General features: G+C 42.0%; 1 long non-coding RNA gene across 1 annotated transcript; it reads right to left on the bottom strand.

Annotated features, from left to right (window-relative positions):
• Window positions 1-7669: 7669 nt before the first annotated feature.
• LOC127577856 (uncharacterized) lies at window positions 7670-107340 on the bottom strand. Its single transcript, XR_007957451.1, has 3 exons — window positions 107270-107340; window positions 72292-72457; window positions 7670-8628 (listed from the first exon to the last, which is right to left on the bottom strand). It is a non-coding gene; the product is annotated as an uncharacterized LOC127577856 (long non-coding RNA).
• Window positions 107341-144179: the final 36839 nt, after the last annotated feature.

The following is a 144179-nucleotide window of genomic DNA, read 5'->3' on the forward strand; positions in this document are numbered from 1 at the left end:
CCAAGGGACATTAGGGGACACTCAGAGATGATTTATGATGATGTTACCAGAACTAAAACTTTATACTTTTGAGACAAGACATCTCAGACAGGGACACCTTACTTTAACATTATGACAAGGTAGGGTGAAGGAGACATTTCCACGTGTGGGGAGACCAAAATTCAGGCTCCTTAATATGAGTAGGTTATTAATGAATCCAAGAATGAGTTCAGTAGAAATTCATTTACACAAAAGAGGATAGAACAACAACTAGCAATGTATGTGAGCAACTTGGTGGCATTTAAGCTGGGAAAATGGAAGAAAAGTGAGGAGAGGGCTGAGAGGAGACTCTCACTGAGCATAAATGCAGCTAGTGATCAGCAGGGTGTGTTTCTGCTCTGTAGTTCCCTACAGTTCAATGTTTAGGAAAACTAGAAAGCCTGACCAACAGTTTAAAAAATGATGACCCCGCCCCAAGTTCTGTTACTTGAAGTTTCATGGTTATAAACCTATGACAAGTGAAAACAAATAGTTACACAGCACAGTAACTTAAGCAGTGGTTATACCTGCTGTTTCTTCACTTTGTAGAAGGAAAACAAAACATTGCCACACGAAGAGTTGATGGGGAATCTAAATGATGAAAGAGTAGATGAATAGGGCATTGCCAGTATGAAGGGTCTAGGTCATGCTTCCTTGGATATCTTTCAGTTCCTCTAAGTCACTCCTCAGTAAATTATATTTAAAGGTTCATTTGGAATTTACAGTGAGTAGATTCATATCATAAAAAGGGAAAAAAAACATTTGGATGGTTTACAGGCCAAGTAGACAATTATTCACTACAATTTTGTTTTAAAATTCACTTACAAAACCTAAGCATCACTGGCAAGACCACCATTTATTGCCCATACCTAGTGGCCCCCTGAGAAAGTGGCGATGAGATGTCTTCTCACACTGTTATAGTCCTACTGGATAAAGACATTTCCAAAATACTACTGGGTGTGTAAATCACAGGATTTAGATCCAGGGACATTGAGGGAACAGGGATATATTTTCAAGTCAGCAGAGCAATACCTCAGCGTTATTTGTCCACATGTAACCTTGTTGTAAATCACATGAAATCAGCAGCCTATCTATCCTACACATTTCCTGTTATCTTGGTACATATTTCCAATCTTTTTACTCTTCAGATTAACCTGACATTCTTTTTCCACACCCTGTTTAAGCTGATGGTTTTATAGAAACATAGGAAACAGAGAAAGAGATGTAGGCCTTCAAACCTGCTGTTGAGCTTATTTGGGGCTGATCTTTCTTCCAAATCCAATGACCAACTTTGGTTCTGTAACCCTTTTTATCCTTTCTTAATAATGTTCCACTAAGTTCAGTTTTGATTTATGCAATTTAAATCTCTTCCCCAACCTCACCATCCTCAGCAACTTCTGGATCAGTGAGTTCCGAATTTCCATAATCTCTTCCACGAAAACTTGGCTTTCTTTCCTATAAACTCTGATCAATCTAGTCATCTTTTTACATCCCTCCACTCTTTTTAAACCTCATTCCAAGTCTGTGAAATAAAATCCCAGAGGTTGTGTGTCTTCCAATTTTTCTTGGATTTCCATCTTACTTATAACAGCTTCATTGATCTCACTTGGGGATAACTTGACGAGAAAATAGATTGGTCAAGTCCTCATGGACACTTACGGTATATGAACTAATATTTATTTATTTTATCCTTATGCTCAGCTTATATTTATCTTTTATAATTTTCAGATCTTCTCTGGATGACTCTTCCTTTTGAAAGACTTTCTATTACAATTATATTTAGTATTTCCTGCTCCAGTTCCTTGGATTTTCCATTTATCCATTCAATTAACATTTTAATATATTTTTACATTTCCCGTATTCATTTCAACATGGTCACTTTCATTTATCTGTGTGAAATTTGGAGTGGACATTTTTCCTTTTTATCCCACTATTGATTTGTCAGATGATCCTTTTAGTAGCACAAAGTTCGATTTGTCTTCTCTAGAAGCACTGTAAGAAAACTTGCCTTTAATACCCGCTCCATGTGTTCCTTCACTTTGCTGAATTTGGTCTTTAGGCTCTTGATTTTAGCTGCTTCTCCATTCCAGATCTTGCAACAGTTTAGGGCTTATCTTCGGTTGACCCTTGGACAAGGCTGTTTCTTTCAGTGAGATCTCGGGAGCAGTCTTTAACTGGAAAACTAGCTGATCACTTCGATGAAGGGAACACTTTCTCTTCAATTCCAATGAGGTAAAACAGCCACACTTGTGGACTTCCTGTTGGTGTCTCTAGATGTGTGTCACTTTGTCCAGCAAGAGAAAGGCAGGTGTGCGTATTTCACACGTGTGTCTGGGGAATATGACTGAGGTGGCATATGCAAGCTCTGAAATGCATTGTGAGGTTTGTAGTAGTGTTGTATGTGACCAGAATTGTGGAGCATAAGAATGTTAGGCTTGAGTCCTGATTGATAGAGGTTGCAAGTGACTGAGTGCCCTCAGTGTGGGGCATCAAGCAGCATCTGAGGTAAGTGGTACATCTGGGGGAAAAGAGGGATTGGGAATATGGACTGTGTAATTACATTCACTGACTATGGTTCCATGTGTGAGGTTATTGAACTTTTTTTTGTGTATGCGATTGTGTGTGTGTGCTTGGTTGGGAAGAGGCAAATGGATACATGTATATATTCATAATGTGTGGGAGTGCACGGAGGAGGCATGCATGTGTGTGGGTGACGCATGGATATGTGTAAGTGCATATGCATGTGTGGACCTTGTCTGTGTGTGTGAGAGAGCGAGAGAGAGATCCAGATATATATGTAGGCATGCATGTGTGTGTGTGTGTGTGTGTGTGTGTGTGTGTGTGTGTGTGCGTGCATGTATTCATACATGTGCCTTTGGAGGTCCTCCTGACCCTTTCAGAACCAGGACGTTTCTCCTCCTTTCTACTGCCTCCCTCAAAACTTTGAGAGAAGTATATGAAGTCCTAGTCACAGCTCTCTCCTATGTTACACTATGGATCCTTGGGCTGGCTGTAATCACCACCACAGGAACTTCTGCTGCACCTCAGTTTACCTCCCTTTAAGAAGTCAAGGCTGACTTTAAAGATTCAGGCTTGCTTTAGCTGGTACCAGCCAATCACAAAATTGGGGCCCCTGCTGATAAAATAAGCCCGAAAACAACAAAATTCGTGCTCAATGCTCAGCTAATTCCAATACACAGAGGGCATGAATTTGTTGCAATGCATGCATTCAGTCACACAAAGGTTACTCATGCATCACAATCTCCATACCCATTTTATGGCATATTAAATCAACCCCAGATATGATTCAGAATTTTACTCCTGACTGATGCTGTGGGAGATAAGTTTCTTCACAGGCAAGTAATTTAGTGTGGCAGAAGTTGCCAGAAGTCATTGAGCAATTATTGCGATAAAAGTTAACATCACTGACTGCCACAAGTAGATGTAGCTTTCCCTCGACGCTGGGTAGTCTTCTCCCTAACTGACACCAGTCTGCAGCTTGCAGTAAAATACCAGTATTCCTCCTCTCCCAGTCTGTCCATTGGTGAATGCAGCTTCTGGCTGGTTCTGATAACTGCAGCTAGGGATTTTTCGGCTCATGGTACCATTTAAAGTGAGAGCTGGAGTCACATTTACAGCTTGTGGAACACAGGTTATCCTGTATGGACCTCTCATAAGCTAAAGATCAACTCTTGATTTCCCAATCTACCTTGCATTTTATTTGTTTAGTTGTGCTGCACTTACTCTGTAGCTGCAACACTATATTCTGCATTCTCTTTTCTTTTTACTCCCTTGATTTACTTGTGTGTGGCATGATCTGCCTGGATGGCGCACAAAGTATTTCACTGTAACTCGGTGCACACGACCATTATAAACTAATTCTAATTCTAATTCCAATTCCAAGCGGGTTTTGCATTAACTGATATTAAAATATCTTCATTACCAGGCAAGCTGTGAGCAACAGAATGACAGCACCTTACAACATGCAAAGGTTGAGATTAAAATACTGACAGTGAAGAAGTAGACAGGATAAATAATATTACTGGGAGGAAATTAGCGGCAAAGGGAGGGGAGGATTTACCCTGTTTTGCCACAGTGAATCAGTGATAATGTGTTCCATGTTTTTGAGGTACAGTATGTTGATTGTTGTGGAAATATATTCTCTGATTCAATGTGTGCCACACCAGAAGGTAGTCACTAAAGAAAGCTTTCAAGGAATGCTCTCTGGTCCCACGACACCTGTCTCATCAATTTTAACAGTGACCATGAATAGAATAAAACCTGCATTGAAAACACTGTCCCAAACAAGGAACTCATTTATGGTAAGGCTCCCTGGCTCACACCTGCCTCAGATATTTTTATTAGTCACATGTATATCAAAACACACATTGAAATGCACCTTTTGCATAGAGTGTTCTGGAGGCAGCCCGCAAGTGTTGCCATGCTTCCAGCACCAACACAGCACACCCACAACTTCCCAACCAGTACGTCTTTGGAATGTGGGAGGAAACAGTAGCACCTGGAGGAAACCCAAGCAGACACGGGAAGAACATACAAGCTCCTTACAGACAGCAGCGGGAATTGAACCCAGGTCGCTGGCGCTGTAATAGTGTTACGCTAACCACTACAGCTCTAAATAGGAACTGAACATGACGTGGGCAAAGTGGCCACATGATGCCTTAGAGACAATCAAACCATCCTCAGCCTGTGAATCCAGTAACCGGATCAAACAATAGATCACATCAACATAACTGTTCTTGATACAAATTTAATGGAGATGTTTTTGAGAGTCCATATGAAACATGAATTCAATTATAAATATTGCTCCAGCATTTTAGAAGATGAGGCTGCAAATTATTCCATTGCTTCTGCTAAATGTGCAATATGTTGTACTCTACTTGAAATCAATAGAACTCATTTCGGAAAGAAGCACACAGCAACTACTACACTGCACGGCTTGTCACAGTCCTTTAAGGTGTATGGTGTTTAGGAGTGAGACGGGGAGAGTAGTGAATCCATGGAAATCTATGCCTCAGAGTTTTGTGGAGACTCAGTTGTCGAGTTCATTCAAAACAGAGATTGATAGATTTCTGGACAGCGATGGATAAAAGGATAAGGGAGTAGTGATGGGAAAATGGCACTGACTTTGCTGAATGACACGGTAAGCTTGAAGGGCTGGATGGCGTACTCCTGCTCTAATTTATTACATTCTTATGTTCTCACGTTCTGAGGTCACCTGCAGATTGTCCTGCATTTCTTTGCATTGTTCACAACAATAAAATGCACCTCTTTAGGAGCAAAATCACACAATATTTTACACTGAATCACATAATTGGGCTGGTGGCCAAAATACTTGGTCAAAGAAGCAGGTGGAGGAAGTGAGAGGGGAGAACAGAAGAGGTTTCTGAAGACAATGCCAGAAATGTTGCCTTAGATCACATCTGCCAAGGACATGGGTTCACTCACAATGGGGTAGTGCACTTTGAGACTTGTTTCCAGCATTCTTAGTTTTTTATACCCTCTTAGCCATTAATTTCACATAACTGTTCATCTTCTCCTGTTTGTGCCTCCTCCAGACCTATCTTTTCACTCATGCCTTTACCACCTCCTCTCACCCAGCTCCATCAACCTCTTCCCCATTTAATCTCTCCTGCTCTCCTCCCTGACACAAACTTTCCCTATTGCCTCCTCCTCCACATAGGTGCCACTGCCAAGAAAGCTCACCAGTGCCTCTACTTCCTCAGGAGGCTAAAGAAATTTTGCATGTCCCCATCGACCCACACCGATTTTTATCAATGCTATCTGGATGCATCAGGGCTTGGTATGGCAACTGCTCTGCCTGAGACCACAAGAAACTGCAGAGAGTTGTGGACACAGCTCAGCGCACCACAGAAACCAGCCTCCCCTCCATGGATTCTGTCTATACTTCTCACTGCCTCAGTAAAGCAGCCAACATAATCAAAGATCCCACCCACCCCAGATATTCTCTCTTCTATCCTCTCCCATCAGGCAGAAGATACAAAAGCCAGAAAGCACGTACCACCAGGCTCAAGGACAGCTTCTATCCCACTGTGATAAGACTATTGAACGGTTCCCTTATACAATGAGATGGACTCTTGACCTCACAATCTACCTCATTATGACCTTGCACCTTATTGTCTACCTGCACTGCACTTTCTCTGTAGCTGTGACACTTTATTCTGCACTCTGTTATTGTTTTACCTTGTATTACCTCAATGCACTATGTAGTGAATTAATCTGTATGAACAGTATGGAAGACAAGCTTTTCACTGTGCCTTGGTACATGTGACAATGATAAACCAATCCCAATTCCAATTCCAGTTCCTCCACTCTTCCCTTATTCTGCAGGTTGGGACTTCTAACTTTTCCCAGGTCCGATGAAATTGAAACGTCAGCTCAGTTTCTCTCCCCACACTTGCTGCCAGACCTGCTGTGCACCCCCAACAGTTTCGGTTTGTGTCAGCTTTAGAGCAGCCATATTCTTTGGGTTACAACACGCAGAACTTGGCTTAGGGAGCATCATGTAAAGTAGCAGTGAGCTACACTGATGGGCTCACAGACTGGTTCAGCCGTACCTTGTTATTCCACAGTTGTTGAGTCATAGAGTCATATGGAATGGAAACAGGCCCTTTGGCCCAACTGGTTCATGCTGACAAACATGCCCATCTAAGTAGGCCTACTTGCCCATGCTTGGTCCATATCCCTCTAAACCTTTCCGATCTGTGTACCTGTCCAAGTGTCTTTTAAATGTTGTTACATACCTGCCTCAACCACTTCCTCTGGCAGCTCGTTCCATATACGGACTATCCCCTTGGTGAAAAAGTTGCCTGTCAGGTTCCTGGTAAATCTTTCACCCCTCACCTTAAACCTATGCTCTCCTAGTTCTTGATTCCCCAACCCCGGAAAAAAAGAATCTGCTCATTCATCCTATTTATGCTGCTCATGATGTCATACACCTCTATAAGATCACGCCTCATTCTCCTACGCTCTAATGAATAAAGTCCTAGCCTGTTCGTCCTCTCTCTATAATGTAGTCTGTCGAGTCCTGGCAATATCCTCGTAAACTTTCTCTCCACTCTTTCCAACTTAATGGCATCCTTCCTATAGCAGGGCAACCATAATTGAACATAATATTCCAAATGTGGCCTCATCAAGATGGTTCTTCCAGTGGTGTTGGCCTATTTTGCCTCTTGCCTTTTTGAAAGTTTGCAAGGGTAGGTATAATTTATGTATAATTTATGTCCATCTTATGTTCTGTGTGTTGTCTGAATCTACGTGCCCGTGATGCTGCTGCAAGCAAGATTTTCATTGCACCTGTGCCTCACTGTACTTGTGCGTATGACAATGAACTCGACTTGACTTGAACCCATGTGCCCCTCATGCATTTTACATGGGGAAAGTGCCTTAAGCAACAACTGAAGAACATGTCAGTCATTGAGCCACCTTCAGTTCATCCTCAACAAGTGTAGCCCATTAATAAATAAGGGTAGAGAGAAAAAAATCAACTAAATGAAAGAATTCCTTGGTCTACTTGCTGTTATTACAGGCCAGCTTTGCCTGCTGTTGTTAGAAGCTGATGAACTGTCTTTTTCTTTCAGTCCCACCCATCTTGTTATGAAGCTACAAATTTCAGACACTTTTACATTAAAGCCTTGTGTTGTGTCATTGTGACTGGGCTGTACAGTAGATAAGGAGCAAGCTGCATTAGCCATGTTGAAACCAGCTATGAAGAAGGAAATGGGCGGTTAGGATGTGGGAACCATTAGCTCAGAACAGAACGCTGTAAAACCGCTTTGCTTGAGAATGAACATTTTTCCTCTTTTCTTAAAATAAATGTTCCAATCCATGCTCCTTCCTTCAGCTCGATTGGGCAAACTGTCTGCAGACGACTGCACGGTTAATGCCATTTCCACTTTCCACAGCCAGGAGAAAGCCACTAAAATGAAACGAGAAATCGAAAAACTACAGGCACGTTATGTTTTTGCTGCTGTCTGTTCAAAATTATTTTCTAGCTTTTGCAAGAAGCTTTGCACAGCAACATAAAATTACACTGCAACAAAAAAAAACACTTGAGAATTCAGAACCAATAACAGGAAGTTGAGCACTTAAGAGAAATTGCCAATATATTGTTAATGCACTACAAGCAAACAGAACTGATCTTCAATAGGCCTGATCTTTTCTTTATAGCCAATGACATGAGTTTTGTAAATTAATAAACATGCCAGCATCTGGAGACTGCATAAAGCCTCAATCACTTCTTATTGTGCATTCTCTTCCAGGCCCACTTTACAGTGCTAACCGTCATCCAAACAACAATGCGATAGAAGTCTCCGTCGCACACTGTGACAAAGTTGAAAGGCTTCTGCTCGGCCTTTCTTTGACAGGGACAATTGGCAAGAGGCCTGTGGCTATTCACGCAGAACAGGCAATGAAAAATGCTTGAAGTCAGTTTCAGGGGTGGCATTGCCCATGGAAGAAAGACCACATAACATGAATGACTGCTGCTAGGAGACTAATTCCAAAAGCATGTTGGTTGTAGGCCTCCATGTGCCGACATCAATGGGCTCATCTTCTCCCCATTGAAGGGACCTGAAATGATAGAGATATACATGAGAAAGAACTATAAGGAGAAGGAAAATAAAGCCCAAAAGAGACAACACTATAACGATTGTTGGGCTGAGGACATATTAGTTGTACAGTATGTTTGCCAAATGTGTTTTCTGTTGCATTTAAAGAAAATTAACCTTCCTGAAACATGACCAGCAGTTTTAACACTTATATTAGGACTGCACTTCTGCCTGTTCTTTTACCATTACAGCTGCTCATATTAATTCCATTAGCAATTAGATTGCCTAATTCAGTTTTATGTAGCTGCTAACCACTGATACTCAACACCGTGTTATTATGTGCTGATGTAATCACGGTTCCTTCAGTGATGTCTGCACTCGATCCCAAAAATTGAACTGCCTGTACCGGAATGTCTCAGACCCATGGTTTGTTATCTGAGTAACACTGTAACACTTACAGCTTTAAATTCATTGGGAAATCAAAAAGGCAGATTCAAATGTCAGGGCAATTACTCACGATAACCAAAGAAAATCAAATCTGTGGCCATTGGCGTGTTTGCCTCACTTGCTTTTTATAGTTTCACCATTCTCTACCTCTGGTTTTCCATAATCACTTGTACACAGTTATATCTTTCAGAAGTATTCACAGTTGTACTGCTTGAAAGGTAGCAGACAGAATATGCACAGCAAGATCCCACGATCTGCAGCATAGTAATGAACAGTTTGAGCAGTATACAGTGGCAAATGCACAAGGAAGAGCATCCTTTCTCATCTTAAAAATAACAACATGAGTTCATGTCTGGAATGCTCTGTCAGGGGTGGTGGTGGAAGCAGACATGATAATGAGCATTTAAAAGGCATTTGGACAGGCACATGAACATGCAGGGAATGAAAGGATATGGCTCATGTGCAGGCAGATGGGTTTAGTTTAGTTTGGCATTGTGGTCGGCTCAGATATTGTGGGCAAAGGGCCTGTTCCTGTGCTGTATTGTTCTATGTTCTGTGTTCTTTAAGGTCCATCCCATCCACCAGAGTGGGAAGTCAGATCAACATCTCGTCTGAACAGCTGCACCTTCAGCAATGAGGTGCCCTTTCAGTACTGTACTGACGCATCACCCTCCAACGTGGACCTGGAACGTACAAGTTTATGAATCAGACACAAGAGAATGCTATAAGGAGAGCTACAACTGACACCTGAAGTCCTACACACTACTGCTACACCTACAGTTCCTACACACTACTGCTGTCTACAAAAGTAGTATTTTCATTTTGACAGAGCAGACAAAACTAATGAATTCTACCTTTTTATCACTTTATGGCTTAAGTGTACAAAACATTATTCATCTGTACGATCGGTATGCAAGACAAGTTTTTCACTGTACCTCGGTACAAGTGACAATAATAAACCATTACCAATACTTATTAAATTATGGGATATGGAGATTACTGGAATAGGCAGCATTTATTGTATTGGTATTGGTTTATTATTGTCAGTTGTACCGAGGTACAGTGAAAAACTTGTCTTGCATACCGATCGTACAGATCAATTCATTACACAGTGCAGTTACATTGGGTTAGTACAGAGTGCATTGAGGTAGTACAGGTAAAAACAATAACAGTACAGAGTAAAGTGTCACAGCTACAGAGAAAGTACAGTGCAATAAGGTGCAAGGTCACCACAAGGTAGATCGTGAGGTCAGAGTCCATCTCATTGTATAAGTGAACCGTTCAATAGTCTTATCACAGTGGGGTAGAAGCTGTCCTTGAGAAGGTGGTGTTGAACTATCTTCTTGAACTGCCTCAGACTTTCCAGTGAAGATATGTTTTTTGCTTGTGAATGTTGTGTCTTTAATCCTATGTGCCTGTGATGCTGCTGTAAGTTTTTCATTGCACCTGTGCATACATGTACTTGTGCATATGACATATGACAATCAGCTTTGGCTCCCTCAGTGCTGTTGGGTGCGATTCCCAGGATTTAGACCCAGCAACAACAAAAGAACAGCAATATATAATGACATAAATAAAAGGACAGGTATAAAAGGATAGGAAGGTATTATATGATTCTATTTTTCCAAGGATGTTGTGTAGCTTGGAGGGAAATCTGCAGGTCGTGGTGACCCATGAGCTTGCTCCCTTGACCTACTTGCTGGTAGAGGTTGCATGTTTGGGAGGTGCTCTCCAGAAAGCTTGGTGAGTAACTGCAGTACATCTTGTAGATGGTGTGCTCTACAGATGGTACACCAGTGGTAGACAAAAGTGACACCTATTGAATATTGCACCCCTTTACTTAAACCTTTACATCTGTGAATGATCACACAGATTCTGAAATACAATCCTGATGTCACAGGCCTCAGAGTGGTTCACTTGAGCATGGGTGGTTTACTTAAAGACCAGGACTGTGTTTTTTTGGAGCATCACAGCGTACAGGGGCAGTGGGCTTAATTTAACCTTTGCTCCCATTTCTTTGAGCTTTTTAGTGTTTCAATCTTCTCTTGGGCTATGTTATTTGCCATGTGTTACTGAAGATCATGATGTTGCAACATCACATATTATTTGGACTTCAGTTGGCTTTGAGTGTGCTGTGGAAACCTGGTATCTCACTTTACTTTATTGCTAGCTGCAAACTCCTACTTCACTAAGATAGAGAAGCCACGGGCTCAACGTTGACATTGTGACAAAACCTCACAGATTTCTTCCCACAGAGAGTTCCTCCAGCAGACTGTTGCTGCAGATGCTGCTCGACCCGCTGAGTTCCTCCAGCAGATTGGTTGTTGCTCCAGAAATCTGACAAATATTTCCATTTCAGATAAATAACCTCTGCAAAGTGTAGGGCAGGCACGGTAGTGTAGCGGTTCGCGTAACGCTATTACAGCACCAGCGGCCCGGGTTCAATTCTGGCTGCTGTCTGAGGAGTTTGTAGATTCTCCCCGTGTTGGCGCCAGAAGCGAAGTATTTCACTGTGTGTTTTGATGTACATGTGACTAATAAAGATATCTCATCTCATCTCATCACACCACATCTTTCATATTATTAGTTCATTCTTGTAGCAATCACCATTGGTTTGGCAGTGAGATCACACAGGCTTAATAGCGCAAGGCAAATGATCCATTATCACATAAGGTACCAAATAGGTTCCAAAAAGAGTTCGTACGAGGCAAGATCATTTTACTTAAGGTTGTTTTTAAATCTCTGCATTTTATTAGTGCACTTTTTTCAAATTCACCGCCATGTGTTAGTCATTCTGAGCTTTTGAACTCAATGTTTTTTTTAGTTTTGCACCTTCATTCATCTTCCCCCTCAGACTGGTGCTGGTGGGTGGCCAATTAATGGGAGACATACTTCAGGCATAGTGTTGTGACACAAGAGTTATCTTTTCCCTCAATGGAGGGGTGGCCTTATCTGACCAACCCACTCACATTGTCAGTCAGGCTATCCAGGTAAAGGGACAACTGGATCAGGTACCCAGCCGGTGAAGGTGAGTGACTTTTGCACCACGCCATACCCTCTATTGCATTCCTCTTTCTTCATTGTATGACATGAGCATAAAAAAGGGCAGATTCCAAAGCAAAACCACTAATTAATTTGATTGGGCCACATGATTTATTCTGAGAAGAGAATCAAACAAACAATTGGGCATAAATCCAATATGGCAGCCAAAGACTTTGTACCAGATATAATTTGCAGCTTGCAGCCCATATGCCTGCCATACGTAACCTCAGTAGTTAGGAAGTGATTTTGAATACTTTAGCATCAGTTATTTTCTGCGTTCTGTAGATGTGGGAGGGCAGCCCATTGCCAGCAAGTGATCTTTACATCATTCTTTAGCCTCTTCAGATTTTTTTTGCTTTCTCTCAATAATTTCTTCCCTCGTTCCCACCTCATCTCTTGTTAAACATATCATAACTTTTCTTTTCAAATTTTCTGCCTTGCGTTTTCTTTCCCATGCCTTTGTTTTTGTGTGTGTCTCTCAATTTCCCTTTCACGCACAAGCACAGTGCCTCATACACTCCTGTGCACAAAGTTATGCAGCTTGTTGCCACAATCTCCTCAATGACTAATCCCCTAACACTGGGAAAGCTTTGTGCTGTGCTGCTAATGCAAGGAAGGACTTAGGAATGCAGAGCCTGGAGAGCGCCGAAAGAATGAGAAAGGAAGAGAAAAGAAACTGGAAGGAAGAAAAAAGTCAAACCACAAATGGGATCGAAGAAAAAAGGATTAGGTGACTATATCCGACTGCATTGAGGGGTCAGGAGAATTAAGCTTAAGAGCAGCTTGCTCAGTGTCTGGGGAGATAAAAAAGGAACCTCAGATGAAATAAAATGGTTCAAGTACAGACACTGGTGCGGGTGAGAGGGTGATGAGACGAAGTGAAGGCAGCTCACAAGTTTAAAGGCAGCATTACAGGTAATGCTATTGACCATATTAATTTATTAACAATTATGGAGAAGGAACAGTGGCTTTGGGCGTGCACTTCTGCCTAATTAAAATACAAATTTAAGAACAGTTAGTGGCTGAATCAAGTTGCAGAGCACAGCCACAATGAAACCTGTCTGAGGACAAAATAAATACCTTTGGGGTTTGCTTATTTTAAACACTTCTTTGCAATGGTAAAAGCAATGCACATCTTTAAGACAGTTAGCTTTCCGAATCTGTTGATTACTTTGAAAGACAATAAAAAAAGGTTGTTTGTACTTTGCAAAGCCTGGAAGTCAGATTCATTCGCGTATGTTTCCTATGTGCATAATCTGCATAAGAGTCGTGTTAGCCAGGGCAGATTACAAAAGCAATCACTTCCAGGTGAAATTGTGCCTTGTGGGAGGCCGACTACCTTAAAGCAGATAACAGAGCAAAAAACAAACTGCGGGAAGGACTCCACAGGTCAGGCAGCATCCATGGAGGGAAATGAACAGTCAACGTTTCGGGTCGAGACCCCTCATCTGCCAGTATAAAGATGTGTGGGAAAGGAGGGGGGGGGGGGGGGGGTGGGGGGTGAAAGAGCTGGAAAGTGATAGGTGGATCCATTTGAAGAGGGGCTGATAGGCAGATAGAGGAGGGAAATGTGGAAAAGACAGCAGAGGCTGGGAGGTGGTAGATGGAGGCACAAAGGGTTGCAGATGGTGGAATCTGACAGGAGAGGAAGGTGGGATATGGAACCAAATAAGATAAAATTTCTTTATTAGTCACATGTACATCAAAACACACAGTGAAATGCGTCTTTTTGCATAGAGTGTTCTGGGGGCAGCCCGAAAGTGTCGCCACGCTTCTGCGCCAACATAGCATGCCCACAACTTCCTAAATCGTGCGTCTTTGGAATGTGGGAGGAAACCAGAGCACCCGGAGGAGATCCACGCACACACGGGGAGAACATACAAAGTCCTTACAGACAGCGGCGGGAATTGAACCCGGGTCGCTGGCGCTGTAATAGCGTTACGTTAACCGCTACACTACCGTGCCTGCACAATAAGGGCGGTGGGGAGGGCAGATGGGAACAGTGGGTAGGGGACCCAGTGGGAGGAGTGTGTGGGTAAGGGAGTGGGGGAGGAGGGGAAAGTAAAAGGGTGATGGGGATGGAGGGGGGAGAGTGTAGGAGAAACTGGGTAGATCAGGAGAGTGAAAAGGGACAGAGGGGGAGCAGGTCACATGAAAGTGGAGCATTCAATGTTCAATGTAGACTGCCCAGGCAGAAAATAAGGTGCTATTCCTCTGGATTTACTCCAGATTCCAGCATCTGCAGTCCCTTGTGACTCCATTAATTGAATGATGATCTGCCAGCATCAGTCATGTACCGAATGACATCACAGGTCACATTGCACCAGGAGAAAATTGGAGCTTTCAAGGGCAACTCATGATTTTTGCTGATCAGTCACAGAAAATCTTAAAGTCCAGAGGGCAGGGATTGGCACTGAGGCATCAATGAAAGGGACTGCACTATAGCATTGAGGTCTTGAGGAGAGCACATACCATTCTCAGTGGTCAGTGGTCAGTGGCCAGGAGAATGGAAAATGAGTCACCGGCCACAAACCAGTTTTGAGCTGCATGGTACGACCACTGGCTCTTTGATCATCCTTCCACACCCAATGGCTTGGTTTCACTCATGGAACAAGGGTGAGTCAATCCAGACTATCACATGGAAGGTGCCGAGGCCCTCCCCTGCATTTTCCCTGACCACTATGGCAGCATCTTTGCTGTTGTACTGTGGCTGCCATAAGGACTTCCTCAAACTCTGCCTCACTTCCCAATGGTCAATGCAGCAATAAAATTGGTGGAGGCCAGCTCAGCATGCTGTTCCTAATGCAGAGGGTGGTGTGAGCTGCTGGAGAAGGTAGTTGAGGCAGGTACAATAGTAACATTTAAAAGACATTTGGACAGGTACATGGATAGGAAAGGTTCAGAGGGATATGGGCCACTGTGATAAGACTATTGAACGGTTCCCTTATACGATAAGATGGACTCTTGACCTCACAATCTACCTTGTTGTGACCTTGCACCTTATTGTCTACCTGTACTGCACTTCCCTGTAGCTCTGACACTTTACCTGTACTGTTATTGTTTTTACCTGCACCACATCAATGTACACTGTACTAACTCAATGTATCTGCACCGTGTAATGAATTGACCTGTACAATCAGTATGTAAGACAAGTTTTTCACTGTACCTCGGTTAAAAATGACAATAATAAACCACTACCAATATGGGCAAATGCTTAGGATGCCCACACAGCTTAAGTGGGCACCTTGGTCGACATGGACGAGTTGGGCCTGTTTCCGTTCTGTATTACTCTATAACTCTATGTGCACAGCTCTCAGTTCAGCACGTTTCTGTGTACAAAATACCATGGCATTACTTTTAATGTACTTTTGCACAGATTTTCTCAAGGGACCTGAATCAATTTGGGCGGCATGGTGGTGTAGCGGTTAGCGTAACACTATTACAGCGCCAGTGACCTGGGTTCAATTCCTGCCGCTGTCTGTAAGGAGTTTGTACATTCTCCCCGTGTTTGCGTGGGTTTCCTCCGGGTGCTCCAGTCTCCTCCCACATTCCGAAGACGTACGGGTTAGGAAGTTGTGGGCTTCCTATGTTGGTGCCAGAAGAGTGGCGACACTTGCGGGCTGCCCCCAGCACATTTTCAGTAACGCAAAAAGACGCATTTCACTGTGTGTTTCGATGTACAGGTGACTGATAAATAAATATCTTATCTTCAAAGCAGCACATCTTTAGCATGCTAAAAGAGGGTGAAATCCACTTACATTCAATTCCTGTCATGAAAATTCAAACTCAGTATGCACTCTCAGTCTTCCCCCAGTGTTCCATCACGTTAAAACTACCCGTCTGACACACGCATTAAACCAATATGCTGACAGGATGGATGAAGAGGGATGCAGGAAGAGGTTTGTTTTGAATACATAACTGAGCACTGGTCAGTTGAGTCAAAGGGCTGTTTCTGTGCTGAGGTCTCCGTTCAATTTTAAGTCAAGTTCAGCTGAACTCCATGAGAGAGTTTATGATCTTATCTACACTTCCCTTATGCAAACATATTTGTTCTTTACCATCCCAGATGAGCGGTCGAATCTTCAACCTAGAAATCAGCCTAGAACAGCAAACGGCATACCAATTGTACTTCTATTCCTGCAGCCATGTTCATAGTTAATGATCAGGTAACAGAACCACTGAAGGTTTCCACAATAGGTATAACTGAGGCTGAGAAATCCAGTCTGTGCCTAGTTCAGATCAGATCATCAGCGATATAACTGAGGATACAAAGGCCTGCTGTTATGCTTGCTTATTCTCTCGATCTTCAAGGCATTTTTTATCATTTTGCCCTGCCCATAAGGTTAGGCACTTTCCTAAATTTTTCAAACAATCAACATTCTTTCATGAAAAAGGGCTGCGGGTATTTGGAACTCAAATGAGCTGAACCAAATGAAACTGTTTTAAAGCCTCAATGCACAATGTACCACCAGCGGAAGCAAGTTGACTTTATGAAAAGATGTTAAAATAAATGAGTTAGCACCTTTGCTAACATAGGGGAGCGAAGAATTTCATGTAGGTGTGTTAAGCAATCTTGCACTAACACCTTCTCCATCTTTTGTAGCAACTTTGCTTATCCCTAACAGCCAGCAATATTGGACAAATGGCACTGACCATTTGCATTGCCAAAGGCATCAGAGCAAAGGCACTATTAAATAGACTGACTATTGAGAGCCTCACAGTTGCCCACCATTAAATCCAAAGCATATGTCCCCAGGGATCTGTCCTGGCACCTCTGCAGACGCTTAGTAGAGGGACAAATTGCAGATCTGTGCTAAACATTGGAATGAAGTTATCTGGCTTGATTTATTTTCACAGAAAAGGATAAAAAAAACTGAGGTTAAGTGGAATTCTGCCTAAAGTAATCGAGGAATGAGTTGACACATTCCAGCTCGAGTTTAACATGACAGTAAGACAGAGTCGACACCCGATTTGTTCAACATTTTTTAATTCATGTTTAGATTGCCATTTAACAACATTTAAAAACATGGAATGAATTGGATTCCTAAGAGTCCAGTTCAGGGTTGATCACAGTAGTATTGATATAGAGCCACACGTAGCCCAGACAGGAGATTTTCTTCTGCACAAATGATACGCTAATGACAACCCGCCTACTTCCTGGTCCACATTACTGAAACAAGCTTTTCATTCAAAATTCCAGGCACGTTTAATGAACTTTAAACATCCCTACCTTCAGTGGTAGGATTTAAGCTCCTATTTCCAGGCCTGTGGAACAATAATAATTTAACCATTACAATACTACATCCCGTCTTGCACCTTCTGCTGGGACCTGATCATGCTGGAACTTTGCACTGTTGCCATCTGTTGGGATTCAATACATAGAGTCATCCTCTGGATGTGCTGAAGAACACAATACTTCAGGCACGGTAGTGTAGCGGTTAGCATAACACTTTACGGTGCCAGCGACCCTGGTTCAATTCGGGCTGCTGTCTGTAAGGAGTTTGTACGTTCTCTCCGTGTCTGCGTGGATTTCCTCCGGGTGCTCCAGTTTCCTCCCACGTTCCAAAGATGTACAGGTTAGGAAGTTGTGGGCGTGCTATGTTGGCGCCGGAAGCGTGGTGACACTTGCGGGTTGCCCCCAGAACAGTACGCAAAAGATGCATTTCACTGTGTGTTTCGATGTACATGTGACTAATAAAGATCTTATCTTAAAAAACATCTCCTTCACGAGGCACTATAATTGGTTTGCTACACCAGCAGGTGAGTAGAAACAGCAATCATTCCAACCTGACTTTGCCTGATAAAAGAGGTGGAGAACATGGTTGATGATAACAAGAACATTTTGCATTCACATTCATGAGCATCTTAAAGATCTGAAATTAGAACAGAATTCTTTGGAAATACTCGGGCAACTTTTGTGGAAATAGAGGTAATGTCCCAGGTCAATGATCCTTCTCTCTCCACAGATAATGCCTGACCTGCTGAACATTTCCAATATTTGTATTGGTATTGGTTTATTATTGTCACTTGTAACGAGGTACAGTGAAAAACTTGTCTTGCATGCTGATTGTATAGGTCAATTCATCACACAGTGCAGTTACATTGGGTTAGTACAGAGTGCATTGGGGTAGTACAGGTAAAAACAATAACAGTACAGAGTAAAGTGTCACAGCTACAGAGGAAGTGCAGTGCAATAAGGTGCAAGGTCACAACAAGGTAGATCAGTATTGCATTGATATATAATTGTTTTATCATGGTAAAATGTTCAAAACCCATTCACAGATAGATAATCCAATAAAATATGATACCAAACCACACAAGGAGGCAATTAGAAAGTTGACTAAGTGCACCTGCTCTGCCCAGGACTGAAAGAAATTGCAGAGTTGTGGACACAGCCCAGTCTATCATGAAAACCAGCCTCCCCTCCATCGACTCTGTCTACACTTCCCGCTGCCTCGGGAAAGCAACCAACATAATCAAAGAAGAGAGAATGCTTCTTTCAAAGAAGAGGGCATTCTCTCTTCTCCCCTTTTCCATCAGGCACAAGATGCGAAAGCTTAAAACATGCACTACCAGGCTCAAGGACAGCTTCTATCCCACTGTTATAAGACTCTTGAATGGACCTCTTGTATGATAAAGATGAACTCTTGATCTCTCAATCTCTCACATGGCCCTTGCACCTTATTTATCTACCTGCACTGTCCTTTCTCTGTAACTGTAACACTATATTCTGCATTCTGTTATTGCTTTTCGTTTTGCACTCCCTTGATGTACTTATGTTTTGAAATGATCTGTTTGGATTGCATGCAAAGCAAAAGCTTTTCACTGTATCTCAATACATGTGACAACAATAAACCGATTATCAATTACTCCCAGATATGCATTAATTTTAGAATTCTCCACTTTGTTTGCACATTCTTCCATAGTTTTTTCTCTCCAACCACAGGACCTTCCATGATCTAAAGAGATGTGCAACACCTTTCATGAACTCAAGGCATACCAAAGCAGTAAACAGTCAATGAAAACGATAAGATAGATATTTACTTATTAGTCACATGTACATCGAAACACACAGTGAAATGCGTCTTTTTGTGTTACTGAGAATGTGCTGGGGGTAGCCCACAAGTGTCACCACACTTCCGGCGCCAACATAGCATGCCCACAACTTCCTAACCCGTATGCCTTTGGAATGTAGAAGGAAACCGGAGCACCCGGAGGAAACCCACGCAGAAAAGGGGAAAACATAAAAGCTCCTTACAGACAGTGGCGGGAATTGAACCTGGGTCACTGGCACTGTAATAGCATTACGCTAACCGCTATGCTACCATGCCACCCATTGTCTGTGTTGTGGGAAGCACGACAGCATTATGAAAACACAATGATCCCACAAGCGGACAATGTTATGGTGACCGGATAATCAGTTTTTAAGAAATAAAAGTAAAAGGAAAACTACGGATACTTAGCAAGTCAGCTACATCTGTGGAGAGGAAAACAAAGTTAATCTAGGTGAAATGTACAAGAAGTCAACATTTCTGGAAAAGTTGTGATGAAGTTCCCTGACCTAAAATGTTAACTCTGCTTCCCTCTCCACAGATGCTTCCTGACTTGCTGAGCATTCCCAGAATGTTTTGTTTTTATTTCAGATTTCCTACATCTGCAGTCTTTTTGCTTTTCAAACTGTTATCAGGTGTTGGCTCTGGGATGAATATCAGGTGAAACACCACCTTCTTCCAAGCTGAGCTGATCTTTGACATTGAAAACAGCATCAGGCCTCTCCCACAGCACAGTCCCAGAATCTGCTACCTAAGCGCTAGTCGTCACTCACAGTCCATTCTACCTCTGGGACAGTCTCAAGAATAATTGGAACTTCAGAGGCACGAATTGTAAGGAGACAGAAGAGACTGCAGACGCTGGAATCTGGAGCAACAAACAATCTGCTGGAAAAACTCAGCGGGTCGAGCAGCATCTGTGGGAGAAAAGAAATAGTCGAGGTCTCGGGTCAAAACCCTGCAGATGCTGCATGACCAGCTGAGTTCCTCCAGCACATTGTTTGTTGCACAAATTGTAGGCAGAAGCATGACTGTAGGAAAAGCACTGGGGGTTAAGTGCAAGTGGTGAACTTAGTTTTGCACAGTGCAGTCCATTGCAGTTGCGGTCATTTGGGAGCCACTTGCCGTTGAATCTCCTATATCTGGGTTCTAGAGATCTGATGAAAGCTTGCAGTTCCTCCAGGGCAGGTGAAGCTTTAACGTTATAGCTTGCCTGCCCTCCGAAGAGAATATAAAAGATCCTATGAACAATAACCAGGAAGTTCTTCCCAACTACCTAGCTCTTATTCATCCTTCAACAAGCATCACTGAAGTAGATTATTTGATTGCTTTTATATTGCTACTTATGGCACCTTACTCCATGCACAAGAGCAGCAGCATTGTAAAAGCCCATCATTTGTTGTAAAGCTCTTCAATTGCTGGGACTCTTGTCTCAGAGTAAAAAGCTTCCAGCTATAGTCCATATGAAGACTAAGCTAACACTGCTGTGTGGTACTAAGGAAAAGCGGCAGGGTGAGAGGTGATATCTTTTGGATGAAACACTAAACTGAGGCCCCTTCTACGCTTTTCAGATGGATGAGAAATGTTCCATTTTGAGGAAGAGCAAAGGAGTTATCCCTGGTGTCCTGGTCAGCTTTAGTCAACATTTCTGAAAAAATGCAGATCATTTAGTCATGACTTTACACTTTGTGGGAGCTTTCTGTGTACAAACTGGCTGCTGACATTTCAACAGTCACTACATGTCATAAATGGTTCATTGGCTACAAAGTGCTGGGGAATACCATAAGAGCCTCTCATTTAAGAGTTGAAATTGAGCCAGTGACATTTCATTCTTATTATTGTATTTTATACAAAAACAAATGAGTTGATTTCCTGTGGCATTGCTCACAGAACCATCTGGGGTCTGAAACATGCTAATTGCATTCAGCTGTTGAAATGGAGAAGAGTTTCAGTGTGTCTACCCCTTTAAGCCTGCTTTCCAGAGCTCTGGCCTAATTCTCACGGCTGATTGGCAAAGCGTTACTCCATGAGCAACACTTCCTCCTGTGAATTGGGAGATAAATGATTTAAATCCCATTCCAGATCCATGAGAACCTGGTCTCAGCTGGATCTACCAATGTACATGAGGAGAATTTTATGGGCAATTCACTAATCTCTGCTTCCTTGGGCAAATGTGGAAGATCTAACAGTGCCACTCAAAACAGTGCAGTGGAGTCGTCAAAGTGTCCCCTCCTAAATTTATCCCTCAACCAACATCTAAGGCACATTATCTCTTCCTTAGTACATTGCTGTTTGTGGGACTTTGCTGAATGCAAGTTAGTCACTGTGTTCCCTACATTACAGTGATAACTATACTTCAAGATATTTATGTATTAGTCATATGTACATCGAAACACGCAGTGAAATGCGTCTTTTTGCATTATTAAGAATGTGCTGGGGGCAGCCCGCAAGTGTCGCCACTCTTCCGGCGCCAATATAGCATGCCCACAGCTCCTAACCTATACATCTTTGGAATGTGGGAGGAAACCCACGCAGACACGGGGAGAACGTACAAACTCCTTACAGGAAGCAGCGGGAATTGAACCCAGGTCGTTGGTGCTGTAATAACATTATGCTAACCGTTATGTTCAACTGTACTATCATAGAGTCATACAGCTTGGAAAAAGGCCCTTTGGCCCACTGAGTCCATGTCAACCATCAAGTGCGCATCTACACTAATACTACAATAATTGAACTTCATTCTCACCACATTCCCATCAACACTGCCCCCCCCCCCCTCCACTCAAGATTCTACATGTCACTACACACCAGGGGCAATTTACAGTGGGCAATTAGCCTACCAACCCAATGTGTTGACAGTAATGCAACTTGGATGGTCTGAAAATTGTGAAAGGTGTTATATTAAGGCAAGTCTTTCTTTGTGTCTGAAATCTTGATTGAAAGCTATCATTTGAGAGGAAACAAGACTATCCAAGTCAGCACAAGGCACTTTTTGAAAAGTCATGCAAGACCTATCTGAAATTCAAATACACTAAGAAATTGAAACTAGATTCTTGGTTTACGTGAAGAACATAAATCTAGTTAACTTCTCAGCTAATGGATGTTTGGGTTGTTAATCACAAGCAGTCACCTCCCCTATACAATTGTGCACTTGCAAAAACTCAGTCAACGTGTAAACCCAGAAGCTTTGAAGTTATTATCTCACATTTCACTGGAGAAATGTTGTAGAGTGAAGTCTATTCTCGCCAAATATCACATTTCATAATAGACAATTTATGTTATTTATTGACCATTTAGGAGATTACAGCAAAAACACAAAGCTATCGAACTTTTTTATGTACCTACAGGAAACTTTTAAAATCATTTTCAAAGGAAAATGAAGGCAGTGATCTGCAAGATCTGTCACAGCCACCACAAGTGTCAGAGCAGATTGATCAGGATTCATCCAATAGCTTAAGGTGGATCTACCGATAAATCACAATTCCTTTTCCTATCACTGTCTAATCATACTAAAGAAAATACACAATGAGTGAAATATTCGTTAGGTTACAAAATTCCAGAGACCGCATGGACCTGTTCCTGGGTCTGGCACTATCATTGGCTGCATGCCCTTTTGGGTTGTGGGACTGGAATATTAGGCTTCACCGATGCAACTTAATGGCAGCCAACACCTCTTAAAAAGGAATGCACTCCATCTTCAGACAACAAGGAACTACCTCTGAACACAGAATTTAATGTTTTTAATTCATTCCTGGGTGTGGGCATTAATTGCCCATCTCTACTTGCCCTCAAGAAACTGGTGACAAGAGTCTTCTTGAATCACTCTGGACAAGGTGCTCCCCTTAGTACAGCCCATTAGGGAGTTCCTGGACTTGATACAGAATACCCAGCTCTTGTAGCTGCCATATTCAGATGAGTTTCAGAGCAACAGTGACCTCCAAGATGTTGACATTGTGGGAATGAGCAATGGTAATGCCACTGAATGTCAATGGCAGGTGACTAGACTTTTTTTTTGGAGACTGTCCTTGCCTGCTGCTTTTGCAGTGCAACTGTTACCTACCGTTTATCGGGCCATGCCTGAATGTTGTCTATGTCTTGCTGCATGTAGGCATATACTGCTTCAATTAGTGAGGAGTTCTGAATGGAATTGAATATTGAGCAATCATCAGCAGACCCTTCTGATATAAAAACAAAATGCCAGAGATATTCAGCAGGTCAGGCTACATCTACAGAGAGAAAGGTGCTAATGTTCCAAACTTTACCAGAACCTTTCATCAGAGATGATCATTCTCCAGCATTTTCTCTTTCTATTTCATATTTTCAGCATTGTCACTTTTTACTTTTGTTCATTTCTGTTAGAAAGGAAGGAAGGTCATCGATGAAGCAGTTGAAGATGGTTGCACCTGGCACACTGCCCTAAGGGACTCCAGCCGTGTTGTCCTGGACCTGGAATGGTTGATCTCCAATAACCACCACTGTCTTCCTTGGTGAAAAACACGATGATGCTGGAGGAACTCAGCAGGCCAGGCAGCGTCCATGGAGAAAAGCAGGCGGTCAATGTTTCGGCTCAGGACCCTTCTTCAGGACTGAAGATAGGAAAAGGGGAAGCCCAATATATAGGAGGGAAAAGAAGAGCAGTGATAGGTGGACAAACCAGGAGGCGGGGTGGGCATAAGGTGGTGATAGGTAGATGCAGGCAAGAGATAGTGATAAGCAGGTGCGGGGGAGGAGGGGAGAGCTGATCTACTGGGGAATGGGTCAAAGGTAAGAGAGAAAAAGAGAAATAGGTTAGGAAAGTGAAGAAGAGAAGAAACATGGTGAGGGGGGGCAGTTGTGGGGAAGGGGGTTGGGGATTACTTAAAGTGGGAGAATTTAATGTTCATGCCGTTAGGCTGCAAGGTTCCAAGACGGAAAATGAGGTGCTGTTCCTCCAGTTTGCGCTTGGAATTCTCCTGGCAGTGGAGGAGGCCGGGGACTGACATATCTGTGATAGTGCGGGGGGGGGGGGGGAGCTGAAGTGACTGGCAACGGAGAGATGCAGATCGCGGTTACAGATGGAGCACAGGTATTTTGCAAAACAGTCAGCTAGTCTGCATTTGGTCTCACCAATGCAGAGGAGGCCACACTTGGAGCACCAAATGCAGTAGGTGATATTAAGGGAGGTGCAGTTAGTTAAGGGAGATAGCAGGTGCAGGTATCACTGTCTCTTACCTGCATCTACCTATCACCACCTTGTGAACACCCCGCCTCCCCTCTTTTGTCCACCTATCACTGGTCTGCTTTTCCCTCCAAAATATTGGGCTTCCCCTTTTCCTACCTTCAGTCCTGAAGAAGGGTCCTGACCCAAAACATTGACTGCCTGCCTTTCTCCACAGATTCTGCCTAGCCTGCTGAGTTCCTCCAGCATCCACAATGGATTCACATCTAGATTCCAGCATCTGCATTCCTTTGTTTCTCTGGTGCCTTCTTTTAGATGAGGTGATAAACGTCTTTGAGTAAATAAAGACCACCTGCGTTCTCTCATAGGGGGTCCTTCCAGTAGTCTGCTGACATTCCTTCCTCAATAACTTGTGCCAAATTGGTTGTTGTTCAAATTTCTTGTTTTCTGCTCTTGCTGCTCACATTTACCAACATATCAACACTGGCAACACTTCAAAAGTACTTAAATGGTTCTGAGTTCCCAGAATTATCCTGTGAATGGGTTAAGATGTCATATAAAAACAATTTCCAGCTTTCTATATATTTATAAAGGTTCAAAACTCAACCACAGTTGTACATTTGGCCAGTAGATATACGTGTGTGAAGACTGTAATCCCTTTGTACTTCTTCACTAAAAGAGATGATTGATTTAGAAAGGGAGTGTCCTGAAATGCATGAGATTTGTTAGTGATACCCAAGCAGGTGAAACAAAGATGAACAAAAGCTAAGTTAAACATCTATAAACATCTGCAACTATTCTCACTGCAAGAAAGAATTGACTCTTTAAGGTGAGACAACCTGAAGCCGAAATTAATTTTGCACCCTAACAAATTTCCTCTCAAAGGCATTCAAGTGCTCTGAAATGCAACTAATGTCTCGATGCATTTTCATCTGAGCCTGTACTTTTTCAGTATTATTCTATATAACTTTTACCATATGTAATCCAATCCAACATAAATAAACAGTACAGAAAAAGTGAATGGCTAAATCTAAATTAATTTTGTCTTTTAAAATATCCTTACTTTGGAGTAGATTTATTACTTAAAATTAGGGAAGACATCAACTAAGTTATAAAGCTGACAGCCATCAGTATTGTACCTTCTATTCAAAACCAAATGGACAGCATAGTGGTTAACATATTGGGCTGCCATGATGGTAGTGTAGTATATTGATCAAAACACCAGACTAGGATCCAGTGGACTGGTGTATTAATCCAGAGACATGAATTTGAAAGCCACTATAACAATTAGGGAAATAAAACTAATTAAGTAAATCTAGAATTGAGAAGCTGTTGCCAGAAATAATGGCCAGGAAACTATTGAAGTCCAGCAGGTTCACTAATGTTATTCAGGGTAGGAAATTTACCATTCTTTGCTGGTCTAATCTATATTTGACCCCAGACCCACAGTAATGTTTGTTGATTCTTTACTGCCCTCTGAAATGGCCAGCAAACCACTCAGTTCAGGAGCAATTGCAAATAAACAGTGGCCTAGTCGGCAATACTCACATACTGTGAGCGAATAAATACTAAAAAAAGAAAGTGTTTTTTCAATTTTATTTTAGCTGCCAAAATAAATGCAAGTTCTGTCTTTGGCTTCATTGGTTGAATCACATTGTACAAACTAGCAATTTTAACTGAATCCAATGGTAGGAATTGGATTGTACTAATTTCACTAATGCCAGTCATTGAATGTTGCCAATTCCTGCACTGTAGGTGGAATTCGAGGAGCTGGAACTTGTTTCAAGATCCAACTCCCTGCATCTAGTCATTATAACTGTATCAAAAAGCATGGAGATGTTTATCATGTATCGGTGCATGTAGCATTCATTTAAAGTCCTAATATGATTTCCTACCAATCATTATGCAAGTTCTATTGTCCCTCTACTTTCAATATTTAATTGGAAGGTCTTGATTCTGATTTGAATTTACAACAGGGCACCCACCATTGATTGTTTAATAAGACCATGTCTGTAATTTACTAATGCATTACATTGGCTTTTCATTACCCAATTCTCTTTCCTAATGGTATTGATCGCTTGATGGAAAAGATTCTCTAGGTACTGTCTTCCTCTAGCAACCATGGTTTATATGAGCCAAGACAATAAGCACAGACAGACTGGCCTATTAAGAGAGGCATCATCATCAAACTCGATCATCTGCTCACCTACTATCCATATCTGTAGCTGCAGAGGTCATTGGATAGAACAGCAAATTCAAATGTTTGCCCCTTCTTAATCCAAAAAGTCAACGTGGACTTTAGTAAGAAGAATGCATCAGTGTGGCTCAGTTAGTAATAATCTAACCGCTGAGTCAAAAGTTTGTAGGTTCAAGCACCACTCCGAATACTTGATCATCAAAATCCAGATCTGTACAGCAATAACGGAATGCCACACTGTCAGAGGTGCTGCCTTTCATGTGAGCTGTTAAAATGAGGTCTTGTCTGGTCTTTCAATTGGCCATAAACAACTCTATGGTGATATTTTGACAAAGTGAAAATGAGTTATCTGCTATCCTGGTCCATGCTGATTCTGCAATATTTTCAAAGCAGGTTACCTTGCAGTTTGCAGTTTGTGGGAGCTTCCTGTGTGAAAATTAGCTGCTGTGTTTCCAACTGCACTTCATTGGCTCTGGATGCATTGAAATTCTCTGTGATCATTGCCACACTAGCATTCTCCTGGATGAGCATGAAACGGGCTTCAAACCCATAAAGATTCTGTGAATGAAGGCAATTTTGTTTCTGGTTATCTTGTTAGATGTCATTAACAAGTACATTCCAGTGTTCTCCCTTTCTGTATCAGTCATCTCTTTTAGTGAAAAGAATACAAAGGGATCACAGTCTGTATGGTGAAAAAAACTGGTTTGGGATTGCTTGGCATAAATGGAATGCATTAAGAATTAAGAATGCATTAGGGGAATATGTTTCCTTCCTCCCCGGCAAACTATAAAGTTTGGGAAGTATATCTGAGTTGCAATAGGGATTATTGGAAATGTGCAGAGAAAATGAATTAATCATAGCTAAGATCTGACTGAGGTTGCATAATATTTTTCTCTCTCTCTATTTTCACATTTACACTGATAATGTGAATAATGTCCTATTCTGTTATTCATTGTTATCAAAAGTAATAATTCTCAAAACATTTAACAGGATATTTAACAGGAGCAGAATATTTAACAGGAGTGTAGCCTCAAATTCTATAATTTAAAATCTGTTGACATTACTATAAAATGAATCATTTTTTTTAATTTACAGGAATATGATAGGGACTTTTTGGAATTTTTTTGACAAGCAAACTCATCTCCAAACTCCGAGGTCTGGGACTCAACACGTCCTTTTGCATCTGGATCCTTGACTCCCTGACCAACAGACCGCAATCAGTAAGGTTAGGCAACACCACCTCCGCCACGACTATTCTCAACACTGGTGCACCACAAGGCTGCGTCCTTAGTCCCCTACTCCAGTCCCTGTACACTCACAACCGCATGGCCAGATTCTGCTCTAACTCCATCTACAAGTTTGCAGATGATACCACCATAATAGGCCGTATCTCAAATAACAATGACTCAGAGTACAGGAAGGAGATAGAGAGACTGGTGACGTGGTGTCATGACAACAACCTTTCCCTCAGTGTCAGCAAAACAAAAGAACTGGTCATTGATTTCAGGAAGGGGGACGGTTCACATACTCCTGTCTACATCAACGGTGCTGAGGTCAAGAGGGCTGAGAGATTCAAATTCCTAGGAGTGAACATCACTAATAGCCTTTCCTGGTCCAACCACGTGGACGCCATTGCCAAGAAAGATCACCAGTAGATCTACTTCCTCAGGAGGCTAGAGAAATTTGGCATGTCCCCTTTGACCCTCACTAATTTTTGTCGATGTACCATAGAAAGCATCCATGTCTTGATATAGCAACTGCTCTGCCCGTGACCACAAGAAACTGCAGAGAATTATGGACACAGCTCAGCACATCACGGAAACCAGCCTCCCCTTCATGGATTCTGTCTATACTTCTCACTGCTTTGGTAAAACAGCCAGCATAATCAAAGACCCTGGACATTCTCTCTTCTCCCATCGGGCAGAAGATACAAAAGCCTGAAAGCACGTACCACCAGGCTCAAAGACAGCTTCTATCCCACTGTTATAAGACTATTGAATGGTTCCCTAGTACGATAAGATGGACTCTTGATCTCACAATCTACCTCTCTGTGACCTTGCACCTTATCGTCTACTTGCACGGCACTTTCTCTGTAACTGTAACACTTTATTCTGCATTCTGTTTTACACTACCTCAATGCACTGTGTAATGAATTGATCTGCATGAATGGTATGCAAGGCAAGTTTTTCACTGTAACTCGGTACATGTGACAATAATAAACTAATTTACCAAAAATTTACCAATTTTACCAGGCACATGAATAGACTGTTCAAATTTGAGCTTAGAATAAGTGTCTTCTGAAACAAAGAATCACCTAGGCAAGGTTTTGTTTTTGAATGACATTACTGGGTTATAATGGAGAAGAGTGCAAATTGCAGTCAAAGGTTAAAGTGAATCCCAATTTTAGAGGAGACACAAGAGACTGCAGATGCTGGAATCTGGAGCAACAAACAATCTGCTGGAGGAAATCGGTGGGTCGAGCAGCATCTGTGGGAGGAAAGGAACTGTCAATGTTTTGGGTCGAATCCCTGCATCAGCACCCAATTTTATAGATCTGACTGAGCTTGAGCAAACCTCTCACTTAATCTTAACCCCAGAAAAGGAAAAGAAAGACTCATTTTCTATTAACACCTTTCATATCTTTTCCAGAACATCCCAAAGCACTTTACAATGAAGAACTATTCAAATGTTACCACTGCCGTAATGTAGAAGACACAGTAATCAAGTTGTCATGGCAAGATCCCACAACAGCAATGTACTTTCAACCAGATAACTTGTTTCTAGTGATGTTCATTTGGAGGTTAGTATAGTCCAGGAAACCAGGAAAAACTCCCCAGCTTCTCTCTCAAATACTGCCACAGAATCTTTTAGTCGGATCCAAAATGTCAGATGGGAACTCAGATTAACTTGTCATCTACAAACCAATACCTCTAACACAACTATGAATTATCCTATTTCAGGTAACGCGCACCCCAATCCTCTCCTCCGACACACACACACTTGCCTGTCCAGCTATTTTTCTTCTCCCTTTTTTTATTCCTCTATCCCTTTGCCTCACCTGGCTCCATCCGCCCGTCATCCCCTCCCCATCTGGTTCCACCTACCACCTACCAGCCTCCATCCCCCCCAAGTACTTCTACATACTGGCAATCTTTCCTGTTCCCTCTCAGTCTTGATGCAGGGACTCGACCCAGAACATCAGTTTACACCTTTTGCCTCCACAGACGCTGCTTGACCTGCTGAGATTTTCCAGAATTCTGCTTTCCTTCTCGTATTCAGTTCAGTTTCTGGTGTTCCGGTAGTCTTGAATCCACATCCTTGAGAAATGAGAGCTCTACCAACTGAGCCACAGCTGACGTTCAGATAAGTGTAAAAATGGGAGCTATTTCTCAAGCGACAAGAGGAGCCAAGTATGAGTCTGAACCTGGAAGACTGTCTGTGATTCATATTGTGCTTAAAACCAGAAAAGGGTGAGGTTTTCCAGTCTTGGGTAGGTTCACCATGGGAGGTGATGGAAATTTAGCTGGTTGGGATCAAATAATATTGCTCCATGGACAGACTGAGTAGCAAAGTTGATTCATGGTTTGGGCTATTGACACTTCCAACCATACAACGTTGTGAATGTGAGCAAGAAGTGATAAATAGAAATAAAATGGGGATCTTTGTACAATCTCAATGCTTAAATGAGAATACATTGCTTCTTTTGACTATTGGTTGGTACTTTATTACTTTCCTAATCCCAAGCCTGAACAATCAATCAAACTCCTATTGAACTGCAAGTGAAAGCAGTCCATCTAATGTACATTTTTTATAAAAAAAAGGAATGCTGCATAAATATTAGACAATTGGTTTTTGAGGGTGTATGAATCTCACCGACAGCTGGTTATGCCAATGAGATCATTTCTGAAACGATTTTGTATTTTAAAGCCAATCTGTCAGCAACTGTTATGTGCATGCAGCTTAACCCATTCACTGCCATGCCTCTGAACAGCTCGTCTTTCTTCAAGCTATTTGATGTCACTGAAATGTTTAGCACAGAAAACACTCCTTGTGTCCCTGTCATGCATGTTTCTGTATCAGTGACCTGGGGATTAGTAAGATAAGATACGATATCTTTATTAGTCACATGTACATCGAAACACACAGTGAAATGCATCTTTAGCGTAGAGTGTTCTGGGGGCAGCCCGCAAGTGTCGCCACACTGCCAGCACCAACATAGCATGGCCACAACTTCCTAACCCGTACGTCTTTGGAATGTGGGAGAAAATCGGAGCACCCGGAGGAAACCCATGCAGACACGGGGAGAATGTACAAACTCCTTACAGACAGCAGCCAGAATTGAACCCGGATTGCTGGCGCTGTAATAGCGTTACGCTAACCGCTACACTACCATGACAGCTAATACCGTGACCATAATAGCATAAGAAATAGAAAATCCAAGTGCTCCTTTGAGCCAGTTACACTATTCAATAATACATGAGTCAATCTTAATACTTCAAGTCCATTTTCTTGCCCAGTGCTCACTCCCCTCAATCATCTCGACATCCATCTCAGCCTTGAATGTACTCAGTGACTGAGCACCCATAACCAGTGAATTCTAATGATTTACAATTCATCCACATCTCGGGTCTAGTTGTCTGATCCCTCATCCTGAAGCAGTGCCCCCTGGTTATAGACTCTCCACCCTTTTAACATCTTCCCCCTCAATCCCACTCGGAATCTTCTCTGCCACTGGGATTAAAATTCAAATGAATACAGGGCATGAATTAACAGGGATATACTGGGCAGCAGCAGGAAGGGAGTGGGAGGGGGAATCAGTGAGGGGTGAGCAGTGTCAGAAAGCTCTCAACGTGGTCACGGACAGTTTCTTCTTTGTCGTAATCTCCTTTCTGCTTTGCTTTCACATTACTGAGAAGTGCCCACATGTTGTAACCAATGGGGAAAGTGCATTTTTTCTGAAGTCCCTGCACAGACAGAAACATTTGGTGTAGTCGGAATGCTGGGTTGTAAAAGCCAGCAGCCTAGCAGCATAAAACTGGAAAACTGCCTTTCTGCACCACATGAAACAGTCCTTCAGCAGCAGGTCAGCAGTCCAGCCTCAATGACTGAGTGGGCTCCCACCCCACCTCCCACTATCTCGCCAACCCCCCCCCCCCCCGCCCACAAGAGACCACTGGGTTAATTATTTGCAGACCACCGTCAGTGAGCTTGGATCCAGAACCTTTACCACCCCCACCAACGGCCGTCCCTTCCTCCACCTCCGCCTCCAGACTCTCAAGGAATTCAGACAGTAGGGAAGAGAGCCACCAACCTCATTCTGTTGCTGCCAACTGTACCCTGCCCATCCTCAAAGTTTTCTGGCACATCTTCCAAAAAGCGCCCTCGGCAAAGACCTGTGCTTGTTATGTAAACTTTATTTCAAAGGTTCGTTCCAAGAAAAATACAGATATGGAATTTTTACCTCAATTTGACTTGGATTCATTGCAGGGCTGCCTACCTGTAAAATGTGTGCATGCTCTACACAGAGCTGAGGTGACTAGATCATTATGAAAGGAACATTGAGCAAAAACCTTCCGGGGGAACTCAGCGGGTCAGGCAGCATCCGTGGAAGGCGAAGGGATGGCCAGTGTTTTGGGTCGAGACCCTGTATCAGAACGAGTGCTAATGCAGGGTCTCGAGCCAATACGTCGATCATCCCTTTGCCTCCACAGATGCTGCCTGACCCGCTGAGTTCCTCCAGCAGTTTGTTTTGTTGCTCCAGATTCCAGCATCTGCAGTCTCTTGTGTCTCCATGAAAGGAACATTGCTCTCTATACACTGAAGTCAGAATCACAGAGTCTGAGGTCAGATACAACAGGCCTTGAAAGCGATGTCCCTTTCCTCTTGCTGATAATGTTCCAAGTCACACACAGACCATGACAATGAGCTGGTGCATTACTTTGCCACCCACACAACTAATCCCTAACCCTTGATCTCCTCCCCTGTCACTAGACCAGCCTGCAGATCCTTTTTAAAAAAAATCAGTAAGACGACAACGCTAGTTGCAATTTTTATGTGTAATGTGTGCTTCAGCTAACTGTTGTTTTGCAAATATTAGTTCCCAAGTTTTGGGCTTGGGACTGAGATACTTACTGAGCTTGATTGGCGAGCAGATATTTTTACGTTTTATATTTCTCGTATTTCTTTACGACATCGAAGGAGGCCACTCGGCCCATTGTCTATGCCAACTCTCAGGGCATTTCCACCAGTCCCATTCCCTCTACATATTTCCCCATAACCTATTCTCTCGCACATGCTCGTCAACTGCACTCTGAGTCCCCTGCCATCAACCTACATTGATGGGTAATTTACAGGCGTCAATTAGCCTAGCAACCAGTGCATCTCTGGGATGTGGGAGGAAACAGGAGCATCTTGGGGAAACCCACCTGATCGCAGGGAGAATGTGGGAACCCCACACACACAGCACCAGAGGTCAGAATCAAACCTGGGTCTTGGGAAAGTATGGCAGCAGCACTAACTGCTGCACCACTGTGACGCAGATATGAGATACTCCTGCACTCACTTTAACCAGCCATGAACTCACCTTGATATGCATTTATATAGCACTGGTCATGAACCTTTCAGGACAGCACAAAGCAATTTACAGCTAATAAAGTACTTATTGAAATGTCACAAAGGAGGAAATTTGACTGCCAATCCCACACTTCACCGATGCTTGTGAGTTAACCAGGCAAGAAACCAGGGAGAGCTTATTGACCTTATAGCCATGTTGTGGGATCTTTTACGTCCAACTGAGAGAGCAGACAGGACATCAATTTGCTTTACATTCCTTGTTTAGCAAAAGTCTATCAGAGATTTCAAGTTATCCTGACATCCACAGGGAAAGAATTCCAGCTTGCTGCTGTAGATCCCGAAGGAAATGCTGATCCTGCAGTGTTGGTTGACATGAACGTTCAGTTTTGGGATTGCAGCATTGGGTATTTATTCAGGGCTGAAGGTACAAAGATGTATAACAGGCATGATTGTTAATGCTCTGAGCAATTGTCTCAAAGTGGCAAGGCTTTGAGACCTTGGGGTGCAGTCCATGACTCATTGAAAGTGGCTACACAGGTAGATAGAGTGGTTAAAAAGGCTTAAGGAATGCTTGCATTTATTAATCAAGGTATTGAGTACAGGAGTCAAGAAGTTATGATGCATCTCTGTAGAACTCTGGTTAGGCCACATTTAGAGTATTGTGTGCAATTCTGGTCACCTCACTATAGGAAGGATGTCGAGGCTTTAGAGAGGGTGCAGAGGAGGTTTACTAGGATGCTGCCTAGGTTAGAGGGCATGTGCTATCAGGAGAGGCTGGACAAACTTGGGATCTTTTCTCTGGAGCAGTGGAGACTGAGGGGTGATCTGTTGGAAGTGTATAAAATTATGAGGGGCATAGATAGGGTGGACAAGCAATATCTTTTTCCCATTATTGAGTGATCCAATACCAGAGGGCATGCACTTAAGGTGAGGGGGGTAGGTTCAGAACAGACGTGAGGGGTACATTTTTTACTCAGAGAGTGGTGGATGTCTGGAATTTGTTGCCTGATAGGGTGGTGGAGGCAAATTCATTGGGGGCTTTTGAGAGAGGCTTGGATGGGTACATGAATGAGAGGAAAATAGAAGGATATGGGCATTCTGGAGGTAGGAGGGATTAGCTATGTTGGCACAACATTGTGGGCTGATGGGCCTGCTCTGTGCTGTACTGTTCTATGTTATATGTTCTAAGTGTCTTCAATGATGCCCTGCACTTGGAGAAATGCTTGTACTTCTGCACACTCAGATTCGTTCCTTGCGGTTTTTGGATGTCTGCTGGGAGAACATGCAGTGGATCATTAACCTAATGCAAGTGTGAACTGGAAGTTGACTGCTTAATGCTTATGATCCTTGAGACTTATTGGAAGCCAGGGGCGAGCTTCAGGGATGCAGTGGGCTTTGTCAGTTGTAGTATTTGGCTGCAGGTCTCCTTGGAGAATGTGGCAGTGTTCCGTCACTGCCTATCTAGAAAAGCAAAGCTGGAATTCTTTCCCTGTGGATGTCAGGATAACTTGAAATCCCTGATAGACTTTTGTTAAACAAGGAATGTAAAGCAAATTGATGTCCTGTCTGCTCTCTCAGGTGGATGTAGAAGATCCCACAACACAGCTATAAAGTGAATAAGCTCTCCCTGGTTTCTTGGCCAATATTTAACTCACAAGCATCAGTAAAACATTGTGCTTTCCTCAGAGTGACAGTATGTTCCCCCGGCCAATAACTTGTATTAAGAGGGTAACGAATCCAATAAGCACATTTTGTTCTGTGTGTTATTCCTCTAGATGCAACTTTGCATGCTTCTTCCCCCTGTTCCTCCACCTCTCTGGGCAGGATTCTTAGAAGAACAACTTTTTAGCAATACTTGTAGTACTAGAAGCCCCTTAAGTTCAACACTCAGCAAATACACCCAAATCCCAAAGAAATATAATGCCTCCTGAAGCTCTATATTACAGTATTGGAGAGCAGTGAGGTGTGCTTTTAAATAGCATCTGAAATGGACATCTTAGTTCATTTAACCAGTTATAGAGAGCAGGCAGAAGGGGGTGAAAGGGTCAATCCACATTGAAACAACACCATGTCACCCTAATTTTAGTTTAGTTAAGAGGCTCCTGCCTGTGTTGTTGTGAAAATTTGGCAGCTAGGATTAATTCCCACCCACCCCTTCCCCCATGAAAATCAGCAAAAGCAGTGCAAACAGGGTGGTAAAAGAAATAATAAATCACCCTCTAGATGTCAGGAAACCTTTGAGAAGAGTATTTCTCACTATACACAGCAGAACACACAATCCTCAAATGGTATGTGAATGTTTAAGCCGTATTTATATAAGGCTACAAACTGGTATCAGCAAAACGGCAAATTTCTTTCATCCATTTCAGTGCTCAGTTCTCCGGGGTCAAAATTAGTTTGAGTCAGAAAAGTTCATGTCTGTGTTTGTTTTTAGCAGCTGGTGAATCTCCTGTGGTCTTACTCACAAATAAAAATGAAATCAGGAATAAATGAGGATGTGATTTGTAAGTTTTTCATGAGCTGAGACTTGTAAGTAGACATCCTCACTAAAAGGGAAGACCTGCATTTGTCTAACTTCCTATAAAATTCCCCAAAACATTTTACAGCCAATGAGAGATTTTTGATTTGTCGTCATTATTGTAATGTTGGGAAAATGGCAGCCAATTTGTACACAGCAATTTCTCATAAACAGCAATGTGATAGTGACTACACAATCTGTTGACCAAGGTGTAGATATTACTCAGGACAGTTGGGACAACTTCCCTGCTCATCTGCAAAATAGTGTCATGGAATTTTTCACATTCACCTATAGGACAACAAAGGCTTCAGTGTAACATGTCATGCAAAAGGCTGCATCTCTCACACTGCAAAACGTTCAGAACTGCACCAGAGTGTCAGCGTGGATTATGTACAACTCTCCTGTGTAGGACTGGAACCCACAACATTCATGATTCATAGAATTGTAGAATAGTGCAGCACAGAAGGAAATCATTTGGCTCCTCAAGTCTGTGCCAGAGGAACGAGAGCTACCAAATGAGCCACGGCTAACAGTAAGTCATCAGTGATTAAATGTTTCCTACTACCCCACCAGGGATCACACTTATCACTAGACTGATAGCAAAGACTAAATGTATTTTCCTCCCTCTCAATTGAGTCAGATAAAGTTGCAATGAAGTTGCTGTACATCAAATATAACTTCTAAAAGAGCATCCTTTTTTAACCAAAGGGAACAGATTTTCAAGTTCTCTGCTGCCAACAGAAGTTTTGCTTTTGTAACAAGTGCCATGAAGCAATTTTTAAAGCAGTTAATTTTGCAGAATCTAAAATGATTGATTTTTGATGAATGCAAAATTGGTTAACATTGCTTTAAATACCAGTCATTACTCATCTCTACCTAAAATAGTTAGAATGAGAGATTGGCATTGCGTAGGAGCTCGTAAGTCTAATTCAGCAAACTTCAGCAATTTGGTTGAAGAAAGCACTGCTTACATTGGCAGGAAGCTTCCTGCATCATTTTTATTCCTTTTCCCCCTAATACTGCAAGCTGAGAATAGTAATATAATTGTTCAGATAGGCTGTGTCTGACAGGTTAAAATAAGCACAAATGAATTGAGGAATGACGGTGCTGAAAGCTGTATTTGTAAAAAGGACTGATTCCAGGCAACTTTCCTTCCGCTTATTGCAGAGGTCAGAGAGAAGGAAGTCACTAAAATTAGGCATTCCTGTAAGAGCATTTACCAACCTCATACACCGAGTCTGCTGGTTCACTCGGACTGCTTGAAGGAGCAAGCTGTGTTGGGATTCAGCTGTCGGGGAGGTTTCTGTGAAAGGCACAGTTCCCTTTTTTTTGCTGATGTTAGTCATTTTGGTCAGAGACAACAACAAAAGAAGTACAAACAAAACAAAACATGGCAACAGTTCCGTGAAAGGGGAAGACTGAGGATTGGTCAAATAGGTCTCTAAGATAATGAAAGGGAGCACAAACCAAGCATGGATCAGATAGATGGAGATGCCTAAACCTGGGTTGTTTATTCTAGGTAACTTCCTGGAAATTTGCAGCTGCCACTGTTCAATTGGGGTGTCAAACATATTCCTCTAAGTGGATGCAAAAGATCCCATAATGAAAATAAAAATTGCTGGAGATATACAGCATGTCAGTCAGCAACTGAGGAGTGTGAAACAGAGTTAAAATTTCAGGTCAATGACTTTTCATCAGAACCATGTTTTAATGTGGCTTAACCACATTAGTTAGGCCACATTTGGAGTATTGTGTGCAGTTCTGGTCACCACACTACAGGAAGGATGTGAAGGCTTCGGACAGGATGCAGAAGAGGTTCACCAGGACGTTGCCTGGATCGGAGAGTATTAGCAAGGAGGAGACGTTAGACAAACTTGGATTGTTTTCTCTGGAGTGTCAAAGACTGAGGGGCAATCTTATCGAAGTATATAAGATTATGAGAGGCATAAATACAGTAGATGGAGTCTTTTCCCGAGGGTGGAAATGTCAAATACTAGAACCATAGAATACTACAGCACAGAAAAACAGGCCATTCGGCCCTTCTAGTCTGTGCCGAAACGGTATTCCGCTAGTCCCATTTACCTGCACCCAGTCCATAACCCTCCAGACCTCTCCCGTCCGTGTATCTATCCAGTTTATTCTTAAAACTCAAGAGTGAGCCCGCATTTACTACATCAGATGGTAGCCCGTTCCACACTCCCACCACTCTTTGAGTGAAGTTCCCCCTAAATTTTTCCCCTTTCACCCTAAAGCCATGTCCTCTCGTACTTCTCTCTCCTAATCTAGGTGGAAAGAGCCTACTCGCATTAACTCTGTCTATACCCCTCATAATTTTGTAAACCTCCATCAAATCTCCCCTCATTCTTCCGCGCTAGAGGGCATATCTTTAAGGTGAAAGGGAGAAAGTTAAAGGAGATGTGCAAAGCAAGTTTTTTAAACACAGAGAGTTTTAGGCCTGGAACGTGCGACCAGGTTAGTGTTAGAAGCAGATGTGATAGCAACGATTAAGGGGCATTTCGCAGACAGATGATCAGGCATGGAATGGAGAGATACAGACCTCATGCAGGCAGGTGGGATTAGTTAGACTGCTCCCCCCTTGTCCCTTTACTCTTTTCTCCAGATCCACCCAGTTCGTCCTACACCCACACCAGCCCCCTCTCACCCTCTTTCCCCTCCTCCACCCTCTCCATCAGCCCACTATCCACACACTCCTCCTAGTGGGTCTCCTCCCCCCACTGTTCCCACCTGCCCCCTCCCCACCTCCCTTATTTGGTTCCACGCTCCACCTTCCCCTCCTATCAGATTCCATCCTCTGCAGCCCTTTGTTGCCTCCACCTATCACCTCCCAGCCTCTTTCACTATACAGGCACAATAATGTAGTGGTTAGCGTAACGCTATTACAGTGTCAGTGACCTGGGTTCAATTCCCGCTGCTGTCTGTAAGGAGTTTGTACGTTCTCCCTGTGTCTGCGTGGGTTTCCTCCGGGTGCTCCGGTTTCCTCCCCCATTCCAAAGACGTACGAGTTAGGAAGTTGTGGGCATGCTATGTTGGCGCCGGAAGCGTGGCGACACTTGTGGGCTGCTCCTAGAACTCACTACACAAAAGATGCATTTCACTGTGTGTTTCAAGGTACATGTGACTATTAAAGATATCTTATCTTAACCACCCTGACCTCCTCCATCTGCCAATAACCCCTCCTCACCTGGATCCACCTATCGCTTGCCAGGTCTTGCTCCACTCCTTCCCCTCACCACTTTATACTGGCTACCTCCCCTCTATCTTTCAGTCCAGATGAAGGGTCTCAACCCAAAATGTTGACTCTCCATTTCCCTCCATAGATGCTGCCTGATCTGTTGAGTTCCTCCAGCTTCTTGTTTGTTGCTTCAGATCCCAGCAACTTCAGTCTCTTGTGTCTCTATTTCCAACATTTTCTGTTTTTATTTCAAATGTTCGGATTTCAACCCTTTCAATTTTAATTAAAGTTGGGCAGTTTGGTGTTATATTTTAGAAGCAACATGGAATACAGTCTGAGAAAATGAGATTAAACTGTTGGATGGACACTTACCTGACTTGCTGAATATTTCCAGTATTTTCTGGTTTTATTTCAGATTTTCAGCATCTGCAGTTCATTAATTTTTCATCAACAAACAGCAGTAGCTGGTATAAAATATCAAGATTAAACCACAGTACACACTGTTCTTAAAGGTACTCTCATATTCAAATATACTGTGGGCACTTCATCAGAATCAAGTGTTTTGTAGCCCCCAGTTATTTCAATTTATCAACTGCATCGACCCAGTTCCTTGTGCACTCTGTATTCTCTTTAAATAAATGATATGCTCATATAAGCGCACATACCCGAGATGTGACATTAGAATTTGTTCGGCCAACATGCAATGAAAAAGAAATTTGTTTTAAAGATAGTCATAGTGTGTACTTAAAGGTGAGAACAACACAACTGATTGTAGCATGTGGATTCATCTATTAGACCTATGTTACAGCACCATGAAATCTGGCAACACTATATGTGATTAACGGACCCTGTTTGTGTCTAAGTGAATATGTGTCTGTGTCTATACTGTGGTCTGACTCGAATCCAACTTACTTCAATTTCCTCCACACTTTACTTTGCCTTTGGTGTTGTGTTTATATTGAGACGGGTGTTACAATCCAGGCACAGTGCAGAGTGGACTGGTCTTATTTATACTGCTGGCTCTCAGTAGGACACCACCTCGACTGAAATCATTTAAAAAACTGCTTATGTTAGCTACTGTTCCATAAGTCTTTCTCTCAAGATGCTAATTTTCTTTTTCTGGCAGAGGTGTGGAGGTTATTAGGCAGTTGGCAATTGAGCATGAAAGGTCAAAGGTAGGTCAGGAAGTCATAGAGATTCAAAAAGCAAAATACTGCAGACACCGGAAATTGGAGATAAAAGCAGAAAATGGTAGAAATACTCAGCAGGTCAGGCAGCATCTGTGGAGAAGGGAAGGCTGTTAATGTTTCAGGTCAATAACCTTTCATTAGAGAACAAGCTTTTCATAAGGGTGAAAAGCAGGAGAGGTTAAATGACAACAAGAACTGCAGTGTGAGGGATGGTACAGGTGACACTATGTTACGGTTGTTTAGGTAACAGAAATTCACAGATCACTACCAAAAATCTGGGATACAGAATAAAAATTCATTCTTACAGAATTTATGTGGAAAGAAACATATAATTTCTTGAGGCATGTGCAGATGATGCAGCTTTGGGTTCTGGAAAAGCGTGGTACAGACTGTTTTCTGGGAGCACAACTCCACGCCCCCCCCCCTCCACCCACACCCACCCCATAATGTGGGGAGTCATCTGTAATGAGTTATTGATCACTTACTAGTCTTTTCTGGCACAACAGTGGGAGGACCTGACCCACTGCAGCATGGAAGTATAGCGGTTTGCTTCATACTTGTTCCTACAGAGGTCTGGACAATTGACCTCGGGATGTCAGTGTGAATCACACCATGGCAGCTGGGCATGTAACTTCAAGGAATTAAATAAATGCAGAATTAAGAGTTAGTTTCTGTCATAGTGACTGTAACATAGACGTACTGTCCTAAAAATCCATCTACTTCACAAATGTCCTTCTGGGATATAGGTAAGATTGTCATCCTTGCTTGTCCTGGACTATATGTGATTCCAAACCAACAACATGGTTGACTATTAGCCATCTTCTCTGTTCAGGATTGGAGAATAGACATTGGTCTTGTCATCAGCATGCACATCCCCAGAGAGAATGTTAAAAAAACTTGCACTAATACAGCTCTACAATTCTTCAATGGTCTTCAGATAGATCTGGCCCAGGGAGCCTTGCATCCTTTCAAATGGATTGTTTTAACATCTGGTGGGGCTTGACAGGGTAGATGCAGAGTTGATGTTTACCTTGTCTGTAGCATCCAGTCTCAAAATAAGGCATTAGCCATCCAAGATGGAGATGAGAAGGAAATTCTTCACCCACTGGATGGAGAATCTTTAGAATTCTCTACCTAAATAGACTGCAGAGACCCAGTCACTAGGTATATTCAAGACATTTATCAGTAGGCATATTATCTGAGAATATTTGATTAAAGCAACACCGAGCTAAAAGATCAGCCATGATCCTATTGAAAGGCAAAGCAGAAAAAAGGGCCCGTTTCTATTTTTTATGTTCTTAACCACCAGTCCAATGAGCAGATCACTACTCCAGTTTTCTTTCACTATCTGATATGGTTCACACTAGTGATCTCACATGTCCTCTTCACCAAAGCCAGACAAACATACCAGCAGTCCACCCCACTTCTATTACAGGCCTAAAGTTCAACTAAAAAACCTGGAATGTCAATAGAAATCAGAATTTAGAACATAGAGCATTACAGCACAGTACAGGCCCTTTGGCCCACCATGTTATGCCGACATTTTATCCTGCTCTAAGATCTATCTAACCCTTCCCTCCCACATAGCCCTCCATTTCTCTATCATTCATATGTCTAAGAGTCTCATAGAACATAGAATTTATACAACATTTTTAACAGAATAAAAGATCCCAAGGGAGAAATTAAATCAAACAGGAGCATCATCCAACAGGGATTGTCATTAATCCATATAAGGAGATGTAAGGAGGTTTAAAGAGCCATTTCTATCAAGTGGAAAGGCAGAAAGAGTCAGAGAGGGAATCCAAGGCTATTTGTACTATCAAATCTCTTTGAAAAAACAAGAAAAAAATTAATACATCAACTTAGCCGCCCCTTCATTTCCTTTACCTTCCAGCACAACATCTGCCATCATGGTGTCAATCAGATACCTACACTCCACCAATGACCAGAGAGGTCTAATGTTCAGTAACAACAAAAAAGGACCTTGTTTCTGTATAGTAGGGCTAATGCAACAAAATATGCCAAGCCTCTTTCTATAGTGTTAGAAAGTGACCAACGCTAACAAAATAATCACCACACATCATAATGAGTTTATAACTAATGAATTAATCGATTGTGGTACAGCAAAAAATTGTCAGTCACTTCAACTCCCCCTCCCACACTACCACTGATACGTCAGTCCTCGGCCTCCTCCATTACCAGGAGAATTCCAAATACAAACTGGAGGAACAGCACCTCATTTTCCATTTTGGAACCTTGCAGCCTAACGGCATGAACATTGAGTTCTCCCACTTTAGGTAATTCCACCCCCCCCCCCCCCCCCCCCCCCCCCACCATGCTTCTTTTCTTCTTCCCTTTCCTAGCCTCTTTTTTTCTACCTTTTTTCCTTTCTCTCCTCACCTTTGACCCACGCCCTGGTGGATCTGCTCTCCTCTCCTCCCCCGTACGTGCCTATCACTATCTCTTACCTGCTTCTACCTATCACCTTCCTGTGTCCACCCTGCCTCCCCTCTTTTGTCCACCTATCACTGCTCTGCTTTTCCCTCCAAAATATTGGGCTTCCCCTTTTCCTATCTTCAGTCCTGAGGAAGGGTCCTGACCCAAAACGTTGACTGCCTGCTTTTCTCCATGGATGCTGCCTGGCCTGCTGAGTTCCTCCAGCATCATCATTGTTTTCATCAAAAAATTGTTGCTGAGCTACACATAAGACAAATGAAACTGTGGGGAAGTAATATTTACTTTAATTAATTGCAGTAATTTGCATAAGTCATTGGGGGGTGTGGGCATAAATTAAGTTACATGAATGTTTGTTGTACTTTTATTATAAAACATTTAAATCATCCCATTTTGTGCCTCTGGACTGTTTTTACCATGGTATCAGTATTTTATTCAATAAATGTCCCTTGGTACACTGCAATTCATTGCTCCATTTCAGGGATAATACCAGTTTGGTTCAGGGGATCTGCTGCAGAAACAGGCAAGTCTGGGTTCCTAGATTGGGTGGGCAGAGGGGAAGCCCCAGGAGCAGCCCAGAGGTTGATTGAAGGCTCTGGGTGCACCCGTGAGGAAAGTGGGAGCTGCAGAATGGCAATCTGGAGACCCCAGGCCAGGGACCTAAGTGTGGCTGATAAAAAAGTCAGAGACCTTGGAAGCTGCCAAGAGGGAGGACTCTTCCCAAGACGGAGATGTTGCAGTTATATATGACATTGGTGATGCTGCACTTGGAGTATTGTGTACAGTTTTGGTCACCCTGTTATAGGAAAGATGTTATCAAACTAGAAAGAGTGTAGAAAAGATTTACCAGGATGTTGCCTGGACTTGGGAGCCTGAGTTACAAGGAGAGGTTGCAAGGACTAGGATGTTATTCCCTGGAACGTAGGAGACTGAGGGGTGACCTGACAGAGGTATACAAGATCGTGAGGGTAATAGACAGGGTGAAAGCACATAGTCTGTTTCCCAGGGAGGTTTACTAAAAGCAAGAGGGCATAGGTTTAAGATCAGAGGTGAGAAATTTAAAAGGGACATCAGGGGCAGCTTCTTCATGCAAAGGGTGGTGAGTATTTGGAACAAGCGGCTGGAAATAGTGGTTGAGGTGGGCACATTAGCAACAATTAAAAGCCACCTAGATAAATACATGATAGGAGAGGTTTAGAGGGCCATGGATCAAACGCAGGCAAATAGGACTAGCTTGCTGGGCAACACAGCATAGGCGTTGGGCTGAAGGGCCTGTTTCGATGCTGTATGACTCTATGACTAAGGTCCTGGAAGCAGGAGCGGGAATGAGTTGGACAATCCATCTTTGCAGCATAGGCCCAATACTGCGGAATCCACAATTTCAGCAACATCGCAATTCAGGAAGGGTCTTTTTAAATAGCTGCCAATCCCAGATCCCAACAAAAATGAGGCAACGTAGAAAAATTGTGTCATCCATATCCAAAAGGATTATGTTAAACTTGATTCACATGTGTAAGTTATGTGTGTGCAGCAAGTTCTTAGATTCTAACAAACTCCATTGCAGTGTGTAGTGTTTGATACACATGAGACTTGAGCAGGTCAAAGAAGAGAGATGTACTTTATTCAATGGCTCATCACAGATTGACTGCAGAATCTCCTTTCTCTTGTTACAGCCAGGAGAACAGTTAGTCATGTGATACAATCCTTAAAAGGTCAACACCTTAAATAAGCCTGTACTGTCCACAACCAATATTACACATAGTACATTGCTTCCTCTTTCTTGCATTCTGTGCTCTTCACAATTGTACTTTTATTGAATTTGTAGATTCACCAGATGTTTTTGGAATATCATCCAACTTTTGTCTCAATGATACTGTCTCATCTTGACTCTCATCAGAAATATTATGTGTTGGCTTGTATTGACCATATGTGGGATGAAGTTTGGGATCAGTAGTCTACATGGACTTCTCTGAATTTTTCAGTAACCTTCATGAGCTAATTCTGAGACCCGTACACCTTCACAACTTCCGTGATGTCCCTTCCTCTCATCTCTGACACGCAAAAGGTCTTGGTACAGAAACTCCACCATACAGATTTAACCTCTTCTCCTTGCAGCTTGTGTTGTGGCACAACCTCTGCTTAAGCTCCATTATGTTTTTGTTCCAAATTGGGCTGTACAAGACTCAATAGCATCCTGAGTCTCTTGGGCATCAGCATTTCAGCAGAATGGTATACTGTTATGGGTGCATCATTGTATTATAGCTTAGAAGAAATGCTGTGTCAGTGTTTCAATGGTGATATTTGATCATTCCAGCAGTTCCATAAAGATTAAGGTTAAAAAAGATATGGACAGAACTTACTGCTTCCCCATTTCAAACCGGGTAATAAGGAGAAGTGAAATGGTGCTTTATTTCATCGCTCTTCATAAATCATTCGAACTCAGGCAATCTAGACTAAGGACCATTATCAACTACAACTTGGTCTGGAATCTATATGGACCCAGTGGAGTGGACTTGTGGACCACTTCCCCACCTTGAGCGGAGCTAAACTGGTTGCATTCAATAATTCTGACATAATGTGCATCCATTAGCTGGGTCTTTCATGTCTTTGACAACACTAGGCCAATGGACAAAGAAAATAGCCATATTCTTCACGTAAATTTTATCCCAGTATTCTGCATAGAGTTCTTCCATAGTCTTACTTTGCAATTTGTTGAGTATTACTGCTGTTGGTTGGTAGATAATTCAAAAAGCTTCATGTCTTCTTTCAAAGCCATGTCTGAATCAGTGCTTCCCTTAACATCAGTTAATGCACTTCCCTCACAATCAAATCTTTTCCTGTATTTCTAGCTATTTCCACGTCTGTGACAAGGAAGTGATCTTCTGGCATTTAGCAGATTGTAAATTTTGTTTTCTTTCTTCATTGTGGCTTCTTCACAAGGTGATCTCAAAAAGGTGTACAGCATAGCATTTTGTTTAGATTTTCTAGTGTTAGAGTCATATTGAGACACTGGATAAGCCACCTCTTGCACTGCTGATACTGTCATTGTAGGAATAGCAACCTTGCATCCCAGAATGGCCAATAGTGGCTTCTGGTCAATAACATGCATCAGTGATATTCCTGGTAAAAATGGATGAAACCGTGTAATCATAAATGCAAACACCAACACTTGCCCCTCTACCAGAGGTTTCTCTTTTCATTTTAGTCAGTGTATCTGAAACATTGGCAATAGACTTGTTGTGACCATTATGAGGAACCACTGCCCCAGCACTACATTAGGAAGGATTGCAAGCAGGTTTTAGCATAAATACACCAAAAATGATGCATCAGTGATGTGTATGTTGCACAGATCATACACTGTTTATTGTTTTTTATCCCATCCATGGTTCACCTTTCCTTTATAATTAACAAAATGAATTCAGGGGTGTAACAAGGTCAGATAGAAATCTGATCAGATCACAGTTAGAAATGACCAGAGCTGACAAAGCATTTGGGTTTATCTAATGATGACCACAACCTTCTCTTTAAGTAGTTGCTATCCATTTTCATCTCAGACACCTGAATTAATCACTGCCTTCTGCACAAAGAAAGATTTGTTTTTTTCTAAGCTTGATATTCTGTTGATGAACTCTTCCAAACACTTCCTCAAACAAGCGAAGGTTCTCCTCTACAGCAGGGTTTCCAATGACAATGTCATCTCGATTACACAAACAATACTGGCAACATCTTATCCATTATCACCTGAACTATTTTAGTTTATTGGTACAGTAGCTTAGTAAATGAATACCAACCCTTGTCGGTGTTAGTTGCCCAAGGAACTTTGGCTTTCTTCTGTATCTATATTAAGCTAAGCAGAAGTGTGAGATTGATCTAAGTTAGTGAAGACCTTTGCTTGAATTAAGCATGCAAATTGTGAGATATAGACATAGAATATTGCTCATCATCCACCCTTTCTATCTCTGCAGAGCGAAATATTTTTTTCTTGTCGAGGTCCCAATATGCTGGGTGGTGCCCATTCACTCTGTGACACTATCACCAATATCCCCATATCATTCCAATCTGATTGGCTCTGCTATATGACAGAAGGTACAGGTCTTGTTTTAAAGTAGATCTGTTTGATATTTAAATGAACTTCATACCCTTTAATACCCATGTATCAATTGTTAAACATTTCTTGAAGTTGTTCCAAAGGCTTCTTTAATATGCTCATTCTAAATACATTTTGTGAATCTATCTTCAGTTCTCTCAACCAATCTTTTCCAAGCAGATTTGGTTGTTCACATTCTCCACCATTACAATTGGTAGCTGTGCCTTCAGCCCATTACATTGACAAAAGTTTGTCGACCAGGAACATTAACTCTGCTTCTTATTAACTCTGACTTGTTGAGTCCTTGCAGCATTTGGATGTCTTTACCGTTTATTTGCTTCACCAATTCTTTTTTGCTGTAACATTGCAGCAAACTTTGAAACAACACTTCAAAGAACATTTTATGGACTAGCAATTTCAATAGATGGGTGCGGTATGCAGATTTCAAATGAATCAGATTGATCTGCCTCAAGAGCAAGAAGCATGAAAGAGTTTCAGATGAAGGCAGAAGGTTGTGACTCTTCAGAATTTTCCAGCTCAGAAGGCTATGTCATTGATTATGTTTGAAGCCCTGATCTATAGATAATCAGAGGTTGTGGGACTGGGCAAGAAAATAGACTTTTGGCCCAGATTAGCTGTTATCTTAGAGTCAGTCCAAGAATTATACAGCACAGAAAGAGGCCCTTTGGCCTAACTGGTCCATGTCAACTTGGATATCCCATCCAAGCTAGTCCTATTTGCCAGCATTTGGCCCATAACCTTCTAGACCTTTCCAAGGCATGTACCTGTCCAACTATCTTTTAAAAGTTGTTACTGTACCTTCCTCAACCACTTCCTCTGGCAGCTCATTCCACATACATACCACCCTTTATTAAAAAAAAGTTGACCCTTAAGTTCCGATTAAATCTCTCCCCTCTCACCTGAAACATATGCCCTCTCATTCTAGATTCCCAACCCTGGGAAAAAGACAGTGCATTCACCTTATCTATGCCCGTCATGATTTTATACACCTCTATAAGGTCACCTCTCAGTCTCTTACCCTCCAAAGAATAAAGTCCTAGCCTGTCCAACCTCTCCCTATAACTCCGTCCCTCAAGCCCTGGCAACATCCTTGTAAATCTTTTCTGCACCCTTTCCCATTTAATAACATCTTCCCTATAGCAGGGTGACCAAAGCAGGCCGATCTTATTGAACAAAAAGCAGGTTCAAGGAACCATATGGATAACTTCTGCTTCAGTTTCTGTATTTGAATTCCAGGTTTGGACCTGCTTCTGAATTGTCGATAATCGTGCAACACTCTACTTGCTTGCAGTGTGGACCCCCGAGGTTCAAATTGATCATTAACTGTGTGTTTGAACTCTCATTCATTTCGGGTAGCTGGAAGACCACATCAGCATATGCTGAATTCTACCTTAGTCCATCAGCAGGGCTATTGATTTATGGTGACCAAATGAGTCAAATTTTGTTTTTATTACACAACATTCTTAGTTGTTTTTACCAGCATTTTGGGACTTGCATTCTAAAATCCCATCCGTTTACAATTAGAACCATTGATTTGGACTGACTTAAGAGGTCAAGTTCTATTTTTATTACATGGATTTCCCTGAATTTTTACTGGTGGTTTGGGAGTTAAATTGCACAATTCTATCATTTTCCCTGGAAGCCTTAAATCAGTGTTCTCCATAATGAGGCTGCTGGGGCAGATTTTAACCTGCCTACCCGACAGAAACCAGACTGAGCAGACGCAAGTCACCCATGGGACTCACTCCTCGACACCCCACACAGGTCCTGCAGTCTACAATTTGAACTTGCTCTTCTGGAAAGGCAGGAAGGACAAACATAGGAAACAGACGGGGTCCTTTAAGTATTTACATTGAAGCTTGATGATGTCATTTGAGTCCGACTGCTATTTTAACAATGGGCCAAAGCAGTAGTTATACCACGAGATCAAAGCAAACAGAAGAGCAACCAATGCCAGAGGATGCCATGAATGTACAAGGCTTAGCAATGTTATCACGGAGCACATTTTTGTATAAAAAGTAGTTGAATTTTATTAAAAATCCTTGCACTTCCCTAACTTTGATTGATCCTCAAATGCAGTTGATGATGATGTTTTCAGAGAGAACCACGGACACAGTTAATGATGTTCACTCACCAACTTTTATTGTTGTACCATAGAAAGCATCCTATCTGGATGCATCACAGCTTGGTACAGCAACTGCTCTGCCCAGGACCGCAAGAAACTGCAGAGTTGTGGACACAGCCCAGCGCGTCATGGAAACCAGCCTTCCCTCCTTGGACTCTGTCTTTACCTCTCACTGCCTTGGTGAAGCAGCCAGCATAATCAGAGACCCCACTCACCCAGGTCATTCTCTCTTCTCTCCTCTTCCATCAGGTAGAAGATACAAGAACCTGAGGGTACGTACCACCAGACTTTAAAGGCAGCTTCTATCCCACTGTGATAAGGTTCCCTTATACGATGAGATGGACTCTGACCTCACGATCTACCTTGTTGTGACCTTGCACCTTATTGCACTGCACTTTCTCTGTAGCTGTGACACTTTACTCTGTACAGTTATTGTTTTTACCCTGTACTACCTCAATGCACTCTGTACTAACTCAATGTAACTGCACTGTGTAATGAATTGACCTGTATGAACGGTATGCAGGACAAGTTTTTCCCCTGTACCTTGGTACAAGTGACAATAATAAACCAATACCAATACCAATAAATAATATGCCACGCTCACTTTGACATCCTGTGCAAAATTATACAAAGCTTTTCATACTGTAACAGGCCTTAACTGGAGGTCTGAGGCCAGTTTAAGCATTGCGTAAAAGGCTGACCCAATCTGGGCCACTGTCAGATGCCTGAGATGTCTGTCTTCAACCACCTAAGTCTTTCATTAAGTGATCATTCTTCGTGACCATTCACACCACCACCTCCCTCTTTCAAAACCCTGCTATCTAGGCTCTCCAGTCCCCTTCACAACCACCCTTTCCCTCACCCATTGCATCTCTAAATGACAGCTCCAATTATTTCTTTGTGCAAGTCTTTCCTGCAGTCCTCTCACCCCAAGTATCTCTTCCCTGCATGATCCCCAACCTGATCTTCTCCCTTGCAATGCTCCCCACCCAACTCCCTGTCCTAATCACCACCCCACCCCCACATCCTCTAACTCATTTCCCAGCACGGTTAAAATTAGGAACTAACACACTTAATTACTTGTATGGTTGAAGCTCAGATGTCAAGGTTAAAGATGTAACCTTTTCCTGAGATAGAATAAATAAATTTATATTTATCTTAACAACAGTAATGTTATTGATGTAGCATTCCTAAGGTAGTCAACATATCCCAATAAGCTGCAGAGACAAAATTTGGCTGATTGGAAGGTACCGAAAGAAGTTTTTTTTAAAAATGTGGTGAGAGAAACAGAGAGGTGGGAAGGTTAAACAAGGGAATTCCAGAGCTTAGGAGCTCAGCATCTGAAGCCAATAAAGGATGCTCAAGAGAGCAGACCAAAGAAGACAGTTGTCGGATTGTTACAGGGCAAGATGAGGTTACAAGGATAGGGATATCAGAATATGGATTTTCGACCATTCTCAACCAACAGAGCCCACATCCAGAATTAAAATGGAGGGCAATAATCTTTGAAATGCGTATCTTTTGCATGCAACAATAATTCAAAAGTATACCCCATGATCCATCATCACCATTGGCAGGACACCACTTCTCGTCCAATATACTACTTTGAAGTGAAGTAACACTGGTGAAGCTAAAGCCATTTTGCACTTTGCAGTATCCCATGAACAATGTTGAGACAAACGACCAATTAATCTATTTTCATTTGATTGGGAGAAACAAATTGATTTCAACAAAAATCAGTAACAGAACATGAAGTCTCAAGACAGTTCACAATAGAGTTACCAGGAGAACCTTTTATTCATCTTGCAATGTTGCCTTGTCAGTCTGAAAAAGCAAAGTGATCTTTTATGTTTAATCTGTCAGGAGGTACCTTCAACAATGCAGTACTTCTATTGTACTGAAGGAAGAATCAGTGTACACTTTTTGCACTAGTCTAGATTAGATGCTTAAATACTAAATTCTGGCTCAAACCCATGAGCTTCTGACTCAGAAACACACCCCACTGCAGGTGATTGGTTACTCTGTTGGTAACTGAGGGAAGTGTGTAAACTGAGAGACACTGTGCAGGCCTACCCTTGCAAACGAACATGATACAAGGGTGGAGGACCAGAGAATAAACTTGTTTAGGTATGTCAGTATCTAGGTTCAATCAGGAAAAGAAGAGAAAATAGGATGAGTCAGCCGTGGGAAAGGACAGTGAAGAAAGAAACATCTAGAGAAACAAAGCATTAATTTTGTTTAAAAAAAACAATATTTTAACTATATTCAGCTTCATTGTTGGTCTTAGAGCTGAGCTAGAAACATTTAATCAATTTTATGGGGGATGAACTAAACTCAGGCTCATGGGAGGAGGTGGAGGGGAGGCAGCACTGCAGTTCTTAAACTGTGAAGTGGAGACCAGTTAAGAAGACAATTATGACTACAAGAGCATTGCATTGAAGAGAATCTTACAAGAATGATATGCATGGACCAACTTCTGCAGAATCAGTAATCAAAGAGCAGTGTCATTATTCCCATTGGCTGAGCACTTACAAGACCATGTGAAAATCCGACAGCAACAGAAAGTAACCCAATTGCCAGGACAAGTGTCTAGAAATCAATCCTCAATAGATGGTCGATGGTAGATAGCAAAGTTTCTCTACCTGCACTGCACTTTCTCTGTAACTGTAACTTTGCATTTTGTTTTCATTTTTACTACCTTGATATACTAATGTACATAATGATCTGTCTCAATGGCACACTAACAAAAGTTTTTCACTGTATTTCAGTACATGTGATAATAATAAACCAATACCAAATAGTGGTGAAGAAGGTTTAACAAAATTCTACAGATGTTCTGTTGAAAGTATCCTGACAAGTCGCATCACAGTCTGGTGTGGCAATTCGAATGCACAGGAACACAAGAAGCTGCAGAGCATAGTGGACTCAGCCCAATTCCAGCATCCAGCATTGCAGATTCCAGTATCTGCAGTCCTTTGTTTCTCCAGCCCATATACCTCACGGGCACATCCCTCCCTACCATTGAAAGTATCTACAGGAGGTGCTGCCTCAAGAAGGCAACATCCATCATCAAAAATTCCCACCATCTGGGCCGTGCCATCTTCTCACAGCTACCATCAGGCAGGAGATACAGAAGCCCAAAGTCCCACACCACCAGGTTCAAGAACAGCTACTTCCCTTCAACCATTTGGTTCTTGAACCAACCTGCACAACCCTCATTACTACCTCTGTATAGCAACACTATGACCACCTTGCACAACAATGGACTTTTGTGCTCTAATTGTGTTCTTTCTTGTATAATTTTGGCTAATTTATGTTTAATTTATGTATTTCTTGTGAATGTTGTGTCTCTAAAGCTATGTGCCTGTGATGCTGCTGTAAGTTTTTCATTGGACCTGTGCATACATGTACTTGTGCATATGACAATAAACTTGACTTTGACACTAAATTGTAATGGTAGTGCACTATACTCTGGCTCTGAAGTTCACTTGCACACAACTCATCGATGTATAAAAACCTTCCATGCTTGTTCTGCAAGAGTGACAACGGGGTTTATCCATGGCTTTACCCTCTTCAAACCGAGGGTCAGATCATGAAAGGTTATGTACTGTAAGCAGTCTGGATCCACATAACCAAGCATCGAGCACTGAAATATGCTTCCCACAGAATTATACCAACATTATGATCCTGTTGGAGGTTTTTTTTTCCATAGATGTTGGGCTGAAATGTGCTGGTGGTGATTTCCAAGGACAAATCACAATTGGCAAGGGGAAATCACCTTTGGCAATCAGCTGTTTCCATTCTAGAAGGTCCCAATTCATGTGGTCCTCCTCTCTGAGTGACAGAGGTCACTGATCCCCACGTCCAACAATCACTCTGGGAATCCCCAGCACTACACCACTCGGACTTGGTGCAAGGTCAAAGACCCCATTCACTTCAATGAAATGTTATTTTCCTTTTAAATATTTTACTTTAACTTAACAGGTTATCGATTTGTAAACATTTGAATGTTTTTAGACTTTTTAAATATTTTCAATTTTAAAAGTTATTTCTATCAAGTTTGTATTTGAAAACCACACATGAATATCAGACACATTTAAACATTTGTAAAAAAAAAATCCATAATAATTTTAACAGGAGGTAAGGCAGGATCACTCTTGCCTCCTGCCAAACACTGTCAGGATGTACTGGGACAGGGACTGCCCGAGGCATAGCTCCGAGAGATGAATGGCACAGAACAAACAGAGCCAGAGGTCAAAACAGGAATAGAGACTAATCTCCCCCCAGCAACACCACCAGCATCGCCAAACCCTGGGGAGGACCATTCCCAGTACCTGAGCCCAAAAACAGTGGTGCAGTTCACCAAGGCTCAGGCTGATTAACAATGGACGGTATTTGTGATTCCTGAACTCAAATAACTATGGAGGTAAACCTGGCATCTCTAAACATGCGCAGTGTGAAGATCAGTGTGCAATGTGTGAACACCTTGCGATACCTTGCCAAGGTCAAGGCTGACGTAACCTTTTTACAGGAGTGTGGGTTGCCACACCTCCGCAGCTATCGGAGATGGTCACGATGGTGGTCCCAGGGATTGTCTATATGGTCAGAGGGGAATGAAAGTCATGAATCCAGCCTGGGGATTCTACTGCAGAGAGATGTCAGGCAAAGTGACTATGACTACCTTAGGGGCATTGCTAATACTGCTTTGGGACCCACAAGCATCAATTATTATGCTTAGCTGTTCTGAATCACGTGAAGCCTAACCTGCCTCTTTTCAAGTCGTCAGTGTGAGAAAGCAGTCTCACCAGGCATGGCCAAGGTTAACTGCTTAGGAAAGCATACACTCAGTGGGCCAAATGCCTTTGTTTATGTCATAAGAAAATATGAGAACCAAAATCAGACAGGGTATAAATGTCCATGAAAGAGCATATCCATCAGTGGTACCATTATTCAGATAAGACCAGAGAAAGCTCCATAATGTAATTATAAAAATATCTACCTGGACATTAAATAAACACACCATCTTTGTAGCATGCTAATATTCTTTCAATGTACTGAATACCTTTTCGTTTGAGTTTGCATTTCCTTTTTTTATTTCTAAATGTTGATAATGAGATTATTGGTTAGTTTATCTGGTACATGCCAAATACAGCATTCATTATAGCAGTTCTTTGTGTGACAGTGTTTCCCAAAGTTTGTCGGGCAAGTAGGTACAACACTTACATGAAATGTTATCTGCATATCAAACAGTGGATGTGCAGGAAAACAAAGTCCTGTCTGTCCTCTCAGGTGGGATTTAAAGATCCATGGGCACAACTTCAAATTGGGAAATTTGCCCAAACCTCAACAGTTGTTCATCTGGTCACTTATTTAATTGCTGATTATGGGAGATTGCTGTGTGCAAATTGGCTGTCACGTTTCCAAGAAAGGCATCTGGCTTAGTTCCATTCCAGTTGTACAGCTTCAGAGATGGCTGATCAGGTCATTGTGGGATTTGCAAACTCTACACACTGAAGGCTATTGAGTCTCTTCATTGATGTCTGCCTCTGCTCTGAAATAGCTCTCAACTTATGGAAAGAAATCCATGTTTTCCCAGAGTTTCATCATGAGCCTTTATTTTTACAGTGCAATGTTGTGGAATGGGGTCAGTTTGTATGGCTGGACCTTTGTTTATGGATGCTCAGTGTAGAGTTCATTCTTTCCCATGCTTCATTGATTGAGCTCCTGATGACTCATAGCTATCTTTCAAACATGTATATACACACATATCTTCTTCAGATGTGGAAGCTTTAGAGATGGTGCAGAGGAGATTTACCAGGATGTTGCCTGGGTTGGAGAGCATGTTTTATAGGATAGGTTGAGCGAGCTAGGGCTTTTCTCTTTGGAGAGAAGGAGGATGAGAGGTGACTTGATAGAGGTGTACAAGATGATAAGAGGCATAGATCGAGTGGACAGTCAGAGACTTTTTCCCAGGGCGACAATGGCTAACACGAGGGGGCATAATTTTAAGGTGATTGGAGGAAGGTATGAGGGGGATGTCAGGGATAAGTTTTTTTACACAGACAGTGGTGGGTGCATGGAACGCACTGCCAGCAGAGGTTGTGGGGGCAGATACATTAGGGACAATTAAGAGACTCTTAGATGTCCAGACGAATGACAGAGAAATGGGGGGCTAAGAGGGAGGGAAGGGTTAGATAGATCTTAGAGCAAGAGAAAGTGTCGCACAACATTGTGGGCCAAAGGGCCTGTACTGTGCTGTAATGTTCTATGTTCTATATTGCGGCTTGATGTCAGAGGTTCTGGAGTGGAAGGGATGTAGGTTGAACAGGTTCCCATTTGTCCTCCAGGAGAATGCTTGTTAGAGGTGCATCACTGCATCACAAAGAATTGAGAAGTGTGTTGAAGTGATGACACAGCCTTGCCGGACACCAGTGTACACTGTGACTGGGTCTGTTGTGCACCCATTGGTTAAGGGCACAGCTTGCACGCTACTGTGTAGCAGACGTAGGATGGAACAGATTTCTGTGGGCAGCCAAATTTAAGGAGGGTTCTCCCAGCTCCTCTCAATTGACAAAGTCAAAGGCTTTTGTGAGGTCAAGAAAGGTTATTATAATTATTAGTGCTGCTCCCTGCATGTCCCTTGATGTTGTCACATGGTGAAGGTCCTACATTACAACATTGATTATTTATAAAGTGCTTTGGGATATTCTGAGCTCAAAGTACTGAACACAAATGAAAAGATAAAATACTCCGGAAGCTGAAATCTGAAACAAAAATTTCTGCAAGTACTCAGCAAGCCAGGCAGCATCTATAGAGAAAGAAAAAAGTAATTGGACCAAGTTGACTCATATACAGGCTACTGGCCGGGCTGACTACCTGCAATCCCAGCCCTCCTGCACTTACCTGGGCCAGATGCGGAGGGTTGACTCTCCACACTCAGGTAAAGTGAGGCCTCAGTGGTGAGTGGTTCTCAGGAAAGGTCCAGCCTATGCCCTGCCCTGGATAGCCTTTGACAGGAGGCAAAGTTTGAGAGGAGCTGTGGCCACAGCCTCAATTTCTGCCAATACTATTTTCAAATGTCACTCATATTCAGAGACATTTAAAAACTATTTAGGTTTTATAATGCAATAGGAGGATGACATCAAAATTGGTGGTATAGTGGACAGTGAAGAAGGTTGTATAAGGATACAACAGGATCTGGATCAACTGGGAAAGTGGGCAAGTGAGTGGCAGATGGAATTTAACTCAGACAAGTGTGAAGAAATGCATTTTGGGAAGTTAAACCAGGGCAGGAGATACACAGTGAACGGCAGGGCCCTGGGAAGTATTGTGGAGCAGAGAGACCAAGAGGTACAAGTACATATTTCCCCCAAAAGTGGCAGACAGGGTGGTGAACAAGGCGCATGACACACTTACCTTCATTGGTCAGGGCACTGAGTACAGGAGCTGGGACGTCATGTACTCAGAACATTGGTGAGACCACACCTGGAATGTTGCGTGCAGTTCTGGTCACCATGTTATAGGAAGGATGTGATTAAGCTAGAAAGAGTGCAGAAAAGATTCACAAGGAAATTACTGGGACTGGTCAGCCTGAGCTACAAGGAGAGGCTGGATAGTCTGGGACTGTTTCCCCTGGAACAAATGATGCTGAGGGGTGACCTTATAGAGGTTTATAAAATCATGAGTGGCATAGACTGTGAACATGCACCTTATCTATTCCCCAGGGCAGAAAAGTCTAAAGCTAGAGGGCACAAGTCTAAGGTGAGAGGGAAAAGGTTTAGAGGGAAACTGAGGGGCAAGTGTTTCCACACAGAGTGTGGTGGGTATATGGAGCAACCTGCCAGAGGTGGGTATAATTACAATGTTTAAAAGACATTTGGACAGGTACATGGATAGGAATGATTTAGAGGGATATGGGCCAAATGCAGGCAAATGGGATTAGCTCAGGGAGGCACCTTGACCGGTATGGACGACTTGGGCGGAAGGGCCTATTTTTGTGCTGTATTATTCTACAACTCTATGACGTACAGTGGGCATCTTTGGAATAACATAGAAAACTAAAAGCATTCAAGTCAAAGTGGGAATGAGATAGAGAATTAAAATGACAGGCATCTTTTAGCTCTTCTAACAAAAGATATTCTGGGAGGGTATTCTAGGAGGCTGCTGGTACTCAAAGGAACTAAAGATTAAAACATGAGACCTACCCGTGGATGACACTCTAACCCACTCCATCTCATGGGACTTACTATGACATATCCACAGCCTATTCTGTGGGAGAAAGTCAAAGATAAGTACTCAAAGCCTTCACACTGGCCAACACTGTCATCTCAGCCAGTGTCACTAAGAATCAGATTACCCAAGGCACAACAGTTCTTTGCCCATATTATGACAGTCTCTAGGCTCTCACAACTGAAGTGTTGCATGAAACATCTTGGCATGCTTTGACATCAGGTGGTATTATGTAAATGCTATGATTCCATTTGGAATTATTGTGAAGCAATGATAACCGATTGGCACAAGGTAATAAACAGTGAGGCATGAGATATGGGCAATGGTTTTGAAGACTGTGCAATGATAGAAGGAACATACCACTGGAAAGCAGTATATATCTATACACACTGCTTTGCCATGTTACTTCAGGGAGAGAAATTGTGTCTCCCTGGAGGTTAAAAGAATATTGCCGCATCTAGTACATTGGGAAGAGAATGCTCAAGGGGACGAGTGCTCTCTTTCCATGCTTTCAAAGGATTCAGCAGGAAATAGTCCAGTTGGAACTATGGGCAAAGAAATGGCAGATGGAGGTTAATCCGGACAAGTATGAGGTGTTGCGTTTTGGAAGGACAAATGCAAGAGGAAAGTATACAGTAAATGCAGGACCATTAGGGGCATTAAGTACAAAAGGATCTTGGGCGCAAGTTCATAGCCCTCTGAAAGTGGAACCACAAGCATATAAAGTGGTATATGAAGGCATGTGGCATACTTGCCTTCAATTAGTCAGGGTGTTGAGTATAAGAGTTGGGAAGTCATGTTGCAGCTGTATAAAACATGTTAGGCCACATTTGGCATATTGTGTGAATTTCTGGTTGCCACATTACAAGAAGGGCATGGAAGCTTTGGAGGCAGTGCAGAAAATGTTCACCAAGATGTTGCCTAGATTAGAGAGTATGAGCTATAAGGAGAGGTTGGATAAACTTGGGTTGTTTTTCCTGGAGTGTCAGAGGCTGAGGGGAGACTGGATGGAACTATATAAAATTATGAGGGGTATTGACAAGGCAGATAGTTAGACTCTTTTTCCCAGGGTGGAAATGTCAAATACTAGAGGACATAGCTTTAGGTTAGAGGCAGAAAGTTTAAAGGAGATTCACAAGGTAAGTTTTTTTTAGAAATCACAGAGAATGGTAGGTGCCTGGAATGCGCTGCCAGGGGAGGCAGTGGAGGCAAATACGATTGCAAAGTTTCAAAGGCATTAAGACAGACACATGAACAGGCAGGGAATGGAGGGATGTAGACCATGTGCAGACTGGTGGGATTAGTTTGGATTTGCATCATGGTTAGCCCAGACACTGTGGGCCAAAGGGCTTGTTCCTGTGCTGTACTGTTCTATGTTCCTTGTTCCATGTTCTTAAAAACATCATGAGGCAGCAATCAATGGGTATATTAAGGATGCAGAGAAAGATTTAGCAGCCTGCTGCCATCAGGATCAGCTCTTCTTCAGCTTCTACTATGTTCTGGTTTTAAATTAATCTCATGTCAGCAGAGACAATATTTGTACTGAAGCCAACTCACTCATCCAGAATTAGTTGTAGTTAAGTTATTTTTAGTGTTAATCAGTCTCAGCAAAGTGCTTAAAAAGAATGAGGCTAGGGCTGGTTAGCAAGATTGAGATATCTCTGTGATGCTTGGCCAAATAAAACAGAGCTTCAAGATATATTTGAAAGGTGAAAGTTTACTGCCTAACATGTTGTTCACAAACTGAAATGCGAGCAGTCCTACAGAAATTAATGTTCACTTATTCTAATTATTCACGTGAGTTCTATTCCTTCAACCACCTGATGCGTTCACTTAAGTGTTCTTACCCATTCATGAAGTTAACAGCAATGAAATGCAAGTTAATTTATCGATACTACAAGGTTTGCTGAATATGTTACTACAAGATATTACCTTATTTAACAGGATGGGAGCTTGCCATACTAAAAATTTTCAAAGACAAAATGAAGTGAGAGCAGAGTAAAAGGACAGGGCAGACAAAACCAAGTGTTTACCTGGAATTAGAGTCAGAACGGGGAATATGTTACAAAGACAAAATTGAAGGCTCTTCATCTGAATCCACACAGAATTCAAACAGGAAAGATGAATGAATGCAACAAATAGATATAAATGTGTGCGAACTAACAGCCATTACAGAGACGTGGCTGCAAAGTGTCCATGGTTGGGAGTTAAATATTTCGTGATGTTTAACTTACAGAAGAGGCAGGAAAAATGGATGCCTGGATTGGAGAGCATGTCTTATGAGGATAGGTTGAGTGAGCTAGGGATTTTCTCTTTGGAGCAAAGGAGGGTGAGAGGTGACTTGATAGAGGTGTACAAGATGATAAGAGGCATAGATCGAGTGGAAAGTCAGAGACTTTTTCCCAGGGCATCAATGGCTGACGTGAGGGGGCATAATTTTAAGGTGATTGGAGGAAGATATAAGGGGGATGCCAGGGGTAAGTTTTTTACACAGAGAGTGGTGGGTGCATGGAATGTACTGCTGGTAGAGGTTGTGGGGGCAGATACATTAGGGACATTTAAGAGACTCTCAGAGAAGCACATAAATGATAGAAGAATGGAGGGCTCTGTGGGAGGAAAGCGTTAGGTAGATCTTAGAGCAGGATAAAATGTCGGCACAACATTGTGGGCCGAAGGGCCTGTACTGTGCTGTAATGTTCTATGTTCTTCAAGTGGAACAGGAGGCATAAGAGCCCTGATATTAGAGAAAGGGATGAAAGCTGTATGGAGGAATGATCTTATTTTGGAAAATTAAGCAGAATGGGCTTGGGTGGAGCCCAGAAACAGCAAGGCCAGAGAACACTGGTGGGAATTGTACAAAGGCTCCCCAAACAGTAATAGTAGTGCAGAACATGGTAATTAAAGATGCAAATAATAAGGGTAACACAATAATCGTAGGGGACTTTACTCTACCTATAGATTGGACAACCAAATTAGCGGTAATAGTGTAGAGAGCTAATTTCTGGAGTGGATAGGAAATGTTTTTTTTCAGATCTACACATTGAGTAACCAAAGTGGGAACAAGCTGTTTTAGATCTACTATTGTGCAATGAGAAAATGTTAATAGATGATCTGATGGTTAAGGGCCTTAAGAGAACTGTGAGAAGAATACGACTGAACTTTATATGGAAACTGAAAGTGATTTAGTTCAATCTGAAATCAGGGGCTTAAAACTGAATATACAAAACAACAACGGCATGAAGCTCAAGTTGGTTATGGTAGAATGGGAAAATACATTAAACAATGGCTAACAGTTAAAGAATTCACACAAAGTCTACTAGTCATATACATCCCTTTAAGGCAAAAAAAAACAACCAGAAACATAGTCCTGCCATGGCTATCAAGGGAAATTAAAGATAGTATTAAATCAAAGGAAAAAACTTATCATGTTGCCTAAAATAGTAAGCCTGAGGATTGGGGAACAATATCAGAATTTAGCAAAGGAGGAGCTAGGCGTTGATAAGGACAAATAGAGATAAGAAAAACTTAAAACAGGCTATAAAAGCTTCAATGGATATGTAACAGGGCAAAAGCCGACTAAATTTATTGTGTCCATTAATAGACTGAACCAGGAAATTATATTGGGGAATAAGGAAATGCAGAGGAATTAAACAAACACCATCTTCTAGAAGGAACACAGAAAATGGAGACAAACCTAGAGCAAAACACACAAAATGCTGGAGGAACTCTGCGGGTCAGGCAGCATCTATGGAGGTAAATAAACAGTTGACATTTCGGGTCGAGACCCTTCATCAGGACTGGAAAGGAAGAGGGCAGAAACTAGAAGAAAACGGTAGGGGGAGGGGGGAGAGCACGAGCTGGCAGGTGATAGGTGAGTCCAGGTGAGGGGGGGAAGGTAGGCAGGCGGGGGAGGGGGAACGAGAGGGAATGATGCGAGAAGCTGGGAGATGATAGGTGCAAGAGGCAAAGGGCTGAAGAAGGAGTCCGATAGCAGAGGACAGTAGACCATGGAATAAAGGAGGTGGGAACCAAAGGGGGAGGAACACAGAAAACTTCCCAGAAATAGTGGAGGACTGCAGCTCCAGTACAAAGGAGAAGCTTGCTGATATTGGGATTAGTGAAAAATTGGAGAAAGTGATAGAATGAAACTGCAAAATATCCCTAGGACTGAAGACCTAGGGTTTTGAGGGAGGTGGCTATGGAGATATTGGATGCCTCAGTTGTCATCTCGCAAAATTCAGTGGTTTCTGGAATGGATCTCACAGATTAGATGGCAGCAAATGTAAACCCATTGTTTAAAAAAAAGAGGAAAGGGAAAACAGGGAGCTATAGATCAGTTCACCTGACATCAGAGGAAGGAAAGTTGCTGAAATCTATTATTATAGAAGTGGTGACAGGGCACTTTGAATATAATAATAGGATCAGACAGAGTCAGCATGGATTCACAATGGGGAAATCATGTTTGACAAATCTTTGATAAGGTGTCACACAGGAGGTTATTAAATGAAATCAGACGCCATGGAATTGGGGATAACATACTGACAAAGACTGAGGATTGGTTAATGGAGAAAAGTAAAGAGATAGAATAAAAACATAATTCTCAGGTTTGGGGTCTGTGACCAGAAGACTTCAATAGGGATTGATGATAGGACCCCAGTTGTTCAAAATCTATACCAATGATTTGGATGAGGGGATCAGGTGTAATAAGTCTAAGTTTGCTTTTGATGCAAAGCTGGCTGGACTTATGGACTGTGAAGAGGATATAATAAGGATCCAGAGGGATATAGACAGATTAAGCGAAAAGGCAAGGACGTGGTAAATGAAACGATGTGGAAAATTGGTAGGAAAAATAGTAATTCTGATTATTTTTTGAATGGCAGGAGGATAAATGACTTTGCTGTTCAAAGGGACCTGGATGTCCTTGTACATGAATTCATCAAAAGTTAACATGCAGATACAGCAAACAATTAGGAAGGCAAGTGATACATTGGCCTTCATTGCAAGAGGATTTGAGTACAAGTGTAAAGACGCCTTGCTCCAATTATATGGGGTCCTGTTGAAAGCTCATCTGAAATATTGTGCTTAGGTCTCATCTCGTCTCTTGATCGATTGAGGGAATGAAGTGATTTTTAGTTGACTGATTTTGGGAAAGGTGGATTTGTCCTTTTAGCAGAGGTTAGTCAACTCTTGTGTTTAGAAGAATGAGTTATTGGAAGGTGCAAATGGGGGTTACAGGGTTAATACAGAAATGATATTTCTCTTGGCCATAGTGCTAGAATCATTAGTTAGATTTTAAAATAGGAGAAAAGAAGAAATTTCTTCAACCAGAGGGTAGTGAATGATTGGAATTGGCTACCCAAGAGGGTATGGAGGCTCAGTCATTTAGTATGTTCAAGAAAGTTTTTAAATATTAAGGGAATCAAAGTTAGTGCAGGAAACTGGTGCTGACTTCAAGTAACCATGCTCAGGCACAAAGGGTTAAATGGCTAACTCCTGCCTCTATTTCGTCCTTTTTATAATTTCCAGTGGGACTCATGCTTTCTTTCATGATGTGTTAATGCATTTATAGAAGCTTACAGAAGTTACAAAATACAGCTCTGATTAGTTTTGTCTCATTCAGGATCTTCAAGAATGATTGAATTGACTGAACTTGGCTCTCCAAAGATTTGCTAATTGAGTAGCAGTACTTTAGTATGAAACATGTCTGCTCCAGTGTGCACAAAATCTGTCATACTATTCAAGAGGAACTTCTCCCAGTCTTCTGGACAATATTTATCCTTCAACCAAGGCCTTAAGAGCTAGGCTCTAAGCTCTCTCGAACTAGCTCCATCATTCAATGAGATCAGGGCCGATTGTTGCCCCACTAACCACACTGTCCAATCCCCATATTATCTGACTGCCTCAATCAAAATAAAACTGCTAGACTCAGCCGTGAATATATTTAAATGCTAAGCCACTACAGCCGCCTGTGATGGAGAATTCTGTAGAAGTCTCCTCCTGTTTCAGTCTTATTATTCTCTCAGCATCGACCTGTTAACCTTTCTCAAAATTTTGGATGTCTCATTGAGATCCCCCTCATTCTTCTAAACGTAATTGAACATCAGCCAACTGAACTCAGTTTCTCTTATGGGGACAATCTCTTTAACCAGGGATCAATCAAGTAAATCCACACTTCAATGATTTCAAAGCAATTATATCCATCTTTCAGTCTCATTTCCAAAACTGCACATAATAATCCAGTCAAAGTCTTACCAAAGACTCAAGAGATACTCAAAGGCCAAATTAGTTTTGAACTCTAATCCACTTGCAAACACATACTATTTGCCTTCCTAATTGCTTGCGCTGCTTGCATGTTTACTTTCTATATCTCACGGTATCCTGATGAAGATTGTAGATACAAGCCTGAATTTGATCATTATTTCCACAGAAATATTAAATATGTGAACAGCATCGGCCACACACAGGCACGGTAGTGTAGCGGTTAGCATAATGCTATCATAGCGCCAGCGACCTGGGTTCAATTCCGGCCACTCTCTGTAAGGAGTTTGTACGTTCTCCCCATGTCTGTATGGGTTTCCTCCGGGTGCTCCGGTTTCCTCCCACATTCCAAAGACGTACGGGTTAGGAAGTTGTGGGCATGCTATGTTGGCGCCGGAAACGTGGCAACACTTGTGGGCTGCCCCCAGAACACTCTACGCAGAAGATGCATTTCACTATGTGTTTCGATGTACATGTGACTAATAATGAAATCTTATCTTATCATGCACACCTACCATACACCAACATTTACCTATTGCTCAACATTTAAAAAGTATTCTTTATTCTTCACACAAAAGTGAATAACCTTACATTTTCTCACCAGTTCCCATCTGTCACTTTCTATCCCACTCGCATAACCTGTTTATATATCTTGGCAGACTGTCTTCCTCAAAGCTCTCTTCCCCACCTAGCTTTGTGCTGTCAGTGAACTTGGAAACATTTCATCCAAGCAATTAATATAAATTGTGAATTGTTGAGAGTCCAATCATATTCCCTGTGGCACCCCCTCAAGTCTGAAGCCATTTATTACTATTTCTCGTCATTTGAATGATCTTGTGGTGCAGAAGTGGATCAACAACAATGCAATTAATTTGATGAGGAGTGTTTTAATTTTTCCTGAGATCGTCAAAGATGCTCTTTCTTTCTCATAACATTGAATAATGTAGAACAAATAGCACAGAAACAATTCACTTGATCTAACTGCTTTGTTACACTTTATTCTGCATTCTGCTGTTGTTTTACCTCGTACTACCTCGATGCACTGTGTAGTGAATTGATCTGTATGAACTGTATACAAGACAAGTTTTTCACTGTACTTCGGTACATGTGACAATAATAAACCAATTCCAATTGTACTTTACATGAGCTTCCTCCCATTAAATAGTCAACATTGCTTTGTATTTCTTTTTCTCTGAATCTTTTATCTAATTTCTCCTTGAATGCCTCTGTGCTATTTGCCTCAACCAGTTCTTGCCGTAACAAGTTCCATATTCTAAACATAATCTTGGGTATAGAAATAAAGAGGAAAGTTGATTCTGGAGGATTTGGAGATGCCAACATTTTAATTAGATCACCTCTCAACTTCTCACACTCATGGAAATAAAATCCAAGTTTAATGCTGGAATCTTTCAGATCCTACATGTCTTTATTTCCTAGATATTTCAACAAAAGTACAGCCAGAGTCTCCAAGACTCCAATGTCAATGTAATATATATTTAATGGTTTAGGAATTTCTAAGTAGATGCCTGCCTGTTCTGAACATTAACTGAATGAGATGTTTCCATATCTACCAATTGTTAGAGCTACTTTAGAAAATTATATCTGTCCAAAAAGTGAAAGACTGTAATGTAGAGAACTATACTCATTGCGCCTGATAGGTTTAGTCAGTGGCTTTTTGCCCTCTTAATCATAGATTAGGAGTTCACTCTACTCCCTCTCCATAAATTAGCAGTTTTGATGGGCCATTGAGGTGATGTTGTGCACCAAATACCTGCCAGAGTAAATTTGTAAAGAAATACAGTAAAGAGTTCCAGAAGGCAGCTCTGAGTTTTCCTGATGTCCTTATTGATATTACTTCCTTTACCAAACACAGATCATTAATCTTATTTGCTGCTCATGTGACATTGATGTGGCATACTTGCCAGTGTTATAATATTGTGTGTTCTCTTGTTAAGAAAATTCAGATTCCAAGTTCTACACAAAGACCCAAGCATATAAACATAGGCTGATACTGCAGAGTAGTACCAAGAGAGCACTGCATTGTTGCCTTTTGGATGGTTTGTAAACCAAGGATCCCTCACCCCCCTTGGGTAGACACAAAAGATCCAATTGTGCTAATTCAAAAGACAAGGAAGGGAATGATGGAACAAAGCTAAAGAAGCTTGACATCACCTGTGCCAAAACTGTTCACTGTTGCAAAATACTGGTTTATTACAATGTTATTCTGATCTAAACAATATGCACGAGAAATTTGTTTTATTAAGCAGTTGGTAACAGGGAAAAAACAGTTTGCCCTATTAGTGACCATGGATCAATAGGGAAGACCACTCAATTGATCCAAGAAACAAATAGCTCTGAAGCACAGCAGTGCTCTCTCATTTCTTCTGCTGTTCTGGATTCCAAGCAACAACCAATGCAAAAGTACCTTCTCCATTTATGGCTCTTAGAACCAGAACCAGTCCCAGTCTGAAGGTAAAGTTCTCAGTTGAAAATCTCCTTATATACACATAAACAAACAACTTCCTGTCATGTGATAAGTATTTCCTTTAATTAAGCTTGTTAACATTAACTATTACCACACCAGTAATTTTCAACAGTCATCTACACAAGTACATGTGTGCACAGATGCAATGAAAAACTTACTTGCAGCAGCATCACAGGCACATAGCATCAGAAAAGCAGCATTCACAAGAAAAACATACAGTAAATTAAACATAAATTAAACACAATGTTTACAAGAAAGACAGCAAAGTTTATTTTAGTGCAAAGTGATCAAAATCATAGAGTTCATAATGGTCATAGTGTTGCTAAACTATAGTGATTAGGGTTGTGCCGACTGGTTCAAGAACCGAATGGTTGAAGGGAAGTAGCTGTTCTTGAACCTGGTGGTGTGGGACTTCAGGCTTCTGTACCTCCTGCCCAAAGATGGAATAACCCGGATGGTGGGGATCTTTGATGATAGATGTTGCCTTCTTGAGGCAGCACCTCCTGTAGATACTACTGATGCCAAGGAGGGATGCGCCAGTGATATATTGGGCAGAGTCCACTACTCTCTGCGGCTTCTTACGTTCCTGTGCATTTGAATTGCCGTACCAGACAATGATGCAACCAGTCAGGACACTTTCAACAGTATAATCTGTACAATACTGTACCTATCACAAAGTGTTAATAAATTAAATAGAATGTAAAATATCCCTATTCTAAACCACTTCTACATCACACTACATTTACTTGATTGGCACTCTGTTCACCACCCTAAACATTCCTTCCCTCCACCACTTGCACATCGTGGCTGGAGTGTGTGCCATCCTCAAAATGCATTGCACTTACTCTCCTAGGCTACTCGTAAACACCCCCACACCCGCCCCAAATCCACATTGTGGACTATCATAAAAGGACAGGTGCTGCTGGGGCAGGGGAAGTGGTTTCCCTCCAAGTCCCACAACATCCCGACTTGGAAATATATTCCCATTCCACGATCGGCATTGGGTTTCTGCATAACAGCACTGTGGGAGTACCTTCATCAGAAGGACTGCAATGGTTCAAGAGGACAGCTCACTATCACCTTCTCAAGGACAATTCGGGATTGTAGTCACACATACAATCAATAAATAAATATTTAAGAAGTTTGGTATCCCATTCCAATCTTTCTCACTCAATCAACATCTTTAAAGCAAATTATTTGTTGGCAGTCATATTGTTTGTGAACTTGCTACGTGCAATTTTGTTGCTTCAGTTCCGACATTACAATAATGAGTATATTTCTAAATGCTTCACTGGCTAGAAGAAAGCATTTCGAGCTGTTGTGAAAAGTGCTACAGAAATGCATGACCTTTTTTTTCAAATAATAGCAAAGAATCAGCATGAAACAAAGATTCTGTTGTTCAACTGACTGAAAATCTATTTTTTCAAGTATGTGTTGCAGACTGTGTCAATTTTATTGTGTTTTAGGATGAGGGGGTAGGCCTATTAATTGTATGAAGTAACTCATCATTGTGAAATAAAAATGCTTCTTTTGTGATGTGTTCTTTCTGTAAATATGTTAATGAATTTTCAGCACTATCTGACAGGTATGCAAGTCCAGACAGCAGCTTGTATGCTTTCAAGACTGCTTCACCCTGTCTTCCCATCACTATTTATAAATCAAGTGTGGGAACGATCAATTCTTGATAGGGTGTAACTAAAAACTATTACAAATGAGATACAACACCTTCCATTAAGAAAGTGCCCTTAGCACAGCATAAGTATGCTTCATAGAAAATTATCAACCAAAATATATTGATGTTGAGTGACCTGCTATTGGGAAAGATAACCAAAAGCTTGGTCAATGAGGGAGGCTTTAAAGAAGGAAAAAGAGATGAAGTGGTAAGGCAAGGAAATATGACCTTGAGGCCTTGACAAAGCCATCATAGTTGGAATAATTAAATTGGGATAATCGTGGCTATTTCCAATGATTGTACAGTCGGAATAGAACACACAGTTGGGGAGCAACAAAATAACGGAGAAAAAGACTCAATTCTTAACCAGGAACAAGTGTGGATCATGGGTGCTTGGGGTGGCCTGAGTTAGGACATGAAGCAGCAAAGTATTGGAATACTTGAATTTTACAGAACTGAGAAAAAAGGATGATCACCAAGAATGTGTTGAAATAAAGTACAAAGGTAACAATGTTATGGATAAGGATCCAACAGCAGATGAAGTAAGGTAGTGGTGGAAACAGCCACTTTACCAAGGTGAAAGTTGACAGTCCTGGTGATGGTGCAGAGGGACCAGCTGGAACTGAGGGAGGTTCGGTTGCCCTTTCGTGGCAAACAATGGGTTTCAAATCCAGCTTCCATCATCCTTACTAGGGGTTGCTTAATCTAGTTAGAACATGCCATTTTGACAGTTTTAGATAACTTGAATTAAAAATAATTAATGATGTGATCACCCCAGCAATTATGCCTGTGTAAGTGTATGGAAATTTGCAACTTATTGTTGGTGGTTTTTAATGTATCACATCAATAAAATAAAACTCGCTTAGTTCATGCTGCATGATATCAGTTATAACCAGAGGACTATCAATCAATGTTTCAGGTCTGGGACACTTCATCAGAATCTGTTCTGATAAAGAATCTCAGACATGAAACATTAACAGTTTCTCTTTCCACAGAAGCTGCCTAACCTGCTGAGTTTTTCCAGCATTTCCTGTTTCTAATCTCAGGTTCCCAGCATCTTCAGTTTGTTTTGATTTTCACCCACCAATCAATAATAACTGTCATTCTATCCTTAAATATGTCAGTCATGGAATTAGTTACATTAAATTTTCTTTGTACATAAAGAGGTGCGACCACAGAGTTGAATTTGTACCTCTCTGTCTCTGACCCAGGCACAGTGCTCAGGGTTCAAGCCTCTCTTCAGAGATCTAAGCACATAATCTCACCTGAGATGAACATGGAATGCTGTCCTATTGGGGGCGCCACCTCTTGGATGAGGCATTAAACAAGGGTCTCACCTGTGGCCACAAACAAAAAATCCCATGACACGTTTAAAGAACAGAAGGGAAGCAAATGTGGTATCTCTATACATTTTTCTGAATTGTCATCATTGAAACATATTCAATTGTTATTTGAAGAATTCTGCTGTGTGCAAGTTGGCTCTTGTATTCCTGACATTAACGCAATGACTACACATCAAAATGTCCCTGATTGGCTGTAAAATATTTAAATACCCACGAGAGAAAACATTAAAAGGAATTAGTCCATTAATAAAAGTCTAAACATGTCACATTCAGTACAAGACATTGGTATTTTCAAATTAACTGGCAATACTTAACAAACCAATTTAATCCCTTCCATTTAACATGCAGTACAGAGCAGTTGCTACAGAAACTTAATCAACAAATTGGATTGCTGTGAGCTGCATAGAAACCATAAGAATGGCTATTAAAATCCCGCAAAGTCATTGCTATAATAACTGGGAAGATTGTACTTTAATCATTTGGCTGGGTCCTGCATGCTATTTAAAATATTCTGCAAGGAAGTGGATGACTAATATTAACTATGCAAGGATATGTTCCAAATTTTTAAGGGTTGGTTTCTTTAGCAGAAAAAAAGTTGTCCCCTTTCCAATTCCTCTTAAATTTCACTAAAATAAGATCCTTCCAATATATCTAATGAAAGATATGTTGACTGTGTATTTCTATTATTAGCAACTGAATTTGTTTTAGGTTGTCAGTATTTCTGTACTCTCAGTTTCTATGAGTAGGAACTCTTCCCTCCCCAAAATTGCAAGTGAAAGATGACAGACCACCACTTGTGGAGATATTCATTGCCCAACTGAATTTAAAATGGCCCAGTGGATCAACAAGTCATTATTTGGAGATGATAGCTCATCTGACACACCAAAGTCAACATATGAGAGCAATATCTTCCACGTTGCTCTGCAGATGTATGTTCAAACAAAATTTGACACAGAGCCACTTAAGAAGATAGCAGTCTTTATAACCTAAAGCATTGCAAAAGAGATGGTTTTAAGGGGAACACATAGACTGTAGATGCTGGAATCTGGAGGAAAAAAACATGTCATATTCAGTACAAGACATTAGTATTTCCAAACTAAATGACAATACTTAACAAACCAATTTAATCCCTTCCATGTAACATGTAATACAGGGCAGTTGCTACAGAAGCAGTTGTTTTGGGTGAGATGTTCACCTGACAACTCACCCACCATCTTAAGTGGATATAAAAGATCCCACAGAAATATTTGGTGAAAGACCAGTGTGTACTCTTCAGTGATCTGGTCAATTGTTTCCCCCCTAACAAACACCACAGAAGCAGATTAACTGTTCACATTATCAGATTGATTATCTGGGTACCTGCTGTGGATCAATTAGCTGCCACATTGGAGGCACAGTGATGCAGCTACTGCCTCATGTCTCTAGTGATCCCAGTTCAAATCCGACCTCCGGTGCTGCCTGTGTGGAGTTTTCACATTCTCCCTTTGACCCTGTGGCTTTCTCCAGGTGCTCTGGTTTCCTCCCACGTCCCAAAGGCATGAGGATCAGTAATCTAACTGGCCACTATAAATAGATCTTAGTTTATAATTAGAATCTGGGAGGAGTTGATAAGAATGTGGGGAGAATAAAATGACATCAGTGTAACAGGGTGCTTAATAGTCAAGACAGACTCGATGGGCCAGAGAGCCTCTTTCTCTGCACACTGACTCTATGACATCACTGACCATTTTGACCACACTTCAGAACTAATTTGTTGCTCTTTAAAGGAAGTTCTGACAGGCACCACAGAACTTCAAGTCTTCTTTGCCTGTGCACATGGCAAAGCAGCTAGTTTCCTGTTGGTATTTTTAAGTCCAGATTCTTTTTTAATATTGGAAACACGGCTACCACCTTGTGCTGGTGAGTTCCCACAAATTCCAACATGATAATGTTCTTGGAATTTGGTTTGGGGTTAATTCACAGAATGAGGACTTGCTGACAAGAGTAGCATTTATTGTCCGTCCCTACTTGCCCCTAAGAGGCATATTTTCTTTCCTTTTCTGATCAAGATTCTAGTGGTTTTACAGTTACCATTTCAGATCTATTTTCTTGGATTTAAATTCCCAAACTGCTTTGTGCAATTTGAACACCCATCCACAGAGGGAAAGCACACGCTTCTAGATGTCTAGAGTGATAAACAGGCCCTTAAGCCCACCAAGTCTGCACTGACCATCAAGCACCCATTGACACTAACCCTACACAGATTCTTCTTTTCTTCCCACATTCCCAATAACTCCCACCAGATTGTACCAGACACCGATACATTACAATTTGCAGTGGCCAACCTGCACAGCTCGACATGTAGGAGGAAACCAGAGTACCCAGAGGAAACCCACGCAGTCACAGGGAGAACTTGCAAACTCCACATAGACAGCACCAAAGATCAGAATTGAACCTGATGGCTGCAGTTGTAAGGCAACAACACTGTGCACTGGGTTACCCACACATATGTGCAACAGATTAACCACTATGCTATCATAGCCTTTCACTTAACCTGCTCACCAGGTGTACAACTTTGCTCTTTTTCAACGTTGTACCATTTATGTCCACTTCAGAGAGCTGACAGGTCCACAATTCAATATTTCAAGGACGAAACCCCGATCACTCAGTACTGCAGTGGAGTGTCAGCTTAGACAATGTTTTAAGATATCTTTATTAGGCACATGTACATCGAAACACACAGTGAAATGCATCTTTTGAGTAGAGTGTTCTGGGGGCAGCCCATAAGTGTCGCCACGCTTCCGGCGCCAACACAGCATGCCCACAACTTCCTAACCCGTACGTCTTTGGAATGTGGGAGGCAACCGGAGCACCTGGAGGAAACCCATGCAGACACGGGGAGAACGTACAAGCTCCTTACAGACAGTGGCCAGAATTGAACCCGGGTCGCTCATGCTGTAATAGTGTTACGCTAACTGCTACACTACCATGCCTTGTCTAATGAAGATTGGTTGGAATTATCATCAGGAAGGATAGAATCACAAGACAGATTAACACAATGCTTAGAGAAGAATCTCTTGCCCATTGCTTCTCTCCACATTTCTACTGTTCTCCTGGCGAAACGATAGATACTTCTGAAAAGGATGATCAGTGTGTTTACATGGGCAGCCCAAGGTAACTGATGCATTGAATTTCCCTTCTCCTTTGTAAGGCAGAAGAGTTCATGATTTGTGCAACTTCTCCTGATCACGCAGTCAACACAGGTAACTTGCAATTGGGTATGCGGAATGAGAAAGAGAAATTTGGACCAATTTTAGATGAATGTTTACCCCCACCCACCAATCCCCAACCAACCCCCCCCCCGCCCCCCCCCCCCACCACCAGGAGGACAGGTTAAACCCTTTCACAATCATTCCAATGTGATGATAAATTCTTTCATTTGACAATAGAAAAGACAAACCAGCAAAACTGCTTCATTCAAAACCAGATCCCCAACTACAGATAAAACTTTTACCAGATTAACCAGCCTAGACAACTCAGTACTGCAGCAAAAGAAAATGTGGTGTTGTTTATAAATAAATGAGGCAGTTTTTATTCATTTTCATGCAAAGCAGAGCATTCAAATGATAACCTTCACGTACGCATTAGAAAGTGGAAATGAATACCTTTGATGGAACTGTAATTCCATGCCTGAAATCTGTGTTGAAGAGACCACAATCAGACATAACCAACCCAGGCTCCAGTAGAAACAAGGGCTAAGCAAAAACCTCCAAGCAATTCGTAGCATTCCCAAGTCAGCGGGAGGTGAAAGAGTAGGTATCTCCAGGAAGCCTGCCACAGAAACAAAATGAAAGGCTTCCATTTGTAAAGCATCTCTCATGTCCTTTCCAGTACTCTCCACACACAATGAAGTACTTCTGAAGTGTAATCACTGCTGTAAAGTAAGGAAAACAGCCGTGAATCAGCACACAAGAAACTCCCACCAAAAGCAGAAAAATAATGAACAGATTAGTAGCATTATGGAGAGATAACTTCAGGCCAGAAAATCAGAGATGACTTCACTGTTAGTTTCCAAAAAAAATGAGGGAAAATATGGGGTCTTGGATAAAATCTGGCTCCAAAGATAGAATCTTCAACAAGGCAACTTTCCCAACGTACTGTACTGGAGGATTTTCTCAAGCCCACAGCCTTCTGATCAGAATCCTTAATGCCACCAATTGAGCAATGGTTCACTGTAATTAAAATGTTTAGTCAAAAGGGGGTAACGAATACGTCCTCATATAGATGTTGGGATTGCTGACATCATGATGTAGGATTAACATCTGATGGACCAACATGCATTTGCAACATTGGCCATCGCCAACAGGGTCAAGTCAGCTTGGGACAGGTGATCCACCAGAACCAAACCTGTGCTGTACCTGGCAGAAAGATCTTTGACAGCCTTGAGCTGCTCAGGGATACCGTCGCCTACATGCAGGACAGAAGGGTGGACACCTGCCTGGTCAGCTTGGACCAGGAGAAGGCCTTCGACAGGATATCACACACGTACATGTTGGACATGATCTCCAAAATGGGCTTTGGGGAGGGAATCAGGAATTGGATCCAACTGCTCTACACAGACATCCGTAGTGCAGTCCAAATCAATGGGTGGGAAACAGACAGCTTCTCTACTAAGTCTGAAGTCAGGCAGGGCTGTCCACTTTCCCCTGTCTTGTTTGTATGCTGTATAGAACCCTTTTCCAAATCCATCAGGAAGGACGAGAGCATCAGAGGGGTGACGTTGCCAGGCAGTGGGGGCACCCAGGTGAAAACCTCCCTGTACATGGACGACGTCACTGTCTTTTGCTTGAATACAGCTAATGCTAGTGGCCCATCTTATTGGCTACATAACTCAACAGATAGCCCAGTGTTGTACATAGCTAGTGCTGCTCTTTTAAGCTTCCTGTTCACTCTCTTAGTCACGGTATATTCCAAGGGAAATGTCAACTATTACTCCTATTCTGGGAGCAATTGTTTGGGCACAACCATTGAAGTTGGAAAACTGTAATGGTGTTCCCAGTAGACTTTAGAAAGTTCCAAATATTTGTGGAACTGTAGCAACGGCCAGTGAAAATCAATCAGTAAACAACTTTCAAGCATGCCTTGTACAAACTAGGTCCTGAATGCGTGTTCGGCTCTATGAAGTTAAAGAAGGGTTAGCTGGAACTATGAGCTCCAGAGTAGCACAGACATCAAATTAACATCAGAATCTGCAAGTCTGTACCTTTCTGTCAAATCAAACAGCACACCTAATCTTGTAACTTGTTCCCTAGTTTGACATTCTCTTCCCAGCAGAAATATCACCGCATCCACATATCAGGACCTTGTACTGTCCCCTCAAGATCTTTCAATAAGGACATATAAGAACATGCAGCAGGAGGTGAAGCAGGTATCTTCAGGAAGCCTGCCACAGAAACAAAATGAAAGGCTTGAGATGAAAAATCTTGAAGGGACATAAGAGGGGTATGATAGGAAAAGTGACAGGAAAAATGAGATGTTTCCACTGGTGGGAGAATCTCAAATGAAGGGACATAGTTTCAAGATAAGGAGGCACCATTTAAAATTGAGGCATGCAGGAACATCTCACAGAGGCTGGTGATCTCTGGAGTTGTCTTTTCCGGAGATTTGTGGAAGTTAGATCAATGGGGACATTTAAAGAGGAAAACAGACACATTTTTGAAAGATCGGAGAATTGAAAACTAAGGGAAACTGGCCCAGAAGAGGAAACAAGGCACTAGACCAGATCAGCCATGTTCATACTGAATGGCGGGTAAGGTTTGAGTGGCTGAGTTGCCAACTTTTTTATGTTCTTAAACACAGTGGTGGCCCACACAACTGCTGCCACTAAGTTTTATTGATTTATTGAAACCCATTTGACATTTATAGCAGGCAGAAAGTTAAAGCCACAGAGTGCAATTTTACAGCTAACAGAACGTTAGACGCAAAGGTGCAGATCAAGTAGCAGGCAAACCTCATCAATGTTTCCTATGAGTTTTTTAAGGTTCCCTTCATATCCCAACGTGGGCAATATACCCCTTTTCTATCATCATGGGAACAGCATCCTAGAGTTCTCTCGTTAACACCATCATGGCGACACAGAACCTGCCAAGGACCTCGATCAGCTTCTCACAGCAATGGACAGAGCCTGTAGCCTTGTCAAGAACATTCACATCCTAAGAATAAATCTCCAGCCATGGATCATATTCAAATGGATTTCCGGGCTTAGAGGGTCTTAGAAGCAGGGTTTAGAGGGAAATGGGCCGAATTCAGGAAATTGGGACTAGATGGTTGGGCACCATAGTCAGCATGGACCCGTTGGGCTGAAGGGCCTGCATCCATCCTATATTGCTCTATGATTCTATTATCAGACAAAAGTTTCAATCATTAACCATCTTCCTCTCAGTGTAATGCTATCTGAACTCTCAAACCTTTCCAAAACATTCTACTTCTCTTTTAGATTTTCATCCCTTTCAGTAAGAATGGTAACTGAATCTTAAAACAGTTGTAAGGGAAATCCTAGGAGCTGCTTTCGAGGGACATGAAAAAAACACATCAATGCAAGCCTTGTATTTGCAACATAAATGTAGACATATGCTTGAATAAATACTAATTGCAAAGTAAATGTGAAGGAATTTACATGTCAGGGAACTCATCTAGTACCATTTAATCATGTATGATGGAGGCAAGAGTTTCATAAATTGTTGCATAAAAAGATATATATACATTATGTTTTCATTACAATCCCATTAAAAAGCAGGATGTGGCAATATTATTACATCCAAGCATGTAAAAAATATACATCTGCTTAGTTCCTAAGCCCTAGAAAGGTATTAAGGATAATCCTGAGAATTATAGACCAGTGAGTCTTACGTTAATGGTGGATAAACTATTAGAGAGGATTCTTGGGGACAGGATTTATGAGCATTTGGAGAAGTATAGTCTTATTAGGGATAGTCAACATGGCTTTGTGAAGGGTAGGTCATGCCTCACGAAGCCTAATTGAGGTTCTCGAGCAGGTGACAAAACAAATTGATGAAGGTAGAGCAGTGGATGTTGTGTATATGGATTTTAGCAAGGAGTTTGATGAGGTTCCCCATGGTAGGCTCATCCAGAAAATCATGAGGCATGGGATCCATGGAGACGTGTCTGCATGGATTTGGAAATGGCTTGCCCACAGAAGGCAGAGGGTGGTAGTAGATGGAGAGTATTCTGCCTGGAGGTCGGTGACTAGTGGTCTTCCACAGGGATCTGTTCTGGGACCCCTGCTCTTTGTGATTTTTATAAATGACTTGGATGAGGAAGTGGAGTGGTGAGTTAGTAAGTTTGCAGATGACACAAAGGTTGGAGGTGTTATGGACAGTGTAGAAGATTGTCGTAGGTTACAAAGGAATATAGACAGGATACAGAGTTGGGCAGAGAAATGGCAGATGAAGTTCAATCCAGAAAAGTGTGAAGTGATACACTTTGGAAGATTGAACTTGAAGGCGGAGTACATGGTTAATGGCAGGATTCTGAGCAGTGTGGAGGAACAGAGGGATCTTGGGGTCCAAGTGCATAGATCCCTCAAAATTACTGTACAAGTTGATAGTGTGGTTAAGAAGGTGTATGGTGTGCTGGCCTTCATTAGTCAGGGGATTGAATTCAAGAGTCATGAGGTAATGTGGCAGCTCTGCAAAACTCTGGTTAGACCACACCTGGAGTATTGTGTTCAGTTCTGGTCGCCTCATTATAGGAAGGATGTGGAAGCTTTAGAGAGGGTGCAGCGGAGATTTACCAGGATGCTGCCTGGATTAGAGAACATGTCCTATGAGGAAAGGTTGAGCAAGCTGGGGCTTTTCTCTTTGGAGCAACACATGACGAGAGGCGACTTGATAGAGGTGTATAAGATTATGAGGGGCATAGATAGAGTGGACAGCCAGCACCTTTTTCCCAGGACAGCAATGGCCAATGCCAGAGGACATCCGTTTAAGGTGAGTGGAGGAAAGTTTAGTGGCAATGTCAGAGGTAGGTTTTTAACACAGAGAGTGATGGGTGCCTGGAATACACTGCCAAGGGTGGTGGTAGAGGCTGATACAATAGGAACATTTAAAGACTCTTAGATAGGCACACGAATGTAAGAAAAATGCATGGTTATGGGCTGTGTCGGAGGGGAGGGTTGGATTGATCATGGAGTAGGTTTACATAGGTTGGCAGATACTGTGCTGTACTGTTGTATGTTCTATGTTCCAGAACACTGCATACCAGTTTTGTTAATATGATTCACAAGCCCTGAAGCACTTCACTCTTGCGAGTTTCATCTCTGCTGCCACTGTCTTCCCACATCCTCTAATTTCATTTTGTAAGGAAAGCAAAATCATTGAAAAGTCAGTTTCCAACAATAAGATGTCAATTATCTCATTCTCAGTATACATGGATGAAAATAATTACTTGCAGTGAACCACAGAAGATACTTGGCCAGGGATATATTGGCATGAGTTTTGCAGTGACAATGCAGAAGAAGTATTCAATTTTCTCACTATCACAGATGAATCTGACAACAGCTTCAGGACATGGCTGCATTCACACAATAACAAAGAAATCTATAAAGTTGCCCATTACCTATACTTTCTGAAACCTTTTTCTCTCACAATCAAGGGGAGTCACTGTTGGGAATTCAAACTGTTTACAAAATAATCACAATATACCTCAAAAACATCATACTTATTTAAATGGAGCCTTGGTGAGACTAAATGGCATAGTAAACATTGCTTAGAAGTTATACAGCTTTATGTATGTGTGGATCCTGGCAAGATGTTAGTCCATGTGGGGGAATTGATGGCATATTTTATGAATAAAGTTGAATCCAATAACGGTGGAAATTTCTTCTTTAGACGATCGTGAATCTTCAGTATGAAAGTGGAGTTGAGGCCAAGATCTGATCAAGATTGAGGCTAGAAGCAGATTAATGGAGGAGCACCTCATATTCCACATTAGTAGTTTCCAATCTGACAGCATGAACATTGATTTCTCTTACTTCTGGAAACCACTCCCCTTTGTCCCCCATTAACTCAGTGGACCCCATCGCCCCTTCTCTATCCCCTCCCCCCCCCCATGTCTGCCCATCACCCACACATTCCTCCCACCGGTTCCCCTCCCCACCTCCTTCCCTTTATTCCAAGGTCCACTGTCCTCTCCTATCAGATTCCAGCTTCTTACACCATTCCCACTCTCCCCCCTCCTTCACCTGCCTATCTTCCCCCTCTCACCTGGATCCACCTATCACCCACCAGGTCTTGCTCCACCCCTTCCCTCCACCTTTTTATACCGGCTACCTCCCCTCTTTCTTTCCAGTCCTGAAGGGTCTCGACCCAAAACGTCAACTGTTCATTTCCCTCCATGGCTGCTACCTGACCTGCTGACTTCCTCCAGCTCCTTGTGTGTTGCTTCAGATTTGTTGTGATGTTACTGAATGGTGAGGAAAGTTTGAGAGACTGAATGATTTCCCATTTCTTTACATCTTGTAATTTCCTTCAGCATGAGGAATTTGCATTTTTAAATTTACAATACCTCAGCTTATACTTCAGTCAAATATTTATTTGCTTAGCATTGTAAAATGTTACAGAAGTTAATTTTTATTTTGCTATCTGTGAAAATATTTCTGTGAATAGCTACTCAGCCAAACTGATGACATCACAGCTGCTGAATGAGGGGGTTCCCTTACAACAGACATTAAAAGGAGCAAGTTCTAACCACACAACTACAGGTTCTGAGTCTTAGAAATGTATGGACATCTGAGACTGATTCAAAAGGCTGCATTTCAAGGTGATCAAGTGGCTTTATATGTGTGAAGTAAGTTTATTTTCCAGAACATATATTTTTTTTAACTTTTTATTTGAGATGTGGGCACTGCTGGCAATGCCAGTGTTTATTACCTAGCCTCAGTTACCATTGAGAAGATGGTGGTGAGCTGCCTTCTTGAAACGTTGTATTCTTTTTGGTGAAGATATTTCTCCCCCCCCCCCCCCATGTTATTGGGGAGAGAGTTCCAGGATCCAGGATCAGTGATATATTTCCAGGTGAGGATGATGTACAGCCTGGAAGGGAACTTGCATGTGGTGGTGTTTCCATGCACCTACTGTCCTTGGCCCTCCTGGTGGTAGAGATTGTGGGCTGCTGTTGGAGTGGCCTCGGTGAATAACTCCAGTGCATTTTATAGGTGGTACATACTGCAGCAACCGTGCACCAGTGGTAAGGGGAATGAATATTTAGAGTAGTGGATAGGGTGCCAATCAAACAAGCTGCTTAGTCCTGGATGGTGTCAAGCCTCTTGAGTGTTGAAGTGGAGACTATTCCACTGCACTCCTAACTTGTGATTATAAATGTTGGAAAGGGTTTTGGGCGTCAGTAGATGAATCACTCGCCACAGAATACCTAGCCTCTAACCTGCTCTTATGGTCACAGTGTTTATTTGGTTGGTCTAATTGAATTTCTGGTCAGTGGTAACCTCCAGGATATTGATGGAATATCAAGGGTAAGTGGTTTAACTCTGTCTTGTTGGAGATTTCTATGGCCTGGCGAATGTTACTTACCACTTATCAGCCAATGCCTGAATGTTTTCTTGTCCTCATTGCATGCAGACTTGGAGTTCTTTATTTCTGATCAATTGCAAATGGAATGCCTTTTTGTTAGATGGTTGTTACCTGCATATATTGAAAGCCACTTTTTTACCTTATTGCTACTCACCTATTGGAGTTAGCTATGCATAAATTGTTCTTTGTACTTGCTCACTTAACAACATTGACTATATCCCAAGAGCAATTTATTGGCCATTTTGTAACTTTGACATCCTAAGGATATAAATTGTCCTTGCTAAAATGTTTGTCAGGTTTCAGCGAAAGTGATTGTGAGATAAAATAAGCTATAGCCCCGAACATAAAGATGTGGTAAAGTGCAGATCCTATTGTTTATATAGAGGAAAAAAATGATAGAGAATGTGATTTGATTCAAAAAGACCCTTCGAGGAAAGATACCTGTTGAACCAGTTGGATCTTATAACTTCCTCATACTAATAACAAGTAAGATAAAAGATAGGCAAGTCTCGGTCTTTCGGGAAAAACTAGCCAGAGCCTACTGAGGTATGGTCCCACTGGCACTGACTGCTGTAAAATGAGATATTTTTTGGATAGCCTTGAAGGGAAATGTAAATGAGGATAATACCACTGGCTGTTCCAACTGTTCCACCAAGATGGGGTGCGAGTGGCTACACCTCAGGCAAAGGCTTTTGAAATCACAATTGGATCAGTTGTTACACAGAAAAATGATATTTGTTGGTTAAAATTCCAAATCTAATGTCTGGGTGTACAAGGCTCAGCAAGTTGCTTCATTTAGTGGGTGATCCATTGAAGACATGGAGGTGTTGTGGATAGTTACATAATCAAAACTATGTCAGAGTTAAGTGATTTATAGTGTCCACAATTGAGGGAGGAACTACATCCTGTTGTCTGTCCAGTAAACCCTGCTAGGAGGCAGGTTGAGGCTTTACTCTGATGCTGTCAAGACTCACGTATAACTCCCACTCACTTGGACAAGATACCAGGCAGCAATCAGTGCCAGTGGAATAATACCTCAGTCCGCTGTCAATGGAATGTAAATAAACATGTGAAAGTGCCAAATGATACTGCAGCTGCTTCTTTATCCAGAATGTGACAGTGCTCGAGTGTAATGGCTTCTTTCATTTGCTGTGTTTATGTTGCAGAAGGACTAAGGGTTAAAATGCAAGGATAAATTATACAATTCAGTTGATATTCCCTGGAATTTAGAAGATTAAAGGGTGATTTGATCAAAAAAAATTCAAGTTATTAAGGGAATCAATGAGGTAGATTGAGGGAAACTATATATGGAGATTTGGGGGTCAGTTACCTTGGCTCATGGTATTAAAATTGGAGGTAGAGTTTTCAGGAAGGGAGTTCTAAACCTTACACAGGTTGCAGATATTTGGAGCTTATTTCTGCAAGCAGCAATTGTGGCTAAGTCAATTTTAGTTCTCTATTAATCTGAGTGATAGATTTTAGTTTATTTAAAGGTACATGGAGAAAAGACAGTGGATATAAAACTTTATAGAACTTTGGTTTGGCCACATCTAGAGTATTGCATTCAATTCTGGTCACCCCATTATCGGAAGGATGTGGAGGCTTTGGAGAGGGTGCAGAAGAACTTCACCTGGATGTTGCCTGGATTGGAGGGTAGATGCCATAAGGAGAGGTTGGACAAACTTGGTTTGTTTTCTCTGGAGAGGCAAAGGCTGAGAGGAGACCTGTTGGAAGTTTATAAAATCGTGGGAGGTGTAGATAGAGTAGACAGTTGGTGTGTTTCTCCTAGGGTTGAAATGTCTAATACTAGAGGGCATGCATTTAAGGTGAGGGGGGAAAATTCAAAAGAGATGGGTGGGGCAAGTTTTTTTACACAGAGAGTGGTGGGTGCCTGGAATGCACTGCCAGGAGTGGTGGTGGAAGCAGATATGAGGTGTTTAAGAAGTTCTTAAATAAGTTCTTGAATACGCAGGGAATGAAGGGATATGGACCATGTGCAGGCAGAAAGGATTAGTTTAATCAGGTGTCATTAGTTTAATTAGTCCAGCACAACATCGTGGGCTGAAGGGCCTATTCCTGAGCTGTACTCTTCTATGTTCTCTATGGATTTAGGTCTTCTTCTTCCCAGACGGTCATGATCAAGGATGAGTTGCTTCCATTTGGTTTCATAGGTTCTGAGGTGGCTGATGAGGTCTATATGGAACCCATAGATTCCCATAAATGGAGCAGGAGTTGTCTGTTGGAGCAGGCAGGTTGGTAGTTTGTGAGAACGTGCACTTTTTCCACCACTTACACAGACCTTCTGTGTGCTTCCAATGCATGGGTACAAGGTTCTCAATACCATCCCGAATGCTCCTTTGCCGCTTTGAGTTACCATGGGCCAGAGATCCTAGAATCAATGGGGATTTTGTATTTTTTCAAGGAGGATTTGAGAACTTCTTTGAACCTTTTCTTCTGTGTACTTGGTAATATCTTCACATGATTGAGCTCAAATTTATAAAATGTGCTTCAGGAGTTTGTTGTCAGGCATACAAAGGCCATGGCCTGCCCAATGAAGCTGGCTGATTGTAAACTAGGGCCCCGATGCTGGGGGCATTGGCTGAATTTGGGTCACAATCTAATTGACTCGAGGAGGTGCATAGGAGAGTAAATTCCTTTGTTCTTATGCAATACAGCAAGTGAGTCATCTATATCTGATGAACACACTGGTACTGAGAAAATGGTTCCATTCATATTGTGAATGGCAATAGTTCCTTCACTCTCTGAACAAAACTAAAATAAGATGCTTTTTTTAATAACTGGGCAGTTTATCCCTTCATTCAGTCGACAATCAAAGCGTAATCATTTCCAGGTCCAATGGAAAACATTTATATGCTGAGATTTGAGATTGAGATTTGAGGCATGGATTAAAACCACCTCTTTCGATGTCATGTGTTTCTTCCAACCAAGGTGCCCAATCCACTCTGGCATTTACCATTGACGTTGGAATTGCAATCAAAAAATACTTGTGCAGTAAGTTGGGTGTAGTCAGCACAAATACATGATTACCGCTGTGGTTGACCAGAAGTCTTGTCACAGCAAATATTCAATTAATAATGTACAATTACTTTGCAAAAAGGCAACAGTGTAAGTATTGTGATACTTCATGTTACATTGTATTCAACAGCTTACTTGTGTTACTCATTTGTTCTTGCTAGTTATGGAACCGCAGAAAGGTTATGAATAATAACGATGGTATTATCACTTAATGTTATGATTATGTATTGGCTTGTGCATTCACCTAAGTGTGTCCCCTCTCATTTAGATTTACTACCATCAATTGTGACTAAAAGATGAAAAATTGCAGGTTCACATCTCACTTTAGTGCTTTGAGTATTAAATCTACGTTGACATTCCATTGCCTTGGTTTCAAAAGAGAAATTAAACCAACCATTTTCTCAAATGACTGAGCATCCATCCCTTGGCACCAGCTTAAGGAAGACCAATGGATTTCTCCCGTGTCCAGGCAAATAGTCATCCAAGCTCACTAAAGATCAAATTATCTGCTCATTATTGAATTGCGGGTTGTGGGAGCCTGCTTTCTGAAACTAGAAGCAGTAATTTCTCCTGCTGTGATACCTACATTTCAATTGTACATCATTATCTGTAAAGTGAGTTAGGCTATTCTGTCATGAAAGGTGCTGGGGAAATGCAAGACCTTTTTCTTATTTTGTTCTACTAAATGTGAATAGTTCTTTCAAAGTAGGTCTTGCCTTAAGGATGAGTATTCAAATGTGCGTTTTGACAGTGAGTGGCAGAGGATAACAGTCCAGCTATTTCCTCAACAAAATATCCAGGTACCTACCACAAAGGAATTTTGGAGTGCTTTTTCACTGTAGCAAGACAGGTAGACAAGGTGGTGTTGTAGGCACACAGGATATTTGTCACCCAAGGCATGGAATTCAATAACAGAGAGGTAATGCTGGAATGATATAAAACATTAGTTAGGCCACAGCTAAAGTACTGTGCTCAGATCAGGTCAACACATTACAGGGAGGATATGATGGAACTAGAAAGGGGGCGGAGAAGTCTTCTGAAGTTGTTGCCAGAGTACAGGAATTATAGTTATGGTAAGGGATGCTGTAGGCTAGAAATGTTCTCACTGGAACAAAGGAGACTGAGGGAAGATTCAATTCAGATGTATAGGCCAAGAAAGAGAGAACAAATAGGACCTATATCCATTAACGGAGAGGAAAATAATTATGGAGTGAAGACAGAAATGAACAGACAGAAGGATTAGGGAGGAGCTGAAGGATGTTGTTTTTTCATTCATTAAGTAGTACGGTTTTGCAGTTCAAAGTCTGAAATGCTGTGGGAGACAGAAGACCTCACTAGATTTAAGTGACTGGATGAGCACTTGTAAATCCATAATCTGCAGGGCTCTGGAACAAGAGTAGGAAGTGGATTAACAAGGGATTGATGAGGGCAGGGTGGTAGACAATGTCTACATGGACTTTAGCAAGGCCTTAGACAATGTCCAACGTGGTAGCCTGGTCCAGAAGGTTTGAATATATGGGATTTAGGGTGAGGGAGCAAATTGGATACTAAATTGGCTTGATGGTAGGAGGCAGAAGGAGGTGGTGGGAGGGTGGGAGGTTGTTTTTCACATTGGAGACCTGTAACCAATGGTGTGCCACAGGGATCAGTGCTAGGTCCTTTGTCATATAGATTAATGATTTGGAAGAAAATGTAGGTGGCATAATTAGTAAGTTTGCAGATGACACTAAAATTAGTAGTCTAGTGGAAAGTGAATGAGGAAGACTCTCTAAGGTTACAGCAGGATCTAGATCAACTGGGAGAGTGGGGAAGGGAGTAGGTGATGGAATTTGTCTTAGACAAGTTTGAAGTGATACAGTTTGGGAAGTTAAACCTGACCAGGACATACATAGTGAATGGCAGGGCCCTGGCATGTGGTATTGAACGGCAAGACCTTGGGGTACAGGTACATAGTTCCCCAGAAGTGGTAACGCAGGTAGTGTGGTGAAGAAGGCATATGGTATGCTTGCCTTCACCGACTGAGGCATGGATAATAGGACTTGTCATGTTAAAGTTGCACAGATCATTGTTTAGGCCACACTTGGAGTATTGTGTACATTTCTGGTCACCACGCTATAGGAAGGATGTGATTAAGCTAGAGTGGGTGCCAAAAGCAATCACAAGAATGTTGCCTGGATTGGAGGGCTTGAGTTATGAGGAGGGATTGGATAGGCTGGAACTGTTTTCCCTGGAGCAGAGGTCGAGTGATGACTTTATAGAGGTTTATAAGATTATGAGGGGAATAGATAGGGTGGATGGTCACAGTCTTTTCCCCCAGGGTAGGGGAGTCTAAAACTAGAAGACATAGGTTTAAGGTGAGGGGGGAAGATTTAAAGAGGATCTGAGGGGCAAGTTTTACACACAGAGGTTGGTGGGTATATGGAAAAAGCTGCCAGAGAAAGTGGTACAATTACAATGTTTAAAAGGCATTTAGGCAGGTACATGAATAGGAAAAGTTTAGAGTGATAGCGACCAAACACAGGCAAATGGATTAGCTTAGCTAGGGATCTTGGTCAGCATTGATGAGTTGAGCCAAAGGCCCTATTTCCATGCTGTATGACTCTATGAATCTAAACAGAGGTCAATAAATCCCCACTAGAACTGGTGGTAGGTCACTAATTTGCAGAATAACCTCCGTTTTTTCTCTGCACAGATGCTGCCTGACCCGTTGAGTATCCTAGCATTTTGTGTTTTTTGGATGAGAGACGGTGTGGGATGGGTTGTTAATTGGTCTACATTTTCACTCTTGACTGATATTAAGTGTGCCTATGTTAGTTTATCTCTTCTTCACCTAATCTTTCACAGACCTTCCCTTTTTACTCACTCTTGCTGAAAACAAGTTGCATCTCACAACTCTCTGGTGAAAAGTCATCAACCTGAAATGTTAACTGTTTCTTTCTCCACAGATGCTGCCTGGTCTGCTGGGCATTTTTAATATTTTTGCTTTTATCAGCAATAATAGAACATTACAGCACAGTACAGGCCCTTCAGCCTACAAATTTGTGCTGACATTTTATCCTGCTCTAAGATGTATCTAACCCTTCCCTCCCACATAGCCCTCTATTTTTCTATCATTCATGTGGCTATCTAAGAGTATCTTAAATGTCCCTAATGTATCTGCCCCCACAACCTCTGCCAACAGTGTATTCCACACACCCACTACTTTCTGTGTAAAAAATTTACCACTGACATCCCCCTTATACCTTCCTCCAATCACCTTAAAATTATGCCCCCTTGTGTTAGCACTTTTCGGCTTGGGAAAAAGTCTCTGACTGTCCACTCGATCTATGCCTCTTATCATCTTGTACACCTCTATCAAGTCACCTCTCATCCTCCTTCTCTCCAAAGAGAAAAGCCCTAGCTCGCTCAACCTATCCTCATAAAATATGCTCTCCAATCCGGGCAGCATCCTGGTAAATCTCCTCTGCACCCTCTCTAAAGCCTCCACATTCCATTCCATATATGACTAATAATCTTAACCACTTCAATACTTTTTACATTTATAACCAATGCTATGAATTCTCTTCAGACCACAATGTTCGGATAACATTGGTTGTAGACACACTGTATATTAATGAGTCTCAAGAAAAAAAAGGGACCATTTTATTCCAAGCATTAAAATAGGATAGTAGGAGTCACCTTGATTAAAAAAAAGCTCAAAATATTTATTTTCAGCTGTGCTGTATTACCCACAGATGCAGTTAAACCAAGTTGCTTGGCATCTGTGCAAAAGCGAAGCCACACCACACCCTTAATAACAATTCACGTTATTAATTACTTAGCATCATTGAACATTATGAAAACATCTCCAGATATTATAAAATATAATTGTGGGAAATAAATTAGTATTACCTCAAATAAAGACTCACCTCATTTATTTAGGGGAGTTCTGATGTACTAAATGTTAATTTTATTTGCTTCTTGTGGTGCTAACACCCACTTAGATCTCCTGGGAAATTTCACAAAATTGGGCAAAAGTGCATTAAAAGTAATGTGATGACATTTTACATGCAAATTCACAGGACCTGCACCGATGCAGTCAGGAGCTGTCAGCAGAGCTCATCGCTGTTGTGTTGACCGCAGATCCCAGTGGCAAAAAAGGCAGCAAGATAGAGGTTGATAGTCTGGCAGACATTACAGAAGCTCACATTGAATTACAAAACATTAGAAATGCTGCAACCATTGACAGTACTCATACTGCGGATTCTGCATGCATACTGAGAATTGAGAAATGACTCTTGCACAGGCTGTGAATAACATATCAATGTCACATCCCAAGAGCTGTAATTCTCTTCTCATTGCCGACCTGCTGCAGGTTTGCTCCTTGGCTTTATGACTCATAAACAAAGGTTGGAGGCTGCACCTTAATCACCAAATTGGTGATCATGAAAATGACCATGTCCTGACATCATTAGCTGCACAATTGGCAGCAGGAAACATCAGTCCACATGGATAGGAAAGACTTAGAAGGAGATGGGCCAAATGCAGGCAGATGGGACTAGCTCGGATAGACATCTTGGTTGGCGTGGATGAGCTGGGATGAAAGGCCTTCTTCCATGCTGTATAACTCTGTGATCTATGACTCAATGATTCCAAGGGAAATCGTATGCAGAAGTAACCAGACCAATTTCCCATAGAGCACCGATTGACTGGCAAATAATCATCCCTACGACCTAACATGCACTTATGCGAATATCTTTTTTATGTCTTGGTCATCACGGCTTGGTATGGCAACTTCTCTGCCCAGGACTGCAAGAAACTGCAGAGAGTTGTGGACACAGCCCAGCGCGTCACAGAAACCAGCCTCCCCTCCATGGACTCTGTCTATACCTCTCACTGCCTCAGTGAAGCAGCCAGCATAATCAAAGACCCCACCCACCCAGGTCATTCTCTCTTCTCTCCTCTCCCATCAGGCAGAAGGTACAGGAGCTTGAGGGCACATAACACCAGGCTCAAGGACAGCTTTTATCCCACTGTGATAAGACTATTGAAGGGTTCTTTATATGACGACATGGACTCTTGACCTCACAATCTACCTTGTTATGACCTTGCACCTTATTGTCTAACTGCACTGCACTGCCCTGTAGCTGTGACACTTTACTCTGTACTCTGTTATTGTTTTTACCTGTACTACATCAATGCACTCTGTACTAACTCAATGTATCTGCACTGTGTAATGAATTGATCTGTACGAACGGTGTGCAAGACAAGTTTTTCACTGTACCTTGGTACAAGTGACAATAATAAACCAATACCAATACATAAAAAATGTGCAAATTGGTCCAATTTCTTGGCATGTAGTTGTCATTTTCAGGTTGGTGTATCATTCTGCATTCTGTCACATCTCTTCACAGGAATGCTTGCAGACTTGTTTAAAAAAATATCAACAGTTGAAAGGTGACCAAACTCCCTTGGCCTGGCCGCCTTTGTTGTTCACATAAGCACAAATATTTTTGTTGCTCACAATGTTGGCCTACAATGGATCCAGTCCCTACCACACCTCATGTTGAGACCTGTTGTGATTCACGATCTTGCTCTTTTTCTCTGAAACATTGTTCGATCCTAGTCTAATCTTTTTGTTCCTCTGACCATGAGACCTTGTTGTTTCTACCATCTGTTATCATGTTTTCAGGTACATGTAACCCACTTTCTGAAGTCCCTCTTGGAATCTTTCCCTTCTCCTGCTTAAACCCAGCTCTTTGCTGAAAATTTTAATCAACTTTGCCTGTATCACCTAGTTTCCTTCCTTTAGTAGAGTGTGTTGGGTTATTTTGCAATATCTTACCCTAGATCAGTGATTGTATTCTTCCAGTTCCTAGCCATTCCCTGCCCCAAGTCCAATAGAACATAGAACATAGAACAGTACAGCAAAGGAACAGGCCCTTCAGCCCATAATGTTGTGCTAAACTAAATAAACTGGTAATTAAACACTTAACTAAACTAATCCCTTCAATCTGCACAAGATCGATAGCCCTCTATTCTCTGCACATTCGCATGCCTATCCAAGAGCCTCTTAAACGCCTCTATCGTATTTGCCTCCACAACCATCCCTGGCAGCACATTCCAGGCACCCACCACTCTCTGTCTAAAAAAAACTTTCCTGGCACATCTCCTTTGAACTTTTCCTTTCTCACCTTAAATACATGCCCTCTAGTATTAGACATTTTGACCCTGGGATAAAGACACCAGCTGTCCGCTCTATCTGTGCCTCCCATCATCTTAAACACTTCTATCAGGTCTCCCCTCAGCCTCCACCACTCCAGCGAAAACAACCTAAATTTGTCCAACCTCTCCTTATAGCACATACCCTCTAATCCAGGCAGCATCCTGGTAAACCTCTTCTCCAGGTTAGTAGACTTGATGGAGATAGAGCCTTGGTTTTGCATCTTGGCAACAAGAACAAGTGACATTCATATGGTATCTATGAAATGACACAACTTCCGCACACCCCCCCCCCCCCCCCACCCCCCGGCACTTTATAAGAGAGTCATCAAACAAAACAGTGACACTAAGTAGGCTTGCCCAGGAGATCTCACCTCTCCTGGATGATAAGATTATTTCCAATGGCACAAAACGCCCTCAGTATGTTTTGAAGTGTCAGTTCTGATTATACATTTATGTCTTGAATCCACAAGCTTTGACCTCAAAAGGAAGAACAATAGTGGAGTTCAGGAGGCTAGGACTTTACACAGTAGCAGCTGATATACAATAAGATAAGATTTCTTTGTTAGTCACATGTACATCAAAATACACGATAAAACCCATCTTTTGCGTAGAGTGTTCTGGGGGCAGCCCACAAATGTCGCCAGGCTTCCAGCGCCAACATAGCATGCCCACAACTTCCTAACCTGTACATCTTTGGAATGTGGGAGGAAACCGAAGCAGCCAGAGGAAACCCACACAGACACGAGGAGAACATACATACTCCTTACAGACAGTGGCCGGAATTGAACCTGGGTCGCTGGTGCTGTAATACCATTATGCTAACCAAGGAAGCAGACTAGTATTCTCAACCTGAAACCATTTATGTTTATAAATTTATGATTAATTTATGTTTTGTCTTGTGAATGTAGCTTATATGATGCTATTTGCTTGTGATGATGCTGCAAGTTAGTTTTTCATTGCACCTGTGCATACATGTACTTGTGCATATGATAATAAACTCAACTACCGGGCAGGCACAGTAGTGTGGTGGTTAGCGTAATGCTATTACAGCACCAGTGACCGGGGTTCAATTCCGGCTGCTGTCTGTAAGGAGTTTGTACGTTTTCCCCGTGTCTGCGTGGATTTCCTCCGGGTGCTCCGGTTTCCTCCCACATTCCAAAAAACATATGGATTAGGAAGTTGTGGGCATGCTATGTTGGTGCTGGAAGCGTGGCGACACTTGTGGGCTGCCCCCTGAACACTCCACGCAAAAAGATGCATTTCACTGTGTGTTTCGATGTACATGTGACTAATAAAGATATCTTATCTTATCTTCGACTTTGACTTTAATAGAGAATGGGGTTGTGCATGGATTTCAAGAGAAATCTTGAGGATAACAGTTGGGATGTTATGTTGCAACTGTACAAAACATTCTGTACAGTTCTGGTTACCACACTACAGGAAGAATGTGGTAGTATCCTTCCTGCTGTGCAGAAAGAGTGCCAAAGAGATTCCCCAGGATGTTGCCTCGAAAGAAGGGCTTTACATATAAGGAGAAACTGGATGGGCTGGGTTTGTTCTCACTGCAATGTAGGAGGCTGATGGGTGACTTTATAGAGGTTTATATAATTATGAGGGACATAGATAGATTAGATAGTCAGACTTATTTTCCAAGAGAGGAGTCTAAGACTAGAGGGATAGGTTTAGGGTGAGAGGGGAAAGATTTAAAGGAGATCTGAGGGGCAAGTTTTTCACATAAAGGATGATGGTTATATGCAATGACCTGTCAGAGGACATGGTAGAGGCAGATACAATTTTAATGTGCAAAAGGCATTTTGGTAGGAAAGGAGTAAAGGGATATGAGTCTAATGCGGGCAAATGGGATTACCATAGATAGGCTTCACAGATAGCATGGACAAGTTAGGCCGAAGGGCCTGCTTCAGTGCTGTTTTAATCTATAGCATGATGGTTTTGAGGGACAATGCCAATTAAAGCCAAATTGGACATAATTTTCTGTTTTACACTTATTCCCACCAGAATCTCAAGCAAGCCTACCCAAGCTTGCTTGACATAGGACCCTTACAAGGCAGCAGACAGACGAGACTTTCATTCCATCAGCCTGTGGCACTTTATCAATCCAAATAAATTATGTCTACCAAATCCCCTTGATCCTCCAGTCTGGTTATTTCTCCAAATAGCTGGATCGGGTTTGTCAAACATGAACTTTAGTTTCCGATCAAGAACTCTGTAAACCTATGCATTCTAAAGTGTCACTCGCTGCCTCTCTTATCATAGTTTCCATTATTTTCCCCATCACTTCTATTAGACTTCTGTTTCTAAGATTTGATTTAATTCCTTTTTGAATAAAGGGACTACTTGTGCTTTTGTCCAACCACTTGGCACTATCCCAATTTTCAATAAACTATTTAAAATATCCACTGGGACATCATTGGCATTTCCATGAGTACTGGGGCCTACGTTAATTCTGGCCTTGCTGATGTTCTGACCTGCTGCCCCTTCATTTAGTTAACATCTATAACCGAACTATCTGGGGTTTAAGTGCCATTTTCTAAGCCAGTGACGGAGCCAATTTCTCAGGGTTAAGAACCGATGTAATAAGTAAATCCAAATCTCTTATTTTCTTTCAGGAGTCATTCTATTCAGTTAGATCTTCTAAATCCACTCCTTTTTCACCTTTAACTACCCTCAAGTCATATCACCAATCATCCTACTTCCAGATTTTTGGGGAGTCAAAGATTCTGGACAAGAACATAGAGCAGAGACTGAGATCAGATCACCCACCATTTTATAGAATAGTGGTACATACTCGAGAAACCATAAAGCCTACTCCTGCTCCTGTTTCCACACTTTCCCAAATTAATATTTGTTCTCTAAGTGATCTTGAATTCCTAATATAAACTGCTTTGCTTTTGCATTAGTTATTTTCTCTGACATACTTCACTCTGGTTTCATCAACAACTGTCTGCAGCACAAACATTCCCAGATACTTCACAAGAGAATGATCAAACATTGACATGACACAGGGGATATGAGGCATGATGACAAACCACTTGCTTAAGGATTTAACCTTGTGGTTCCTCTAAAGAGGAAAGAGAAGTGGTTAATAAAGGAATTTCAGAATTAGGGTATTGGCAGCTAAGGCTTCTGCCACCCATGAATTAAAGTCAAGCATAATCATGTGACCAAATATGAATTAGTGCAGATATCTCAATGGGAACTGGGATTGGAGAGATTACAGAGAAAGTGGTGGTGGAGGCAAATTCATTGGGGGCTTTTTAGAGGGGCTTGGATGAGCACGTGAATGAGAGGAAAATAGAGGGATATGGGCATTCTGTAGGTAGGAGGGAAAAGCTATGTCGGCACAACATTGTGGGCCGAAGGGGCTGTTCTGTGCTGTACTGTTCTATGTTCTAAAGGCCAGGAAAGCAAGAATGAGTCTGAAACAAGGAGCCAATGTGGGTTACCAAACCCATGAACTTGCAGCTGGATTGAGGTCAATGTCTCCATTCCCTTAGTCAGCCGAAGGCTGTACTGGGTCACTGAAGCAAGTGGTGAATTATCCCATGTATTCCAGGATCTCATCGTGGGGAGTGTTGTGTGGCAGGAGAAGATTGGTAGAGGAATTTTGTCTTCCAGATGTTCAGCTTAAAGTTTATCTCCTCGTATGCATCAGTGAAGGAAGTGCCATTGAGTGGGAACTCGGACTCTGAGTGTGCACATAATCAAATACCATCTGGCTAATATAAATCATCGGCCAAGGCTGGGGTGACCTTGGTTTTGCTGTGGTGGTGACAAACGTTGAACAGTTTCTGACTCACCCTGCAGATTATCTCCTTTCCACGGGGTGACTTGTTGGAGGTGAGTTGCAAATGTTGCAGCCAAGATGCATGGCCCTGGTCTGTACTGGGGAATTAATCAGTGCTGGGCCTGTTGCTTAGAAGCATAGATTTAAAACACAAATAACTAAGAGCATGAAAACAAAGTCAAATATCCTAAGCACTTCCTTTTTCTGCAGGAATGCCGAACTCTTTCAAATGACTGGGCTCACCATATGTGCACCAGCTGGTCCTGGGGTAAAGCTGGGGCCCATCTAAGCTGAGGGGCTCTCCAACACATCACTGCTCCACCACTGGGTCCAATGGCCAGCACCTGACCTTTTGGCTATCACTTCCTAGAATGAATGGAAATCCACAACGCGCTGCAGCAGAAGCAGCTGACGCAGAACTAACTGCTGCCAGCAACTCAATTCGGCCCAATGTAACTCATCAAACAAAGCAAATAAAGCAGCCAAATGACAAAGCACCCATACCCAAATATAAACATGTCTACCCCCTCCACTTTTGCTACTCAACTTGGTATGCGTTTCTATAGCGTTTTCTGCTTTTGTTTCAGGATCAATCAATACTATGTAACTTGGCTTTTTAAGTAGATTTAACATATCATTCCAGTCCATGATATAGTAGCATGCAGGTTTAATCGGTCAGTTTTACATTCTATTCCTGCCTAATGAAATCCTGCTGTTAAAGACATTAAGTAATGGCCCTTTTTCTTACCGGACATGTCATTGACAATCATCAGTACACACGTTTTAACAGTGCTTTCTGATTAGGAATGTTTGAATAAAGGAAACATTTTTCTCTCTGTAAGTTCTCCTAATAAAGGAACACCACAACACCACATGTTCCTGTTAAGACCTGTGCCTAGCCGTAAATAAAAGGAATGAGCGCTGTACAAGATTTTGGCAATGGGCCCCCTGCATTACGTTTTCACATATTATTGTTTTTATAATTGAAGAGTTTCCTGCTTCCACTCACGTGCACTGATCTTAAAAAAAATTGCAGGTAAGAAAATGCATACACATGTTAACTTGATCCTAGTACCGTCCGATGTCAAAGCTCCACGTTTAGCATACTTAACAGCTCACTGGATAAACACAACCGCTCTTTCCACCACCCCCGAATAAAGTCTTTCCTGACAGGCCAAAGAGCTGTGCTGAATTCTTCACTTTCAACTAGAACTACAGTCAGCATCAGTGTTTCAGGCTTGTGGGGAGGTGGGGAGGTGGGGAGGTGGGGAGGGATGGCAGGGGCAGGGGAATGAGTTGCAATGCAAGCTGTAACGTGCTGCTTTAACATATGCATGTTGCAATGGTTGAAGGCAAGATCAAGATCAGCTGCGATGCCTCAGCAGTCAAAACACTTGCCTAAGCTCTGTGGTCCTTATGTGAGTTTCCCTGTGGGCAGAGTTGGGGTTGTGGTGGGTGGAGGTTCTAACAATTGATTTATGTGTTTGTCCTGCACTTGTACACAGTCATTCAATAAAGTAAAGGCATCCTAAAATTGAGTTGAAATTGTGTTGTGATGTGTTACCATGCATAAAGCAGTGGCTATCTAACAGAGAAAGGACAACCAGGATGAATGGGTTATTTTCAGATTAGATAAGATTTCTTTATTAGTCACATGTACATCGAAACACACAGTGAAATGCATCTTTTGCATAGTGTTCTGGGGACAGCCCGCAAGTGTCGCCCCGCTTCTGGCGCCAACATAGCATGCCCACAACTTCCTAACCCGTACATCTTTGGAATGTGGGAGGAAACCGGAGCACCCGGAGGAAACCCACGCAGACACGGGGAGAATGCACAAACTCCTTACAGACAGCGACTGGAATTGAACCCGGGTCGCTGGCGCTGTAGGAGCATTACGCTAACCACTACACTACCGTGCTGCCCATCAGGTTGGCAAGCTGTAACCAGTGTGATGCCACGGGATCGGAGCTGAGGCTTCGACTAGTTACTGTCTATATTTATGACTTAGACAAGCAGCTTGAGTGTACTATGGTCAGATCTGCTGATGATACGAAGATAGATGGGATCTATGATGATTTCTATGGTAGACGATTTCTATGTTCTATGAAAGCATTTCTGATACAATCTGATACAAATAGGTTAAGCTGGCAGTCATAATTTTGTTAAGTGGAGTATAATGTGGGGTATATGATGTTAGCCACTGTGGAAAGAAGAATAGAAAAGTGGAATATTGTTGAAGTGGAGGCAAACTGGAGAATGCTGCAGGACAGAGGGATCTGGTGTAGTTGCAAGGGAAACAAAGAAGGCTAGCATGTGGTGCAGCAAGTAATTAGGAATGCAAATAGATGTTGGCACTCATTGCAAAGTGATGGAGTATAAAGTAGGGAAATCCTGCTGTAACTGTAGGTAAAACAACAACTGGAGTACGATGTGCAGCTTTGGCTACGTTATTTAAGGAAGGATATAATTGCACAGGAGATGGGCCAGAGATAAGTTGATTTCTGAGATAAAGGAATTCCCTCATGATTAAAGGTCGAGCAAGTTGAGGTAATACCCTTTGGAGTTTAGATTAATGAGAGGTGATTCTATTGAATCACTTTAGATTCTGAGTGGGCTTGATAGGGTAGGTGTTGACTGGATGTTTCCCTTCATTAGGGAATCCAGAATTAGGGTACATAATTTTAGAATTAGGGGCTGCTCATTTAAGATGCAGATACAATGGAATTTCTTCTCTGAGAACATCATTAATGTTTAGAATGCTCTACTTTGGAGCATTTGGGACTAAGATGGACGAGTCTTTGGTCTAAAGGGGAATTTAGGATCATGTAGATCAGACAGGAAAGTGGATGTGAGGCCAACGTCAGATCAGACATGTTCTTATTGAATGGTGGATCCAGCCCAAGGATCATATAGCCCAATCCTAATCCTGCTCCTGTTTCCTATGTTCTAATGAATATCATAAGTTCAGACAACATTGAAACAATTGAACAATTGGATAATTAGGGGTGCCTTATGGTTGAGTTTCCAATATACATTATTGGTGGGCCGACCCTCTTCGCACAATGGAACTCAGAAAATTAGTCTACTTCACACCGCATTCAGAAATTCACCAGCATAGAAATGACATCCACCCCTTCACACAACCTGAGACTCACACAAGGAGAAAATTCTATCAATGTTTTTATTAAATGTATATACAAAATATCCATGCAAATGATACAAAACAAAACATAATAATATGAATCTATACAAATAATGTTATGTATACATACACTTCAGCAAAGGAAAAGTTTGAATTTAATACAATCTTTAATTTCCTCAAAAGATATCAAAGGGAAATTTTTAAAATGTTGAACTGTTTTAAAGTAGATAAAAGATGCTATTCAATTTGCACACAGCCTGGTCCCTTAAACAGCGGATAAGCTAATTGCATTGATGGTGGCTGAGAGATGAATATAGGCCACAATACCAGAGTCTTATTGCCCTTCTTCATTTCTTGGTTTACTCTTCCTCTCTTTTACTGAATGCATGGACACTGAAAGTTCAAGGCAATGTGTTGTGTTTCCACCAAAATAAAAGGGAACAGTCTCTGCTGCAGACTCCCACCAGGTCACCGAGGGTCCCAAATTTGATCGGTCCACTAGCAACACATTTGGGGAACCATACTGATAGTTCTAGAATGTCCTATGAAGGAGTCAGGAGAACCTTACAAGAAAATAATTTGCTTGCACCCAACCAACCACCCCCCTCCCCCACTGTTCCTCCTGCCTCCCCCAGCCTTCCCTGTAAAGGGATGACTTGTTCTGAAGAAAAGTTTCCCTTTGATAATTCAAGCCTTCTTGTCAGACTAGCGTTGCCTCTGCGTTCACCTTTACTTTTATTGTGACTGATTGTTCTTGAGGAGATGCACTAAACTATAAAGTGTATTGTAACACATTTAAAATGTAAAATATTTTGTTATATATGGTGCACAAAATGTATTATTTTATGTAACAGCATAGCAAAGGATTTGAACTTCTAATCATAGTTAACCATATCTATTGCCTAAGATGTTATAGTTTAGCATTTTGGCGTAAGTGGGTCAGATTTCATTCTTACCAATAAGGCAGGTAATACTTGTAACAGTTTTTACAACTAAAAATAAATTTTACAGTTCAGCTTCCTGTGTAGCTTCTGAGTTATAAAGCAGGAAATGTTTTTTTAAATGTTTATGTTCAAAAATTATAATATAGTTTGGCCTTGCCTAAATTGAGGAGGTGTGATGTGGGAGGGGGTGGGGAACAGAACAAGACTGTGGGAATAAAGCGTAAAAAAAAGATGAGGCAAAATAGACAGAAAATCACAACAGTGGAGATTAAGAAGGATTTCACATGCAAATAACTTATCTGACCATGCTTGTCACTTTAGCAATCTTCTCTAGGCTTAGGCATTTCAGGCATCCCTGTTCTTACACTGATGCTCTCTCACCCAGCTGTGCACCCTATGGTTCTGCTAGGCTCCTGCATCAACACAGAGACAGACAATACAGCCTTTGGTCTGATTGAACACAAAACATTCACAGTCTCTGGGTAGAAATGACTGGCGAGCCCCTATTGAGGCTAGACCAGGCTTGTCAAGTTAGCACCAGTGAGGCTTTCCCACTAAGCAGCTGGATGAACATTGACAAATGCAGTGCATGTATAATTTCAATGTGGTTCTGGTCTTTATTATTAATATAACTCATGGATAGACCCAGTTTATCAGAACTTCTGTTAATTCAAGTCTGGATCACACGGCATCATCAAACTAGCAACTTGGATATAACTTCATGATTATTACTGATTAAAAAGCTTTCACTTTCTTTTCTGCAAGGTATAAATTTGCTGCAATTTGTATTTACAAATAAATGTTATTAAGATGGGAACATTAGGTGAGAAATTCATTTTTTCCTGCTTTGACTTCAATAGAACCCTAACCTAGATCCTAATGTCAATAGGTGAGTACAATTGGTGACCATTGCATTTTCACCTCCTTAGCACCTTATGCCTTTTCCCTATCGTTATTTTCAGTAAAATATGAGAAAAATTTGGATTCATAAAACACCTTTCATGTTATCTCAAATTTCCGAACAGTTAGTTACCTACGTCACTGTTGGAAAGTAGCAACTAATTTGCACAGAGCAAGTACCCAAGAAAAAAGCACTCTGATGAGTACCAATAAAAACGTGATGAATAACACCCCTTCTTTTCAAGAGATCTTGAGATCTTTTATGGCTACATGTCAAAGTTTTACACCTCATCTGAAAGGCATCACTTCTGACAGTAGCACTTCAGAAGTTCCAGCCTAGGTTATTGTGGTTAAGTTTCTGAAGTTGGACTTGAATCCACAGCCTTCCCAATCAGATATCAAGAATTTACCAGCTGAACCACAGCTGACACTGTACAAATGATATCAGGCCACCTTGTCCACTATTTCTAATATAATAATTCAGCAATTATCTCCAAATGGAACCATCAACTTTCAAACACACGAAAACTTGTAGAAGGACCATCATCTAATGAGATTTTCAGTCTTTGTGAAACAGCCTTATTTCAACATCGCTGTCTTTCAACAAATATAAGTTACAGCAAAGCAATTGAAAGGAAGTGATCAAGTCAGGAGTATGATAAAATACTCTCCACTTGCCTAGATGAGTGCAGCTTCAACAACACTCAAGAAGCTCGACAGCACACAGGACATGGTGGCTCACCTGATAGGTACCCCATCCACAACCATTGACACATTCCTCCACCGTTTGTACCATCTACAGGATGCCCTGCAGCAACTCACCAAGACTCCTTAGAGCACCTTACAAACCCACGTCACTCTCAACTGGAAGGACAAAGACAGCAAAAGTATCACCACCTGGAAGTTGCTCTCCAACCCACACATCAACCTGACTTGAAAATATATTGCTGTTCCTTCACTGTCGCTGGGTCAAGATCCTGGAACTCCTTCCCTAACAACATTGTGGGTACACCCACACCTCCAAGGACTGCAGTGGTTCAAGAAGGCAGCTCACCACCACCTTCTCAAAGGCAACTAGGGACAGGAAATTAGATGCGGGCTCAGCCTGCAAAGCCCACATCCCTTGAATGAATTTTAAAAAATGCTCCTCTGTGATCTTGGTGAGGCATTAGTTGAATGAATGCAAGATGCCTGCTATTTGACTGGCAAAAGCATCTAACTGGATCTTGGGCAGCTCTACTGAAGAGTAAATCATCTGTTTTTGGGATCTGGAGTTTTGGGCCCATCCTCCTCTTATGCCACTCTCATGTCTGCAACAATGATTAAAGAGCAAAGTGCTGAATATTGGCTGGTGGTGACGACACACAAGTCAGCTTCTCACATTGGTTACCAGATCAGCCAAAGGAACGAAAATAGTGAAGTGAATTATGTGTGTCTTCCAATGTCACCAGCACTACATCAACCTGCAGAAGCTAATTCAGCTTCACATTCATTTTGTGCAACCATTCCCCTATTAAACTATTTGGAATTAATTACAGTTTTTATTTCAGTGGTTCCTCCCACTGCTTTGCATTCAGAAGTAGATAGAACAGTAAAAGCAGTCTGGTTAAATAATTGCAAGTAAAATCCAGTGAAATCCAACGTGCTAGTAACAAACTGAGAAACTGAAATCAGTCTGATCTCATCTGTGGAATCACACTGAAAGCAAGTCATAATTCATATTAATGTTCACAGTGAAGCCAGCTTGTTTTACAATGGTATTGAAAAGTGATAGTGTAATCCTCTCTGCCACACTTTAATACACTCTTTAAAACCCACTTCTCCAACCTATCAGTTTGGTCACCTCTCCTTATAATTCCCAATGTGGCTTGGTGCTAACTTTTCTTTGAGAAGCCTTCTTGGGAAATAACCCAGGATGTCTGAGTCCTTTCTTGTTTCTCTTGTGACCTGGGCTGAGAACCCTCTGACCCCTGAGGCACCATCTTGAGGCAAGATTGCTAAACTCAGTTTAACACAGAGAAATTCTGTAGGACATTTTAAAGAAGAATGGGGTGCTCTCGGGGGGCAATATTTCTCCTTTATCACCTGCAAGTAAATTAACTGATCACCCCATTGGTAGCTGTAGTGTTTAAATTGACCACCCCTTTTTTTTACCCTTATAACAATAGCAACCAGCATAGACAGAATGGGCTAAATGTCCTCCTTCAGACCCATAAATTCCTTTGTTACTACAATTTAACCTGAAATTAATTCTTTGGGATGGTAAGAGGTCCCGTTTTATTCAACGTCAATCTTTAATTTGCATTGTGTGTCTTCACAAAAAGATATGCGTAATAAAAAGGTAGTTAGCACTTAACAGGCAGTGATTATGAAATGGGTTATGTGTAGCAAATTCATTTATTCCAGTGCTATTATGCATTCAGTGGCATGACTGTGAGTGCAGAACCTTCTGTTGCCTAAAACCCACAATAGTTCCACTTCATTCTAGTGGCATCAATTTACACTTACCAAACTCTCTGTTCACTTCCCTTCCATCTTCTTCTGTAAACAAGGTAACAGATGGCCACACACCAGGACTCTTGCCTACTTGACCGTGCAGTGCGACCTAGATGTGAGCAGAACTCAAGGCTGACAGACAGAGAAACATGCAGAAATATTGTTTGCAGATTTCTCCATTTGACAGTCAGCCATTGCAAAATATCAAACTTCAGACTATTTAGCTCCTCCCTTTATTTCCCTGGTTCAAACATCCACAAACAGGAACTTCCCAGCTGATCACTGGTTAGGGATGAAACAGCCAAGGTTACTGCTTGTGGTTCTCAGATGTAAACAAGATCGGGCTGAAGTCTCAGGCCTCACTTGTTGAATGGTCTCCCAATACATATTCCCTCAATCCATGAATTTTATTTAGTACCATGTCTACAAATACCAAGGCTGTGATCAAATGCCACATACAAACTCCCTTCCTGTGCCAGCAGGTTAAATGTGCCACCTGATGTGGCACTGACACAATCTTCCTAGTCCCAACCAACTCCAGTTAATGCTTCCCTTAAGGAACAAGAAAAAAAGGATTGTTAAGCCTCTGATCTATCTTAAGCACAACACATTGATGCAATCACGAAGAAGGCATGCCAGCGGCTCTATTTCATTAGGAGCTTGAGGAGTTTTGGTCTGTCACCAAAGACTCTTGCAAATTTCTACAGATGTACAGTAGAGAGCATTCTGACTGGTTGCATCACCGCCTGGTATGGAGGCTCCAATGTGCAGGATTAAAAGAGGCTGCTGGGGGTTGTAGACTCAGCCAGCTCCATCACGGGCACAACCCTACCCACCATCAAGGACATCTTCAAGAGGCGGTGCCTCAAGAAGGTGGCATCCATCATTAAGGACCCTCACCATTCGGGACATGCCCTCTTCACGTTACTACCATCGGGGAGGAGGTACGGGAGCCTGAAGATCCACACCCAATGTTTCAGGAACAGCTTCTTCCCCTCCACCATCAGTTTTCTGAACGGTCCATGAACCCATGAACACTACCTCATTATTCCTCTTTTGCACTATTTATTTAATTTTATAACTTATAGTAATTTTTATGTCTTTATGTCTTGCACTGTACTGCTGCCGCAAAACAGCAAATTTCACAACATACGTCACTGATAATAAACTTGGTTCTGATTCTGATATTTTTGTTGGAATCCTTATTTGCTTGTTCTTTGTTGACAAATTTCCGAATTGTGACATTAAGTGGAATACATCTTGTCAGGAAGATACCGTGGGAACTTTTTTTTACAGCATTTCTTCAGGGATATTTTCAGTTCATTCCCTGACTTCAGTGTCAGTCTTTACTGCTTTTGGATTTTCATCCACGTTAATAAGAAACTGTAAGCTATTACTGGAAAACATTAGTAAGTAAAGAAAGTGAAGGCATTGATACAGAGCTGTTTGCAATCTCAGGACACCCCAAAGCACCTCAGGGTTAATAGTTTTTGAACTATTATAATGCAAGGAAGCTCACAAACACTTTCTGGACAGCAAGATTCCACAAACAGTGATGTAATAATGCTCAAATATTCAGTTTATCTATAATCCTGCATTGGATAAATATTGGCTGAGTTATCAGTGGTGGTGAGGGTGTGGGGGTGGTGTTTGGAAAGGGTCCCGTTCTCTTGAAAGGGTGCTGCAGGACCTTTTGTGCCCATCTGAGAAAGAAGACGTGGCCTCAGTTTAAAGTCACATTCAAAGTAATGTACCTCTGACTGAGCAGTGTTACCACAGATGACACAGTACATATCAAGTGTAAGATACTTCCCCCATTTAAGCGATTAATAGCTGAAGCACCACATAACTTCATTTATCTGGTAACTGCCATATCAACACCTGCATAATCACACATGTGTGTACGTGCATTGATTGAACTTGAAGATTTCTCACTTAAAGTGCTGGCCCACCTTCCTTGCCAAATATTTTCATTTTAAACACTTAAGATTTGATCTTTCTCAGGTGCATTGTCCATATTTGAAGCATACAAACTCAAGACTCGTAGTAAGCAGACCTCCGACTTGGTAATCCATGTGCAGAGTATTAGAGGGATGAATAGCGTTCCATTATTAGTGCAATGCTATTACAGCGCCAACAACCCGGGTTCAATTCCGGCTGCTGTCTGTAAGGAGCTTGTATGTTCTCCCCGTGACTGCATGGGTTTCCTCCAGGTGCTCCGGTTTCCTCCCACATTCCAAAGATGTACAGGTTAGGAAGTTGTGGGCATGCTATGTTGGCACCGGAAGTGTGGCGACACTTGCAGACTGCCCCCAGAACACTCTACACAAAAGATGAATTTCACTGTGTGTTTCAATGTACATGTGACTAATAAAGATATCTTCTTGTCTTATTTCAGGAGCACATTTAAAGCAAGAAAAGTAACAGCAACTTTGATACCATTTTTAAGCAGAAGAACAGGCCAACGTGCATCATAGAGCTGTAAGGTGAAAAAAAATCCCCACGTCAACAATGCATCATAGCTTCAAGATTCCAATGTGAAGTGCAGCTTGGTGGCACTAAGGTGGTTGCTCCAACTGCCTCCTGTTCAATCCTGTTCAATCCTGACCCTGGGCGCTGTCTGGGTAGAGTTTGCACTCTGTCCCGTGACCATGTGGGTTTCTGCCAGGTGTTCCAGCTTCCTCCCACATCCCAAAGATGTGCTTGCGAGTTGACAATTGTAAATTAACCCTTAGTCAAGGTAAGTGGCAAATGAACCAAAGGGAAGTTGACAGGCAAGTGGGAGAGACTATGTTGCAAGCCTACCGGAAAATAGTGAGACTCAGAATGGGAATGATGGGATTACTCTGCTGGGAGCTGGCAAGAACCAAATGATCTCCTTCTGTGCTGTAATAAGCAAGAATTTTTTCACTACTTATGATTTGCGTACTATTGTATCAGATTGCTTGATATTATTTGTACTTTTCTTATTGCACATTGTTTTTATCTTTTTGATTGACTACAATTCCAAAGGGCTTCACTGACAGTAAAGGGCTTGGGAACACGTTGCGGTTATGGAAGGCAAACAAACTGAACAAATTGGCAGCCACTCTGGCTCATCAGTGGAGTTCTGGTTGAGGGAGATCCCTACTCCTTCTCTAAATAGCGCTGCAGAATCTTTTACATCCACCTGGAAGAGGAGATACGGCCTCAGTTTAACTTCTCAGTTGAAGTACTGCGGCTCTGACAGAAGGCTGCCGCTGAAGCATGGCAGACACAGTAATATCAAAAGTAGGTGAATCAGTGGGTCTGCTTCCTCTTTCTTCTTTTTTCCTTTCCTTTTTTCTTTCTATTTTTCTTTCTTCCTTCTCTCCTTCCCTCCCTCCTTCCTTCCTTCCCTCTCTCCCTCCCTCTCTCCCTCCTTCCCTCTCTCCTTCCCTCTCTCCCTCCTTCCCTCCCTCCTTCCTTTCCTCTCTCCCTCCCTCCTTCCTTCCTTCCCTCTCTCCCTCCCTCCTTCCTTCCCTCTCTCCCTCCGTCCCTCCTTCCCTCTCTCCCTCCCTCCTTCCTTCCCTCTCTCCCTCCTTCCTTCCCTCCTTCCTTCCTTCCCTCTCTCCCTCCCTCCCTCCTTCCCTCTCTCCCTCCCTCCCTCCTTCCCTCTCTCCCTCCCTCACTCCCTCCCTCCTTCCTTCCCTCTCTCCCTCCTTCCCTCCCTCCTTCCTTTCTTCCTTCCTTCCCTCTCTCCCTCCTTCCCTCCCTCCTTCCTTCCTTCCCTCTCTCCCTCCTTCCCTCCCTCCTTCCTTCCTTCCCTCTCTCTCTCCCTCCTTCCCTCTCTCCCTCCCTCCTTCCTTCCCTCACTCCCTCCCTCACTCCCTCCCTCCTTCCTTGCTTCCTTTCTTTACTTCCTTTCTTCCTTCCCTTCCTTCCAAACTGATCTTCATTTCAGGAATGACTTGGCGTATATTTCCATCTTTGCACAAAGATCCATCACTCAACATGCAGTGTTACTCTCCCTGGCTGTTAACCACTGGTGAGAGACTCTTGCATGAGACAATCATAGACCACTAGCTTTTCTGGATCAGTGTTCCTTCCCTGACCCTACCAGACCAGAATTTCCCCTGTTATTTCTACAATGTGTCATCTCTCTTTGCTAAACTGAGTTTTTTGCAGATTGTGGTGCATGTCATTCAGTAATAGTTTTGCTCATTAATTATTGGAATTATTGGAATACCGCCAGGCTTAAGGACAGATTCTATCCCACTGTGATAAGACTATTGAATGGTTCCCTTATACGATGAGATGGACTCTGACCTCACAATCTACCTTGTTGTGACCTTGCACCTTATTGTCTACCTGCACTGCACTTCCTCTGTAGCTGTGACACTTTATTCTGTACTGTTATTGTTTTTACCTGTACTACATCAGTGCACTCTGTACTAACTCAATGTAACTGCACTGTGTTATGAATTGACCTGTACAATCAGTATGCAAGACAAGTTTTTCACTGTACCTCGGTACCAGTGAATAATAAACCAATACCAATACTTTCCCCAAAGCAATGATTTCTACCTTGCTGTATCCTTCACATTGCCTGACTGACAGTAGACCTGGGCATTATTGAAATCAATGCAATGGAATACCTATAATGACAAAGAAGGAGGCTATTTGGCCCATAATGTTGATGTCAGTTCCCAACAGAGCAATCTCGTCTTTCCTATTTCCTTGCATTCCTGCAATGTATTCCCTCTCACACATGCCATCAACTTCCCTTTAACTCTATTTGCCATTAACTCTCATCAAAGAGTAGTTTGCAGAAGCCAATAAACATACCAGCATGTCTTTGGGATGTGGGAGGAAACTGGAGCAGCCAGTGAAGCATCAGCTGAGCTTTACATGGGTTGTCAATCCCCATTTGATGCCCCACTGGTGCAAATGGCAATTACCTCCTTTTACCCACTCTTGACTAGGGGCATGTAAGGAACAAAAAACGCCTTCATTACTTGAGATGCCAAAGACTTGCTGGTATCCAGCATAATTCATTATTTTCAGGAGGGGCTGTAAGTTATGTTTATTACATGACAATGAGGTAATTTTTTTCCCACTTGATGGACAAAATATGCAGATGAGGACAGCAAAAAAATGCATTCTTTGAACGCAAAACAAAAAAATGACAGTTGTGGGAATTGGCATAAGCAGCACGCTATCATCTCTGGGTTCAAATCTAGCCGAGCCTTATAGGATGAGAATCTACTCTGGCTGCAAGGATACGATGGGAAATAAATCTGAGTCATTTCAGCCTCTGCTGGAATTTGGCCCTAAGTGCAAAACTGCCTTTGGCACTAACTCACACTAAGTTAAGAACTCATTCAGTTTCAGGATATGTAGGGATGGTGACGGATTGGAGGGATGGTGGTGGGGGTTGGAGGGAAGGAGATGCAACAACCATGTTGGACAAGGGGGAGATGGGGTGTGGAATACAGTAGGTATGAGAAGCTGGAAAACACTGAAACAACAGAAAGTTCTTGTCTGATATTCAGATTTAATGGTGTAAAGAAGCCTGAGTTTGCACTTGACCGTTCTATGTCTGACCTGGGAGTGTTATTCACTGGCTCTCCAGAGTATTCAAAATAGCTTTCCATTTCCCAGTACTGACAGCAAAACAATGACATAGAAAATATTGAAAGAAACTTTACAGTATTATCATGACCTATAAAAGATTATACTTCAGTAAAATCAGTGCATTTGCACCTACAATACATTGAATCCCATTTATAAGCCATTCTTTAAATGAACATCTCCTTAATCGGTGGTGTAGCGGTTAGCGCAATGCTATTACAACGCCAGTGACCCAGGTACGATTCCCGCCACTGTCTGTCAGGAGTTTGTACGTTCTCCCTGTGTGTCTGCGTGAGTTTCCTCTGGGTGCTCCGGTTTCCCCACATTCCAAAGACATACAGGTTAGGAGCTGTGGGCATGCTATGTTGATGCCAGAAGAGTGGCGACACTTGCAGTCTGCCCCCAGCACATTCTCAGTAATGCAAAAAGAAGCATTTCACTGTGTGTTTCGATGTACACGTGACTAATAAATAAATATCTTATACATACATTATTAAACTACAGCAGCAAAGCTATATTTTTTTCGTAGTTTTATCCTTTCATATTATTGGTATTTTTTAATGTTACACATATATCATGTTCCAATGTCCTATTTTGATACCCAAGTTGACATTGAACCAATAAAAGAGTTTTGGGTAGTGTTACATCTTACAGGTTACGTTTTCACTTGAAAAATTACATTGGAAATAAGTTGACACAGGAAGTAAAAAATAAGCCGTGAGTTTCTATGAATCAGGGAAACCTTGAGAATGAAGTATATTGTAGAATTGGAGCAGAAAAGGAGGCCATTCGATCTATCAAGTTCATGCATTCTCTTTGTTGAGCAATCCGGTCAGTCCTATTATCCTGCTCCTTCCCTGGTAACAATGCAAATTATTTTCCCTCAAATTGGTAGCTCAGTGGAGCTCCTGCCTCACAGCTCCAGCGACTCAGTTCAATCTGACCCCGGTACTGTCTACGTGGAGTTTACACGTCTCCCAGTGACTACGTGGTTTTCTTCCGGGCGCTCCAGTTTCCTCCCACATCTCAAAGATGTGCGGGTTGGTAGGTTTATTGATCACTGTAAATTGCTTCGAGTGTAGAGGTGAGCAGTTGAATTTGTGGAAGTTAATAAAAGTAGAGGGAGAGTGAAATGGGATTAGTATAAATGGGAGTAACAAAGGACTGCAGATGCTGGAAACTAGATGAAAAAACAGCAAGCTGCTGGAGGAACTCAGCAGGCCAGGCAGCATCTCTGGAGAGAAACAGTCAAGATTTTGGGTCAGGACCCTAAAGATGCTGACTGGCCTGCTGAGTTCCTCCAGCATCTTGTTTTTTTTTAGTATGTGGGTCCTTGATGGACAACACAGACATGGTGGGCTGAAGGGCCTCTTTCTGTTCTATATTACTTACGACTCTGTGAAATGCCCTCCAGTCCCTTTTGCAAGAACAGGTTGACTGTGATTCCACCCGCCTTGTATAACCATCCTCTGAGTAAAAAAGATTTTCCACTCATTCTGCATTTTGCTCTTCGCTTTATACCTGTCTTCCCTTCAGCTTGAAGCAAATGGAAACAGCTTCCCTCCTTTTTGCCTGTCTAAACTCTCTGTCATCCTAAACACTTCAACTAAAGACATAGTATACTGGTTCCAGGAGCACAACCAAGACAGAGAAACTATTATTAAGCAGAGTGGAATTAAAAATGATTGATGTCACAAAGGAATAAATGGATTAACCTCACTATTTGGCTTTAGGTTGTTTTCATATATGGTATTTAACATTTATAGGCATCTGTAATAGTCCTCAGGGAAAATAATGGCAGATTGACATGAGATATTCTTGCTACAAAATGCAAGATATGATGTTACAGTATTAAAATGCAGAAATGTTGTAAAAATCTGTCCTTAAATCATGCATACAAAGAATTGATCTTACCAATTGAAGCAACCTTGTGCAACAGTAGAAGGATCATTTCAACCTCAGAGACCGAAAGCAGTCAAAAAAGTTGGTTTATGCTATCTGTAGCTTTGCACCAACAAATTGACCTTTAGTCAGTTGGTGTCTGCTTAATAGACAAGAATTGACTTGTGCGGGTGTTGTTTGGTATGGGAAGGTGGAGGTACATTTCCAAATCACATCTATGCTGCAATAACCGATCAGCTCAGCTTTTTATGTAAATTGCCTGGAACATTTTGCAGTATGCTCTTGCAGCATCAGAGATTGCTGACCACAGATTTTTATAGGGTGTAATGTACATTTTGTGTAAAGCAATCCATGCATCACTGTGGTTGTCAAGTGTGGGAAATTTCAATAAAGATTCACCTGCATTTATTCTTCTATATGTAGAACTTTGGATGACTTTTCCGGCAAAGCAAGTTGGCTTTGGCTTTCCATAAATTGTGGGCGAATTCCAAGTCCTCATTTTGACCTTGAGGCTGGAAAGTGGAGCAATGATCTTTGGAGCATTAGAGGAGGCAAGAAGGTTGAAGTGGGTACCCTCTGTTCACATGGGATATGTGATATGTACATACCCTCAGTTGTTAATTGATAGTGGGTTTTTCTTAGTCATAGAGTCATACAACATGAAACAGAGCCTTTGGTCCAACTTGTCCATGCTGACTGTGTTGCCCAGCAAGCTAGTCCAATCTGCCCATGTTTGGCCCACAGCCCACTAAACCTCTCCTATTCATGTAGTTATCTAGATGGCTTTTAAACGTTGCTAATGTGCCCGACTCAGCCACTATTTATGGCAGCTCATTGCAACTATGCGCCACCCTTTGTGTGAAGAAGCTGCCCCTGATATCCCTTTTAAATCTCTCACCTCTGATCTTAAACCTTGCTTTTTGCACCCCCTCTCTGGGAAAAAAACTATGCGCTTTCACCCTCATGATCTTATATACTCCATCAGGTCACCTCTCGATCTCCTACGTTCCAGGGAATAATGTCCTAGTCTACACAACCTCTCCTTGTAACTCAGGCCCCCAAGTCAACATCCTGGTAAATCTTTTCTGCACTCTTTCTACATGGAGGAAAAGGATAGATTGTGGTAGTCAGGTTCATGGTCCCATGAGTCTGAGGATATCAAGAGAGGGTGGACAGTGACGCGACAGTAGATTTCAAGAGAAAGAGATCAGAAGAGAACTGAGCAGTTACTAAGGTTTAAAGTGCCAGCATGCTGACAGCATTGTGATAATCACCAATACATGGGCTATCATTGTGGGAGGTTAACGGCAATTGATGATGTATGGAACATTGACAAGATCAGAGGATGTTGAATACAGATTAGCATGGGAAGGGGGAGTAATGAGATTGAAGCACGCCAGGACTTTGAAGGCCAAGGATTGGACAATAGAGAGAATGAACAAATTAAGTAAGTTTCTTGAAGGGAAATAAATAAAGATTTTATAGAACTGTATAGAACCTTTCTCAATAAAGTGAGGGTGGTTGGGGGTGATATTGATAAAGCAAAATGCTGGAATTGCAAGAAAATGCAGGAAACACTCAGCAGGTCAGGCACCATCAGTGGAGAGAGAAACAGTTAATGTTTCAGGTCAAAGACTTTTTGTCAGAACTCATTTACCTTCTCACCACTGGTCTTCCCTTCTTTGATCATATATCTACCAAGATTTATTTTCACAGCCACATCCCAGTGACTGAGTCCACAAAGAGACCAATTGACAACCCACCTCCACATTTTGGATCCAATGACGATTCCCAAGGCATTCAGGAATCATTGAAATACTACTTCAGTCACATCCTGAGATCCAGCCACACAATATTGCATGTACATCAATAATCCCTCTCTTGGGCACTGTCTCACTCTATCTCACCACTCTCCTGGTCCACACTTTTAGACCAATTAAGTTGTAAGTTTATGGTCTGAAGCAACTCAAAAGGGAATTGGATGGGTAACTAAGCAAAAATTATTTGCAGGGACATGGGGAAAGAGAAGGGCAGTGGGAGATTGCTCAATGAGAGGCCGGCACAGATTTGATGGGCTGAATGGCCTCCTTCTACACCTTACTGATTTGACAATTCTGAGATTATCAAAGGTGCAGCCAATAGATTTCATAGATAATGTAAGACAGATGGACAGGAACAACAAAGAATAAGTTGCTTATGAGCTCAGCTGGAGGCAGGGAAAACCAGGATTTCCATCTAAGCCAGTCCCATTTGCTGGCATTTGGCCCATATCCCTCCAAGCATTTCCTATCCATGTATCTGTCCAAGTACCTTTTAAATGTTGTTAATGTAACCTACCTCAACCACTTCCTCTGGCAGCTCATTCCATATACTGACCACCCTCTGGGTGAAAAAGTTACTCCTCAGGTTCCTACTAAATCTCTCATCTCTCACCTTAAACCTATGCCCTCCAGTTCTTGAGTCCCCAACCCTGGGAAAAAAGGCTGTGCGCATTGAATTAGGGTTGAGAGAGAGGGAGAGATGTGTGGGAGTAAAAGAACTTGATAGTCAAAGAGATTATGAACTCCACCAGCAAAACTTATCACCTACAACAGCAGAACCTCCCACCATTCTCCCCCACCAAGGCATACACCATCCTGATTTGGAAATACAATCACTGTCCCTTCATCATCAGCGAGAGTAAATCCTGGGACTCACTCCCATTGTATTGTAAGAGTTCCTTCACCAGAAGGACTGCGCTGAACCTCAGTAGCTCACCGTGCCACCTGAAGGTGGTTAGAGATGGACAATACATGTTAGTCCTTCCAGCAACACTCACTCCCAGAAAAATAATAAAAGAAATCAGTCCTCAGATAACCAAACCCAAGATTTTGTTAATCTTATTCAAGTCATAGATTAATTATAAAAGAAAGGTAACAGTTAAAAATAAAACAAGGCTCTAATTATAATACAAATAATTCTATCTCTAACTTAGTTATGCAAACAAAATTTTCAGCATTGATACAACATGGTCGAATAATCAAGGCACAATAGAATTATTTATAACAATAACTAGTCTTTCTGCTTATCTTACTTGTTATGACAAGTGGACCATGCTCAGTGAAAGAAATCAGTGCTATCAAACAGCATGTTTATGAAGACAGCCTTCAGATAGCAACCATGTGGTAAAACATGTTGATCAGTGTTGATAGGGAAAACAAGCTCTTTCAGGCCCATGTATTTGCATGAATCTTCAAAATAAATATTCAAAGTTACAGTTGATTCTTTATCTTCTTTTAAAGCAGTGAAGGCAAAAATGTGGTCTTCAAGGAATTACAGATCCAGACCTTTGGTCTTTCAGGTCTTAACACCTGGACAAATTTGTCCGAAGAGTCTTTGTATTTATTGCTTGTAAGTTTGAGTTTTGTGCCGGGAAGGTTTTTGGAACAATTTGCACTGAGTAATAATGGTAGGAGGGGGAATCCATGAGGAAGGATTTCAACTACAAGGTTAGAGCAAAGAGGCTGGGGCTGTTCTTATTGAAGCAGAGAAGAATTTATAGAGGAGGGTAAGATCATGACTGCTTTTGATAGGGTAAATACATGGGCATTGCTCCCATTTGCAAATGATTGAAGGACAAAGTTTTGAACAAAAGACTCAGGAGGATGTGAGAAAGAACTATTTTACACAGCAGGGAGATGTGATCTGGAACACTGCCTGGAAGGATGGTGAAAATGGAATTAATCAAGACGTTTGAAAAGGAATTGGAGAGGCATCTCAGGGGAACAAAAAAGTCTCAAGGGAAAAGGTAGGGGATTGGCATTGATGGGATTGCTCTATTTGGAGCCAGTGAGGACATGATGGGTTGAATGGCCTCCTTCTGTGCTATAACGTCTATAGCTGTAATTAAAGCATCATTGGCATTAACACCATGAGATGCATACAGATTAATAGAAATACAACCGTCTTCCAAACTGCACACTGACAGCAATATCATTGGACCACCATTTCCATTTGTTTTCCATTTGAAACTGTGGTAATGATTCTGCTGTTGTCCTCTAGACTCATCTTTTATTTCTTGTCCTTTTCTTCTGACTTGCACCAGACAGAGCAGACAGCCAGCGCCTCTTTCCCAGGGTACCAATGCTCAATACAAGAGGGCATGGCATTAAACTAATGGGTGGGAAGTTCAAGGGAGATATCAGATATCAGAATAAGTGTGAAGTGGTTCATTTTGGTAGGTCAAATATGTTGGCAGAATATAGTCTTAATGGTAGGACTCTTGGCAGTGTGGAGGATCAGAGGGATCTTGGGGTCCGAGTCCATAGGACGCTCAAAGCAGCTGCGCAGGTTGACTCTGTGGTTAAGAAGGCATATGGTGTATTGTCCTTAGTCAATCGGGGAATTGAATTTAGGAGCCATGAGGTATTGTTGCAGCTATATAGGTCCCTGGTCAGACCCCACTTGGAGTACTGTGCTCAGTTCTGGTCGCCTCACTACAGGAAAGATGTGGAAGCCATAGAGAGGGTGCAGAGGAGGTTTACAAGGATGCTGCCCGGGATGCGGAGCATGCCTTATGAAAAAGCAGGTTGAGGGAACTCGGCCTTTTCTCCTTGGAGAGACGGAGGATGAGGGGGGACCTGATAGAGGTGTATAAGATGATGAGAGGTATTGATCGGGTAGATAGTCAGAGGCTTTTCCCCAGGGCTGAATTGGTTGCCACAATAGGTTTAAGGTGCTGGGGAGTAGATATAGAGGAGATGTCAGGGGTAAGTTTTTTACTCAGAGAGTGGTGAGTGCGTGGAATGGGCTGCCGGAAATGGTGGTGGAGGCTGATACGATAGGGTCTTTCAAGAGACTGTTAGATAGGCATATGGAGCTGAGTAAAATGGAGGGCTATGGTAATCCTAGTAATTTCTAGGGTAGGGACATGTTCAGCACAGCTTTGTGGGCCAAAGGGCCTGAATTGTGCTGTAATTGTTCTATGATCTAGAGGGAGGTTTTTTACCCAGAGAGTGGTTGGGGCATGGAATGTGCTACCTGAGGCAGTGGTGGAGGCAGGTACATTGGTCAAATTCAAGAGATTGCTAGGTAAGCATATGGAGAATTTAAAATAGAGGGATATGTGGGGGGAAGGGGTTAGATAGTCTTAGGTGAGGTTTAAGGGTCGGCACAACATTGTGGGCCGAAGTTCCTGTATTGTGCTGTACTTTCTATGATTCTATGATCCCTTTTTCATTGAATCTATCCATTCCACCCAATCAAAAATCCTACCTTTGATTCACAAAGTAGAATTTTAGATATGTCCACGTTTATTCAAAATCATTGAAGTAAAAAGAGCTTATATTTGTGCAGTTAATGATCTTTTCCATTGATAGATACAATGCCACATTTGTGAGTTGGCCTTGTCAATCATCCCAAACCATGCTTGGTACATCCACCAACACTGGGCAGACGAGAAATTGTTGCATGGTTTGCCTCTCACCGCAGTTGCTGGGTGTTGTACGGACCAACTCGGGTACGGAGGCTGCTTAGGGCTTTCTAGGTCACCCATTTCTCCACTGACACCACAGGAAGCTCCTTGTTCACTGTAACATCGATGTTGACTAGACTGTCAAGGTTGACAAGTCCCATCAGGCACAGTGCCCTGTGGATGCTGTCTACCTGTTTGTCACAAGAAGGCTTCTCCCTGTCTCCAGGTACCTTTCTGCAGCCATGTGGTTATCTGGAGAGTGCCCGGGTAAACTTTGTTGTTTCCTTTTTATCTCACTGCCCACAGCTTTCCAGATATCAGCCATTGCTATGTGACACCTGATGATTTTGATTGGCCAGCAATGAGTTGGCATTCAGCATCAGGTTGCTTTTTTTGGATGTAAGCAGAGTGTTCCCACACTGGGGAAGCATACTGGGTACTGATGTAACACAGGGTGAGCACTGAAGTGTGTCTTCCATTTTATACATGCAAGCTTCTGGATGATGGTGTTTCAGGCACTGATTCTTCTTCCCAATGCGGCTGTTGTGAGGGGTCCTGTGCAGGCATAAGTGTGGCCTCACAGCTCCAGCCACCTGGGCTCGATCCTGACTTGGTTGCGGTCTGTGTGGAGTTTGCATGTTTTCCCTGTGACCACAAGCATTTCCTGTGCGTACTCTAGTTTCCTCCCACACCCTACACGCACGCTGATAGGTTAATTGGCCACTGTAAATTGCCCCTTGGTGTTTCTTAAGTGGCAAAAGAATGAAGAGGAAAGTTGCTACTTATGTGAGAGGGAACAAGTTGCAAGGCTACAGGGAAATAAGGAGAGGGGAATGGAATTGCTCTGCTAGGAGCTAGCATGGACATTATGGGCCAAACAGCCTCCTTCTGCATCAGTAACCTGGTTTTGTGCAGTGGATGAGTTTGGCTTCATTCTAGTGCAGCCTCAGGAGAAGTGAATACCTGGCCACCAAGAATCTTTACATCTGAGGAATCTGCTGTCACCATTCATCGAGGAAGTCTCCCTTAAAGTAACAAAGGATGTCTTTTGATGTGCACTGACTTCAGATTGACCTGATATCTTTGATGCCACACTTGGTCATATGCTGCCTTGACTTCAGATCCCATCACTCTCACATTTCCTCGGGAATTCAGGTGTCCTGCAGCTGTTTGGGCTGAAGATCCGATGAGATCTGGACCCCGTGGCCCCAGTAAAACCAAACTTGGCATCATAGTGTAATTTATTGGTGAGTAAGTGCTGCCTGATAGCTTCCATCACTTTGCTGATGATTGAGAGTGCCCTGATGGGGAAGTGTGTGGACAGGTTTGATTGTCCGACTTTATGTGAACTGGACATACCTGAGCAATCTTCCAATGATACCAGTGTTGTAACTTCTGTTTGATGCTGGTGTATCAGACTATTCTCCTTCACCATGGCAAAATGCCACTACTGACTGACTGACTCTGTCATCTCCCTTTTCATCAGCCAACATAGTAAACAGGCTTTTTCATCTTCTTCCTGGGATATATTTCCATTGGCACCAAGGTTCTTCCAGTACCAGGCAGTTTTGCCCACTAAATGTGCAGCATGATAGCAGCAAAATAATCTGATATTGGTTGGCACCCAATATTGTCTTAATATCAATGTACTGGCAAAGTTCATTGAGAAGCTGATTAACCTTTCCCCAGCACAGTGGTGACCAGGCAAGTTGTTTCAGCTTTTTTATCCTCACCTGACATCTGCTAACCCAATACAGATGGAGAAATCGAAGCCTTCCTAGCCTATATAATGAGGCCACACAATAAACAAATGCACTGAGGAAATGCACATGTTCATTATGATCCATGCTTAGCAGATTGGAGTCAGAGGTAAGAAGAGCAAAATTAATGAATTGCTTTTATTAGTTTTGTAGCTAATGGCATGTTTTTAATGTGTGGACATGATCACCCAGTTTGTGCACAGGAAGATCCCTCAAGCAGCAATGTGATAATATTTTTTTAGCTACCAATATTGCAGGATCGATACATCTTGTCCAGGTCATGGGGACAATGACTCCACTACCCTTCAAACTAGCACCCTGTGATAGTTACGTCTACTTGAGAGGGCAGGAAGGACCTCAGTTTAAGTTTTTATCCACTGTTAACACCATCAACACTCTTTCAGTACTGAGAATCAGCCTAGATTTTTTGTGCTCAAGTTTCTGGAATGTGACTTGAATCTGGACCCTTCTGACTAAGAGATACGACTGGCTAAACATGAATGACCTATCTCAGTCAAACTCCACACTCAGCACCCTGATACCAACCTAGTGTTCGTTAAGGTCATAAGAAAAAGTTTAACCACAAATTGTAGCTGATGAAAATAAATTGACACAATAAATATGTCAATTTAATTAAGTCTTGAAAGTATCCTGTTGGGAATTACTGTGTTGAATAACATGGTAGAAGATCGAAATTCCTATAAGTTCCTTACTGCTGGATTCTGCTTCACCCCCGAGATAGGGACTGACTCCTTAAACTATTGAACAGATATGAAACGTTTGAGTGAGAGAATTTAATTTAGGGCTGAGCAGAATTTCAGGACGTTTGATTGGTAAGAACAGACAGAGTGATCAAAACAACATACAAGATGGGATGGAAGCTGATTAAAGTCAGAATCGAAACAATTGTGTATAAAGAATTTGAATGAGTGAAATCTGCACCTAATACACTTAGAAAGTTTCCTCCCAGTATCTGAAGGTTTCTACAAGAAGTGAGGGATTTCTTCACAGGATACGTGTTTGTTAGTTTCCCTATTCTTCCAGCATCTGACCATGTGGTCTATATGTCAGGGATGAAGGAAACAAATCCTCCCAAGGAAAAGGGCACACATGGGTTCTTTTAACCTTCCTGACTTTTACTGCTGTTGCTCGTGCACTGTTCTACCAGGGTCAATGCTCAGCTCACTGGGACACAAGCCCTTGATCTGAATTTAACTTTCCAGTGGTCTCTCTGGCTGTGAACTCTAACTATATTATCAACTGTTGAATCTCAAATCTCCTGGCCTTCAAAGGGGACCACACTTCTGAGTTTTGAACGATAAGCATCTGGACCCAAGACTCTCTTTAGCAATACAATCTCTTCAGTTAGGAGACTATGTCAACTCGGCTTAAAATCCCTGAAAGTGAATGTAAGAAATGAATTGTCACAACTATGCCACACAAACACTGCATTCCTTTAATGCAGTGTGCTACATGATGCAACACATGGCCAAAAGAACAAAACTGAACAAGAAAAGTGCCCAAGTGTAGATATTACTCTGTGATTAACTCATAGTGCTAAGTCATTGTATTGGACATTTACAATTGCTTTTCCCCTCATTAAGATTGGTGAGTGTTTCCATTTGAAATAAACTTGTCATTATCTTTAATTTGAGTGGGCCCAGTTATTAATACCAACAGGAAATCCATGACTTTGCCTCATAGGCCCTGACTTACTTTATAAATCCACTCGATACAGACACAGTCTATTTATCACCCATGTGCAACTTGCAGCTGTCCTGGGCTACAAAGCACTGACTGTAGCAGTTGGATAAGAAAGTGCCAGCTGGAACGAGTAGTTTAGCAGTGACTGGATGCAGCTTTCACTGCCAAGTGGGCAGCTGGAAGTCTGGGTGGCAACAGGCTACCGGTTCCTGAAAGGCCTCTGATTCATTGATGATATGCTTCAGCTTGTCAGGGGTGCGGCAAGCAATCAATTCCAGTGGTTACCTCATACTGCAATCCAATTATTCCTCATTAACTCAGAATGCAGTTTCAACCCTCAATGGAGTTTAAGCTGTAATCTGCATTCTTTGAACAATGTCTGTAATTACACCGTTCACATCAAGAGCGACACAAGGCCAACCCACATTTTATTTGTTTCACATTTTATAAGAGTAATTAGGCAGTCGTGTAAGACATAGAAAGACATAATTAAAGAGATAGCTTCCATTCTGGTGGCCAACCCTGCATGCAGTATGGAGAAAAAAAATGTGAAAAATGTCCCCCTTAGCTCCAGAGATCCTTGCAGCGTTCCATTCAGTTCCTGATTCACAGGGTCAAGGAGAACACAGAGCAGGGCACAGACACTGTTGGTTATGGGCCTTAACAGTGTATTCTCTCTCTGGTGGTTCTCCTGCCCCTTTCCCAGAGTATGGCCAATTACCAGCTCCTGCCTAGTGTTTGCTGAAACCAAACAGCTTTTGTATCATGTGTGTTGATCCAATGTCAATACTTTTGAGCTTCCCAGCAGGACTCAGGATTGGAGAACATTTAACTCCCCCCATGTGGCATCAGGAACAGGATGGTATTCATAATGTGGCAGGGGACAATTTTAACATAACTCATCCAACAGGTTCTGGACAGACATGGAATTAACACATCCACTGAATTTTCTTCTCCAGAAGTCAGAGGAACATCAAATTCCAAGGATTTGAGAGGGAGTTGTTGATCTGATTCTGTCAATTTCCTACTGGGAGTAAGAGAAGTAAGAGAAGAAGAGTGTAAGGAAAGCATGGTTAGAGTAAAGCTACACCTATCCTCCTTTACCTTAAGACAAGTATCCATGCATTTATGATTGTTCATTGTAATGTTTGTTGTATTGTTTAAGGAATCCACAGAGATTCTTGTACCTGAACACAACCCATGGAGTCTAAGAAGTCTTGCCATTATTTTCCACAACGATGCAACAAGTTGTCATTAGTACGTTGACAATTACTAAAAAAATCTTAAACCTTTGTTGATTATCCTTTCTGGTCCAGACAGGTCAAACTGTCTTTGAACATAAAGACCATAATTGACTTTGCAATATTCTCGCTGAAATTGAAAATGAGTTTGAATTATGTGAAACTCACTTCTTACCGGTGGACCTCTGGACCCCAAAGAAACCCAAGTGCCCAACAAAGTGGAAAGGTAATTTTCTTATCTTAGAAGCTGAGAAACAACCCAGTCTGAAAAAAATGAATCTTTTTTAGATTTATAAATAAATCATTTTTTTCTCTCTCTAATCCAATGTTTTAAAGAAAGAATGGTCTGTGTCAAGTATTGGTATTGGTTTATTATTGTCACTTGTACCGAGGTACAGTGAAAAACTTGTCTTGCATACCAATCATACAGGTCAATTCATTACACAGTGCAGTTACATTGAGTTAGTACAGAGTGCATTGATGTAGTACAGGTAAAAACAATAACAGTACAGAGTAAAGTGTCACAGCCACAGAGGAAGTGCAGTGCAGTAAGGTGCAAGGTCACAACAAGGTAGATCGTGAGGTCAGAGTCCTTCTCATTGTGTAAGGGAACCATTCAATAGTCTTCTCACAGTGGGGTAGAACCTTTCACAAGCTCAAAACATTTCAAACTGCTTTATAGCCAATTAAGTAATTTTCAAGTGTAGTCACTATTGTTATATAGGAACCAGAGCTGCAAATATGTACAGAGGCTCCCACATAATGCATTGAGATACTGACCAGCCCATGGTCTAAATTTGTTGATGAAGAGGGATAACTATTAGCACAGCACATAGGGAAGAGTTATCTGATCTTCTTCAATGTCTCTGTCATTGGGCCTTTTACTGAGGGACCCTCCACTCTAACATCTCATCCAGCAGCCCAAATTTGAGAAGGATTCTCCGCAACTTCTCTTAGTTAAATCAGATTAAGGCTTTTGTGTGATTGGAAAAAAGTTATCTATGGTGGTTAGTGGTGCTCCCTTCATTTCTCTTGCAGTTATCACACAGTGAAGATCATAGCCACAGAACCTCTGGATGGATGGAATCCGCATTATGATTCAGGAAGCTACTCTTTGACCATTAACAAAGATGGTTGAGGAGAACACTGGCGATGATTTTCCATGTGGCAGACAGCAGAGAGACCACTCTTTAGTTACATCAGTCAGGTTTGTATCCTTTTTTGAAGGTGGTGATGAATGTGGCATCTCTGCGTTGCACTGGCATGTCCTTCCCTTCCCAGATGTAGGAGCTGAGGTAGTGAATTAGTGCCAAAAGTTCCCCTCATCCCAAGTTCCAAAGAGTTACTATGGAGACACAAGAGACTGCAGATGCTAGAATCCGGAGCAACAAACAGTCCGCTGGAGGAACTTAGCAGGTCGAGCAGCATCTGTGGGAAAAAGGAATTGTTGATGTTTCAGACTGAAACACTGCATCTGTCCTGATGCAGGGTTTCGAACCGAAACGTCGACAATTCCTTTCCTCTCACAGATGCTGCTCGACCCGCTGAGTTCCTCCAGCAGACTGTTTGTTACTCCAGAGAGTTACCGTCTGTTCCCCTGGCCTTGATGTTTTTCTGTTGGTATATGACCTTTTCAACCTCTTATCAGACTGGTGTGGTGGCAGATTGGACTGGAAAGTTTGTTTTGGAATAAGGTCAAGTTCACTCACATCAAGGACAGAAATTTTTGAGGAGTGCTTTGAAGTGTTCCTTCTAGCAGGTGCTGACTGCCTCTCTACGCTTGATAAGCTCTCTGTTCTTGGCTCTTGGTGTTTGACCATTGATGGTCTTGACAGTGTTGATGAAACCATGCATGTCATCGACTTCCTGTCCCGTTAGTACCCACCATCTGTTCTTAAGGTCACAAGTTGTTTTGTTAAACAGCAATGACATTCAAACCACAATTCTAACCAATGGGTTAACCTCAGACCCAATCCCAGTGCAGACTGGGCACAAATAAGTCTGTGTTATCACCTCAACCCTCTCTTCAATGTTACTTGCCACAGTATTTCACTTCACCTCCAACAAACTCCTACTGGAGTAGAGCTAATCTACTGGATGAATGGGAAACAGTTCAATCTCTGCCACCCCAGTGCCGGCCACCTCCCAATTCAGAATCTAGATCACTTAAGCCCTCAGTCATCAAGCTGTGGTACATAGATGATACTCAGTTACATACAGACTCAGAAGCCAAGCTCCAACCCATTGTCAACTCGTTCACTGAAGCTTTCAAGGGAAAGGACCTTGCACTGAACATCCATATAGGAAAAAGATCCTCTACCAACTCGTATTCCCGACCCTCAGCTGCACATTCCTCCTCAACGATAAAGATGCCCATCAAGAACCCAGAAAGTGCGGACTTTCTTTATCTCAGGAACACCACTCTGCAAAGGTTGACATCAATGATGAAATTTACCACTAGCCCAGTCTTTGGCCATCTGAGCGTTTCAAAATCAGGTCTGCAAACCTGGTACTATTCACAGTGCACTGGGCAGCAATGATCACCACCTTCCTCCAGTCATGGACCAGTAGCCCGAAGAACCACACCTCAAGGTTCAACAACGGCTTCTTCCCCACTGCTATCGGGTTCTTAAACCTGACCTGAAAAACCCGAATTCTACCTCAGGCTATATTTCCTTCAACTTGCACCAGTGTCACTATGTTTATTTTGTCATGTTGTTATGTATAATTTATGTTAATGTAAGTTTATGTAATTTATGTGTGTCATGTTTGTAATGTACTCTGCTGTGGTTGCAAAAAGCTCATTTTCATGGCTTTTATACCCTGGGTACGTGTGCCCATGACAATAAAATTGAACTTGAACAAAAACAGGCATCTCAGACCACAGGAAAAGCACCACCAATGTGTTTCCACAAAGTCCTCCAAATCCATTGTTAGAATAAATGATTCAACGTTGCCATTCTCTCCCAGGCCAACATCCACAGACTCTGATAACACTCAACCAGCTTCAAGAGGCAGTCATGTCATCCACATCCATAACACAATGCTCCTGATACAGACACTCCTCTCCCGAGCCCTATCCTGGCAAGAGATTTCCCAGAGGACACAGAAACAGATCCTCAAAGTCTCCTTGAAGTAATGCAGGCACAGTAGTGTGGATGGCAGGCACGGTAGTGTAGCGGTTAGCGTAACACTATTACAGCGCCAGCGACCCAGGATCAATTCTGGCCACTGTCTGTAAGGAGTTTGTATCTTCTCCCTGTGTCTGCGTGGGTTTCCTCCGGGTGCTCCGGTTTCCTCCCCCATTCCAAAGACGTACGGGTTAGGAAGTTGTGGGCGTGCTACATTGGCGTCAGAAGCGTGGCGACACTTGCGGGCTGCCCCCAGAACACTCTACGCAAAAGATGCATTTCACTGTGTGTTTCAATGAACATTGTGACTCATAAAGATATCTTATCTTATCTTATCCTCATTGACTCATGGGAATGGCTTGTCTGTGACTCCTCCAAACTGAGCAAGAGTATCCAGGAAACTGCTGAGTACTTTTGAGTGGAGCACAAGGAGGCAAAGCGAAAATGGCATTAAGGATTAGAGAGCTCCCACTGGTGCACCCACTGAGGCCCCAGCCACCCCCACACTAACCCCCTGCTTCCTGTGTCACCTGTAACATAGTGTTTTACTGACACTTGTGTCAGCTGCGTTCACATTTTTCAAATTTATTGTCATATGCACAAGTACTGTACATGTGTGCACAGGTGCCATGAAAAACTTTCTTGCAGCAGCATCACAGGCACATAGCATCATATAAGCAGCATTCACAAGAAAAACATAAATCATATACAATTTTTACAAGAGAGAAGATAAGATGTCTTTATTAGTCTCATGTGCATTGAAACACACAGTGAAATACATCTCTTTGCGTAGAGTGTTCTGGGGGCAGCCCACAAGTGTCGCTATGCTTCCGGAGCCAACATAGCATGCCCACAACTTCCTAACCCAGACGTCTTTGGAATGTGGGAAGAAACTGGAGCACCCGGAGGAAACCCACGCAATCACGGGGAAAGCGTACAAACTCCTTACAGACAGTGGCCGGAATGGAACCCGGGTCACTGGTGCTGTAACAGCGTTACACTAACCACTATACTACCATGTCGAACACAATTAGAGCAAAAATAAACAAAGTCCATTTTAGTGCAAAGTGATCAAAGTGGTCATAGTGTTGCTAAACTGTAGTGATTAGAGTTGTGCTGGTTGTTTCAAGAACCAAATGGTTGAAGGGAAGTAGCTGTTCTTGAACCTGGTGGTGTGGGACTTCAGGCTTCTGTACCTCCTGCCCGATGGTAGCTGTGAGAAGATAGCATGGCCCAGATGGTGGGGATCTTTGATGATGGACGTTGCCTTCTTGATGCAGTGCCTCCTGTAGATATTACCAATGGTGGGGAGGGATGTAGCTGTGAGTCCACTACTTTCAGCAGCCTCTTACATTCCTCTGCATTTGAATTGCTGTACCAGACCATGATGCAACCAGTCAGGATACTTTTAACAGTACATCTGCAGAAATTTGTTAGAGTATTCAGTGACATGCCGAAACTCCTTACCCGAAGAAAGCAAAGACATTGGTGCACCTTCCTTGTCTCTCAAGGAGAAATTTATGGGTTGAGTGCAGCATGCAGGTGCATGGTCCAGTGCAGTATTAATGGGGTGCTGCATTGTTTGCGGTGCTGATCTCCAAATGACACTTTAAACAATCTTCTTCACATGTAGGTGAAGGACCCCATATTCCCAATTGATTAAGAGTTAGGGAGTTTTCACTGTGTGTTAGTCAATAATTATTCATCAACCAACATCACAACAAACAATTGATTTAACCCATTGCTGCTTGGAGGCAATTGCAATATGAACAGAGATTGCTACATTTATCTAACAAGATTGCATGCGCTTCTGCAGAAATCTGTTGGCTGATTTAAACTAAAGCTACTTTAGGATGTTCAGAGGTTGCGAAAGGGAAGTTTATCCTTGGTGTTCTTAGCGATCAGGGTGTACAAAGTCCAACAAACAGCAAATGGTTGGATAAACTGGTCTTTGGTGGCACTGCCAATTGTGTCCTTTTTGATTCAATCACATAAAGTCATTAATGTTTTAGCAGTTTACCTAAGGTGTTTTCTCATGAACTTCTTCATAGCACTGGGTAAGGTGTGCACATGAGTGTAACCACAAAACAACAGATTCTGCCAAAGGTTACGCCGAGTCAAATGTACAAACCACACATGATGAAGGTGCAAAACCTGCTCCAATTGCAGTGTTTCAAAATACACTGAAGTAAATTTTAATATATGACCAAGAGACTTGGACTAAAGCTGCACTGATTTCAGAAAGTGTCTCCTTCTTGCAAGAGGAATCCAGGAGGTTTTCCCAAGTTTCAGTGAAATTTTCACTTTGTATTTCTATGAATTCTTAGTAGGCTAACTTGGGTTATATTAAAGAACAGACAAAAAAAACTGATGGCTTTATCTGGAGCTAAGAGCACAATTAAATAATAAATGGAATGATATAATGCATAATGGCAGATCTAAGCACTGATGCATTTTTAAATATTTCTTGACTGTGACCTATTTTTACCTATTTCCTCCTCCCACAGTAAATCAATCACTTCTTCCAAATCATTCCATCACCTAGATCCATTAGCCATTTTATTTCAAAATAAATCTGCAATTGTTAATCAATACAACATGCTCCCTGGAGGAAGTTCCCATGGAAGTTCCCATCCCACTGATGAATATAATTTGGGAATTCTTCCCTCCCAGACCTTACAAATGCCATTCAAATATGTCAAAGCTCCCAGATATTTGTCCCCAAATCTGTATCCTTTCATGATGCAGTGCCAAATAGCATTAAACAAAGGTCCTTTCTGCATCGAATTGTGTCATGTAATGCCTGGTGCTGGTAAATCATAGTGAGGCCAGAGGATTGGGAGGTCTGGTACTTAGGCATTCTTCCTCTATTTCCTTGGCGTCTATCACAAAGTCATAGATCTTTCCGCAGATGGACACAATGCAAAGATCACGAGTTGGCTTCAGCAAGATCCCATGGCCCCTTATAGAGTCATTGAGAGATACAGCACAGAAACAGACCTTTCGGCCCATCAAAACCTTGCCGATCATCAAGCGCCCATTTTTATACTGATCTCACTCTCACCCATTTTATTCTTTCCACATTTCCATCAACACCCCCCACCTTCCAACACTCACCTACACACTTTACAATGGCCAATTAACTTACTAACCTGCATACGTTTGGGATGTGGGAGGAAACCAGAGCACCCAGAGGAAACCCATGCGGTCACAGGGAGAACGTGTAAACTGTACACGCCAGAGGTCAGGATTGAACCTGAGCTGCTGGAGCAGTTAGGCAGCAGCTCTGTTAGTTGCACCACTGTCCCATCCTCAAGCAGTGGCACCCCAAATAATGTTGCACGGTCTGCTTCCCTTAAGCATGCCTACCTCTGTCTCCCAATCTCAGCTAGTAACGCCAACTTATAGGATCTTGCTCTGTGGCTGAATTTTCACATGTCATCATTAAAATGTGCACTCTGTAATTCTGTATTCATAGATATTCATTTACTCACAGAAAGGGTCAATTCATCCATCAATCTTCACGCCAGCCAATGGTGTTCTATCCAGTTTAATACCACTTCCCTGCTCTCAGTCTCTCGACCTGAGCGCTATGGCACATCAAGCACACATCCACATACTTTTAAATGCATTGAGGGTTTATGACTCCCCTACCGTTTGAGGCAGTGAGGTCCAGAATCCAACACCCATTAGGTGAATAAAAATGTCCTTAACTCTGCTCTAATCCTTTTCCCTTAAATCTATGATCCTTAGTTAATGACCTCTTTGCAAAGGGAAGAATGTTTTTCCTGTTTCTGGGCCTCATATAATCTCATATGCCACAAGTAAATCTTCTCTCTGCTCCATTTTTCCAAAGAAAACATGTAACTTTGATGAATAAAGTTAATGGAGTCTCCTAAGCTATATGTTACCTTAGACTGCATAGAACTGCATGCTGATACAGCTTTGGTCTCTTTATTACAGATGAGGGTGCATTATTGGCCGCAATGATGTGCTGACAGAAAGTTCATTTACAAGCGGCCCATCCTAATCTTTATTGGTGCAGTGTCAAAGATTTACAGAGAGACATGTTTTGTTAAGAAAAGTGTAGCCATTAAAAATTAGAGTCAAAAAGGAATGCAACACAAAGTTATTTTCATTGTGCATGAGAAAGCACTTTTTGTTGAGGTTAGCTACAGACACTGTTTCCTAATATTCCAGTGGTTGGACTCTCCGGTCCATAACAGTCCCAAGGGTTTTTGCTCTGTCATCAGATGTGTGGCAGCCCGCAGTTATGTACACCAACCAGGTTTTAACTTGTTCAGAGTGTGTGGGACATGGTACAGAAAAATTAGCAGGGTGCCTTGCTTTGCCAAAGGATTACCCTGCAAAGTCAATGAACCTTTTGGTATTATTGGGAAAAATCTTGTATTTATGCAGGATCACTCATAGTTTTCCAGTATCCCAAAGCACTTTCAAGCCAAAAAGATATTTTTGAATTGTAAGCACCATTACAATGTTGGAAATGTGAATCCTAATTTGCTCAGAGAGCAATCTTCCAAATTTGATAATGATCAAGTAATCTGTTGAGGCTCTTCTCTGTTCTTTGCCAAGTAATGCCTTGTGATCTTACTCCCACCAAAGAGAGGAAAGTGGATGTTTTTGTCACAACCAAGAGGCAGTACTCCAAGAAAGCCCTCAGCACTGCTCTGAAATATCAGCTTGTACCTTGGTGCTCAAGGGTCTGGAGTGGGTTTTGAAACCTCTTTCTTCAAACTTAGAGGCAAGCACATCTGAGGCACAGGCATGTCAATGAAGCTGAGAAGTTGATCCTTCCACTCTCTGTATTTTCATTCATTGGACATTAACTAAATTTACACAAATGCTGCCTGACTTGCTGAATATTTCCAATGTTTTTTTTTAATGTGTTTGTGCTTTAGAATAAATGTCTTACTTTGGTGACTGAGTAATGACTCAGGTAGATACTGAGGGTCCCAGAATAAGTTGGAATGAGGAGCAACAAATATGTTCCTACAGTCCTCGCCAAAGTAGTTCTATCAACTAAGCGCCACCATAAACAGATGAATTATCCATTCATCTGATAACTGTTTGCGGGATCACATTGCACGCAAATAGCTGCCAGATTTGCCTGTATAACTAGTCACTGCACTTCAAAGTAATTCATGGGAACCACTTGGAGACATTTCTGTGAGACGTGTTAAGGCAATTTATAAACACAAGTCCTTTCCTTTTCATCTATTGAAAATTGATGCTTCATAAATTAAAACAATCTTAATGAGAGCAGTGAAGGACCCATTTGTGTGCAAGTTACTTCCCAGATCAGGTTCCAGATTTATGCAGCATGTTCTGGCTGCTGTCTTGTTCTCCCTTCACTTTTAACCCACTTTCTGCTCTGAAAGAAATAGTTTCAAGTACAAATGTGTGTAAATGTGGCAGCCGACATTAACCTTGATGAGAGACCTGTATTCTTAGCATATGATGGTTTGCCCTATCACTCTGCTTCCTTCTCAGCTGCCTTTAGGCAGGAATCTTTCTGCCAAAATTACTTCCTCCAGAGTCAATTTTTCTCAATGTCTTCTTCTCAGCCTGGCTAACAAAAATTCACCCCTCTGATTGCTTTCCTTTTTGCATTATCTACCTTTCAACACAACGCTTCTTACAGATGTTAGATCTGTTGTTAACAATCTCTCTGATGTTCAGACACAGATCGAGCTTGCTCTAGGGGATTTCTTTCATCAAGCATGAAGAATTTAAAACTACAAAATGCAGACTGTCCAGTTAGCTGGTCCAACCTGCCTCAACACACCAATTCCCACCTTCAGAATCTTTTCAAACCCTCCACGTGATATTCACCTTTGTTCAGTTGGCATCTATGACCCTGTTTAAATAGTGAGTGCCGTGGCAAGAGCAAGGCACAGGAATGGGTTATTAAGGTTTGTTGCAACAAAGAGCTCAATTATATTGGCATTTATATTTTAGTTAAAAAAATATCCATGTGTAATGGAGTTTCACGAGCAAAGCCAGTATTAATTGACCATCCTTCAAAAAGATTGTGGTGAGCAACCATTTGTGCTCAACTTAACAACCAAATCACTTCCTTATAGGAAGGGAATTCCAGGATTTTAGCCCATTGATGATAAGTGAACTGCAGCATTTGTCCAATCAGGACGCCATATGACTTGAAAATCACAGTGTTCTCTACAGTCCTTTCTCTCCCAGTTGGTGGAGAACACAAGTTTGGAAAATCAATCTAACCTAAGGATACTTTAGCATAGGTTGTACCCATCAGCTCTCACACAACGCCACATTCCACTGACTTTCCAAACACATTGAAGATGTGGTGAAAACAGATTCAGCGCTAACATTCAACACGGAATTGGATGCATCCTGGGAGCTGCATAACTATGAGGAAAAAGCAGGGGAGATGGACTGCTAGGTAGAACTGGGAAAGGCATGAGGGGCCAAATACCCTCCTACGTCGCGGTATGATTCTGTGATTCACACAAAATAATTCAATCGATTGATGCAACAAAACATGCTGGAACCAACTACAAAGCCAGTAGAAGACGTACAGGTAGGTTAATTTGGAGTTTAAAATGGGCGGCATGGACTCATTAGGCCAAAAGGGCCTGGTACCATGCTGTAAATAAAATTTAATTTACTTTAATTTAAAAATTTTATATTTAGTTATATGCTGATGTAATGCATTTAAAAAAAAATCCATGGAGTAATTCCTTGGCTGTGCTGAGTTAGCTGCTCCAAGTTGCAACTAGTTTTAATCCCATTACCTTTCCCTTTCCAAATGTCAGCTGGTGGTTTCCCCTACAGTTTGTTCACATTAGGTGAGGATGGGATCAGGCTTGTCTGGAATGTCCCTGCAAACCACAACTTGGCTGTCAACAACCGGGCAACTGACCCAATTAGTGATCTGACATAAGTCATTACCTACAGGACAGCAGAGGAAAAAGCCACTGACCTGACAAATATTTAGGGTTTTATTTCCAAAGAGGCGACATGAATCTTTTTACAGTGATTTTCCAAATGGCTGAAATCTAAGAACTGTAGAAGTGCAAAGAAATGTGGCTGTCCATGTACATATCATTTATAGACAGCAGGCAGATAACTGACAAAGGATCAGGGAGACATCCAGGACATGCTTTTTCACCTGAAGAATGGAAGGAGAACCCCTCATCATATTTAAAAACTACCTTGTTTCACACTTGGAGAACTCTACCCTACAAGGTTACAGACCAAGAGCTGGGAACAGATGCAATAGGTATTTAAATCCCTTGGCATGGATACAATGGGCCAAGTGATACCAATTATGTCTGGCTACCCCAAAGGGAACCGCTGGCACTCAGCCACTCTCAGATGTAACATTGTGGATTTATGCAGACCTACCATAAATATAGGATGATCTGAGTGACAGATGTTGATGCATCCATCACTCGCTGAATCACTGGATTCCAAGTGGGGTTTGATGGTGGTTCCCAGGCACAGTGGAATTTCCCAGCATTAAGCTGGAGAATCTGCTTCCATGAGCTTAGGCTGGTGATAGGATAGGAATCACCATTCGTTCATTGGATGTGAATTCCCGACCTGTAGAATGGGAATGAAAAGTTGTTTGGCTATTTTGTTTTATTTTAGTTATTTTAAGATGAGATACGATATCTTTATTAGTCACATGTACATCAAAACACACAGAGTGTTCTGGGGGCAGCCCGCAAGTGTCGCCACGCTTCCAGCGCCAACATAGCACGCCCACAACTTCCTAACCCGTACGTCTTTGGAATGTGGGAAGAAACCGGAGCACCCGGAGGAAACCCACGCAGACACGGGGAGAACGTACAAACTCCTTACAGACAGCGGCAGGAATTGAACCCGGGTCGCTGGCGCTGTAATAGTGTTACGCTAACCTCTACATTACAGTGCTGCAAACCTTTAGTTATTTATTTGCTTTTAAAGTTTAAAGTTATTTAAAGCAATGTTTATAGTTTCAATTGTATCTGAAAACCATGTAAAAGCCATTGAAAATGCTTCCCAGTTTTGACAGGGGATGAGACTCTGTCAGATGCTATCAAGGCCTCACTGTCCCTCACAGGCAGGTTCTTAGAGGCAGAGAGTTGGCTCATTCAACCTTCTGCATCCAGCCCAGGGATGTGCAGTCAGAGGACTGAATCAAGCTTGATTTGGCCGAATGCGCCTGTTGGCTCCTTCTGTGCCGTACCTTTCTATGACATGGCTCTGGGATACAGCAATCAAATAGACCCATTGGCCTTTGTCACAGGGGGCCAGGGAAACAAAGCAATAGAAATTTATGTTTCAATTGTAAGCAGCAATGCCCCATTAAGAGTAACGTGCTCGGGTCTGAGTAGTAGATCTCAGGAAGGATATGTGGCCAAAGCCAGGAGCATGGCACCAAGCTATCAAAGATAAGAGAGATAAGATAAGATGTCTTTATTAGTCACATATACATCGAAACACACAGTGAAATGCATCTCTTGCTTAGAGTGTTCTGGGGGGGGCAGCCCACAAGTGTCGTCACGCCCACATAGCGTGCCCACAACTTCCTAACCCGTACGATTTTGGAATGTGGGAGGAAACCTGAGCACCTGGAGGAAACTCATGCAGTCACAGAGAGAACATACGTACTCCTTACAGACAGTGGCTGGAATTGAACTCGGGTCGCTGGCGCTGTAAAGCATTACACTAACCGCTACACCACTGTGCCTGCCAAAGTTAAAACGATTTGATCATAACAACCCAAGGCATAGGAGTTGGAGGAGGCCACATCCCTTGAGCCTGCTCTGCTGTTCAATAAGATCTGTCGCCTATGTGATCTTGGCCTCACAGCTCCATTTTGCTGCCAGTTCACCATATCCCTCTAAACCAAACATCTGTACAGCTCACCTTTGAAAGTTTTCAGTGATTCAGCCTCTAGAACAATAGAACATGACCATAAAATTACATCGGGGCTTTCAAGGTAAAAATTTGGACGCACTTCACACAAAGTGGTTATTGCTGCATTAAGTAGAAATTACTAAGACTGAGCTCTTTGTGAGCTGAGGCTTTCTAGGGATCATGAACCAAGGCAAGAAAATGAAGCTGAGGTAAATGGCAGAGTAGGTTCAAGAGACTGAATGGCCGATTCATGCATTTCTCTGTTTCTTAGGCAGAAGTGCTCATAAAGATTAGATTCATCACTGTTCATGTAATTAAATCAATTAACTTAAGAAACAATATTGGTCTGGTCTCATTGCACTTGAGAGTGCTTTTAATCCATTTCTCTGTTTGTCCATGAAGATACTTGGGTTGGAAAAGGAGGGATCTTCACTATCAAACTAAACCAATATGCAAACAGATTAAATAGGTCTTCTGACATTTTTTCCTCCTTTTCTTAAAATTTCAAAAGAAATTTTCATGCTGAGCCCCACATTTAAAAGGAATCAGTACATCCTCTTTCTGCAGGCAGATTGAAGAAGTCTCCTTGACAACAGAAAGTTTACTGGTCAGCTAGTTGGTATAGCTAACTACCATTGGCTGGCAATAGAGTATCCCACAGAATCATAAACCCATGGTTTCTTTATTCTTGGCATAAGGCATAATCTGTCTCTGAATTTTCAAAAGGAAAGATCTCAGTAGGACCAAATAATAAAAATGGCAGCTCAATATTATTTTTAGATAAATCTTCCTTAAAAGAGATTTGCCATTAACATGGGAGGGTTCTTCTGGGAAGGGGTGGAATTGTGCACAAGTGTTTGAGCTCAGTAGGTGGGTGCATGTGTGGCTCTGACATCCATTTGCCTTCTTCACCACCACAAAGCAGAAGCTCTCTCAACTTTGCCAAATTTTCCATGGTTCCCTTACCTTCTGTCTTTCAGGAATATCCCTCCAAGTATCCCAGGAAGGTTAGCCAACTAAGACGTTAACTCTGATTCTCTCTCCAGAAAATTGCTGCCTGACCCCCTTGAGAGCTCCCAGTATCTTGTTTCACAAATTTTCTTGGTAGGACCACAAGACCATAATATAGGAGCAGAATTAGGTCTTTTGGCCCAACGATTCTGATCTGCCATTCAATTGTGGCTGATATTTCTTAAAAAACTAATGGCTGATATATTTTTGAAACCAATGGCCAATGGTAGCTATACCAACCAGCTGACCAGTAACCCTTCAAGGAGACCTCTTCCATCTGCCTGCGGGAAAGGGATGCACTGATTCATTTTTAAAAGACTAATAGGCAGGTTGTCTTGTAAGGTTGAACATACCAGGTCGAAATTTTGAAGAGAGATTGGAACACACAAGATCCTGAGGGGCCTTGACAGGAGAGAATGTTTCTTTTGCGAAATAAATTAGAACTAGGGATCACTATTTGAAGATACTTGAAATATTTGAAAATATTTGATCACTGTTTAAGACTGAGATAAGATATTCTTTTCTCTTTTAGATGATCAAGTTTGGAACTTCCTTCTCCCAAGGGTGGTAGAACCAGTCTTTCAATATTTTAGGGTAGAGGGAGATAGGATTTTGATAAGCGAGGTGGGAATTGTTAATCAAGGGCAGGCAGGAATGTGGTTACAATCAGTTAAATGGTGGAGCAGGTTCAAGGAACTGAGTGACCTATTCCTGCTGCTAGTTTGTATGTTTGTATAAAGTGTAGGCCATTACTCAGAGGTAGAATCTACACTCCTCAGTCAGACGGTAGCTTTGAATTGAGACATGCAGAAAATCTTGTTTGATGCACCAGTGCTGTGCTGAGGGAGTGCTGCACTGCTGGAGGTGGCCCCTTTCAGACAAGAAATTAAACCAAAGCATGCCTCATCAGGCAGATGAAGGTGATTCCATGCCACTGTTTGACAAAGAACAGGGAAAATGCTCTGTTTTTATCCCACAGCTAATGTCACTAGACATGGATTATCTGTGGTGTGTGGGAGCTTGCTGTGCACAAATTGGATGTTTCATTTCCTGCATTACAACAGTGACTATAGTTCAAAAGTATGTTGTTGGTAGTAAAACCCTTTTTGATGGCCTGAGTCATGAAAGGTGCTTTAGAAATCCAGGTCATTTATTTAATTGAGAATCTACGATTTGAAAGATGTCTGAATTTCCATCCAATTTTAGATAAAATACCCAACCTGTCAGTATTATTTATTACAGACAATAACTGAGGATTTTAGTACAGATGAGAAACAACCAGGGGGCTGTCATCGCACATGTTATCACTTGTGCTGTGAGCATGGTAAGAGCATCGTTTTCCTACATTACATCATTACACCAAGTCCATGCATCAGCAAATTATATTATACATCCAGCAAGCTGTCAATAACAGTCATAATTCACATTGGGAGCTCACTGACTACTGAATTTTTTTAAAGAAGATTGTGCATTTTTATAACGTGTAAATCATGATCTCAAGGCAGCCATAGCCTTACAATCAATCCCAAGCTGTAGTCAATCTTGTAATGTAGGACCTGAGCCAAGGTAAACACAGCAAGCTCCCACAAATGAAATAATGAGCAGATAATGTGTGTTTAAGTGACGACTGTTGATACACGTGCTGGCTCAGGGTATATGAAGATCCCACTGCCGCTCAGAATTAGTAACCATAGGAGACAAGAAGTGGGAAGATAAGGAAATGTTTTCTGTGCAGAGAGGAGTTATAGTCCATGAGGCACTGCCTGAAATGGTGGCGGAAACAGATCCAAACAGTAACAGTCCAGCAGGGAATTAGATACATACTTCATAGGTATACAAGCAGAGTAATGGGGTAACAGCTGGGCTGTGGAACAAATTCAACATCCTTTTAAAAGAATTGGTGCAAAGACGGAGAACAGAATGCCCTCTGATTGGAGTGTTTGACTCCACAATTCACTATTTTCTCCTTCTCCCTGTGCATATTAAGCTCCAGTTCTTTTAAAGATATGGCACAGTGTGGAGTACTACTGGTAGGAAGTTCCATATCGCAGAGAATAGTCACTTGCATGTTTATGTGCAGTAATGTTGCCAACATCAGTTCCACAGACTTACTCATAATGTGAGAAAACATAGCATTGAGATCTTACGTATCTCATATCAAAGCATTCCTCGGTTTGTTATAATCAGTGGAAGAACACTGGGGTAGAGGATATGTTGACTGGATGGGGTAGGAAGGGTCTGATTTGCCAGTCTGCGTGATGTTGAGGCTCTCCTATCATCTATCTTAATCTGCCCAAATTTTACTATGAACGCAAAAGGGAACGAGCTGCCCTAATTGTCTTCCTTCCAAAGGATGGGGTACATTGAGTTCCTCCTTTTCTAATTTTTTTTAGACAGAATTTATCACCCATCCTTTGAACTAAGTGGTTTACTTTCAGATGGAAGTTAAGAGTCAATCATGTTGGTGGTCAGGAGTCACAAGAGACCATAAGGCCATAAGAGATAGGAGCAGAATTAGGCCATTCAAGTCTGCTCCACCATTCAATTATGGCTGATTTTTTTAATTTCTCCCCCATTCTCCCACCTTCGCCTGTAACCCTTAACCCCCTTACCAATCAAGAACCTATCAATCTCTGCCTTAAGTACATCTAATGACTTGGCCTCCACAGTCCTCTGTGGCAACGAATTCCACAGATTCACCATGTTTTCGCTGAAGAAATTCCTCCTCATCTCTGTTTTAAAGAGCCGTCCTTTTATTCTGAGGATGTGCCCTCGGATCCTAGGCTCTCCTACTAATGGAAACATCTTCCCTACGTCCACCCGATCCAGGCCTTTCAGTATTCAGTAGGTTTCAAGGAGATTCCCCCTCATCCTTCAGAACTCCATCGAGTACAGGCCCAGAGATATCAAACGCTCCCCATACAGGCAGATTAGATAAGGATGGCAACTTCCATTCTCTGTTCTCTGAGGGACATTTTTTACAACAATGCAGCAGTTTTCAAGGTCACCATTAGAGACACTGACTTTTTCTTCCTTGAATTTAAATCCCCCAGAGCATAAATTAGGCCTCAGCAGGCAAGTCCAGAAACCAAACCCCCTCTGACTGGTCTCTTTTCTGGTATTGAGTAAAGGCTCAATCCTTCATCATTTCAGAAGAAAAGAATGCATCTGAGTTCCCTGGTGGTCTTTGTAATCTAGCTGAAGGAAGGAGGCGGGGAGAAATGGGTTTGACTTTCATGCTGGTCTTAATCTGTAGGAACCCACTCAGTTTGTCTGGTGGTCTGGTGGTTAGTTTCATCCAGATCCCTGGTGGTCTAGTGAGAGAGTAGGCATCAAATACACAGACAAGCTAGTGATGGGTTGTGTCAGAGACCCCTGGAGTCCTTATTGGAAGCTGTCTCCCTGCTCATACAGCCAGATTCATTTGCAGAAGTATTTACAATCCACGAACTGGAAACTTAAAAGAATCATAATCCATCTAAACACAGTGTTGCACAAGCTATCACTATACTAAGATGTAATTTTTTTACTGTGCTATAAGAAGTAACTTCACTTAAAGGGGCTTCATCAACCGTGGGATATTATGCAAAAGATTTTGACAAATTTATAGAGTCAATTTTTAGTCAATATCCCACAACACACTGCAGTTCAGCAAGGATCATGCTGGAAGATTCAGGCTTAACTGCAAGTCATGTGACGTTCCAGCTTCCAAAATGGACAGACATAAAGTTCACTGAACCTTCCAACGAATTGCCTGATCTGCATTCCATTCACTGAAGCACTGCATCTAGACTGATGTCTTTAGTACCCTATAAACCAATGGCTTAATTTCCAATATCTTTCCAATAAAAGCAACACACACCAAAACAAGTGACAGACAATGGCAAGACAGGAGAGCACAGATGCTGGAATCTGGAGCAACAAACAAAACATTGGAGAAACTCAGCGGGTCGAGCAACATCTGTAGAGATAAATGGACAGTCGAGTTTCGGGTTGAGACCCTTCATGCAGACTGAGAGATAGAGGAAAGATAGCTGGCATCAATGACAGACAGTAGCCATCTCCAACCTATAGAAGTCTAACCAATGCTCCTTGAGAATCAATGCCTTTACATTCAATGATTCTATCACTACTAGGGACCACAACTGACGAGAACCCAACTGCACCACCCACATAAATACTGTGGCTACAAGGTTATTAAGCATCCTACTTCATATCCAAGTCATTTCTCCGGCAACTCCAAGCAAAACTCAGGAATTTGATGGAAATGTGCTCCATTTGTCTAGATGCCCAACTCCAACACTGAAGACCTCAGCACCATCCAGGACTAAGAACCTCTTGATTCATTACCTCACGCACCAACCTAAATAGTTGCTCCCCTTACTGCCAGTTCTATGTGCTGTAGCACCTGATATCTGTGAAGGTAGTGTAGTGGATACAGAAAGAAGCCTCAAGAACACAGTTACAGTAGCACAGTGGGGCAGCTGGTAGAGCTGCTGCCTCACAGTTCCCATGACCTAGATTCAACTTGACCCCCAGTGCTGCCTGTGTGGCGTTTGCAATGTTCTCCCTGTGACAGCGTAGTTTCATCTGGGTGCTCTGGTTTCTTCCCACATCTGATGTAAGGGTTGATAGGTTAATTAGTCAATGGAAATTGTCCCTAGTATGTAAGTGAGTGGTAGAATCTGGGGGAAGTTGAGAGACTCAATGGGCCGAAGGGCCTGCTTCCGTGCTGTATGACTCCAAGAGCTGCAAATTCTCTCCTAGATGCACAACATTGATCTGGAAATCATTATCATTCCTTCATCGTTACTGAATCTCTCTGGAACTCCCAAATGAACACCACAGTGGGAGCACCTTCACCAGAAGGACTGCAGTGATTCAGAAAAGCAGCTCATCACCACCTTCTCAGGGGCAATTAGGGATGAGGCCAATGACTTTAACCAATTAGGATGTACCAAGATAGAGGAGGTGGCACCAAGAGATGGATGGCAAGGAAGTACTTGGGACTGAGCCTGAGTTGGCCATCAGGTGGAGCCCCAAAAGGTGGATAGATTGAAAATATTATCAGCAGGTCCTGCAGCCAACCTGGCTCTGAATGTTTCACTGTTGCATCGAATCAACCACCCAGACAATGAGGAGAACATTGATATGTAGCCAACTCAACACCTCCATATCAGCTCCATCCCAGGCTGTTTCAGCCAAAGCTGAACGAAGACGGCACTCCATCTTCACACACATGCAACAGAGCCCCCTGACGCTGCATCGACCCAGAACATCAAGGACTTGCGAGTCTATTATTAGTCTGTATAATCACCACCAGTCACTACAGGAAAAGCACTACCAGTCAATAGTGAGGGTGCAACATCCATCATTATTTGCCGACAACACGTTACCTAGTTTGCCTCTCAGCACTTGTCTTCTTCTTAGGGAAGCATAAAGACAGTGTGATTTCATTAGGAATCCGATGCTTGAATTCTCAAATGAAGAGAATGTTCAGGGCCATGTTCATCCTGGAAAAAGAGGTTCAAAAGGATAAATGGTGAGGACTCCAGAAGGCAGTACATATGCAAGTCTCCACCTCTCCACTGCTCGATAGTTCAGTCTCTGGTGGCTCTGTCATGCCAGCGGGGTTAATGAAGCAGTCTGTGATATTGGACAATGATTATGATTCTGTGAGTATCACTATGACAGGCTCCTTCCTGAGGAGTCTGTCAGACAGTTCTCTCAAGTTTGGCACCAGCAGCCAGGTGCTACACAGAGGTACATGTCCTGTTCCTTCAGCTGAGCTGTGACATTATTCAGTGCAGAAGTCATAAGCTGAATGTTCCATCGAGCTTTAGTCATGTATTTTCTCTCTAGCAGCATGTTACATCTGAATGACTTGTAAGACCACCTAACTGCCTGACATACCTTAACTACCTTTGCGGTAATTTTTCAGGCATGGACTAACAATTCTCTACACCAGCGAGCTGTGGAGGTGAGGTTACTGAATATATTCCAAGCAGAGATACAGAGGTTTTTGGGCTATATGGGGAGCAGACAACAAAGTGGAATTGAGGCCAAGATTAGCTCAGACATGATCTTATTGAATGGTGGAAAATGCTCGATGGTTTATACGGCCTCTTCCTGTTTTTTTTCTTAAACATCCAGCAGCTTGAGAATTTTGTGAAAAGAAATTTGAACCTTTAAAACATTACTGGTACTATGAGAATGACCATGAAACTAAAACCCCAGCTGGCTCAATAATTTATTTTAAGGATGGAAAGCTCTTGTTCATGCTTGACCCATATATGACTCTGTCCCACACCAATGTGTGTTTCAATGGGCAGATCAGCACATTGGTGTGGAATGGGAGTCAAGTGTAGGCCAAGACATGAACAGCAGTTTTCCTTTCTTGAGATAAATTAGTAAACCAGCTGGGATTTTACAACAGCCCAAAAGATTCATGGTCACTTTAATCAAACCAGCATTTTTTAAAATGTTCATATTTCTTCAATAAAATTCTCAAGCTGCTGCAGTGGGATTTCCATGCTCTGCATTGTTATCTCCACCTCAGAATTACTCAAATTACATAAAAACTCCAGCTCACTGCTCATCAAGCTAGATTCAACGGCAATTAAGGAATGTCAGGCAATCAGCTTGAATAGCAGAAATGATTTACACAACAACCTCCCCAGAAACCTTTCTAAACAAGAACATCGAAGGAGGACCCTAGTTGTTTTCTATCTCAAATTTGTCAAAAACCCCAAATGAAACTACAAAACTGAACCAAAAGTTATATTTAAAAAATTCAAGCCTTAAAATCCAGTTATCTACTCTTCTTAAAGTGGAAGTCCAAATCAGGTTCAGATCAAACATACTTTCCAAATTTATGGAAACAATGCCAGTTGAAGGAGTAGACTGGGGTTACCAAGGAGATAGTTTGGGCAGTCATAAATGTGACAAATGTTAACAATTCCCTCACCTGCTGAAAACACAATGTTATATAATCATTGGTTGGATGGGTTGTGTTGTGCTGTGGTTGGAGCATTGAAGAGCAAACTCACTTGGAAAAGTGATGGCTTCAATAGGATTTCAACATTTTGTCAGGTTTGTTGCTAATTGCGAGGAAAGTTTGAGCAGGTCGGACCTATATTTACTGGATGTTAGAGAAATGATCTCATTGGAATGTGCAAGATTCTAATGGGGCAAGACTGGAGCAGATGCTGAGACGATATTTCCCTCATAGAAATGGGGGCATAGTTTCTGAATGAGAGTTCACCCACATAGGTGGAAGTGAAGAAGAATTTCAGAGGATTGTGCATCTATGGAATATTCTGCTCCAGGGAGCTGTAGAGGCCGAGTATGTTCAAGGCAGAGATGGTTGAATTTTTGGACTCTTGTGGAATCAAAGGTTATGGGTAGCAGGTAGGAAAACAGAGTTGAGGCCATGGTTAGATCAGTCATGATCTTATTGAATGCTGGAACAGTGTCAAGGAGTTGTGTGACCTCTTCCTGTTATTTCTTAAGTACTTAAAGGATTGATGTACGTAGGGTTTCTCATGAGGCTGGTTTCTGTGTACTTTTCAGCTTTTAAGCCGTGAATATTTAGAGGAACTACAGCAAATATTGCAAATAAAGCTTATTTTCACTATCATGCGTCACTCGCCTCTTACTTCAGTCTGACCTTTGCTAAAGGATTTAGATAATTCTTGGTGTTACATGCAACCTAAGCCCTTCTAAAGAGCAAGTAGAGGTGGAATGGGCCAAATGGCATCTTCAGCGCTTCATTTATTCCATCCCATTTATCTTTAATAATGCTTCAAATAGCTAATGTACCTACAGAACTATGCAGTTACAGTAGAAACAGTTTGGTTTGGGTGATATTTCTCCATAAGGATAAGGAATTGGATTTAATTTGTGATTTGAAATAACCGACTGCAAAAGGACAATCATTTAGAGCTTTGTAATCTTCTTTGCCCAGGGTAGTCCGTTATTATAAATATGAAAATCAGTATCATCAGCTATCATGCTGAGACACATAATTGTAGTCCCTTTGAGAAACCACAAGGCAATTGGGAGTCAGTCACATGTGTATGCACATCAGCATGGTAATCAGAGCATGTGCTATCCCCCGTCAATTTTTATGCTTTTTTTAAACATAATAATTTGCATGTTTTTAATATTGCTTTTAATAGTGCCAAATTGTTTTTGAATGTTTATGAATATGAAAACCATTCAATGTCAGAGATAGCTTTGTCAGAGAAACAAAGGATTGCAGATGCTGGAATCTAGATGAAAAACAGGATGATGCTGGAGGAACTCAGCAGGCCAGGCAGCGTCCGTGGAGAAAAGCAGGCGGTCAATGTTTTGGGGTCAGGACCCTTCTTCAGGATTGAAGATAGGAAAAGGGGAAGCCCAATATGTAGGAGGGAAAAGCAGAGCAGTGATAGGTGGACAAAAGAGGGGAGGCAGGGTGGGCACAGGGTGGTGATAGGTAGATGCAGGTAAGAGACAGTGATAGGCAGGTGCGGGGGAGGAGGGGAGAGCAGATACACAAGGTTCCAAGATGGAAAATGAGGTGCCGTCCCTCCAGTTTGCACTTGGAATTCTCCTGGCAGTGGAGGAGGCTGAGGACTGACATATCAGTGATAGTGTGGGAGGGGGAGTTGAAGGGGAGTTGTCAGTGGGTGAGACTGAAGGCAATACCTCACTGGTTGTTAAAGCCATTCTGGAACTGCACCGGGCTTCTTGTTCTTGGCCAGTGTCTGCACTGGAATTTATTGATCAAGTGGGAGTCATCCACCTGGAGGAAGACTGTAATTGGGGGCATATGAGAAGAAACAGCAGGGTCCATGAACAAGTGACTGGAAGCTTATGCACCTCTCAAGTCAACAGAAGATCCAATCATTATCAATCATTGACCAATCAATGACCAAGCTCAAGGTGTAGCAATTAGCTCTTGATAATCTACCTCATAATGACCTTGCACCTTATTATCTACCTGCACTGCACTTTCTCTGTAGCTGTTACGCTTTATTCTGCATTCTGTTATTGTTTTACCCTGTACTACCTCAATGCACACGTGTAATGAATTGATCTGTATGAACATATGCAAGACAAGTTTTTCACTGTAACCTCAGCACGTGACAATAATAAACCAATTCCATTATCTTTGCAGCCATAAATGCTGAAATGGTGGAACAAGACTTCCTTTGTACCATTGAATCTCAAATACGCATTCTTTCTAAGGCATTTAGCGACATTACTTCTGGATGTTCAAACCCATATAACCTTATTGAAAACTCTTCTGGTCTTAAACCCAACTAGAGTACTCCTCTCCACATGTCTCTTGCAAGAGCTTGACTCCACCAATGAAAAACAAAAACTTACTGCATAAGCATTTATTGTGTGTCAGTCTTCCACAGAAAAGGCAGTCAGTCACTGCTTGCATAAGATTTGCCAAAATTTATTAGTTTAGGCTTCATTGATCCATTTTATTCCTAAAATAAATTATAACTGATGAAACTTTATTTTTAGATACCAGACCAAACAAAAAATTGTTCATGAAGAATAATTCCAGTTACATGGCAATTACATGTTTTGAACATGTCTCCATAAGAAAGAGGAGTAATAATAATTCATACTGGTTCTTGAAGCCACTGAGCCATTCAATAAGATTATGTTGAATCTGTACTATGTCCTGTACCTTGTCCAACCCTTAACTCCTGTGATGCCCAAAAATCTATCAATTACATTCAATATCAAATGATCTATGGATCTCTTCCATAGATTTTCAAGTCTCTACATAAAGAAATTTCTCCTCATCTCAGTCCTATGTAGCTGAGCCCTTATCTTGACAATGCCCCCTAGATCCAGATACTCCATCAAAAGGAGACAGACTCCCCAGCATCAAACTGATTAATTTCTTTCATAATTTCATGTTTCAATGTGATCATAAATCATCCTTCCAAATCCTAATAAATAAGCCTCCTTAAAGAATCCCTCCTCACAGGACCTACTCCCTTGTCCTATGAATTCAATTTAGTGAACATACATTCAACAGACTCCCAAGGCAAGTACATCCTTCTTTCGGTATGGAGAACACGACATTTCACAGTACTGTGCTTGTGATCTCACCCAAGCTATGTACTGTTGTGAGGCTTTCTAAGTTGGCTATTCCAAAACTCTAATGAAGTGGAATAATATTCTGCAATCACCTTTCCCATACATTTACATTGTGCTTGTACTTCATAAGCAGCTATCTCATTGTCCCTTCCAATCCAGTCACTGGTGAAAGATATCATTGCTATCTCTGGACAAGTTAGCAAATAAAGAAATTTGCTGACTCCAAATATACGTCAATATACCGTGATACACACAAGAGCACAGAAATATGCCTGGATACTCAAAATATTTATAAATATACATAATTATACACAGATATGTCTCTGGATAAATAGACATAGATATACATTAATATTCATGGATGTAGATAACTATCTAGCACTATACTCATGTGTATAAAATATACCTAACTTTACATATAAGTAGATGGGGATAAACTTCAGGCTTTCAAGCTTCTTGCCACAGCTGGAATGTGTTTTGGACTTGTTCATGACTGGGTCCATGGATGAAGAGGCTGTGAAGTATAGACTGACTGCCCAAAAGCATGGACGCAGGGTCAGATCAATTATCAAAAAAATACTATGTCCTCTGACCGGGGTCAGGTTCCAGCTGGCTGTGGTTGGAAGGGTTTGGGTCAGGTTTTAATTTCAAGCTCTCACAGACCTCCATCGTGAAGTGAAGAACAAACCTTACATAAAGAGCAAAACAACCTCTAATTATACACTTTGGCACAATGGTTTTTCCCTTCTGATGAGTGAAAAGAAAATTATGATTGGCTGAGTCATTCTTTCCCATCACTCCCCACTCCACCACCAGAGGACTTTCATAGTGGTGAAAAACACAGAGAAAATAGAGCAAAGATATTTCAGTTCCAACCTCCCCACCCACAACCATCCACCTCCGCCACCACACAACACAACCAAGAACATTGAGAACATTGAATTACAGAATTATAGAATCATCATGACACATAAGGAGGCCATTTAGCCCACAGATTCCATGCTGGGTCTCTGCACAGCAATCCTCTCGATCCCATTCTCCTGCATTTTTCCCATGTCTTCAGATTACTTTCCCTCAAGCACCTACCCAATGCTATTGCGAAAGAGCTGATCTATTCTGTTTCCACAACCTCTAAAGGAAGCAAGTTCCTCATCACCACCACTCTCTACATAAATAGAGACACAAAGGATTCTGCAGATGCTGGAATCTGGAGCAACGCACACAAAACGCTGGAGGAACTCAGCAGGTCAGGCAGCATCTAAGGAGGGGAGGTAAACAGTCGACATTTCAGGTCAAGACCCTTTATCAGGACCGGTTTAGGTTTCAGAGAGATCCCATCCTCATCCTTCTGAACTCCATCAGGTTCAAGTCCAGAGACGTCAAATGCTCCTCATAAGCCAAGCCTTTTATTCCTGGGATCATTCTCGTTATTCAGCACATGGAATCAACGTATAGTGCAACAGAGGCTGAGACCATTGGACCTATTGCTTTTATGCCAGCTCTTTGATTGAACTATCTAATTCTTTCTGTTCCACAGAGCTATTATAGGTTAGCAATGAATCCACTTGCACCATCTTTTCAGACAGAACACTATAAATCAAACAGCAAATCCTGTAAGAAACATTTTCCTCCCTTTTGTTCATTTGCCAATTACCTTACATCTCTTCCTTTAAGTTACCAATCTGTCTGCCTCCGGAAACAGTTTTCTTCTATTTGCTCCATTAAATACTTCAAGACTCTGTGCACATTTATCAAGTCCCCTGTTGTCTTTAGCAAAAACCGAAAATCTGTGGAGACTGAAATGCAATTAGTGTGTCAGGTCAGTGAGCTTCCATCAGAACTAGGAACAGGTAGAAATCAAACGTGTTTTACATTATAGGGAAGAGGGAAGGGAGGAGAGAATCAAGGAAATGTCTGTGATAAAGCAGCGACCAAGAGGCACTGAATAATACATGCGTGGGTGGGGCCTGCTTATTTGGGGTGGTGAAGGCTTATTAATTGTAACTGCTCTACCTGGAGAAGATGAAAATATAGAGAGATAGATGAAAATAGAAAAGAAGAGATTTAAAAAAAAGAAATCAGAACTTTATGACAAAAACTCTGCAGATGCTGAACAGCTGAGATAAAACAGGTAGTGCTGGAAATACTCAGCAGTACCTGTGGAGAGAGAAACACAGTTAACATTTCAGTTTGATGGCATCCAGTTCTCACCCTCCCTCTCCTTTTCTATTTTTATTCATTTCCTTCCATCCAGACAGATCATCTGCAATTATGCAACCTTCACTACCCTTTCTCAACTGGCACCACCACTATCAGTCTGTCTTGGTGTAAGCACCATCATTCTATCCATCCCTACCCTACACTGTAATTTAAACAGGTTTCCAACATCTCCTTGTTCTGATGAAAATTCATCGACCTTCATTTCCTGCTCTAAAGATGTTGTCAGGCCCGTTGAGTAATACCTCTTCTTATTTCAGATCTCCAGTTCTCTATTTGCTCTTCAACTCTCTTGCCCTTCTTAGAACAACCTCAGTTCCTCCCATCTTTCTACATTCCTGAAGTCTTTCGTTGTCATTCTGATAAATCTACACTACCCCTCTCTCATCCTTCCTAAAGAATGGTTCCCCATGAATTTAAATGATACCTCGGCTGCAGGGATGCAGAAAGGATCCCTTGACCACCACCCGCCCCTGGCACCCACACACCGAATAAACATTAAAAGAAAGGAAATCTTGGCTACATGCACAAATGTTCATCACATGATATTTAGGGCATCTGCCTGACGCTCCTAAAAGGAGCAAATTTATAAAGCTCCACATGTGATGCTGATACCAGCTAAAGTATCAACCATACACGTAGATCTTTAAATGTGTGTTTAACAAAATTTTCTTGCTTGTATATTTTATGCTTCTACTGATAAATTAGAGAATTCCATATTCTTTGAAAACAGCCTTCTCAACTTGCATCCACCTCCAGTGTTCCTGCACTCCTTTTAAAATTTTACCCTTCACCTTACACACGAAGGCCAATGCATTGAGAAATTATCTTCATTGGGATATACAAGGCAGAAGCAAGTTTTCACAATCAAAAGTCACAGAGAGCAGGCTGACACTATATTGATGCCAATACAAACAATGGAGAATTGGGCCTATTTGAAATTTACACCCAGCAGCACCAACACTCGAAAACAAAACTACTCCAAAACAAAACTATGATTAAATAGCCAATATTTTGACATGAGCATGGATATGACTGTAGATTGCTCAATCATGGGTTAGAATATGTTTTTAAATAAGTTTATCACTGACAAAGAATACAGTGAACTTGAAATTATATTCAGGCACAGTTTAGACCAGATGAAATGTCTAATGAGTCATAACAGTCAGAAAATACCAGTGGTTGAATCTGGTTAAGTTAATTGAACAACACTGCTGGTTAAGAATTGGCTCAGAAACCTGAAGATAGACCAGAAACAAACATTCAACAAGGATGCTTCAAAATTGTGCTGAGACACACTGCTGTGAGATTATGCAGAAATGTTACATGGATATTACATGTTATAATGCCCATATTTCTATCAAGCCAGCTGTAAGGCCAACCTACAGTAAACCT

This window comes from Pristis pectinata, chromosome 14, assembly GCF_009764475.1.
Source record: "Pristis pectinata isolate sPriPec2 chromosome 14, sPriPec2.1.pri, whole genome shotgun sequence".
Classification (NCBI taxonomy): Eukaryota; Metazoa; Chordata; class Chondrichthyes; order Rhinopristiformes; family Pristidae; genus Pristis; species Pristis pectinata.